General features: G+C 28.5%; 5 protein-coding genes, 3 long non-coding RNA genes and 2 pseudogenes across 13 annotated transcripts; 8 read left to right on the top strand and 2 right to left on the bottom strand.

The window, feature by feature from the left end:
- The first annotated feature begins 17,202 nt into the window (after window positions 1–17,202).
- On the top strand, window positions 17,203–19,431 carry LOC132947641 (uncharacterized; annotated as a pseudogene).
- A 2,112-nt stretch (window positions 19,432–21,543) lies between these two features.
- LOC132947139 (uncharacterized) lies at window positions 21,544–24,459 on the bottom strand. The gene is made up of 3 exons (XR_009664844.1): window positions 22,458–24,459; window positions 22,313–22,391; window positions 21,544–21,643 (listed from the first exon to the last, which is right to left on the bottom strand). It is a non-coding gene; the product is annotated as an uncharacterized LOC132947139 (long non-coding RNA).
- Window positions 24,460–27,089: 2,630 nt separating this feature from the next.
- Window positions 27,090–32,767, top strand: LOC132946708 (cysteine and histidine-rich domain-containing protein morgana-like). 3 transcript variants are annotated; one of them, XM_061016765.1, is made up of 6 exons: window positions 27,136–27,225; window positions 29,804–29,865; window positions 31,029–31,135; window positions 31,218–31,658; window positions 31,739–31,896; window positions 31,960–32,767. In XM_061016765.1, exons 4-6 carry the CDS (start codon window positions 31,406–31,408, stop codon window positions 32,110–32,112), a joined length of 564 nt encoding a protein of 187 aa, XP_060872748.1. In that variant the 5' UTR covers window positions 27,136–27,225; window positions 29,804–29,865; window positions 31,029–31,135; window positions 31,218–31,405; the 3' UTR covers window positions 32,113–32,767. The 3 variants fall into 3 exon arrangements, with proteins under 3 accessions (XP_060872749.1, XP_060872748.1, XP_060872750.1); XM_061016767.1 differs by lacking the exon at window positions 27,136–27,225 and having other exon boundaries at window positions 27,239–29,865; window positions 31,218–31,431; window positions 31,497–31,658; XM_061016766.1 differs by lacking the exons at window positions 29,804–29,865; window positions 31,029–31,135 and having other exon boundaries at window positions 27,090–27,225; window positions 31,497–31,658.
- A 1,225-nt stretch (window positions 32,768–33,992) lies between these two features.
- Window positions 33,993–35,442, top strand: LOC132947494 (uncharacterized). The gene is made up of 2 exons (XM_061017801.1): window positions 33,993–34,299; window positions 34,365–35,442. The coding sequence occupies exons 1-2, from the start codon at window positions 33,997–33,999 to the stop codon at window positions 35,370–35,372; spliced, it is 1,311 nt and encodes a 436-aa protein (XP_060873784.1). The 5' UTR covers window positions 33,993–33,996; the 3' UTR covers window positions 35,373–35,442.
- An 8,545-nt stretch (window positions 35,443–43,987) lies between these two features.
- On the top strand, window positions 43,988–44,767 carry LOC132947640 (craniofacial development protein 2-like). The gene has a single exon (XM_061017917.1). It carries the CDS (start codon window positions 43,988–43,990, stop codon window positions 44,765–44,767), a length of 780 nt encoding a protein of 259 aa, XP_060873900.1.
- A 6,701-nt stretch (window positions 44,768–51,468) lies between these two features.
- On the bottom strand, window positions 51,469–59,180 carry LOC132947138 (uncharacterized). 4 transcript variants are annotated; one of them, XR_009664841.1, is made up of 7 exons: window positions 58,771–59,180; window positions 56,324–56,711; window positions 56,179–56,257; window positions 55,413–55,509; window positions 55,097–55,273; window positions 51,687–52,109; window positions 51,469–51,626 (listed from the first exon to the last, which is right to left on the bottom strand). It is a non-coding gene; the product is annotated as an uncharacterized LOC132947138 (long non-coding RNA). The 4 variants fall into 4 exon arrangements; XR_009664840.1 differs by having other exon boundaries at window positions 51,687–55,273; XR_009664842.1 differs by having other exon boundaries at window positions 51,687–55,270.
- Window positions 59,181–59,416: 236 nt separating this feature from the next.
- On the top strand, window positions 59,417–61,896 carry LOC132947383 (cysteine and histidine-rich domain-containing protein morgana-like; annotated as a pseudogene).
- Window positions 61,897–62,984: 1,088 nt separating this feature from the next.
- On the top strand, window positions 62,985–66,598 carry LOC132947495 (uncharacterized). Its single transcript, XR_009664933.1, has 3 exons — window positions 62,985–63,465; window positions 66,075–66,155; window positions 66,239–66,598. It is a non-coding gene; the product is annotated as an uncharacterized LOC132947495 (long non-coding RNA).
- Window positions 66,599–97,576: 30,978 nt separating this feature from the next.
- Window positions 97,577–101,053, top strand: LOC132947638 (protein FAM200A-like). Its single transcript, XM_061017916.1, has 5 exons — window positions 97,577–97,794; window positions 97,985–98,222; window positions 98,264–98,684; window positions 98,998–99,273; window positions 100,941–101,053. The coding sequence occupies exons 1-5, from the start codon at window positions 97,577–97,579 to the stop codon at window positions 101,051–101,053; spliced, it is 1,266 nt and encodes a 421-aa protein (XP_060873899.1).
- A 24,502-nt stretch (window positions 101,054–125,555) lies between these two features.
- On the top strand, window positions 125,556–126,686 carry LOC132947637 (ATP-dependent DNA helicase pif1-like). The gene has a single exon (XM_061017915.1). The coding sequence runs from the start codon at window positions 125,556–125,558 to the stop codon at window positions 126,684–126,686; it is 1,131 nt and encodes a 376-aa protein (XP_060873898.1).
- Window positions 126,687–126,844: the final 158 nt, after the last annotated feature.

Below are 126,844 nucleotides of genomic sequence, written 5' to 3'. Positions count from 1 at the left end.
GGAAAATGTATTATAAATTAAATATTTGGGATTAATTCTTGATTAAATGCTAAAATGGAATAGGCATAAGTAGTATATAAATGTATGTCCTGGGACAGTTTTCAATTTTCATATTATATCAATAAAGGATCACAAAGAAAACAAAGTGCAAAAAGATCACAAAATTGAAATGCAATAATAATAAAAATATTTTTTCACAAAACTTATGAAATGCAAAAATATTAAAAATATTTTCCGCAAAACTTATTAAATTAATTAATTAAATTCCAAATGCAATATTTCTTAAAAATATTTTTTAATAGAATTGTTCTATTTAAAATAAAAATCTAAATGAAAAAAAATTATTAAAAAGAAATTGAATAGGTACCTTAGTTAAAGGAAATGAAATTTATAATAAAAGAATGGATACAACTATCAAAGATTTTAATAAGGCACAAGAAATCGAAATGCTAAATGAAATAGAAAAATCAATATTAAATAATGAAATCTTTGTTAAGTTTTGTAAATATGAATACTATAATACTAATAATAATAACATTAAAATAATGAAATATAATCTAAATACAATTCCAATTAAAGGAAATATTTTAATTGTCGATCATGGACACAATATTTCTGGAAATGGAAATCCTTATGCTTCTAAAATACTAGAATCGCCAACATTGCTTGAAATTTGTAAAATAGCTAATGATTTAATAAATACAACTGGTAATTATTTTTTCAAATATCTCTATGATATTTGTGTTGTTCAAGATTTAGGAAATATTAAAATATGTTGTCTTAGCATGGGAGGTGCAGATTCCGATCACAAAATGCTTAGAATATAATAATATTATTAATTAAATTTTTAATAGAATTGTTCTATTAAAAAAAATGTTCAATATTTAACGCTCACCCGAATAGGGGATGTGTCATTAAAATCCAAAAATCTTTGAAAACGATTTTACACTATGTTACTAGGAGGGGGACTTATAAAGAATTAAAATCAAAAATGTTTGATGTAAAAATAAACATTCTAACATAAATATTCCCGGAGTTATACTTAAATGAAAAATATGAAGCGGGGGGTAAACTTTTAATATGTAGTGTAGATAAGCATATAAAACATATCTGTGTTGTTCCGACTTGAAAATATCAAATAATAAATGAATTATAGAACTAATAATATTAAACGAGGTCAAATTATTAAAAAAAATGCAAAAAATCTGCAAAAGTAGTCCCATTGTACAGACATCGATTTTTTTGATTTTTTATATTTTTTATTTTTTTGTTGACATCTGTACAACAGGACTACTAAGATATATACCCGTCATCGTATCACAACACAATGAGGAGGCGTTATTTGTAGACTCCAGGGACCAGTGAGGGGAACCTTAGCTATGATAACACAGGTCACACTAGTGTCTTAAATCCGACTATATTCAACATATAATCGAACAAGCCACGTGTCGTGTAGAGCTGTAAATACCACAAATAAATTCCCCCCAGCCAGTATCGAACCTACCATGTATGCATACAAAGCCTAACGCGTTCTCCACTGCGCCACGACACTCGGGCATGTATAATCCATGTATTTTAGCTTTTAAAAAATGGCAATGTATTGAAGTAAGAAATCTTACTGGAAAAAAGATAAGATTCGATTTAACAAATAACTATTGAAATAATAAACATCCATTGTTTGGTGTTGTTTTTTTTCAAACAAAAAGATTAGACAATCAAGAAAGTAATGCTTGTTTTTTTGATGATTGTGATGTTGTAAATTATTCTTTTGAAGTAAATGGAAAAAAATATCCTAATGAATTGCAAAATCAAGATTTTAATGATAAAAAATGTTGTCAATCATATGAAGATCATATGAGTTATAAAAAAACCTATTATACATCACACGAAGAAAATCCACTAATGTATTTAGATAAACTACAATTTAGACAAAAGAGACCATTTTTTGTTGTTAACATGACTAGACACCCCAATCAAATTGCAATATCCAACTGTACAGTAATTTTAAACATAGATTTCAGTCAAAATTTACCTGATAAAACAATTTGTTATATTTGTTTAATTTCTAGTTCAGTGTATACATTTGATATTGAAAAAGTAATAGTTGATGAAATTTTTTAAAAAATTGTTCCTTACTTTAATTTTTTCAAGATATTTTATCTTGAAAAAAACTTTTCATATTTATTTTTTTTTATTAAATCAAGAACACCAATAAATTCTTCATCAAAATTAACATTATTACCTTTCAAATCTAAAATATAAATTTCTATTTTTTGAAACCGATTTTTACTCACTGGTCTATATATCATTTTAAGGTTTATTCAAAGCACTATTAGAATTATATTGAAATAAAAATAAAACTTCATCATAATGAGATACCTCATCAATATTATGTGTAATAGATTCTTCAATTATATTACAATGTACTTCTAGTATTTTGTTGTTATTATTTAATGATGAATTTTTTTCATAATGTGTATATATTGTATCAATCCCTCCTAAACTTAAATTTAAATCTTTATCAAATGGAAAATAATCTTTTGTTGTTATTTTAATGTAATTATCATTATTTTCCAACTTTATAATCAAATTGAATAAGATATTTAAATGCTCAATTGAATAATTTCCATTTAATTCAGTTTTACTATTTTTAGTAGAAATAATACCTTTAATATTTTTTATAAAACCTTGTGTATAAATCATTGCTTTCTTTGTACCTCTTATTTTATAAAAAATATCTGGTGCTACTTCGTATGAAGCAGGCCATGTTTTATTTATAGGGTTTGCTTGCGTTATAAAAACTCCAATATAATCAAAACCTAAACATTTTGACAAATATTCATCAAAACATAGACCGATTGAGGCTGAAATATTTATAAAACCATCAATTAATTCAAGAGTTATTTTAGGAAAATCGTAACAATTCAATAAATTTTCAATTTCATTTATTGTGTATATTCCTTTAAAAATTGTGTCCATTGGTATTTCACCATTTCTACCTAATCTAAATCTACAATCTTGTTCTATATTTATATAATTTTCATTAGAATTAGGATGATAAATTATTGGTTTACTACTAACCATTGAAAAATCAAATTCACTGTTTTCGAAACCTAAATATTTTTTTAATTTTTCATCTAAATTATAATAACAAGGAGATTTAATTGTAAGTCTATTAGTTTCATCAGAAAATGATATAATAAGTGGTTCTATTTCTTTGTTCAATTGTTCAATACTATATCTACCTGTTTTTATATGTATTATATTCTGTTTAATTGTTATACAACAGTTTGATTCAATATTAATAAAATTGTTGCCTTTCAAAACTATTGAATAGAGACCTAAAAAATGATCACCATCATCATTGTGAATAGGTTTGTTTAAATGAATACAACCCTTTTTAACTTTTATAAATACCATTTATAAAAGTAAATTTATTTTTTTATTTAAAATTAAAATCATGTCTTATTTTCCCATTCTTTAAAATTTTTTCACAATTATAAATAAGATTCAATCTTGTTTCCGAACTTGTATTATACCATGTTATTTTGTTTTCTGTAAATTCATTTTTATATCTATCTGGTAAATTTAACATATATTCATCGTTTAATACAACACTTAATCTTTTTCCAAACTTTGTATCAATCATTATGAACTTATTTACTTTGTATGGTTTTCCTTGTTCCAAATCATTAAATTTTATAAATGTATATCCATTGTCATTTTATTTAAAGCATCTTTAAAGTATTCCATTTCCATTTCTTATTTATATTAGAAAATATAAATTTTTTTTATTTTCAATAATTTTTTTAAAAAATGTCTATTTAAAAAATTCTTTTCAATATAAATATAAAAAATGAACGAAACTATATATTGTCTTAAATGTAAAATTCAATCAAAAAATATTAATGCAACTAAAATTCAAACAGTTAATGGTAGATGGAGAATTTCATCAAAATGTTTTAAATGTAACACAAATAAAAGTAAATTTATAAAAAATCCTACAATTGGACATAATATTTACAATAAAAAATTAAATGACACAGATAAAATGATATTAGCTAAAGAACTTCATAAACCCGTTAGAAAAAAATTTCCGAAACGAAGAATTTTTACTTAAGGTATTGATGATTTATGGGCTGCTGATTTAGTTATAATGAGAAATTATTCTGATGAAAATGAGGGTTATTCTTATATAATAACTGTTATAGATACGTTTTCAAAATTTTCTTGGGCTTTAGAACTCAAAAAGAAAGATGGAATTAATGTTTCAGAAGCATTTCAAAAAATAATAAAATAAGCTATATCACAAAATCATCAAGCACCAAAATTACTCCACGCAGATAAAGGTTTGGAATTTGAAAATAAACATTTTAAAAAAGTTTTGCAAGAATATGGAATTAAAATGTATCACACCCAAAATGAAGAAAAATCGTCAATTATTGAAAGATTTAACAGAACGTTAAACAGTAAAATGAGATTACATTTTGAAGTTACAAATTCTAAAAAATGGATTAAAATTTTAAAAAGTTTAATATATGAATATAATTTCAAAGACATACATCGATCTCTTGGTATGAGACCTTGTGAAGTAAATAAATCTAACGAAGATGATGTTTTTCACAAATTATTTTCTACAAAAAACAAACCTAAACCAAAAATTAAATTTAGTGTAGGTGATAGAGTAAGAATAACAGCTTCTAAAAAAACATTTGGTAATAAATATAGTAATAATTGGACAAAAGAAATATTTATAGTTAATGAAATTTTATACACAAATTCTATTACTTATAAAATTATAGATTTAAACAATGAAGAGATTATAGGGAGTTTTTATAACCAAGAGTTACAAAAAACAAAATTTTAAATGATATTTTTAATAGAAATTATTCTATTAAAAAATTGAATGTAAAAAAATAATAAAGAATATAATAAAGAATGGATGGATTTAATAAAATATATCCTGTTAAAACTTGTGATAAATGTAATTTAACAGTTAAATACAGAAGTTGGTCTACTCATTTAAAATCTTATAATCATCAACAAAATGATATAGATCAAACAGTTTTACCTTTTAAATTTAATAAAACATACAAGGGTATACCAATTAATCAATATAGACTAAAAAATTTTAATTATTTGAAATTAATGTGAAATAATATAAAAAAAAGTATAAAAAAAAATAAATGTTATGTGAAATTTTGTGCTTTTGAATATTATGAAAATTCTGAGAATGTTAAATATAATCTAAATAAAATTCCAATTGATGGAAATATTTTCATTATTAGTCAAGGAGATGTTGATTTTGGAAATGGAAAGCCTTATGTTTCTAAACTATTACATTCACCAACTTGGTTAGAACTTTGTAAAATAGCTAATGAGCAAATTATTACAACAGGTGATTATACTCACCATTTTCTAGATGATATTAAGTTTATTCAATATTTAGGAAATATTAAAATATGTGAATTTAGTATGGGATCTTAATATTATTTAAATGTTATTTTTAATAAAAATTATTTTTATTAAAAAATGAATGTAAAAAAAAATAATATTCTATATAATAAATGGAACATATAAATAAAATTGAACCTTTTGTTAAAAGAAATGTTAACAATAATAAAATGGATAACAAAACTTGTGATAAATGTAACTTAACAGTTAGTTACAAAAATTGGTCTAGACATTTGAAATCTATTCGTCATCAAAACAATGATCCAGATCAAACAATTATGCCTCGATTTAGACGAACATACAGAGGTACAACAACAACAAATGTAAGAACAAGACAAGAGAGAATACCAAAAACAGATAAAACTTGTGATATTTGTAAGCTAACAGTTAAATACAACAGTTGGTCTAAACATTTACAGTCTATTCGTCATCAAAATAATGGTATAAGACCAAGAATATCAAGAGAGATAATACCTAAAGCACATAGAGTTTTTAATTTTAATGAAAAATGTTTGAAAAAAACAACACGATTCGACCTATTTTAAAAAATGAAGAAACAGCATTTCAAAATAGATTAAAAACTTATATTATTAAGAATAATATGGGTATTAAAGATATACAAACATTTTTAAATCGTTTAGATAATCCAGTAATAGGACGACTTAAACAAGAATTAAAAAAAAACAAATTTAAAAGTAAATATTGGGTTGTATGCTATATATAAGAGAGGTACTATTAAAGAAAATATGGAATATGAGGAAAAAAGTTTTAAAACACTAAATAAAATTTTAACAAAAAATTCTAACTTAAATGATTTTTATACAAATACAAAAATTAAAATTGTAAAAGAAGAAGAAGATTTTATAATGAAAAAATCTCAATGGAGACTTCATCAAATTTTAAGTTTGGGAATAAATATAAATAAATATGTTCCTTTTAAGGGTTCTTCATATATTCCATTACCTAAACATATTAAAAATAAACATGCTATTATAAATGTTAAAAATGAAGATGATAAATGTTTTCTTTGGGCAATACTCTCTGCTTTACACCCTGTTGAAGAACATGGAGAAAGAGTAACTAAATATAAAAAATGGGAACATGAATTTGATAAAGAATTTAAAGATATTGAATTTCCAATAAAAATCACAGATGTTCCGAAATTTGTTAAAAGAACAAAAGATATTTCTATTAATATTTTTTGTTTAGATAACAAAGTAATTGTACCTTTAGAAATAAATGAAATCGAAGAAACTAATCATATAGAAATAAATGAAATCGAAAAAACTAATCATATAGATTTATTATATTTGACAGTGGATGATAAGGATAATAAAGGACATTATTGTTGGATTAAAGATTTATGGAAACTAGTAGGTAAACAACAAACTAAAAATACTAAAAAAAGATTTTTGTGTAAAATGTGTTTAATTAGTTTTGGTACAGAAAATATGTTAAATGACCATAAACATTATTGTACTAATAATAAAGCAGCTAAAATAATTCTACCAGAACCCTATAATAAAACTTTAGAATTTGAAAATTATAATCATTCATTAAGAGTCCCTTTTATGATTTATGCTGACATTGAATGTACACTTCAACCAATATATACTTGTCAACCAAATGATACAGAGTCTTTTACAAAATGTTATCAGAAACATGTACCTAATCATTTTTGTTATTATATTAAATATAGTAATGGTGATTATAAACCACCTGTAGAATATTCTGGTCCAAACGTAGCTAAAGAATTTTATGAATGTATGGAAAATGAAGAAATACTTATTTCTGAAATATATGATAAAATAGTTCCTATGAAATCATTGAATGCAGAACAATTAAATAATTATTATAATAAATCTAATAAATGTCATATTTGTGAAAGATATTTATCAGATTTACCTCCAATGTTAGAGAAAAAATTTAAAATAATTAAAGACACTATTGAATATTATAAAAATACTGATGATGTTAAAAATTTTTAATTGTATGAAGATAAACTTAAAATAATTAAAGACACTATTGATTATTATAAAAATACTGATGATGTTAAAAAATTTAAATTGTATGAAGATAAACTTAAAATAATTAAAGACCAATCTTATAAAAATACTGATGATGTTAAAAAATTAAAATTGCATGAAGATAAACTTAAAAACGAAATAGAAAATAAAAATAAAAATATGAGAAAAGTTCGGGATCATGACCACTTAACTGGAGAATATAGAGGAGCAGCACATTCTATATGTAATCTTAATTACCAAAATCCTCGTTTTATTCCAATTGTTTTTCATAATCTTTCAGGTTATGATGCCCATCTATTTATAAAAGAATTTGGGAACGATAATGAAAGAATAAAAGTAATCGCAGATAATGAGGAAAAATATATTTCTTTTCAAAAGTGATATCACGTGTAGTAACTAGGAATGGTAAAAACATAAAATTATCTACAGAATTAAGATTTATAGATTCATTCAAATTTTTACCTAGTTCTTTAGAAAAGTTAACAAATAATTTAAGAAATGATTCAAAATTAAATTTAAAAAATAAATTTAAAGAACTTAGTAAATATTTTCCTGAAGAACATTTAGATTTAGTTACTAGAAAGTTAGCTTCTCCCTATGAGTATATGGATTGTGAAGAAAAACTCAATGAAACATGTTTACCTCCTATTGAAAAATTTTATAGTTCTCTCACTGATAAAAATATAATTAAAAAGGAATATGAAAACTCACAAAAAATTTGGAAAGTTTTTAATATACAAAATATGCGTGAATTCACTAGTTTATATAATACCATCGATGTTTTATTGTTAGCAGATATAATAGAAAATTTTAGAGACATTTCTTTAAAAAATTATAAATTAGATCCTATGTGGTATAACACAACACCAGGATTTGCGTGGAATAGTATGTTAAGAATGACAAAAGTAAAATTAGATTTATTAACAGATGTCGATCAATTGTTGATGTTTGAAAATGGAATAAGAGGTGGTTTATCTCAATGTAGTCAAAGGTATTCAAAAGCAAACAATAAATACATGGGAGATATATTTAAAAAAAAAGAGGAATCAATATTTTTAGAATACTTGGATGCAAATAATCTTTATGGGTGGGCAATGAGTAAATATTTACCTGCTGGAGATTTCAAATGGGTTGATAATCTGAATGATTTTAATGTAATGAATATTTCTGATGAATCATGTAAAGGTTATATTTTAGAAGTCGATTTAACTTACCCTAAAGAACTTTATGATCTACATTCATATTTCCCTTTAGCACCGGAAAGACGTTTTGATGACAAAAAACTCCCAAAATTATTAACAACTTTGTATGACAAGAAAAAATATATAATACATTATGAAACACTAAAATTATATATTAATTTAGGTTTAAAAATAGAGAAAATTCACAGAGTGTTAGAATTTAGTCAATCTCCTTGGTTAAAAGTGTATATTAATTTTAATACTAATCTCAGATCAGAAGCTAAGAATGAGTTTGAAAAAGAATATTTCAAATTAATGAACAACAGTGTTTATGGACGTACTATGATGAATGTTCGAAATCATGTTGATATAAGATTATGTTCTAATGCAGTCCAACTAGAAAAATTAATTGCAAAACCAAATTTTGATCGAAGAACAATTTTTACAGAAAATTTAGCTGCAGTACATATGAAAAGATGTGAAATAACTTTCAAACAACCAATATATTTAGGAATGTGTATTTTAGATTTATCTAAAATGTTAATGTATGAATTTTATTATAATATTATAAAGAAAAAATATGGAAATAGAGTTAGATTGTTATATACAGATACAGATTCACTTATATTAGAAATAAAAACTAATGATTTTTATCAAGATATGAAAATTATGTTAGATCATTTTGACACTTCAGATTATCCAAAAGATAATATTTATGGTTTACCTTTAGTTAACAAAAAAGTCTTAGGCAAGTTCAAAGATGAATTGAATGGAAAAATTATGACTGAATTTATAGGTTTAAGATCCAAATTATATTCACATCGAATCTTAGATACTGAAAAAGAAATTAAAAAAGCTAAAGGTGTTAAAAAAAATGTTGTAGAAAATAAAATATGTTTTAATGATTTTGAAAATTGTTTACTAACAAAAAAAATCAAAATATATTAAACAAAATGTATTTAGAACTAGAAACATGATATTTTTACTGTAGAACAAAACAAAAAAGCTTTAAGTGTTTATGATGATAAAAGATTTATTTTGGAAAATTGTATTGATACATTAGCTTGGGGACATCATAAAATAAATATAGATAGAAATGATTTTGTAAACCATCTCAATACACTAATTAGAAATCAATATCAAAAAGATTAGAAAAATATTTGATATTTAACGCGTTTAAATATATAAGTTTTTAATACATTTTTTACATTTAGATTCTTATTTTAAATAGAACAATTCTATTAAAAAATATTTTTAAGAAATATTGCATTTGGAATTTAATAAATTAATTTAATAAGTTTTGCAGAAAATATTTTTAATATTTTTGCATTTCATAAGTTTTGTGAAAAAATATTTTTATTATTACTGCATTTCAATTTTCTGATCTTTTTGCACATTGTTTTCTTTCTGATCTTTTATTGATATAATATGAAAATTGAAAACTGTCCCAGGACATACATTTATATACTACTGGCATATTATAAATTATGTAAATAACAGTGTATGTAAATACTTCTATATATTCAAAGAAACTAGATGTATATTTAATAATTATATTAATATATTATTATGTTATAATTATATAAAAGAATTATTTTTTTATCCCTAGTACAATCTTTTTATTCTTATGGTTTATCAATTTGGGGAGGAACCTATAACATTCATGTATCCAGTCTAAATGTTACTATAAATTGTATTATAAAATATTTATTAAATTTAACTTTTCAAACTAATACTGAGATTTTATACGAGGAACTAAATGTAAAAAACTTTAAATTTATAGGTAATTTTTCTGTTTTGATAAATTTATACAAACATAAACATTTAATAAGTACCAATATTTAATCATGAACACAAAACTAGGCTTAAACAAAATATTAATATATGCTTACCAAATTGTAATAAAGTTTTTGGCAAAAAAAGTACATTATATATTGGCTTACATTTATGTATTTCATTTAATGTTAATTTAAATAATTTTGACAATATTACTACATTTAAAAAATATATAAAAAAATTAGATTTGGATTGTATTTAATTTTAGTAATGACTTATTTCATATCTTTCGCTTATTGTCTATATATCTCAAAAAAATAACGTCGATAACAAAGGCCATTAGTTACAAATAAGGACTGTTATATTAATTAAATACTAAATAATAAACATTTTTTTTTTTTTTTTATATAAGATTGAACAATTTGGTTTGTTTCATAAGCTTTATTAAATCAAAGTTTTTTTCTTGATTGGGTCCGAGTGAAGAGTCTAGGTTGTAGGATATCTTATGTGTGGCCCGCTCTTGGTTGAACATTAAACAGTCTGCTATTATATGTTTGACGGTTAACAAGGTTCCGCAGGTTTGACATATGGGGGATTCCTCTCTTACCATCAGGAAGCCGTGAGTCATTCTGGTGTGACAGAACGGAGTCTATTAAGAACAGTATCTTCTTTACGGTTGATGTTAGGGTTTGTCACAACGATGTATGTCTCTTTTTATTTCGTTTAATTTGGTGTTTTGTAAGTTCCAAATCTTTCGCTTATTGTCTATATACCTACTTTATTTATTTTCTTTAATGGCCTCCTGTTATTTGATTTTGTACCCCATATTAATATGCTGTATTATATTTTTTTGTGTTTAGTCCATGGTTGAAATATACAAGGTTATTGCATTTATACCTCTTCTAGATCATATATTTGACGATAAAAAACAAAATTAACGAAAACTAATAATAATTTTTTATGAGCGTTTGAAATTAAAACTTTTACGATATCTGTCTTCAATCGGTATAAATTAACGAATTTTCTCTATCAAATTTCGATATTCTGTTGTAATTCATAAACGAATAATTCTAGATAATACAAATATTCACCAAATGCTAAAATTACAATTTTCCTTACATGGTGAAATTTTCAAACAATTTTGAATCTATTTGATCTGTTAATAGCCATGAAACATTTATAAAATGTTTCAAATAATTAAAATTATACTTAAACGGAAAATTGATTTCTTATGAGTGATTGGAGTTGTAATTTTTACGATATTTGATATTCAGCGAAATATGATATAATTCCCATTACTTAATTAATTGTTGAGATTTTGTTGTTTTTCCAAATCAAATAACAGTAGACTATTGAAATGTTCATCAAATATTTATGTTAGCATTTTCCATTCATGGTAACATATGACTTTTAATATAATATCGGTAGTCATAGGTATAACAAATTGTAGAATTACTTACAAGACGTAATAGTGTATGACGAAAATATTATACATCCTACTACTTACTAGTCGCAAGTCGCAGTAGAAAATGGAAATTAAAATAATAATAATGGCGATTAGCAACCGACTATCCTGCTAGTTTTAAAAATTAATCACCCAATATGGTAATATATTAATATTTTACTGTATGGACGACGCTACCGGTCGTCCAAACACTGCTCGTGTGTACATACGCCCCTGGTATCTGAGAGAAACAAATTTAATGTTCGCACACGACTAATGTATTAGACAAATGCATTATAATTTATAAATATTTAAATTTTTTACTATTTAAAAATTTGCATTTTTAATAAAAAATATTGTGGTAATATTCATGGTAACATATGACTTTAAATAAAATATAGGTTAGGTTAGTCGCAGTAGAAAATGGACATTAAAATATTAATAATAAAGATTAGCAACCGACAACCCTGCTAGTTTACCTGCGATAGATCGCGGACCCCGTGCTGTTTGTACTGGTGGAACACATAAGCCCCAAAATGAGATAAGAAAAAAAAAGTTATATAGTACGAAAGCGCAAAAATCCTAGGTACCTGTGTGCCACACTTAATAGATAGTAGGTACATTTATAACTATTTATTATATTTTAACAATTTATTATAAGATCGAAAATATCAACCGATTTATTCAAATTATATTTATTTGTATGTATATTATGGAGCGGCCTAAGTCTTATTTCCTCTTTTTATTTTAATAAAATTCTTCAAAACCAACAACTAAAACTATAACAATCATAACCAATAGCAACCTTAAAATAAACAAAAATATATTATGAACATGTTTATTTTTATCCTGGACCGATGGTGCCACTTTTGTATTTATGACTTCCAGATTTCCTACTTTTCCAGCGGATTTTCCTAAAATTTTCTTTCATAAAAATCTTGTCCTTACAATTACGAACATAACAAAAAAAGAATCAGCCAAATCGGTCAAGTCGTTTCGGAGCCAAACCGTGACACAAAATCTGGACTTGTTTTTATAGTATAGATTATATTTCTGTGGCTTGGTACAAAAATGACCAATGTCACATTTTGACAAAATTGAGATTATTTTACCAATGTCATTAAAATTTGCTTATGTTACTTGTATTAAAAGAGCCAATGCCTCTTATGCTGTATGATCAAATTAGATTTGACATTGGCCTTTTCGAAAATAATCGATGAATTAATAATCGATTTACTATGAGCCTATGTCAAAATTGGCAACATATTATCTATAGCCACAACATTGGCCATTTCGAAATCAATTAATAAAGTTTAAAAATGTAGAAGTTACTAACATTACGCTCAATTGAATATTATTAGGTTTTCAAAAAAAAGTCAAGTTCTTTAATTATTAAAAATTGTTTATTTTAAATTTTTGGCCAATGTCAAACCAAAGTAATTTTATAATTTTTTCTGGAGGCCAATGTCAAACTAAAACGTACATATTTATACTTATGAGTCAATGAAATAAAAACAATTGTAATTAAGTAGGTAGCAGAATTTTTAGAGTTCCAATTTAAGGTTTTTATATAGGTTTTAAAACTTGGACAATTTAATTTTTTAAATTCCAGAACATTGTCAAAATATGGCATTGGCCCTTCTTGCACTTCTTACATTACCTATTACCTTTTTTTTTTCCGGGATCCAATTTACCGAGATAAGTTTCTGATGATGATAAAATACTCTATAAAAACGTACCTAGCTATGTTATTGACTATCAATTTTCTGTTTACCGACTGTATAATATAATCTTTATATTATTTTATTGTTTCTAATTTAATTAAACACAATTCACCTTAAGATCTCATAACTAGATTTGGTTATAGACATTTTATAAACAGATTATAAACAAAAAATAATTATACATTAACCATATATTTGAACTTGAATTTTCTCGTAAAGTACATTTTGTGAAATCAATCGAAATTTCAAAATTTCCCATCACTCCACGTATGCCGGGCTTCGTAAAACGCAATCACGTTCTGTGGACATTGAATATTCAAAATCTCAGCTAATATTAGCTGAGGTTCTTCAATATTCTTCCACTTCACCAGAAATGTTAGATTACCATCGATATTCGTCGCCCCAATGATGGTTTCTACTTGGTTACTAGCTGTAGTTTCCGAAACTGGTGAAGTTTTGTTATTCATATTGTCTTGCCTGTAATAAAAATACATCAATATGTTAATAACAATATATCAAAATATCTGTATAATTTATTTTAATTATGTTTGCAGCATTTGACATAAAAAAAGATCAAGCAAATTATTACCCATTGGCCATTACGTTATAACTTCGTCAACATAATAACTAAATTACTTGTTTTTTATACGCATCACCAATAGAAAAAATAAGAATTATTTCAGATAAATGTTGAAATCACAGTTAGTAAATCAATATTTTTATTTTTATTTAAAGTACATTTTGTTTAATTTTTTAAAAATAAACAATTTAAGTATATTCCCTGAGCAGTGTTTGACACAGTAAACCATTAATTTCCATTAGAGCCTAGATAGATTAGTAGGAAGCGCGTCAAAAGCAGGAAAAAAATGATCAGGACAAAAATTGATTAGGATACATGAACGATATATTATAGGAACCAAAAAAACCTGAAACCGTATTTCATTGAAATGCAGGAAAATCAATTTTAGGATAAATAATCTTCAAAAACCGTCAAAATCGGGACTTGTGTTTTTAGAAAAAATAATTTCATGAACAATTAAAATCAAGAATGCATCAGTCAGGAAAAAATAATTTGGAATTTTTTTTTTGTCTTATCTGTTTGGACGAAATTGCATATTAAAACACCAATAACAACGATTTTAGGTATATTGTTGTCATTTAAAAATATTATTCATGGATATAATATGACATTTTTAGAGTATATTGTTATATTTTATACACACAATGATATTTTCAAATGAAATTTTTTTGGCAAAAACGAATTTAACCTACTGTATTAAATACTAATACCTAATACTAAAATAATATCTGAATATCATAAAATATGACTATTTATAACTATAACTAGGACGATTTTCTGTGAAGTTCAACAGTGGGGATGGCTACAAGTATTAAATTTAAACCATTATTGATACTGTTGATAGATCATAGTTTATTATTGAGTAGGCATAATATGTTATTATAAATAATTAAATTTATTTTGGTAACAGTAAAAGATCTAAAGGAGACAATACATTTAATTTCTGATTTGTTCTACACTTGTGCCATTAAAACTCAATATTGTTGCAGTATTAAAAATCTCTTGACATATGATCTGCCCACGAATGTTGTGTACCAGTAGGCAATAATAATCTATGCATAATATTATGCAGTCTAAAAACAAATGTTACAAAATTGATACAATTAGAACTAAAATTAAAAGTGTTAATGCAATTTAACTGAAAAATGTAACTACCCAAATGTACTGAAGTTTATAGTAGTTTACTAACTTTTTAACATATTCCTTATTAAAAACAAATATTTAAGCTCCTTATTATATGTTATAACTAAATGTTATAGCCCAAACGTATTAGTTATAAGTTATGACTAATACTAATCATCGGTTATATACAACGGTAGGTTTATTATATACAATCGATTATATTAATTTATGCTTTTATAACTTTTTATTGTTTAGTTTGTTGTGATTCTAAATACTAACTGTCCTATAAATGGTGGTTCTTCATTTGTATAATTTCCTAGGGTTACTAGTCTTGAAATATAAATTGCTTTTAAAGATATTAAATTTTTTGATTATTATGTTTTATGGGAGTTTTTTGTTTTAGTATTTTTAGATAAATGTTTATTGCAATGATTATTGAATTATTCAATTCAATGATTGTTCTTACATTTAACTATAAATACATTTAAGGGAGGGGGTCGGTGAGTATACTGGGTGCCAAATTTGAGAGCCAGGAAAAAGTCAGATTCTCCTAATTTCTTAAAATATATTAACAGTACCTATTGTTGCTAATTGCTTGTAATTAATGTTTTGTTACACACAAAATATTAATCAATTATTTAAAAACATTACTATCTACAACATAGACATATAAATATAATTATATAAATATCTATATACCCATATATTAATACATATGTGGTCTGCACTTTGCAGTTGGGTGTGAATATTTGATCATTTTATTCTTTTTATTATTATTATTAAAAATAATAATTTTTGGTGGCATTATTTAATCAATTTAAGTTTCATAATCTAAAATTAAAATTAAAAGATATTAAGGACATCAATTTGCATAAAAATGTTCAAGCTGTCAAGAAACACTAATTAAATTGCCGTTTCTTACCACATCATTTTTGTTTTAACTTTTCTGAGAAATACTAATTGAAAACAACATATTTCTGCAAAGGTGACTGGTGAGACATAAATACATAATGTTCTAACGGTTGGATACATATCCTTGCCATAGTACATAATATCAGAGGTCAGGGACACAGCGTATTAAGTTTAAATAAATGCAGGCCTACATCTGTTGTCAGCCTCAACTCTTAAGCCTTAAGAGGTGTCTATTTCTAGGTTAGGTTAGGTCTACGGATGTATACAGCGTGTCCCTTCAATATACAGAACGATTGAAAAATATAAAATTATTTTCATCACTAATTATTGAATTTATTTACCATCAGTATTTATATTTTATTTACTTCTACTCTTTAATTATTTATATAGCAATAAGATTAATTATTATCAATTATATACAGAGTATTTATACAGATTGCAGAGCGCGGGTCACCGGGGTCGACGCATAGTCGACCGGACGTATTTTCGACGCAGTGATACGGGCTACGCATCGATAATAGCCGCGGAGTTCAACATGATAAAGATTATTGATTAATTACATAATGTTATACTGATATACGCATATAAAGCAGCACGTGGATACCAGGAACGGCTACAGGGGGAGCCCTAGGGGCCACAGTCAGCCCCACTCCCGTACTGCGCCATTAGATGTAATAGATCAAAAACCTAAATATAACTGGTTTTCAATATTTAATAAATACATTTAACCGCTATTTATGTCATGTTGACTTTTAAATGTTTATTCCAAAATGTAAAATTATTCAAAAAAATATTAATAATTGTTAATAAAACATTTTACACTTACCCATTGGTCAAAATATAATATTTAAGAAATATGTTAATTATTTTTCAAATGTTTAATACGTTTTCATGTTGTGTGGGTAAGGGATACGTTTTTAATGTTTTTATTTTATTTCGCGAAAATCTGCACTATTCACAGTCTGTAACGAATTCTGACAGCATGGAGACAGCGTGCGTAAATAATGATTATGGTGTGTTAAAACCGAGTCAACGGCAGGTAAATACCCGTGCATGTACGTAAATATTAGTCGTTACTAACCTTGAAGACATGATTGCTTGATGACTTGCGAATGAAACTACCGGAAATAAACGTTCAGCGTCGAGATATTCAAATCAACTGCACGGCTCCCCGGAAAATGAAGTATGTGACTGGAACAACGACGAATAATTCGGTGGTAATGTAATTTGTTTAGGAACTTCGAACTGGAAAAGACCAAACAACTCGGATTAATTGACATACAACTCAAACAACAGACTACGCACAGAAAGGAAACCACTGAACGTTGTAAGCGCTGAAGTATGAAATGAAGTATGTGACAACTGGAACAACGGCGAATGCTTCGGTGGTACTGTTATTTGGTTAGGAATTTCCAACTGAAAAGACCAAACAACTCTGGACATACAACTCAAACAACAGACTACGTACAGAAAGGCACTGCACGTTATGATACAACGCCATGGTACAAGCCCTCGTCGCCACCGCCGTAACATTACTCCCCCACCACTACACATCATTCGCCGTCATAACACCGCTATCCCGCCAACTAAGCAGCCACCGCCGCTGTTTTTATTATGGCACTTTAATATGTAGATACACCCTGTATATACAGTACGCGCATATACAGAGTATCCCGTGAAGATATACCCATTAACCATAGATGGGGGACGAGTTTTTTGTTGTTTTACCTATAAACAAAAAAATTTATTTAAAATCATGAGATAAATGAAAATAAAATGTTGAAAAGTCAAAATTTTCACAAAAAATTAATACTATAAAATCACAAGAAAAACAGCTGATCTATAGGGAATTAATGGAGGATCTCATGATGGAAAAAATTAAACACCGCTCCGTTTCCCCAGACCGCCGGGCCAATCCCGTCGATTCCCTATAGCGCGACCAATCGCGTACCTTCGCGGCGGCGGCGGTCGGTTTTTAAACATTTTCGAAAAATGTTACGCTTTTTACGCTGTTTTTCGACTTTTAGACATTTTCACATAATATAGTTCGTTTGTTTTAAAGGCCGCGTGGTTTGTATATCGAATATATTGGTTTACGTCGCTCCGTAGCTTAATTGTTGAAGTTTTGACCGTGATTTGCATCACAACCGTTATATTTCATAAATAATATAATAATATACATGTTAATTTTACATTATATGACTGTATATTATATATTAGTACCTATAAGTTATTTAAATTATTAGGAATTTAACACATATTATTTTCTTTAAATTGTCATTGTTATTATATCATACTAATTTGTTTTATTTTTCGTAAGTTATTTCGAATGTTGTGTGATTGGGTTTTTGGAAAATACCTTTTTTTCTCTTCACTTATAGCAGCTATACATACTAGACATATATTCTGCAGCACATTGTTCGCTATCTGACTAAGTTACAATAATGTGTTTAAATTTTAAAGGACCATACTTTAGGATCTTTTTTGAAATCATTAGCACCTGATGCTTCGCCAGTGTCAATTAATGAGATGCCTGTATTGAGTACATGTGAAGATCAATTCATAAGTCTAATAGATAATGAAGCTGCTGAACAGTTGAAAATGGTCAGAAAAAATGAAAAATTTACAAGGTAATATGTAAAAAATTCTTACTAAAATCATTTTTAATTTGTAATTTAAATCCAATCAAAAACTGAAAATAATAATAACCTTCCCGATAATACAGATAATACTTCCATGAGAATTGAAGATCTTACAAGGGATATACATGGGCTTATTTTTGAAATGTCTAAGGAAGTTGTACTTCCTAGTTTATATTGGAAGAGTGAACATCTTAATGAACAAAACGCAACAGGTTTTAACCAAAGAGACGCTAATGATGTAACTGTGAAGAAAGTTATTTTTTATAATAACCTTGTGCCAATTATACAAATAGATGGCAATAAATATGAATATAAAATGCCTATTACAACAATGAAAGAGTTAGACGATCTTTTAGAAAAAATAGATAGTATTGAAAAATGTAATGGTAGGGGTGGATTTGTCTTTGAACAATGTATAGGGTATTTAAGGTTAAGGGTTTGTAAAAGATGGAGATTTGCAAAGAATGAAAGTAAAAATTGATGCTAAAAACAATACTATGGAAAGTTTTAAAAATAGAGTGAGTTTAATGGAGATCTTAATTCCTAAAATAAGACACTTGTTCTTTTAAAAACTATAAATGTTTTTAAAATATATTTTTCCATAACTATAAGTTGTCAAAAAACAACATATTTTTAAAAATATATATATTATTTACTTTTTTTTCACTATAATTTTTTTAATTGTTTTTTTGGAGTGCTTCTTAGATGTATTAAAATTAAACGTTGTACGAGTAGTTTATGATTTATAATTAGAGCGCGTATTTGTATGCACTTTCATTTTTATTCTGGTTGATCGTATGTGTCGGTATGTCTAGTGAGCACAGAATTTGTTTCGTAAAATAAATAATTGAACTATGGAACTTTTATGATGCATATTTTGCATATTTCAACATTTATATTTTTGATTAATAACAAAATATATTAATTCACAATTTTACGCTTAGCAGATAACATATACACCTCTATTAGTTATGTGCAAAAGAGAATTAAAAAAGAAAACTAAATGTTACATAACTATGTCTTATGTACCACATTAAGTGACTATGCATACTGGCCTTAATTTTTTTATATCAATTAGCTATTAAAGGTCTAATAACATATTAAGCCTATCAAATCTACCAACTGAAATATAACTATCTACAAAATTATTTTATCAGAAAAGTAACAGAAGTGTTTGAACTATTTTAGTATAATTCTATAAATGTCAAAAACATTTTTTTGGTTGGGTCAAAAAGCTCGACAATTTAATACAAGGTTCCTTATAAGTTATAAGTTGTTATTATTATAACACTTGAGGAATAATAAAGAAATTCATAGGTATGATTTTTTATATAAGTATAGTTAATGACATTTATCAAACTGAAAATTTACAAATTATTTAGTATCGTAAAATAGAGTTACATTGATAATTTTTTTCTGTTTTATGACAAATTTACTTTTTATTCCAGGAAATTAAAGAAACCTAGGTTATGCTCATTCTATGGTAGTTAAAAGTATATATAATTTTCAATTTTTACTACTAGTTATTTTTTACAGACATAATATAAGAAAATTAAGAACAAAATTAGGTATATACCAAAAATAACTACTATAGTAAAGTTATTTTGTTTTCATTGAAAAATATAATTCATGGGTAAATGAAAATTATTTCACAATAACATCATCAAATACGCAATCGTATACAATTTTACATAATTTTATTCAAATTGTACACCATCCATTACAATGACCCAATGTACAGCAGAGTTTCTTCCACTTACTCTTTTTTAAATGATAGGATTTTTTTTATCCATTTTAGTTCAATTTTTCTTTCTATATTAATTTTTTCAATATTTTTTAAAAACTATATTTTTTGGGGTATATGTAGGTTGCATTATAAAGTGAAATTGTTTAGGTTTAAAATAATGCATTTAACAATGTTTTCACTGCATTATATTCACACCCATAATAATAATAATTTAAGAATCAAATTATGTTTTTTTTTAATAGTTATATAATATGTACAGTGAACTTATATCTATGGACTCAAATAAGCAACAAAAAAAAGGTGGGCAAGTGGGTGTCAATCTGCTGCACAATAGGTTACAAGTGGGTCACTCTATTGGATGGTGTTCAATTTGAATAGAATGATATAATATCATTGTATAAGAAAGACAATTCTGAGCGAAGACGGTCGGTCAGCCTATGATATTACTAAATACCTATATTTGATGATATTATTGTGAATAAAGTAATTTATTATAACCAATTTACGTGGAACCTTGTTTTAAATTTTAAATCCTTAGCTCTAAAAATGAACATTTTATACATTTTGAAATACAAAAAATTTTTAAATTTTAAATTAGATAAATGGTATAAAAATTCAAACTTTAAATGCTTGAAAAAAAAATTGTGTCCTGGTTGCCTGTCGCCTGGTGCCGGTTGCCTGTTCGACAGTCATGTGTTCGAAAGTTTATATCATCGACAAATTGTATCTTCGAAAAGCCATGTGTTCAATAAGTCATGTGTTTGAAAGATTATTTGTTGGAATTTAAAAACAAACCTGCTAAAATAATTGGACTTTGAACGTGGTTCGAAATTTTTCTCACACGGAAAACAAGTATTTTATTTTGTGTGAGCAATCGATACGTATAACAATATGCGTTATGCGATTATACTATACATGCTAATATTTTATAACATACTTGACATCCGTAAAAATTTTTTTTTTTGTTGCCGCAGTTGGTTTTGGATGTTTAACTGGTGGTTGGTTTTATGTTGTTTCTGTTGAGGTTTTTGTTCCTGTGAACATTGAAACAAAACCGTTTTAAGGACCATAACAAATAGAAAATGGGTATAATAATTTGTTAACTGAGAACCATTATTACTTATAGTATTTTAAAATATATTAACTAAAGGTTTCTGTATATTTTTAAAATTGTACATTTAAGGTAATAAAGGATAAAAAAAAATTACAATTTCAAGGAATAAACAGTAAATAAACTATTTTAAGAGTATAATTATATTTGAAATAGTATATAACAATTTTATCATTTATCAGACTATTCAATAGTTGAGATTGAAAAATTACTATTGAATTACGTAAAAAGATAACTGATAGTTTGTTTAAAATTTCAAAGCCCCAAAGCATAACAATAACAATTTAATTGTACTAGCCACTATTATATGATAGTCCTTAAAGTTTGTGACATAATAAATACAATTTATATTTAAAATTACATTATAAAAAATTACAAGTTTCAGCAAAATAAAAATTAATTTTTACTCGTGTATTTCTATATTCTGCACAATATATTATTGAACTGCAATTGTCAAAATCTAATAGAAATACAGAATACAATCTGAACATCTTTATAGAGAACAGGTATAATGTTTTTATTACAAATGTTAGTTAATCTAATATTTTTTTATTCACTTAATTCTATCATTTAAATATTTGTATTTTATTACCTGGGTTACAATTATTGTCACAGTTTGTTTTGATTTTTCATTATCTTTCTTTTTTGTATGACAACGCATTATATGGTTACTGAAGTATAAAGACATAAAAATAAATTAAGGGTGTTTATTGGAAAAATATTATTTATAGACATACCTAAAGTGATGTAATTATATTGGAATGAACAAAAACGGCATTTGTATATTTAAATATTTGAAGGGTCTTGTCTTATTTTATTTGAAGCATTACTTCCACCGCCACTAGTGGGACATTCTGGCTGTCCATTAGGTAACATTCCGTATTTATCTTGTAGGTTGGTCAATATTGCATTTTTAACAAGTTTCAGATCATTTTGCAGATAGTCCATAGGAGTGAGAAGGGATGTGCATTTCATGCACATGTGATCCGTACACGTGACAATAATAACACATTCTTCTCCCATAAGTTCTCCAATCTTTTCTGGGTATGATACATAACTGTGTGGTGTAAAGCTTGAACATATACGAGTTTTTTCCCCACACAATGTTACATTACAAATAAAACAAAGAACTGGCATCGTATCTGAAAATTAATTCGATCAAGCCAATAATACTGAAGGTAGGTTCTACAACCGATTAATCCATTCAAACTATTTAGTTAGTACAATAGTACAATCCATTGGACTAATATATAAAGCAATTACTATGTATTTTACCTACTTACTTATTTCGTGGTTCCTTCAATACTGTTATAAATCATGTTTACTGTATGTCTATACTTTCTATTGGCAATGTTGCTACTTTTACAAATTATAAAAAGTCTATAGCTTATATCAATAATATGAAGTACTTAGTTGATTCCCCTGTTAATTCAATGTAGATTTTCAACCGTTTGATAAGTACCTAATCTAACAGTTTTTTTTTTTTTTGTTGAATGAATAGATTATTGCGTATATCATCAAGGTAACACTTTTTTTCTTAACGCCTATAAGGGATGGTCGTGCTGTAAATAGGAATCTACCGATTTTACTGAATTTCTTAATATAAAGATCTTACACTTGACACTATTATTACTATACTTTATTACATTAATATTACCCATGTGTTTAAATATTTATATGTTTAAGGGCTGCACAAAGGGTTACCAGAGCAGTAAAAAGCCAAGAGTCCAAAAAGCTTGAATATTAAGCCCCATACCATTTTCGTTACTGAGACTGACAGCTTATTTGCCATTAATAAATGTAAGACCGACCATATACTCAACTCACTTACAACAAAGGACAGCTACTTCCATAAACGATTTCTAATAAAAATTATACAAATAGTTAAACTGATATTTTAATTGGTACTATAAGAAAAAAAAATGGATGATAACAGGTTAGGTCATTTCAATTCATGTTTAATTTTAAAAAATGTATATACATCGTCTTTATTAACAATATCAAAATATTATAGGCTTATATAGGTGCTGGAAAAGGGAATATTTCTTGTGACCATCATCCCGGTACATCTATATTCTATGAGGGTATAAAACATTGGTCCAGTTGTAATAAAAAGTCATCAGAATTCCATGCGTTTTTAGAACAAGTTGGGCGTTTTCAAGGAAAACAATATTGGATTAAAGAATTAGTTATTTTCTGTAATTTTTATTTTTGTTATAAAAGTAAAAAATATTCAATGATTTGTGTTTCAGAAAATTTAAGGACATTTAACCTAACCTAACCTGCCGTTTAGACTGGCATCAGAGTGGACCTTGGGTTGTAATATCAATCTTTGCCAAGAAATATGATCTAAACAATCTTTAAATTCAGGAAAAAATGACAAACATAAAAAATTCATATGTCTTTGTTGAAAGAGTTGACTTTGGTCCATTTAAATATATAGTAGTTTAAGTATTGCATATTTCCCAATTTCAACTAAATCATTGGTATACTACATATTCATCAGTAAACTATTTAGCTCAAAAAATTTAAACGAGAACAACAATTGTAGGTACCAAATTTACCATTTTGTTATAAATAATAACATAAAATATAACTTACCAAAATTCAATGATTTTATATTTCCAATTTCATTTCTTTGAGATGATAAACTAATGTCATTTAAAGTTATATGTATAATAATAATATACTGATATTACACAAAGAAACTACTTAAAAATACTTCATGAATATGTTAATTGAAATTAGGTAATACTATACTAATATAGAAATATATGTTTAATAAATCTTTTATATATTCGCCTGCTTGCCTTTAGAACGTAGCTAGTATATAGATACCATTACTCTATAGTCCATTGTCCAAAAAAAAAAAAAACACATATACTAAAATAGTAAATAGAATGAATATATACGTAAAATTAAAATTAAAATTATAATATTAAATTCTTATTATTATTTATTAAAAGTAATAACACACATGTGACAGGCACAACCGCACAACTTTCAACTTAACAGTTTTCAAGACTAAACACTCAAGAGTCAAGACTTTAAACACTGTAATACATAATATTTTATAATATTAACTGATATTATATGATATACATATATGAGGGTGCCAGTCGAAATTCCCATTTATGATATATCCATCACAATGTAATTACAAAAAATTATTTTCACATTGATTTGACAAACTCCCTGTTACAATTATTATAATATGATTAGGCTGTTGATTGTTGTATACATTTTAGAACACTATTCTTGGCCCCCATTTATTATTTAGCCATGGTAATGATTTTATAATATTATTAAATCAACTCGTAGAGTGATAAAGGTACTCCATAGGCTATTAACAATAAGTTTTAAAACTACAGTATAATTATAGTATATCCATCTAATTTTAAGCTATACGTAGATTTTTATTATAAAATATAGGTGATAATAACAATTCTAAAATGTGAAAAATACTAAAAACCAATTTAACTCAAGTTAAAATGTTGTAAATGTTAGGTAATAAGTTTTTATTTTGTTTCAATATTATTAAGATATTTATATTATATAATATAGTTTTATTTTTTTGCTTTGCTTATTAAATAATTTATATTAATATAGATTATATGTATATAATATAATATATAAATTATGCTTATTGTTTTGAAAAATATAATTAATTGAACATAAGTCATCTATATTATAAGCTTGTAAGTTGTTTATTTTGTTTTAATTGGAAAGTAACTTATATAGATATATTATGTGTGTACAAATTTATATTATATATAACATTAATGTATAGGAGTTATCTAGAAATTTGTTAATATTTTAAAATATATTTTTTGTTTAAATTATTTATATAAACAAATATAACTTTAAAAGACGATTAAATATTGTTAACACTAGTATATTTGATGTTAATTTTTTTTAAATATGAAACACATTACTTTTTTTATAAAAATATGTTTCTATTAATACACTTAATCAGTGTTGGGTAAATTACTTTTAAAAAGTAATGAAATTACGTTACTCATTTCTTCAATTATTTTTATTTAAATTACATTTGCGTTACCTAAATTTTTTTTATCGCTTTACATTACCTTTTCATTAATAATGTAGTGTGTTACAAATAACAATACTTTTTTATCATTAATTAATTTTAAACGTTAAATCTATACTAAACTAATAATTGACGTATTAGTCATGAACAAATCATAGAATTGCAAAGATCATGACATTCAGTTGCGACAACATTCAACAAGTAAAGGTGTTTGACAACAAATATCTAAACGATCATAGATAAGCAAGTAAGATCTCAAACACTGTTCACCTACCGCGCCAGGGTAAAATACAACAATATTAGGAATGCCACATCATGCGCTGGTGTCTCAAAATTCATTTGAATCCTAGATTAATTGAAAAATTATGAAGTAGACATTCAACAAGTAGGATAAGACAAAAATAAATCGGAATATAAATATGATGATTAAATTGCGATAGATTTCCGTTCTCACCATCTCTCATAACTATAAGATTTCAAGGTTTACCATTGACGTGAATATAACTATATAGGTAGGTTAGGTACCTGCGTTCAACTTTATAATATGAAACGAATTGTGAGTTTTTGAACTAGTAAACAGTAGATTTCAACTTGTAATAAAACAACGATATATCAACGAATGGTTTTTAATAAACATTTACTGTTACTTACCTCAGCGGTGTTGATCATACGCAAATGGATAAAAAGAAAAATCCCCTGGTCAGAGATGCGACCGCAGACAGAGTGAAAACGCCGCCGATCCCTTGGCAAATGACGCCGTACAGCGAGTGGCAATGATAACAATTTGTTTGCCACTTTTTTAGGACAGTGTCCTGAATTAGTGTATTATCGTGTACGGTATTTGCTGGAAGTCTGTTGATGGTACTCAGTAACCGGTAGAGACGGTAACAGAGGCCAGGCGCAAGTTGTAAGTAACGGTCAAGTTAATGGAATATTACGAGTGACGCATGACAGACGATCGATACCGAAAAATCTGCCACCATCCGCACTGCAAACCTACAGTTATATTCTTTAATGTATGCTGCAAACCCGGTGTTTAGCACTTGTTAATTAGTAAAATCAAAGAGAAATATTATTAATGTAAAATATTAAATTTATATTTAAAAATGATATTTTTATATAGTATAATCAATAATGTGATATAGTGTGATAGTATAATAGTGATACCACAGAATAATATAATAATATTAATAAAATAATAATATAATATTATTCTGTGGTGATACCATTAACAATTGATAATAGGCGAACATTTGGTGCATATCACAGAGTTGTTGACATATTTACGTCTATCGTTGATTCGTGGCCACTTATAAAATATATATTTTCACATTCTTCAATTTAAATAATTAAAAGTTAATAGTAATCCAAACCAACAATGTGTGATGGTACGAATTTGATTCTGTGCTACAACCACGGGTGCGCTGAGCAATTCGATCAAGCCAATAATACTGAAGGTAGGTTCTACAATTGATTAATCCATTCAAACTAATTAGTTAGTACAATAGTATTCATTGGACAAATATATAAAGCAATTACTATATATTTTACCTACTTGGTTCCTTCAATACTGTTATAAATCATTTTTACTGTAAGTCTATACTTTATAGTGGCAAAGTTGCTACTTATACAATTGATAAAAAGTCGATAGCGTACATCGATAGTAGTACAGAGTACTTATGTGATTCCCCTGTTAATTCAATGTAGATATTCAACTGTTTGATAATAATTATAAAAAACTTTGGAAAGTGGGTGTCACCCTGCTGTACAGTAGGTTACAAGTAGGTTACTGTAATGGATGGTGTTAAATTTTAATTCAATAATAAAAATATCATTGTATAAGAAAAACGATTCTGAGGGATGATATACTAAATAGGTATATTTGATGATATTATTGAGAAAAAAAGTAATTTATGTATGAGCTATTTACATGGAACCTTGTTTTAAAGTTTCAATCGTTGAGCTATACAATTTGAACATTTTATACATTTTTAACTACAAAATAATTATTATTAAATTTTAAATTTGATAAATGTTGTCAAAAATCAAACTTTAAATGCTCATAAAAAAATTGTGCCTATGAATTTTTAATATTTTTCAACCACTATTGAACAAATATATTAGGAGAATCGCATTAAATTTTCACATATTTTTAACCAACAAATAAAATTTTATTGATTATTATTGAAAAAAAAAACTAAAAAAATTGAAATTTGAAAATGTCCGTAAACAGCTCAAAACAACTAAAAATATTTCGGAAATTGTATGGTGTATATAGAATGAGAATTTCAACATTCAGTCAAATTTTCAAGTATTTACAGTTATTTGTTTAAGAATTACAATGAAATAACAAAATTGCTACATGACAAATCGAGTGAATATCCAATGTGTTAAAATATGAACTTTAAACGCTCTTAAAAATTTAAATTGACTTTCTGGTAGAGATTTTTGTGTTGATAAAGGTAGAAAAAGTTATAAGAAATTTTGTATTCAATTTTTAAAACTCAGATTTAAAAAGAAAAATTTTTATTGATTTCCAACTCAAAATAATTTGCACATTTTTGTGATTTTTACATGTTTTTTCAACATTTGGACTTTAAATGTTAATAAAAAAATAGCTGTATCTATGCATTTTTAATATTTTTCAACTGCCAGGGTTAAAATATATTAAAAGCCTTGTATTAAATTTTCATGCTATTTTACCCCACAGATATAATTTTATTGACATTCATAGAAAAAAAAGATGGGCAAGTTGGTGTCGCTCTGATGTACAGAAGTTTACCAGCTGATCACTGTAATGGATGGTGTTAAATTTAAATTCAATGATATAATATGATTGTATAAGATAAATAATAATCCTTTTTTAATGAGAATCAACCAACTTTCTAGCTATCATAGTTTAGGAGAAAAGTTAAAAAATAGATATTTTGGGACTGTTCACGCCGACGTTTTTATGAATTCAAGTAGTTATACCGCTTGAGTGTGATATCAAATCCCTCTCATTAATATTTTATATTATAACTAGCTACATTACCAACCTACTTATCATTACTGAGTTACATGTTTATTATTTTCCTATTTAACACAAATTCTTGAAGTTTTCAAAATTGAGACTTTTTTCATTTCAATACCATACTTACTTGATTAAAAATCAAGAAAGTAAAAACGATTCTGAGCGAAAACGTTCAGTCAGCCTATGATATTACTAAGTATATTTTATGATATTATTGTGAATAATTTAATTAATATATTTACCTATTTATGAGGAACCTTGTTTTAAATTTTCAATCCTTTAGCTATAAAATTTGAACATTTTATAAATTTTTAACTACAAAATAATTATTAAGTTTTAAATTTGATAAATTTTGTCAAAAATTGAACTTTAAATGCTCATAAAAAAAAATTTTGCATATATATTTTTAATATTTTTCAACTTCTATTGTAAAAATATATCAGGAGCCTTGCATTACATTTGCACGCTCATTTACACAACAAATACAATTTTATTGATATTTATAGAAAAAAAACTAAAAAAAATTGATAACTGACAATTTCCATAAGCTGACCAAAAAGAATCAAAACATTTTTAATTTTTTTGGTGTATAGAAAATGAAAATATAAACATTCAGTTAAATTTTCATGTATCTACAGTTATCCGTTTTTGAATAACAATAAAATAACAAAACCGCTAAATGAAAAATTGAGTGAATATCCAATATTGTAAAAATTTTAATTTAAAACGCTCATAAATATTAAATTTTATTAGCTTGTAGAAATTTTTTTTTGATAAAGGTAGCCAACTAATGAGGGATCTTGTATTACATTTTCAAATCTTTGATTAAAACAGAATAATTGTGTTTGGATCTCATGGTTTTCTTATCATTTTAAATTCAATGCTGTTATCTATTGTTAATTTTACACTCGTGAATTCTTGGCGATCGGAAGTATCTGATATTTATTTGTTGTTTTCATTAAATTCCGTGGTTAATATGGAAAACTGTCGAATGGAAACGGACGCTCACTTGATGTCGCAAGCACAACATTATGCACAAGCTCAATATGTTACAATACAAAGAACATTAGACGGACGGTTACAGGTGAGTGATTATATTTAAATTTTTTCTTCTCTAAAAATTTGATAGTTAAAAAATTAAGTTAACTTGTATATTTATTGAAAAGTTATTTGTTATTAGCACAACCAAAGTGTACTTGGTATTTGCAGATTCTAATTCTTATTTTAGAAATTAAATATCTCAAACATAAATTAGTTACCTTAGCTATTATTAAAGTTGTAAGCAACAGGCAACCGACAGTCCGCCACCATTCGCACTGAAAACCTACAGTAATATTCTTTAATCTACGCTGCAAACCCGTTGTTTAGCAGTTTTTAATTAGTAAAATATTATTACATATAATCGATAATGTGATAGTGTGATTGTGATACAATAATGTTTGATAATAGGCGAATATCGCTCGTCATACACTGTTCGGTGCATACTGTGTAAGTATCAGAAAGTCGCTGACATCCTACGATTGTCGACTCAGACCTATAGCTTTGGGCAATATTTACTAATCAATGTTATCAATCTTCCATCTATTAAAATATACTATAATATTGATAACATATTGTAAATATTGCCCAACCTTTTGCTACAAAAACCCACACACGGTAGAATATAAATTCGGGCATCGAGTACAGCAGTATAAATCTATGTTGCCACTTGCTGTTGTTCGATTCTCGTATAAAGTATATATTTTCACATTCTTCTATTCAAACAATTAAAAGTTTATACTAATCAAACGTGACGGATCCGCAAACTGCAAACTTTTAAGTACTATTCTTTAATCTATGCTGCAAACCCGGTTTCTAGCGGTTGTTGATTAGTAAAATATTATGTTATGACTTATTGACTTATGACAAAATAATTGAATGTGAAGATATTATAATTTATTATATTTTAATATTAACTATTATTATTTAATTGGATCAATCCATTGGACTAATATATAAAGCAATTACTATGTATTTTAACTACTTACTTATTTTGTGGTTCCTTCAATACTGTTATAAATCATGTTTACTGTATGTCTATACTTTCTATTGGCAAAGTTGCTACTTTTACAAATTATAAAAAGTCTATAGCTTATATCAATAGTATGAAGTACTTAGTTGATTCCCCTGTTAATTCAATGTAGATTTTCAACCGTTTGATAAGTACCTAACCTAACAGTTTTTTTTTTTTTTTTGTTGCATGAATAGATTCTTGCGTGTATCATCCAGGTAACCTTTTTTTTCATAACGCCTACATGGGATGGTCGTGCTGTAAAAATGAATCTACCAATTTTACTGAATTTCTTAATATAAAGGTAATTCATATGTTTGACACTATTATTACTATACTTAATTACATTAATATTACAAATGTGTTTAAATGTTTATATGTTTAAGAGCTGCACAAAGGGTTGCCACAGCAGTAAAAAGCCATAAGAGCCCGAAAATCGTTACCTAGACCATCAGTTAATTTGCCATTGATAAATATTAATCCGGCCATTTCCTCTACTAACTTACAACAAAGGACGGCTACTTCTTAAAACAATTCCAATTGAAATAGTTTAACAGATATTTCAATTGGTTATATGTGTAAAAACAATGGATGCAAACAGTTCTTATCAATTTATGTTTTATTTAAAAAACATTGTCTTTATTCACAAAATCAAAATTTTATAGGCTATGAAGGTGCTGAGATTATTTCTTGTGATCATCATCCCAGTACACTTATATTCCATGAGGGTATGAAATATTGGTCCCGTTGTAAAAAAAAGATGTCAGATTTCCATGCATTTTCAGAACAAATTGGATGTTTTCAAAGAAAACATTGTTGGATTAACGGTAATTTCCTGTAATTTTTGTTTTTGTTATTCAATGATTTGCGTTTAAGAAAATTTATGGACATATGAACTGCCGTTTAGACTGGCATCAGAGTGGACCTTGGGTCGTAATATCAATCTTTGCCAAGAAATATGACCCAAACAATTCTTTTGTGAAATTGTCTCCAGTAAAACTGTCTGTGGAACTATACTCTCCGTTTGACAATTATGTGTTTTCTAAAAACATGGAACTTTATGGAGTAATTTTTTTACATGTTCAGTTAATAAATAAAATATTTAATATACGCTTATTTAATTTTTAGATTGTCGACGTGAATGCAAGTTGTGTGTCCATGTTGCCTATAAAAGTCGAAATAAAACTTAAAAAACAGAAGCAGTGTCATGGGGTGTATTGGAATATCGAAAGCGTAAACTTTAAAATGTTACAAAATAAACTTTTAATTCAGAACAAATGATAAACAAAAAATTCAAATGTCTTTGTTGAAAGTGTTGACTTTGGTGTATTTAAATATATAGTAGTTTAAGTATTGAATATTTCCCAATGTAAACCAAATCATAGATATACAACATATTCATCACTTAACTATTTAGCCAAAAACATTTAAACGAGAACAAAAATTCTAGGTACCAAATTTACCATTTCATTATAAATAATAACATAATATATAACCTATCAAAATTCATTGATTTTATATTTTCAATTTAATTTCTTTGAGATGATGAACTAATGACATTTAAAGTTATATGGATAGTAAAAATAAACTGATATCACACAAATAAACTATTTAAAAATAATTCACGATTATGTAAATTTAAAACAGGTTATATTATACTAATATAGAAATTTAAGTCCTATAAATCTTTTATATATTCTCCTTTTCGCCCTTAGAACGTATCTTATATAGATACCATTCCCATAGTCCATTGTTCATAAACAACACATATACTAAAATAGTAAATAGAATAAATAGATACGTATCATTAACCATCTCACTTTAAGCATATTATTGGTGATAATATTAACTATAAAATGTAAAAAATACTAAAAACCAATTTAACTCAAGTTAAATTGTTGTAAAAGTTAGGTAATAAGTTTTTATTTTGTTTAAATATTATTAAGACATTTATATTATATAATTTAGTTTTATTCTTTAAAAATATATATTTGACTTTGTTTATTAAGTAATTTATATTTATATAGATTATATGTGTATAATATTGTATATAAATTATGCTTATCATTTTAAAAGATATAATTAATTGAACATAAGTCATCTATGTTATAAGCGTGTAAGTTTTTTATTTTGTTTTAATTGAAAAGTAACCTATATATGTATATTATGTGTGTGTATATTTATATTATATTATATTACATATAGGTGTTGTCTATAAATTATGTTTATATTTTAGAAATATTTTTTTTGTTGGATTATTTAAATAAACAAATATAACTTTAAAAGATGATTAAAAATTATTAACACAAGTATGCCTATTTGGTGTTAATTTTTTTTAAATATGAAACATAACTTTTAAAAAAAATATGTATTATACTCAATCAGTGTTGGGTAAAATTTTAAAATTTTAAAATTCAATGAAATTATGTTACTTATTACTTCAAATATTTTTATTTAAATTACATTTGCGTTACCTAAAATGTTTTTATCACTTTACATTACTTTTTCATTAATAATGGAGTGCGTTACAAATACTTTTTTATCATTGATAACAGTTATTATTTCTTTTGAACGATATTCAATTCATAGAATTCAATTATTATATATATTTTATAATCATAGACCTAGTGATAATAAACATAGTATGTACAAATGTACAATTATCTCACCTACATGGCTATATAGTCAAAAGTCATAAATCTTAATTTATTTTAATGAAATTTTATTTTTAAACCAAACTTTTTTCTTTCTATTATTAAAGTCATAAAATGTATTGCTATTTAATTATGTTAAATAATATTGGGTGTACCGTCAATTTATCGTAAGCAATTGACCGCGCGACAATTGACCGTAAACAATTGATCGCAAGCCAATTGACCACAATTACAATTTACCGCACGACAATTGATCGCAAAAATAGCTTTAAGTTATTTCATAGTGCAAGGTGAATAGGAATTTTTCGTAATATTATTCGATCGACATAACGATCGTCGATCAAGTCTTATCTAACATTATACTCGTACAGTCGTACCTATTTTATCAGTCCACATAATACTATTATAGTTGCATAGATAACCATGAAACGCTACGACAATATATTTGTACTGACACAATCCCAATCAGTATACTAATAACTTCGTGCAGCTGAAGTATTGTTCATAGATTATGGCTTTAGAGTACGCATTAAGCGAAAAAAATAAGTATTTACTTATTTATCAATGTTTTTTACACGTAAAAGAACGAGAACATGAAAATAAAATATATTGGAAATGTTCAGAATACAAAAAAAATCACTGTAAAGGTCGCGTACACGTAGTAGACGAAAAAGTCACCAAATATATTGAACATAATAATCACGTTCCAAATGCAGCAAAAATCGAAGCAAAAAAAGTTATTTCAATTTTAAAGAAAAATGCATCACAAACAACTCTCAGCACACATTCAGTTTTAGGAAACACAGTTATGCAGGTAATTCATATTTTAGTGGCATAGAAATGGATAAAATATTAATTATTAAAATTAAACTAAATTAGGTAACAAGTGCAGTTTCCGCGGAAATGTCGAGTGTTAATACCTTGAAAAGGACAATTCAACGTATGCGCCAAAAGGAGGAAGCTGCACCGGCTAATCCAAGTAATTTCGAATTTATTATACCAGATCAATATAAGTATAACTCCAATGGCGAATTATTTTTAAAATTCGATAGTGGTCCTACTGAATCTCGTATTTTAATATTTACAACTCAACAAAATTTAGATTTTATGAGCGAATGTGATAATTGGTTTTGCGACGGAACATTTTCAGTGGCACCCCCTATTTTTTCTCAGTTATATACTATACACGGGGTGTATTATTCCAACGTTATTCCTAGTGTTTACATATTACTGCCAGATAAAAAAGAAAAAACTTACCGTCACATGTTTGAAATTTTAAAATCACTGAAACCAAATTTAAATCCAAAAAGTATTATGATAGATTATGAAAGAGCAGCTTTAAATGCTATCGAAATGGAGTTTTGTGATACAGAGATAAAAGGTTGTTTTTTTCATATGTCGCAATGCATTTGGCGTCATGTACAAGAATTGGTACCCGCATTAGCATTTATTCCAGAAGCAGATGTAATTAAATGTTATGATGCACTACTAACTACAAGTTACTACACAGATAATGAGGATCTACTGGCGCCGCTGTTGGATTATTTCGAAAAAACATGGGTAGGAAAATTAGATAGGAGAGGAAAAAGAAAACCGCCAAAATATGCAATCACATTATTGAATTGTTTTTCGAGAGTAATCCAAGATTTAGCTACAACAAATAATGCTATAGAAGGGTGGCACAATTGTTTCACATCACTTATAAATGGTAAGCATCCTTCAATTTGGCGGTTTATAGATGCATTAAAAAAAGAAGAGAGCATAAACAGATTCAAAATCAAGCAGTACGTAGGTGGCAATGAGCCTCCAAAAAAAAAATTTACCGAGATAGAGCGGCTAAAATCAAAGAAATATGTACCAATTATAGCAATATTATACAAATATTGAAGATTTTCTTCGTGGCATTGCATACAATTTTTAATTGCAAGTTTAATATTTAGTGTTTAATTCTTATATATTATACGTGACTTATATAGGTACCTACCTTAATGTATTTATTATTATTATTTTTTATATTCAATTAAATGTAGGTTCATTAAATCTTTTTATTTAAAAAAATATTATATATAATTTTTAATTGTCAGTTTTATTTGTTTCATTTTTATATACCAACATTTTTTATTAAATATCTACCTTAATGTAATATATTTATATATTCAAATTAAAAATTATTACTGATTCCGATTCCTGATTTTCCGACCAATTGTCGTGCGGTAAATTGTAATTGCGGTCAATTGGCTTGCGATCAATTGTTTGCGGTCAATTGTCGCACGATCAATTGTTTACGATCAATTGACGTGTATCCATAATATTGTTAACTATTATCGGAATCGAAAAAGTAATTTCTATGAAGTAACACATTATAACGTGTTATTTTCCACATTATTAAAATAATAGTTTTGAATGTATCACAAAAACAACCCGATAATATATCCTAGAAAAATTAAATATCAATTATATTTATTTTTGATTCCGATAATAGTTAACAATATTATTAAACATTCCAGGAATAAATGTTATCACTTTATTAGCAGAAAGAAAAGAATTCGGTTTACAAATAAAATTTGATAAAAATTAATTATGATTATTATATAGCCCGCATAAAGGTGAGATGATTGTACATTTGTACATAAACCTATAATAGATCTATTATTATCACTAGATCTATGATTGTAAAATATATACATAATAATTGAATCATATGAATTGAATATGGTTAAAAAAAAAAATGATATAAAAGTAATGTTTTTTGTAACGCAATACTTAATTAATGAAAAAGTAATGTAACGTGATAAAAATATTTTTAGTTAACGCAAATGTAATTTAAATAAAAATATTTGAAGTAACGAGTAACGTAATATCATTACTATTTAAAAGTAATTTACCCAACACTTAAACTCTTCAACATACTGATGTCAAAATGATCCTTGGGTGCATTTTAGTTATATCTCGTAATTTTCGGATAAATATACGTCTTAAATATGAGGTTTATATTTTAATAATTGTTACGTAAAAAAAATCTACGCAAATAATTCCCGTCAAAAGTCTTAAGATTCAACTAAAATCCGTCCCTACATATAATGATTTACCTATATGGAAAAATAGAGTATAATAGACTGTTAATCGATAAAAAAAAAATCTGGTAGGACAAATTCTCAAAACACTACGCACCTTACCAAAGCAAACAAATATTTGGGGAGACATTATGGAATTTATAATTTTATTTGTAATGATTATTTAGTAGGTACCTCTGAAATGTGTATGCATTTTTATGCTTGATTTAAAAAAATGTAAGTATTTTAAAGAATGATTTTGTTGAGTTCGAGTTATTTGTACAAATAAAAAAAGTGATATGCAATTTAACTAGTTTTTATCAACCGTAAGGAATATTTTCCAGACTTTATAGTCTATGATTAAGGATATTGAACGCAATTTACAATTTTTAACGTTACTTACCAACAACTAAGTACTAACCCTACATTTGATTGCATGTATTAATTTCCTTATAACACGACTGACTAGAGCTGCCTTAAGTTAGCTTGCTTAAATCGTGCATGCAAATTTGGTTGCCCAACCTCGACGCCTTTAATATTGTCGGTAGATACGCTTACTACAAGTTCAGTGTTGAGTTTATCTATTTAAATTTATCTAGATAAATATTCTTTTATCTTTTATCTTATCTAGATAAATAGAGACTATTAATTAACACAGTTATCTAAGATAAAAATCACCATTATCTAGATGAATTTATCTAGATAATTTAATTTATTAAACGGGTCTTATTTATTATGGGTAGAAAATTAAGTAATAAGTAGGTAGTATTTACTAATAACTAATAACTACCTAATAACCATTGACATTTTCGATACCATACTATTAAGTTATTCTAGGTATATTGCTACGACTGCTACGAGTTTTTGTTTGTATGGTTTCGTAGTATTTAATAATTAATATTATGTTATAACATAAATCATAATGCTGGTACCTATATTATGTAAACATATTGCAATAAAATATTTATAATTAAAATCTATACATCCATGATACCCAGAAATAAAATACACCAGTGGGCACTACGTCAGTCCAGAATAACATATTATAAAAATAACTCAAAATAACTTGATTGTACAAAAATTACGTATTAGTATTATTATCATTGGTTATAAAATGTACAATAATAGACATAGTATTTATTAATTATTATCAACGATGTTATAAACATAAATGGTAGGAGTATCTAGTATCTAGTAGACCTATTGGATCACGCCCCAACAAAATCAACAAACAGCAAGTAGCTGAAATATTATTATAGTCGTACAACTACCTCGTGAATCGTGGGACATATTCTAATATTTATTATGTTATATATTGGAAGTCGACTCACCGTAGTACCGTACGCGTGTTCTTATTAAAGTTTAATAATTAAATTTAGCGAATCTGTGATCAAGTATTTTTTACTATGCGGAGATTTTTAGTATTGACTGCTGATAAAAATGACGCAAGTCAGTTGAAAAAACAACGTCTTCGAGAGGAAGAAGAAGACGATCCTAGTAAAAATAAAAATATTCAAGAACAAGATCTACCGAAGTTATCTGAAGAACCTTTGATTAAATCATACTTATTAGATGGTCAATTTTTTACTGTTATTAAAGAAGATGGATTAAAATTGACTGCACAATGTAAAAATTGTCCCAAAATCATTCAAGGACAAAAATTGTCCACAGGAAACTTCTTAAGTCACTTAAAAGTAACTATATACCTAATAATTAAGTATAGTAATATACAGTGTACTATTATACTCGTATAGTTTTAATTTTGAATGCAATAACTGCAATAATTATTAGTATACCAAACAGAAATAAATATTTGTGATTTTAAATTTTTAGTATAAACATAAAACATTGATTCCGAAAGTTGAAGAGGCTCAAAAACGTGCAAAGAAATCAATGGTAACAACTATAACGCATGCAGAATTACAGGGCAAACGATATACTAAACTATCAAAACAACAGGTAAATTGTATAATTAATCTAGTTATTACTTATTATAAACTAAAATAATTGCCAAATTTTTATACATAATACAAGTATTTTTGCTTTTAATTATTAATTTTGGGAACATATTCAGAGAGTTGTTTTTTTATAGTACCTAGTACCTATACATGGTAAATAACTAATTTGTTTAGTAAAAACTTTACTGGACAGATAAACTATGTTAAAATAGTTGTGAAAGTTTATTTTCTTAATATGCAACTGTTCACTTGCTGAACATTTAATAAAGGTGTTAACAACAATGGTCGTAATGGATATCCTGAATCTCCTATATACAAACGTAAAATACTATTCCTATAGCAAAATTATATACCTAATTTTTTTAATATAATGTTAGGTTTTAACCTATTAGAAAATATGAATTGAATCTTCGACCATGCAAATCTGTCATGAATTGTTGTACAACACTATCATTCCAAATGTGCGTGTCATGTGTATTGTAACATTATAGTAAGAGCCTTTTTGTATAGATATGTGATGCAATATGCAAATTTACATAATATATTAAATGTGACAGCTAGGTGGCCAGGGTCTACATATTATGACACGTTTGTATATAGGAGATTCAGGATATCCACAACGACCGTGGTTGTTAACACCTTTTTTTATTGTTCAGCCTAATACTCCCGAGTACAGGTTTAATCGAAGGTTTTTTTTAATTGTCAATAAAATATTATTCGTCGCATCAAAAAGCTTGACAATATAATAGAAGGATGCTCAAAAATAGTTACAAATCCATTTAAAAATATTAAAAATATAAAGGCAAGATTTTTTTTTAAATTTCTAATTTTGACAAAATTTATCAAATTGAAAATTTACAAATTATTTTATGGGTAGTTCACATTTATAAAATGTTCAATAGTCCAGTCAAATTAGGAAACAGATTAGAACTAATTTCTCGAAAGCTGAATTATGGTACACAATCAGTCCATACTGATGGACATACTAAAAGTCCCCTGATATACCCCTGGAGCATAGACCATCCCTCAAAAAGGGAGTGCGTACCCTCTTTTCAATTTTACACTATAACTTGTTTAATTTTGAACTTACAGCTAAAAAGTGTAAAACAAAAATCAAATGCCGTAAAATATTCCATAAAATTATATTGTTTACTATACTTAAATAATCACGGAATAGAGGTAAGTACAATTTTTTTTTTGTTCTTTTAGTTTTTAGCCAAAACTACTATCACAGTTTCTATAAAAAAGATATATCGTTGTATTTGCCCGTTGTTGTTGGTAACTATAACAAAACAAATATATACACATTAAAATAAAATAATGTGTAATTTTACATTTGAAATATCATACCTAATCATTCAATGGTGTTAATTTCTGTTTTTTCGTGGATGTAAAATGACTATCTTAATCATCTTAAAGTGTCCCTTCGAATATTACTTCATCTTCATCAATGATCAACGAAGAGTTTAAACATGTTGAACCTTGACAGTGTTTGCCAATTACTAAACACTTCATACCCTTCTTTCTACAGCCACAGTTCTGTTCGCACATTTTCGTACAGGCACAACTGATAACTGTCAGCAAAGATTCTGGTGCTGGAGGTTTTTTGGTGAAAATCGGACTTATTGTATTTCCATATTTTTCCCACCCCCGATCCTTTGGATTTAATACATTGCCACGCCAAAGTTGCACTTGTAAGTAAGCTCGAAAAATATGTTGTTTTGCAGAATCAATTGTTGGCAGAAGTCGTCATAATTGCTGAGACTACGGTAATGTATATAAAAAAAAAAGTAAATCGGAATCTTATGTAAAATTATCGGGTTTTCAAATTTTTGATTAGGTCATTTTGACGTAGAAATTTAGGCTAAAAACTAAAAAAACAAAAAAAAATTTTACTTATCGCTATTTTGTGATAATTTAAGTGTACAACATGCCATATTTCTATGGACAATTTTACGACCTTTAATTTTTGTTCTATACTTTTCAGCCATAAGTCTAAAATTAAACAATTTATAGTGTAAAATTAAAAAGAGGGTACACACACACTTTTTAAGGGATGTAGAGTTATGCACAAGCAGAATGTCTGGGGACTTTTAGTATGTCAATCAGTATGCTATGGACTGATTGTGTACCAAAATTCAGCTTTCGAGGAATTAGTTCCAATCTTTGTAGGTTTTTTGTATAATTTGACTGGATTACAAGTAAGGGTTGAAAATTTAAGAAAACGTTCCACGTAAGTAGTTATTTATGTAAAGAAAAAATCAAAAATATATAAACACAGATTTTTAGGATATTTTATATTATATTTATATTGTTTTATTAATACGGTACCTGTAAGTTGAATTAATATTATACAATTATAACAAAATAACTAAAATCGCATATTATATTGTCTTTCTTAAAGAATATTGAAACATCGAAACAAATGATAGGTAATATTCCAACACCAATGTCGGTGAATGAATTGGAAAACGATTTAGAAAACGCTAGGGAAATTAATTCACCAGAAAGCGATTGTATTGACGTCGTAAACGAAGACTGAAATACATCAGAAAAACTACATGAAACAACAATGGGTATGAATTATTCATATGAACAATTACCAGCGTAAAAATAAAAAACTAATACACAAACATGATGTAATTAGTGATTTGCCAAATATCGAAAGACAAAAACTACATAATTTTAGTAAAATAAATGAAAATTCACAAAAAAAAATTGTGGACAAGCGGGTGTCTCTCTGCTGTACAGTAGGTTACAAGTGGGCCACTGTTCTGCCGTCCTAAGAAAAAACACCTAAATCGAAAAAAAAATGAGATAATACTGTAATACGTTTAATATTATAGTTTTACATGTTTTTCCTAAACAAAAATGCCGTAACTATGATTATTTATCCAGAATTTTGTGTTCATAACAAAACAATATTGCCGCAATAGTAACAAAATATAATAGCTGCTTAGCAAATACGCCGTAACCACAGTTTGTTTAGAAAGATTGCCGTAAGTTATGTTTAAAATACGGCGTTTTTACTTAGCACTTCCGCATAATCTATATTTGCGGCGTTGTTGGTTAGGAAACCGGTTTCCATTAGGTCGTATCGCCCGTACCTTAAATATTATATAAATATATAATTTTAAATTACTGATAGTGTTTGGTAATTTTGATGTCATTATACATCAGACACATAAATAAATATTGATCCAATATAATATTTTTGAAATTAGTATGTACAACAGAAATTAATACGTTTTCTCCAGTATAGTAATGACTCATAGTTCAAAGTCTAATGAAAAATGTGATTATCGTTTTCGACAACGAGAACATGTATTAGTCATATATAATTCTGCTTGTAATCAACGTGTAAATGTGTAATTTACCACGATAAAATGAAGTATATTATTTATATGTAATATAATTTGTATTATATTCCTACCTAAGTAACATTAATATTGTATATAATATAAACTGTACGCGCCTAGTTATAATTATCTTATCGCGGGACGCCACTCATTCTTTTAATTGTTTAAATATTATAATACTAAGTGCCAGTTGTACTGTCTACGGTTAAATTCGATTACTCTTAATCAGCTGATAACAGATTTTATAACTGGCTATTAAACTTTGGTTAACTTGGGCGATTGTAAACTAAGTCCGAGGAAAAAAAATGTTCAAAGGGTTTATTGTAAACTCGGCTTGTGTTTTTTCAGTTAAAAATTATTTATGTGTAAACTCGGCCAGGGTTTTTTTAGGTAAAAATGATTGTGATTATTAAACATAATATATTTCAGTATTACAAAATATAAGTAAAATATATTTGCAGATTAAATTATGTCGTGCTTATTATATTTTATTTGTCAACATTTTCGGGCCCAGTTTACATTTGCCCATTAACTTTAATCGTAGACGGTTTAACTGGTCCTCCCTGATCCCGATCATTTCGTTGCCCGTAAAAAAAATTGTGATTGTTCAACTCCATTTGGGTGCAACTCAGCCTCCCCGGTAGGAAATCCCACTTTGTCTAATCGCAGACATTGTGCGTGACAGCATATCAAGTAGGCAACCTAACCTAACCGAAAATTTGATTTGATGCATTATTCATTATTGAAACTAATTAGTAATATCTGCCGATCTATTATATTCATTGTATCTACAATGATTGTATTTTTGTCCACAATGTTTATAATTATGGTATAATATGACTCATGTCGTATATTGAATAAACAAATATATACATTTATATAAAAGTACCTAACCTAAAGTATGTTTCGCGAGTTTCTATAAATCATGTTTATGGTCCTTTTAGTTCGAGATAGTCACATAGTCCCACCTCAACGTACCCATTATTTCCAGTTCTCCAATTCACCGTCGGTCTCCAATTCATACGCGAGGTAGAATTTCTACAAAAATATTTCAATAACACAGTATTTGAAATAGGTACCATATTATATGAAAACATATGCTATGACGAAAGTTACAACCCGCCAAGGAGATACCTGAGTTCTATAGAAATCGTAGAAGTCAATAATTTTACTTATCGCATCAGAGTAAGAATAATAAAGCAACAAAACCGAAAGGAATGTCTTGTGGTGTAAGTGCGTCTACTAAAAACAATTTGTGCAGCTCTTCGCCAGTCTGACCCCGGTTATGTTATACGTCATGCTGCGTATAATAATCGATTTTGGTTTGATGTCGTACAAATATACTGTCTGCTGGAATAAAAGGTTTAGGTATATACTAAGAAGTTTCTGTAGAAAACTCACGTCTTGTTCGATGTCAACTGTAGATAATATTATCAATGTCATCGTCGTTGTCGTCATAATTTATCAATCGTTATATTAGTACAAATTTTAAGTAAAAAATTAAATTATAGTCACTTCATAACTTTTTTTAAAGAATACATACCTAAACCGACATAATATCAAAAAAGAGCTGTCATTTGGATCATTTACAAATTACAGCCATAAGTTTAATTTAAAACAGAAACCTATGACCAATATTTAAAAATGTATTATATTCCCGGGAATTTCCCATTAGAAACTATATTCCCTTGGATACCCTTGGAAACCCTTGGAATTTAATATATTTTAGATTCTGAGCGGAACGAAAGAATGTATTGATTTTACAATGATGTGTGCTTTTTTTCTGTCCTCCAACAACATTTAGGATAGTAAAAATGCTCCTATTCTCGAGATCACCATAATTTAGCTTGAAAATGCAATGCTATGCTTCTTATAAATTTCATTAACGGGAGTTATAAAATGTAAAGATACATAGGCTCAATTATTTTGTATATGCATTTAAACTTTCCCTAGTATCTGCAGTTATGGATTGTGAACTCATTGTAAAAGATTCCGGACGTAAACTAGTCTCCCGTTCGGATGTCCGGGTGGAGACTACCTTGAGTTAAACAAAACAAAACTATAAAAGAGTAGGCACATGGAATGTAAGAACCTTGAGAAGAAGCGGAAAGTTTGAAAATTTAAAACTAGAAATGAGAAGACTAAATATTGACATTATAGGGATAAGTGAAGTAAGATGGCCAGATCCCGGTGACTTTTGGAGTGATGAGTACAGATTCATTCATACAGGCTCGGAAAATGGACATACTGGGGTAGGCATCATCATGAATAAAAAGTGTGGAGAAAGTGTGATTAGCTACTATCAATGTACAGATAGGATCATCATGGTTAAAATTAACACTAAACCTGCTATTACAACGATTATCCAAGTATACATGCCAACATCATCACATAATGACGAAGAAGTTGAAGAAACTTATGATAAAATAGATGAAATAATGGCGATGACTAAAGCAGGGGAGAATGTTATAATCCTGGGTGACTGGAATGCAGCAGTAGGCGAAGGGAAAGAAAGTAACATAACGGGTAGTTATGGCTTGGGAACCAGAAATGAGAGAGAGGAACGACTAATACAGTTCTGTACACAACACAAATTGACAATTGCAAACACTTTTTTCCAACACCATAAAAGAAGATTATATACCTGGAAGAGGCCGGGAGATACAGCGATATATCAAATCGATTACATTATTACTAAACAACGCTTTAAAAATCAAATTAAACAATGCAAAACTTATCCTGGTGCTGATATTGACAGCGATCACAATCTAATTATTATGGAAACAAATCTAAAGTACAAAAAAATTAAGAAAGGTGTTTTCACAAATAAATGGAATTTAGAAGTGTTTAAGAAAGATGAGAAGAGAATAGAATTTAAAGAGAAATGTAAGAAAGCATTAAACAACATATAAATTGAGAACAACTGTCAGTCGGAGGAAAATAAATGGGAAAATATTAAGGAAATTCTAAAGACCCAGGCAGAGGAAGAATTAGGAACCCAAAAGAAACAGCCGAGGAAGCCTTGGATGACAGACGAAATAATTAAGCTTATAAATGAAAGAAGAAGGTATAAAAATCAAACTAACACTCAAGAACAACAACAATACAAAAGAATACGAAATGAAGTGCAAAGGAAGATAAAAAAAGCGAAAGAAAAATGGCTAGATGAGCAATGTAAGGGAATAGAAAATTTTTTAAAAAAAGGAAGAAGTGACCTGGCGTTTTCAGAAACCAAAAAGCTTTTTCGTGAAAGGAAACAAAACGCAGGAACCCTAGAATTATTACTAGAAGCTGATCAAAGGGCTAAAAGATGGAAAGAATATCTGGAAGAATTATATGAAGATAATTCAACTATGATATTTGAGGAAGAGGATAATATAGATGAGGATGATAAAGGTGATTATATCTTGCAGACAGAATTTGATCATGCGATGGACTCCCTTAAAAACAATAAAGCGTATGGTGTAGATGAAATCCCAGCAGAGTTACTTAAATACACAGACGTAGTTGTTAAAAAAGAACTGTACAAAATATGCAATGAAATATATTTAAAGGGAAGAACCATTAGTGATTTCGAGAAGGGTATTGTGGTACTGATTCCAAAAAAGAAAGGAACACAAAAATGTGAAGAGTACAGAACATTAAACCTCATCACACATGCCGCCAAAATTATCACCAGAATAATCAAAAACAGGATAGATAAAAAGATGGAAGAAAATCTGAGTAAAGATCAATTTGGATTCAGAAAAAACATAGGAACAAGGGAGGCAATTTTAACACTGAGAGTACTAATTGAAAAACAAATTAGAAGAAACAAAGATACATTTATAACCTTTGTCGATTTAGAGAAGGCGTTTGATAATGTAAAGTGGAGTATATTATTCGATATTCTGAAATCAATTGGAATTAAGTATTACGACAGAAGATGCATTTATAATTTATACAAAAACCAAACTTTATTAATTCGTATTGATGGAAAAGAAGAAATAGCAAAAATTAAAAAAGGGGTACGACAGGGCTGTAACCTATCACCCATGCTGTTTAATCTATATATTGAAGAAGTAATGAAAAAACTAAGAATAGAAGTAAAGCAAGGAGTTAGAATAGGTGGAGAAACAATTAACGCTCTGAGATTTGCTGATGACATCGCTTTCTGCGCAGAAACAGAAAATGACCTGCAAAATATTTTAACTAAGGTCAATAAAATATTAAGGGACAAATATGGAATGCGATTAAATAAAAAAAAGACAAAGGTTATGGCGTCTAGCAAGACAAACCCTGCTCAACTTAATATATACATAGATAACGCACGCATAGAACAAGTACAACACTTTAATTATTTAGGAAGTAAAATAACAGAAGATGGCCGTAGTAAAGATGAAATTCTAAGTAGAATAGCGCAAGCGAAGAGGGCTTTCCAGAATAAAAAACATCTACTAACCACCAATAGTATGGACTTAGAGGTAAGGAAAAGGTTCTTAAAAATATATATATGGAGTATTGCCTTATATGGCTGTGAAACCTGGACAATCAGTGCAACAGAGAAAAGAAAACTAGAGGCCTTTGAAATGTGGTGTTATCGTAAAATGTTAAGAATTAAATGGATTGATAGAATAACGAATGAAGCAGTACTAATTAGAATAAAAGAAAAGGAAATACTATGGCATACCGTAAAAGTTAGAAGAGCTAAAATGATAGGACATCTACTACGCCATGAGAGTCTAACAAAAACCGTTGAAGGCCATATAGGAAGAGGAAGACCAAGAATGGAGGATATGAAGCAATTAATGAGTGACATGGGGAAGAATAGTTATAAAAAACTAAAGGAATTGAGTAATGATAGGGAAGCATGGAGAACTGCAGCAAACCAATCTAAGGATTGAAGACTAAAAAAAAAAAAAAAATGCATTTAAAGTTAAAATTTTGAAAAATTCATCAAATTTTCGAAAATGTACAAGCTATTTTTCAGTTAGGAAATCATAAAAGTTTTTCTTTTCATAGCTAACATTAGAAATGTTGATAGAAGATTTCCCACAAATTTTCCTACTTTAAACATAAAACAAAAGTTTACCGAAAACTAATAATTATTTTTTATGAGCGTTTGAAATTAAAACTTTTACGATATCTGTCTTCCATCGGTATAAATTAACGAATTTTCATCTATCAAATTTCGATATTCTGTTGTAATTCATAAACGAATAATCCTAGATAATACAAATGTTCACCAAATATTAAAATTACGATTTTCCTTACATGGTGAAATTTTCAAACAATTTTGAATCTTTTTTATCTATTAATAGCCATGAAACATTTTTAAAATGTTGTTAATAATTAAAATTATACTTAAACGGAACATTGATTTCTTATGAGCGATTGGAGTTATAATTTTTACGATATTTGATATTCAGCGAAATATGATATAATTCCCATTACTTAATTAATTGTTAAGATTTTGTTGTTTTTCCAAATCAAATAACAGTAGACCATTGAAATGTTCATCAAATATTTATGTTAGCATTTTCCATTCATGGTAACATATGACTTTTAATATAATATCGGTAGTCATAGGTATAACAAATTGTAGAATTACTTACAAGACGTAATAGTGTATGACGAAAATATTATACATCCTACTACTTACTAGTCGCAAGTCGCAGTAGAAAATGGAAATTAAAATAATAATAATGGTGATTAGCAACCGACTATCCTGCTAGTTTTAAAAATTAATCACCCAATATGGTAATATATTAATATTTTACTGTATGGACGACGCTACCGGTCGTCCAAACACTGCTCGTGTGTACATACGCCCCTGGTATCTGAGAGAAACAAATTTAATGTTCGCACACGACTAATGTATTAGACAAATGCATTATAATTTATAAATATTTAAATTTTTTACTATTTAAAAATTTGCATTTTTAATAAAAAATATTTTTTAAAAATGTTGAGTTAAGAATAATATACAATTAATTTTCTTAATTTTAATGGATGCGATCGTCCCGTCATCCAAACCACGAGCTGTCACTGATATATATATATACTAGCTGTCACCTTCGTGCTCCGCCCTGCTAGTTTACCTGCGATAGATCGCGGACCCCGTGCTGTTTGTACTGGTGGAACACATAAGCCCCAAAATGAGATAAGGAAAAAAAAGTTATATAGTACGAAAGCGCAAAAATCCTAGGTACCTGTGTGCCACACTTAATAGATAGTAGGTACATTTATACATATATATTATATTTTAACAATTTATTATAAGATCGAAAATATCAACCAATTTATTCAAATTATATTTATTTGTATGTATACTATGGAGCGGCCTAAGTTTTATTTCCTCTTTTTATTTTAATAAAATTCTTCAAAACCAACAACTAAAACTATAACAATCATAACCAATAGCAACCTTACAATAAACAAAAATATATTATGAACATGTTTATTTTTATCCTGGACAGATGGTGCCACTTTTGTATTTATGACTTTCAGATTTCCTACTTTTCCAGCGGATTTTCCTAAAATTTTCTTTCATAAAAATCTTGTCCTTACAATTACGAACATAACAAAAAAAGAATCAGCCAAATCGGTCAAGTCGTTTCGGAGCCAAACCGTGACACAAAATCTGGACTTGTTTTTATAGTATAGATTATATTTCTGTAGCTTGGTACAAAAATGACCAATGTCACATTTTGACAAAATTGAGATTATTTTACCAATGTCATTAAAATTTGCTTATGTTACTTGTATTAAAAGAGCCAATGCCTCTTATGCTGTATGATCAAATTAGATTTGACATTGGCCTTTTCGAAAATAATCGATGAATTAATATACCTTTTTTTTCCGGGATCTAATTTACCGAGATAAGTTTCTGATGATGATAAAATACTCTATAAAAATGTACCTAGCTATGTTATTGACTATCAATTTTCTGTTTACCGACTGTATAATATAATCTTTATATTATTTTATTGTTTCTAATTTAATTCAACACAATTCACCTTAAGATCTCATAACTAGATTTGGTTATAGACATTTTATAAACAGATTATAAACAAAAAATAATTATACATTAACTATATATTTGAACTTGAATTTTCTCGTAAAGTACATTTTGTGAAATCAATCGAAATTTCAAAATTTCCCATCACTCCACGTACGCCGGGCTTCGTAAAACGCAATCACGTTCTGTGGACATTGAATATTCAAAATCTCAGCTAATATTAGCTGAGGTTCTTCAATATTCTTCCACTTCACCAGAAATGTTAGATTACCATCGATATTCGTCGCCCCAATGATGGTTTCTACTTGGTTACTAGCTGTAGTTTCCGAAACTGGTGAAGTTTTGTTATTCATATTGTCTTGTCTGTAATAAAAATACATCAATATGTTAATAACAATATATCAAAATATCTGTATAATTTATTTTAAATATGTTTGCAGCATTTGACATAAAAAAAGATCAAGCAAATTATTACCCATTGGCCATTACGTTATAACTTCGTCAACATAATAACTAAATTATTTGTTTTTTATACGCATCACCAATAGAAAAAATAAGAATTATTTCAGATAAATGTTGAGACCACAGTTAGTAAATCAATATTTTTATTTTTAATTAAAGTACATTTTGTTTAATTTTTTAAAAATAAACAATTTAAGTATATTCCCCGAGCAGTGTTTGATACAGTAAACCATTAATTTCCATTAGAGCCTAGATAGATTAGTAGGAAGCGCGTCAAAAGCAGGAAAAAAATGATCAGGACAAAAATTGATTAGGATATATGAACGATATATTATAGGAACCAAAAAAACCTGAAACCGTATTTCATTCAAATGCAGGAAAATCAATTTTAGGATAAATAATCTTCAAAAACTGTCAAAATCGGGACTTGTGTTTTTAGAAAAAATAATTTCATGAACAATTAAAATCAGGAATGCATCAGTCAGGGAAAAATAATTTGGAATTTTTTTTTTTGTCTTATCTGTTTGGACGAAATTGCATATTAAAACCAATAACAACGATTTTAGATATATTGTTGTCATTTAAAAATATTATTCATGGATATAATATGACATTTTTAGAGTATATTGTTCTATTTTATACACGTATTACAAGTATTAAATTTAAACCATTATTGATACCGTTGATAGATCATAATTTATTATTGAGTAGGCATAATATGTTATTATAAATAATTAAATTTATTTTGGTAACAGTAAAAGATCTAAAGGAGACAAACAATTAATTTCTGATTTGTTCTACACTTGTGCCATTAAAACTCAATATTGTTGCAGTATTAAAAATCTCTCGACATATGATCTGCCCACGAATGTTGTGTACCAGTAGGCAATAATAATCTATGCATAATATTATGAAGTCTAAAAACAAATGTTACAAAATTGATACAATTAGAACTAAAATTAAAAGTGTTAATACAAATAGACATATAAATATAATTATATAAATATCTATATACCCATATATTAATACATATATGGTCTGCACTTTGCAGTTGGGTGTGAATATTTGATCATTTTATTCTTTTTATTATTATTATTAAAAATAATAATTTTTGGTGGCATTATTTAATCAATTTAAGTTTCATAATCTAAAATTAAAATTAAAAGATATTAAGGACATCCATTTGCATAAAAATGTTCAAGCTGTCAAGAAACACTAATTAAATTGCCGTTTCTTACCACATCATTTTTGTTTTAACTTTTCTGAGAAATACTAATTGAAAACAACATATTTCTGCAAAGGTGACTGGTGAGACATAAATACATAATGTTCTAACGGTTGGATACATATCCTTGCCATAGTACATAATATCAGAGGTCAGGGACACAGCGTATTAAGTTTAAATAAATGCAGGCCTACATCTGTTGTCAGCCTCAACTCTTAAGCCTTAAGAGGTGTCTATTTCTAGGTTAGGTTAGGTCTTCGGATGTATACAGCGTGTCCCTTCATTATACAGAACGATTGAAAAATATAAAATTATTTTCATCATTAATTATTGAATTTATTTACCATCAGTATTTATATTTTATTTACTTCTACTCTTTAATTATTTATATAGCAATAAGATTAATTATTATCAATTATATACAGAGTATTTATACAGATTGCAGAGCGCGGGTCACCGGACGTATTTTCGACGCAGTGATACGGGCTACGCATCGATAATAGCCGTGGAGTTCAACATGATAAAGATTATTGATTAATTACATCAATATTTAATAAATACATTTAACCGCTATTTATGTCATGTTGACTTTTAAATGTTTATTCCAAAATGTAAAATTATTCAAAAAAATATTAATAATTGTTAATAAAACATTTTACACTTACCCATTGGTCAAAATATAATATTTAATAAATATGTTAATTATTTTTCAAATGTTTAATACGTTTTCATGTTGTGTGGGTAAGGGATACGTTTTTAATGTTTTTATTTTATTTCGCGAAAATCTGCACTATTCACAGTCTGTAACGAATTCTGACAGCATGGAGACAGCGTGCGTAAATAATGATTATGGTGTGTTAAAACCGAGTCAACGGCAGGTAAATACCCGTGCATGTACGTAAATATTAGTCGTTACTAACCTTGAAGACATGATTGCTTGATGACTTGCGAATGAAACTACCGGAAATAAACGTTCAGCGTCGGGATATTCAAATCAACTGCACGGCTCCCCGGAAAATGAAGTATGTGACTGGAACAACGACGAATATTTCGGTGGTAATGTAATTTGTTTAGGAACTTCGAACTGGAAAAGACCAAACAACTCTGATTAATTGACATACAACTCAAACAACAGACTACGCACAGAAAGGAAACCACTGAACGTTGTAAGCGCTGAAGTATGAAATGAAGTATGTGACAACTGGAACAACGACGAATGCTTCGGTGGTACTGTTATTTGGTTAGGAATTTCCAACTGAAAAGACCAAACAACTCTGGACATACAACTCAAACAACAGACTACGTACAGAAAGGCACTGCACGTTATGATACAACGCCATGGTACAAGCCCTCGTCGCCACCGCCGTAACATTACTCCCCCACCACTACACATCATTCGCCGTCATAACACCGCTATCCCGCCAACTAAGCAGCCACCGCCGCTGTTTTTATTATGGCACTTTAATATGTAGATACAACCTGTATATACAGTACGCGCATATACAGAGTATCCCGTGAAGATATACCTATTAACCGTAGATGGGGGACGAGTTTTTTGTTGTTTTACCTATAAACAAAAAAATTTATTTAAAATCATGAGATAAATGAAAATAAAATGTTGAAAAGTCAAAATTTTCACAAAAAACTAATACTATAAAATCACAAGAAAAACAGCTGATCTATAGGGAATTAATGGAGGATCTCATGATGGAAAAAATTAAACACCGCTCCGTTTCCCCAGTCCGCCGGGCCAATCCCGTCGATTCCCTATAGCGCGACCAATCGCGTACCTTCGCGGCGGCGGCGGTCGGTTTTTAAACATTTTCGAAAAATGTTACGCTTTTTACGCTGTTTTTCGACTTTTAGACATTTTCACATAATATAGTTCGTTTGTTTTAAAGGCCACGTGGTTTGTATATCGAATATATTGGTTTACGTCGCTCCGTAGCTTAATTGTTGAAGTTTTGACCGTGATTTGCATCACAACCGTTATACTTCATAAATAATATAATAATATACATGTTAATTTTACATTATATGACTGTATATTATATATTAGTACCTATATGTTATTTAAATTATTAGGAATTTAACACATATTATTTTCTTTAAATTGTCATTGTTATGCTGAACAGTTGTCGTCAGAAAAAATGAAAAATTTACAAGGTAATATGTAAAAAATTCTTACTAAAATCATTTTTAATTTGTAATTTAAATCCAACATTGAAATCAAAAACTGAAAAAAATAATAACCTTCCCGATAATACAGATAATACTTCCATGAGAATTGAAGATCTTACAAGGGATATACATGGGCTTATTTTTGAAATGTCTAAGGAAGTTGTACTTCCTAGTTTATATTGGAAGAGTGAACATCTTAATGAACAAAACGCAACAGGTTTTAACCAAAGAGACGCTAATGATGTAACTGTGAAGAAAGTTATTTTTTATAATAACCTTGTGCCAATTATACAAATAGATGGCAATAAATATGAATATAAAATGCCTATTACAACAATGAAAGAGTTAGACGATCTTTTAGAAAAAATAGATAGTATTGAAAAATGTAATGGTAGGGGTGGATTTGTCTTTGAACAATGTATAGGGTATTTAAGGTTAAGGGTTTGTAAAAGATGGAGATTTGCAAAGAATGAAAGTAAAAATTGATGCTAAAAACAATACTATGGAAAGTTTTAAAAATAGAGTGAGTTTAATGGAGATCTTAATTCCTAAAATAAGACACTTGTTCTTTTAAAAACTATAAATGTTTTTAAAATATATTTTTCCATAACTATAAGTTGTCAAAAAACAACATATTTTTAAAAATATATATATTATTTACTTTTTTTTCACTATAATTTTTTTAATTGTTTTTTTGGAGTGCTTCTTAGATGTATTAAAATTAAACGTTGTACGAGTAGTTTATGATTTATAATTAGAGCGCGTATTTGTATGCACTTTCATTTTTATTCTGGTTGATCGTATGTGTCGGTATGTCTAGTGAGCACAGAATTTGTTTCGTAAAATAAATAATTGAACTATGGAACTTTTATGATGCATATTTTGCATATTTCAACATTTATATTTTTGATTAATAACAAAATATATTAATTCGCAATTTTACGCTTAGCAGATAACATATACACCTCTATTAGTTATGTGCAAAAGAGAATTAAAAAAGAAAACTAAATGTTACATAACTATGTCTTATGTACCACATTAAGTGACTATGCATACTGGCCTTAATTTTTTTATATCAATTAGCTATTAAAGGTCTAATAACATATTAAGCCTATCAAATCTACCAACTGAAATATAACTATCTACAAAATTATTTTATCAGAAAAGTAACAGAAGTGTTTGAACTATTTTAGTATAATTCTATAAATGTCAAAAACATTTTTTTGGTTGGGTCAAAAAGCTCGACAATTTAATACAAGGTTCCTTATAAGTTATAAGTTGTTATTATTATAACACTTGAGGAATAATAAAGAAATTCATAGGTATGATTTTTTATATAAGTATAGTTAATGACATTTATCAAACTGAAAATTTACAAATTATTTAGTATCGTAAAATAGAGTTACATTGATAATTTTTTTCTGTTTTATGACAAATTTACTTTTTATTCCAGGAAATTAAAGAAACCTAGGTTATGCTCATTCTATGGTAGTTAAAAGTATATATAATTTTCAATTTTTACTACTAGTTATTTTTTACAGACATAATATAAGAAAATTAAGAACAAAATTAGGTATATACCAAAAATAACTACTATAGTAAAGTTATTTTGTTTTCATTGAAAAATATAATTCATGGGTAAATGAAAATTATTTCACAATAACATCATCAAATACGCAATCGTATACAATTTTACATAATTTTATTCAAATTGTACACCATCCATTACAATGACCCAATGTACAGCAGAGTTTCTTCCACTTACTCTTTTTTAAATGATAGGATTTTTTTTATCCATTTTAGTTCAATTTTTCTTTCTATATTAATTTTTTCAATATTTTTTAAAAACTATATTTTTTGGGGTATATGTAGGTTGCATTATAAAGTGAAATTGTTTAGGTTTAAAATAATGCATTTAACAATGTTTTCACTGCATTATATTCACACCCATAATAATAATAATTTAAGAATCAAATTATGTTTTTTTTTAATAGTTATATAATATGTACAGTGAACTTATATCTATGGACTCAAATAAGCAACAAAAAAAAGGTGGGCAAGTGGGTGTCAATCTGCTGCACAATAGGTTACAAGTGGGTCACTCTATTGGATGGTGTTCAATTTGAATAGAATGATATAATATCATTGTATAAGAAAGACAATTCTGAGCGAAGACGGTCGGTCAGCCTATGATATTACTAAATACCTATATTTGATGATATTATTGTGAATAAAGTAATTTATTATAACCAATTTACGTGGAACCTTGTTTTAAATTTTAAATCCTTAGCTCTAAAAATGAACATTTTATACATTTTGAAATACAAAAAATTTTTAAATTTTAAATTAGATAAATGGTATAAAAATTCAAACTTTAAATGCTTGAAAAAAAAATTGTGTCCTGGTTGCCTGTCGCCTGGTGCCGGTTGCCTGTTCGACAGTCATGTGTTCGAAAGTTTATATCATCGACAAATTGTATCTTCGAAAAGCCATGTGTTCAATAAGTCATGTGTTTGAAAGATTATTTGTTGGAATTTAAAAACAAACCTGCTAAAATAATTGGACTTTGAACGTGGTTCGAAATTTTTCTCACACGGAAAACAAGTATTTTATTTTGTGTGAGCAATCGATACGTATAACAATATGCGTTATGCGATTATACTATACATGCTAATATTTTATAACATACTTGACATCCGTAAAAATTTTTTTTTTTGTTGCCGCAGTTGGTTTTGGATGTTTAACTGGTGGTTGGTTTTATGTTGTTTCTGTTGAGGTTTTTGTTCCTGTGAACATTGAAACAAAACCGTTTTAAGGACCATAACAAATAGAAAATGGGTATAATAATTTGTTAACTGAGAACCATTATTACTTATAGTATTTTAAAATATATTAACTAAAGGTTTCTGTATATTTTTAAAATTGTACATTTAAGGTAATAAAGGATAAAAAAAAATTACAATTTCAAGGAATAAACAGTAAATAAACTATTTTAAGAGTATAATTATATTTGAAATAGTATATAACAATTTTATCATTTATCAGACTATTCAATAGTTGAGATTGAAAAATTACTATTGAATTACGTAAAAAGATAACTGATAGTTTGTTTAAAATTTCAAAGCCCCAAAGCATAACAATAACAATTTAATTGTACTAGCCACTATTATATGATAGTCCTTAAAGTTTGTGACATAATAAATACAATTTATATTTAAAATTACATTATAAAAAATTACAAGTTTCAGCAAAATAAAAATTAATTTTTACTCGTGTATTTCTATATTCTGCACAATATATTATTGAACTGCAATTGTCAAAATCTAATAGAAATACAGAATACAATCTGAACATCTTTATAGAGAACAGGTATAATGTTTTTATTACAAATGTTAGTTAATCTAATATTTTTTTATTCACTTAATTCTATCATTTAAATATTTGTATTTTATTACCTGGGTTACAATTATTGTCACAGTTTGTTTTGATTTTTCATTATCTTTCTTTTTTGTATGACAACGCATTATATGGTTACTGAAGTATAAAGACATAAAAATAAATTAAGGGTGTTTATTGGAAAAATATTATTTATAGACATACCTAAAGTGATGTAATTATATTGGAATGAACAAAAACGGCATTTGTATATTTAAATATTTGAAGGGTCTTGTCTTATTTTATTTGAAGCATTACTTCCACCGCCACTAGTGGGACATTCTGGCTGTCCATTAGGTAACATTCCGTATTTATCTTGTAGGTTGGTCAATATTGCATTTTTAACAAGTTTCAGATCATTTTGCAGATAGTCCATAGGAGTGAGAAGGGATGTGCATTTCATGCACATGTGATCCGTACACGTGACAATAATAACACATTCTTCTCCCATAAGTTCTCCAATCTTTTCTGGGTATGATACATAACTGTGTGGTGTAAAGCTTGAACGTATACGAGTTTTTTTCCCCACACAATGTTACATTACAAATAAACACTGTAATACATAATATTTTATAATATTAACTGATATTATATGATATTATACATATATGAGGGTGCCAGTCGAAATTCCCATTTATGATATATCCATCACAATGTAATTACAAAAAATTATTTTCACATTGATTTGACAAACTCCCTGTTACAATTATAATATGATTAGGCTGTTGATTGTTGTATACATTTTAGAACACTATTCTTGGCCCCCATTTATTATTTAGCCATGGTAATGATTTTATAATATTATTAAATCAACTCGTAGAGTGATAAAGGTACTCCATAGGCTATTAACAATAAGTTTTAAAACTACAGTATAATTATAGTATATCCATCTAATTTTAAGCTATACGTAGATTTTTATTATAAAATATAGGTGATAATAACAATTCTAAAATGTGAAAAATACTAAAAACCAATTTAACTCAAGTTAAAATGTTGTAAATGTTAGGTAATAAGTTTTTATTTTGTTTCAATATTATTAAGATATTTATATTATATAATATAGTTTTATTTTTTTGCTTTGCTTATTAAATAATTTATATTAATATAGATTATATGTATATAATATTATATATAAATTATGCTTATTGTTTTGAAAAATATAATTAATTGAACATAAGTCATCTATATTATAAGCTTGTAAGTTGTTTATTTTGTTTTAATTGGAAAGTAACTTATATAGATATATTATGTGTGTACATATTTATATTATATATAACATTAATGTATAGGAGTTATCTAGAAATTTGTTAATATTTTAAAATATATTTTTTGTTTAAATTATTTATATAAACAAATATAACTTTAAAAGACGATTAAATATTGTTAACACTAGTATATTTGATATTAATTTTTTTTAAATATGAAACACATTACTTTTTTTATAAATATATGTTTCTATTAATACACTTAATTAGTGTTGGGTAAATTACTTTTAAAAAGTAATGAAATTACGTTACTCATTACTTCAATTATTTTTATTTAAATTACATTGGGGTAACCTAAATTTTTTTTATCGCTTTACATTACCTTTTCATTAATAATGTAGTGCGTTACAAATAACAATACTTTTTTATCATTAATAACAGTTATTATTTCTTTTGAACCATAACCAATTCATAGAATTCAATTATTATGTATATATTTTATAATCATAGACCTAATAATAATAAACATAGTATGTACAAATGTACAATTATCTCACCTACATGGCTATATAGTCAAAAGTCATAAATCATAATTTATTTTAATTAAATTTTATTTTTAAACCTAACTTTTTCTTTCTATTATTAAAGTCACAAAATGTATTCCTATTTAATAATGTTAAATAATATTGTTAACTATTATCGGAATCGAAAATAATTAAAATTGATTTTAATTTTTCTGGAATATCCTATCGGCTTGTTTTTGTAATACATTCAAAACTTTTATTTCCTAGTCTATTCTCTCTGAGCAGTGGTGAAAAGTTTAAAAACCAAGTAGACTATAAACACGACAATCTTCTGTACGTAAAATCTATACTAAACTAATAATTGACGTATTAGTCATGAACAAATCATAGAATTGCAAAGATCATGACATTCAGTTGCAACAACATTCAACAAGTAAAGGTGTTTGACAACAAATATCTTAACAATCATAGATAAGCAAGTAAGATCTCAAACACTGTTCACCTACCGCGCAAGGGTAAAATACAACAATATTAGGAATGCCACATCATGCGCTGGTGTCTCAAAATTCATTTGAATCCTAGATTAATTGAAAAATTATGAAGTAGACATTCAACAAGTAGGATAAGACAAAAATAAATCGGAATATAAATATGATGATTAAATTGCGATAGATTTCCGTTCTCACCATCTCTCATAACTATAAGATTTCAAGGTTTACCATTGAAGTGAATATAACTATATAGGTAGGTTAGGTACCTGCGTTCAACTTTATAATATGAAACGAATTGTGAGTTTTTGAACTAGTAAACAGTAGATTTCAACTTGTAATAAAACGACGATATATCAATTAATGGTTTTTAATAAACATTTACTGTTACTTACCTCAGCGGTGTTGATCATACGCAAATGGATAAAAAGAAAAATCCCCTGGACAGAGATGCGACCGCAGACAGAGTGAAAACGCCGCCGATCCCTTGGCAAATGACGCCGTACAGCGAGTGGCAATGATAACAATTTGTTTGCCACTTTTTTAGGACAGTGTCCTGAATTAGTGTATTATCGTGTACGGTATTTGCTGGAAGTCTGTTGATGATACTCAGTAACCGGTAGAGACGGTTACAGAGGCCAGGCGCAAGTTGTAAGTAACGGTCAAGTTAATGGAATATTACGAGTGACGCATGACAGACGATCGATACCAAAAAATCTGCCACCATCCGCACTGCAAACTTACAGTTATATTCTTTAATGTATGCTGCAAACCCGGTGTTAAGCACTTGTTAATTAGTAAAATCAAAGAGAAATATGATTAATGTAAAATATTAAATTTATATTTAAAAATGATATTTCTATATAGTATAATCAATAACGTGATATAGAGTGATAGTATAATAGTGATACCACAGAATAATATAATAATATTATTCTGTGGTGATACCATTAACAATTGATAATAGGCGAACATTTGGTGCATATCACAGAGTTGTTGACATATTTACGTCTATCGTCGATTCGTGGCCACTTATAAAATATATATTTTCACATTCTTCAATTTAAATAATTAAAAGTTAATAGTAATCCAAACCAACAATGTGTGATGGTACGAATTTGATTCTGTGCTACAACCACGGGTGCGCTGAGCAATTCGATCAAGCCAATAATACTGAAGGTAGGTTCTACAATTGATTAATCCATTCAAACTAATTAGTTAGTACAATAGTATTCATTGGACAAATATATAAAGCAATTACTATATATTTTACCTACTCAATTATTTCTTGGTTCCTTCAATACTGTTATAAATCATTTTTACTGTAAGTCTATACTTTATAGTGGCAAAGTTGCTACTTATACAATTGATAAAAAGTCGATAGCGTACATCGATAGTAGTACAGAGTACTTATGTGATTCCCCTGTTAATTCAATGTAGATTTTCAACCGTTTGATAAGTACCTAACCTAGCAGTTTTTTTTTTTTTTTGTTGCATGAATAGATTCTTGCGTGTATCATCCAGGTAAACTTTTTTTTCATAAAGCCTACATGGGATGGTCGTGCTGTAAAAATGAATCTACCAATTTTACTGAATTTCTTAATATAAAGGTAATTCATATATTTGACACTATTATTACTATACTTAATTACATTAATATTACAAATGTGTTTAAATGTTTATATATTTAAGAGCTGTACAAAGGGTTACCACAGCAGTAAAAAGCCAAAAGAGCCCGAAAAACTTGATGTCATTGAATATCAAGCCCCAAAACCTGTTTCGTTACCTAGACCATCAGTTAATTTGCCATTGATAAATAATTATCCGGCCATTTCCTCTACTAACTTACAACAAAGGACGGCTACTTCTTTAAACAATTCCAATGGAAATAGTTTAACAGATATTTCAATTGGTTATATGTGTAAAAACAATGGATGCAAACAGGTCTGATCAATTTATGTTTTATTTAAAAAACATTGTCTTTATTTACAATATCAAAATTTTATAGGCCTATGAAGGTGCTGGAAAAGGGATTATTTCTTGTGATCATCATCCCGGTACACCTATATTCCATGACAGTATGAAATATTGGTCCCTTTGTAAAAAGAAGACGTCAGATTTCCATGCATTTTCAGAACAAATAGCATGTTTTCAAGGAAAACATTGTTAGATTAAAGAAACGGTAATTTCCTGTAATTTTTGTTTTTGTTATTCAATGATTTGCGTTTAAGAAAATTTATGGACATATGAACTGCCGTTTAGACTGGCATCAGAGTGGACCTTGGGTCGTAATATCAATCTTTGCCAAGAAATATGACCCAAACAATTCTTTTGTGAAATTGTCTCCAGTAAAACTGTCTGTGGAACTATACTTTCCGTTTGACAATTATGTGTTTTCTAAAAACATGGAACTTTATGGGGTAATTATTTTACATTTTCAGTTAATAAATAAAATATTTAATATACGCTTATTTAATTTTTAGATTGTCGACGTGAATGCAAGTTGTGTGTCCATGTTGTCTATAAAAGTCGAAATAAAACTTAAAAAAGCAGAAGCAGTGCATGGGGTGTATTGGAATATCGAAAGCGTAAACTTTCAAATGTTACAAAACAAACTTTTAATTCAGGAACAAATGATGAACATAAAAAATTCAAATGTCTTTGTTGAAAGTGTTGACTTTGGTGTATTTAAATATATAGTAGTTTAAGTATTGAATATTTCCCAATGTAAAACAAATCATAGGTATACAACATATTCATCAGTAAACTATTTAGCTAAAAATATTTAAACGAGAACAAAAATTCTAGGTACCAAATTTACCATTTCATTATAAATAATAACATAATATATAACTTATCAAAATTCATTGATTTTATATTTTCAATTTAATTTCTTTGAGATGATGAACTAATGACATTTAAAGTTATATGGATAGTAAAAATATACAGATATCACACAAATAAACTATTTAAAAACAATTCACGTATATGTAAATTTAAAACAGGTTATATTATACTAATATAGAAATTTAAGTCTAATAAATCTTTTATATATTCACCTGCTTGCCTTTAGAACGTAGCTAGTAAATAGATACCATTAGTCTATAGTCCATTGTCCAAAAAAAAAACACATATACTAAAATAGTAAATAGAATGAATATAATATACGTAAAATTAAAATTAAAATTATAATATTAAATTCTTATTATTATTTATTAAAAGTAATAACACACACGTGACAGGCACAACCGCACACAACTTTCAACTTAACAGTTTTCAAGACTAAACACTCAAGAGTCAAGACTTTAAACACTGTAATACATAATATTTTATAATATTAACTAATAGTATATGATATTATACATATATGAGGGTGCCAGTCGAAATTCCCATTTATGATATATCCATCACAATGTAATTATTAAATAATCTTGTATATATTCTCCTTATTTTGTTTTAATTGAAAAGTAACTTATATATGTATATTATGTGTGTGTATATTTATATTATATTATATTACATGTAGGTGTTATCTAGAAATTTGTTAATATTTTAATATATATTTTTTGTTTAAATTATTTATATAAACAAATATAACTTTAAAAGACGATTAAATATTGTTAACACTAGTATATTTGATGTTAATTTTTTTTAAATATGAAACACATTACTCTTTTTATAAAAATATGTTTCTATTAATACACTTAATCAGTGTTGGGTAAATTACTTTTAAAAAGTAATGAAATTACGTTACTCATTACTTCAATTATTTTTATTTAAATTACATTTACAATTACATTCAATTATTATGTATATATTTTATAATCATAGACCTAGTGATAATAAACATAGTATATACAAATGTACAATTATCTCACCTACATGGCTATATAGTCAAAAGTCATAAATCATAATTTATTTTAATTACATTTTATTTTTAAACCAAATTTTTTTCTTTCTATTATTAAAGTCATAAAATGTATTCCTATTTAATAATGTTAAATAATATTGTCCCAATTTAAATCGATCAGTACTGTTCATCCTCACACTACAACCTACTGCATTTGTGTGAAACTTAATTTTCTAAATTTTAGTTAAAATAATTGTTTACCAAATAAAATTAGTAATGTTTTTTAATTTTTTGTTTTGTATGTTGTTTCATGTGATGAATGATATTTATTAGTAAACTCTATATGTAGTTAATGCGTCTTAACATAATTATTATTGTATATGATGTAATTTTGCATAATAATAAATGAATATTAATGTCCGTAGTGAAATCTTACATAAATTCTCTGGTATGAGCTACTAACTATTTATACAACAAGTATTTCCATCACATGATGTAATTGGCCAACTAGGAATATTTTGCAACTCTGAAATGGTTTTTTTTTGTACAATTATAAACAGGTATTAACACATTGAGTTCCTCACTGTAAGGAAAATGTATCGTTTTAACTTGATTTGACCAAAATTGATAAAATTATATTATATTTTACCTAGTATATTAACAATGTAGCTATTATCACCCTTGTATTACTTAACAGCTTACTTTGCATTATATACTTGGAATAAATGTATTTTTCTTACTCAAATTAAAGTCCTGGTGCAGAAGTTATATTTATAATTAGAAATTTTTTTTTTTTTCAGATATGTTGCCAGTTCTTTGTTTTTATTTGTAATGTAACATTGTGTGGGGAAAAAACTCGTATATGTTCAAGCTTTACACCACACAGTTATGTATCATACCCAGAAAAGATTGGAGAACTGATGGGAGATGAATTTTTTATTATTGTCATACCTGCGGATTACATGTGCATGAAATGCTCATCCCTTTTGATTCATATGGACAAGCTGGAAAATGATCTGAAACTTGTTAAAAATGCAATATTAACCAACGTACAAAAGAAATACAGAATGTTGCCTGCTGATCAGCCTGAACATTCCTCTAGTGCTAGTGGAAGTAATGCTGCAACTAAAATAAGACAAGACCCTTCAAATATATAACCAGTAACCATTTAAAGTGTTGTTGTACAAAAAAGAAAGATAGTGAAAAATCAAAACAAACTGTGACAAAAACAGTAACCCAGGTAATAAAATACAATATAATTAACAGGTCGCGATCACAAATGAGGACAAAAGTAATTTAATCAACAAATAATGTACTATGGAAATGGACATTCATATGCTGTTAAATGATAGCATTAATAGACACATATTTTTATAAAATGAGTAATGTGTTTCATATTTAAAAAAAATGATCATCAAATATACTAAATTACTTTAGAATTAGAATAAAACAAAAAAACACAGCTTAAAATCTATAGCTGATTGAAATTCAAACACAATAAATATGTTTAAAACAATAAGCATAATTTATATATAATAATTATGTATAATATATATAGTATTATTATGGACACACATATAACATATATAAATTTAAATTCTTAATAAACAAAGCCAAAAAATATATTTTTAAAGAATAAAATATGTATTATAATATAATAAAATTATTTTAATAATATTGAAACAAAATAAAAACTTATTACCTAACTTTTATACCATTTTAACTTGAGTTTAAGAAATAAATTAATAAAATAATGGAATGAATTAAAAAAAATAAAAGTGGGTCGGGGCTTTCTGTATATTTCTTTTATTAAACAATTGCTTGCATGTGTGGTGGGACAACTGGGGGGTAAGTTAGCAAAAAGAAATTTTAGTCCCCTGATTTATATTTAAAGATTTTTTGGGGCTCCCCATAGTAATAATTGGTATTTAGAATTTTTTCACATTTTATAATTATTATTATCTGGTATGGGTCAACTGTCCGAAAATTATATGTTCAAAAGTCAGGAGTTCGAAAGTTTATGTCATCGAAAAATTGTATCTTAGAAAAGCCATGTGTTTGTTAAGTCATGTGTTTGAAAGGTATTTTGTTTGAATTGTTGTTTCAATCATCAGACTCTTATAAATAAATGTACCTACCTAACCTAAAATTACATTAATATGTATTTTATAAAATATAATAATATATTTCTAAGCTATAAACTTTTTCAACATACCTGAATTAGGAGTAACTAGTCTATTTTTTTTCCTGTTCCATGATTATGCAACGTTTGTGGTTTTTGGCAAACCAAGATTTAGGCGGTCAGCTCTGTGATAGTGGTGATTTTCAGAAAAAAAATAAAATTTTTGTCAAAATAATGTACATTGTTTTCACAAAAAGTCCGGATTTTTGCACATCATTGGTTTACATATTATAATTTTAAAATAGTCTTAATATCTTAAGGCAAGTAATGTAATAATTTTAAATGCATGCCCTAATAGCGTATATCATATAAAATAAAAATTCAATTATCTTAAGTCACTTGTATATATATACTTTAAACGTTTCAAGTACTCAAGAAAGACATGTTTAAATTACAAGAAATTAACTATCTTTGTTATTCTTTGTTTCCACATCTAATTTCGTCTAAATTGATAGTTAAAATATTAACTTGTTATGAGAATTCTTGTTTTAAATTTTCGATTCATTGCTATAAAATTTGAACATATCATAATTTTTTAACTACCTATATGATAATATGAAAATGTTTGTAGTTTCGATGAATTTTGTCAAAAATTTAACTTTACCTACATAATATGCTTATAAAAAACACATACCTATGTATCTTTAATATATCGGTGGTAGATTTAAATGCATAGGTACTTCAAATGCACAATTAATTATTTTACCTTTGACAAAAAAAAAAAAAATAAAATTTATTCTTTTGTTTGTGCCGACGCTGAAATAAGTTTAAGAAAAATATGTGTCAGGTTAGACTACCATTAGGTATAAATTAACATTTAAGGCCAATCATTATTTATTCCAAAGAATCTCCCACGATATTACTTTGATCCAGTTTGGACGCCGAGGATTTCACTGACGGACGTCTACTCACGACAGGCCGTACCGATGACAAGTACCAAATAAATAACAATTGATCTTCCCCGATATAAATTTCACAATCGGTTGGTATATTTTAATAATAATATTCACACGTAAATTATACACTACAGCCGTGTAGTTGTAATTAAATTTCTTTACGGCGTGGAACAAGAATAGGCATAACAATTTATTATTTTATTGCCATGATAGATTTTTTGGGTCCCTCAATCAGCTATTTAATCAATAATAATTTTCGTTTATAATATTACCCACACAATTATTCAGGTCCAATATATTCCCTATAATTTTTATAAACGCTTGACAATACATATTTTTTTAACATAAAATTAAATTGTGAATAGATCATTTTTAAAAATCTGTGTTATAAGTTATAATATTTAAGTGATTTTTATAACCTGTTAAAGTGCTATACTAATTTATTGTTTTAATTCATGTTTGTGGTTTTGTAAAATCCCTGTTACAACTACTAGTAACATACTTTTAATTGCATCCATTTTTTTTCATCAATATGTATACTATTCAATAGTGATGGTCGTAACTTGCTAAAAATGTACCAACCAAATTGTTTAAATTATTGATAACTATCAAATGGCTTAGCCGGCTACCACTATTGAATACTTTAGTAAAACCCTATTTTTGTATTATTGATATATACATTTTAATAACTCAGAAACTGCTAGTCTGAGTTTTAATTAGGAGACATTTTAGCTTATGAAAATAAAATAAAATTTAATATTTTTTTTTTAGTGCGACGAGGGACATTGCAACAAATCTGCAATAATAACGTGTAAATGTAGTAAGGCGAACTACTGTTCTGATAGCTGCAGAGTAAGAATATTTTAATATATTTGTTAATTATCTAATGATTTTATATATTGTTATTTATAACTATTGTCTTTTTTTTCGTTTAGACACGCCACTGGTATGTGAAGAAAGACAGACTCGATCCTAAACTTTCCATTACATAAATAAATAATTTTAATGTGATATATTTTATATAAGGTTTTTCATGAAAATATTTTTATTTTTATGTTTAAAATATAACGGATCATGTTTTAATAATTTAATATTTCTTAAATTTGTATAATTAATATTATGATTGATTACTAATATGCATAATCTAATATTACTACATAGTTTTTAGGATTCTATGTATTTTTTATATGTACCTACTACAGTCATTTTTTGTATTTTTTATGTTATATATCAACATTTTTACTAATTGTATTGCTATCTTACCTAGTATGTTTATATACCTAATTATACAAAGAGCTCAGTCGCTTATTTTATAATAATCAATGATATTGATTCTATTGAAGCTAGATTGTTTTAGATATAGAATGTGAGGTAATGAGGTATCAAAGAACATTTAAAATAAAATTTTTACTTCCATGACTTGATTTGATTCTTGATGTACTTTATATTAATTGTAAACAAAAAAAAAGAATCTCATTCTAGGGTGCAGTAGAATGTGCCTTTGGTACTTATCCTATTATAGTAGGTTCAGAACAGGTGCGTCGTCCTGGCACCCGTAAATCGTCAAAACCCTCCCTAACATATCTCATTTTTTTGTACCCATTTGAACCCTCCATAAAAAAATTTGTACCCCTCTCCCTTTTACGCAAAATCAAATATCCCGTCCGGGTGCTGTAACGACGTCGTCCTGGCACCCGGAACCACCAGAAGTCAACCGATCGATTTCGGACCTGTCTCATTTTTTTGTACCCGATTTGTACCCATTTGAACCCTCCATAAAAAAATTTATACCCCTCTCCCTTTTACGCAAAATCAAATCTCCCGTCCGGGTGCTGTAACGACGTCGTCCTGGCACCCGGTACCACCAGAAGTCAACCGATCGATTTCGGACCTATCTCATTTTTTTGTACCCATTTGAACCCTCCATGAAAAAATTTGTACCCTACTCCCTTTTACGCAAAATCAAATCTCCCGTCCGGGTGCTTTAACGACGTCGTCCTGGCACCCGAAACCACCAGAAAAGTCAACCGATCGATTTCGGCCCTATCTCATTTATTTGTACCCATTTGAACCCTCCATAAAAAAATTTGTACCCTACTCCCTTTTACGCAAAATCAAATCTCCCGTCCGGGTGCTTTAACGACGTCGTCCTGGCACCCGGAACCACCAGAAAAGTCAACCGATCGATTTCGGCCCTATCTCATTTTTTTGTACCCGATTTGTACCCATTTGAACTCTCCATAAAATAATTTGTACCCCTCTCCCTTTTACGAAAAACCAAATCCCCTGTCAGTGTGCTGTAAAACGGTCATACTGGCACAATAAAGACTATTGGATGCGCAATGCTTGGTGTTTTTAAAAATCTTTGTTTTTCGGTTTACCTAAATGTTCCTCCTTACACATGGATGATAGTAGCTAGGTAATTACATTATATTACCATTGTATACGAGTATATAAGTATGTATATTGTTATTTGACAAAATCACTTTGTTGTATTTTACTGAATGAAATGTTTAATTCTTAAGTTTAAAACAATATCACGTTTTGCTACATAAAGTTGCGTTTTTCATCATGGCAAAACGAGTGAATAACATAGTGTATTTTTAAATCGCTGTAAAAACATAACTGATGGAAAGACTTAGTTCATAATTTTTTTTCAGTGTATATAACCTATAATATAGACTATGATTTATCAATGGACTCACATTCAAAAGATCTGGTACTTAGTACCTACTATACACGAATACAGCAGATAATTCCTCGGTTTTGTACTTTTGTATAATTGTATGTTACTTTTACTCACCTTAGAGCTTTTTGAATTCTGAACTTATTTGCTCACTTACCCATTTTTGTATCAACAGGTCACTAACCCGCTTTAAAACAGTTTAATACTAGTCCATTATTATTTTATTTTAGATTCTGAGCGGATTTTAGACTCTATTGGTTTTACAATGATGTGTTTTTTATTATTTTTTTTTTTATTTTTTCTATGTAAACGATTAGTAGTCAAAATGCTTTTTATTTTCATCTTCAGTGTCTTGTTCGATGGGGATGTGAATCTAGTTGGTACTTTTGGGAGGTCAAAATTTAAAAATCACAATAGTTTTCTAAAGCGCCCGGAAAAACATAATAAAATTTAAGGGAAAACGGGAATTTTACGCATAACGGTTTTTGACAAAATCGATTTTGGCTTTTGGTGTTATTCTAAAACAAATTATAGTAAATACATGAAATTTTCACTGAATATTTAAATTAGCCTTTTCTATTCATGAAAAAATTCTCAAAATATTTTGACTGGTTTTGAGCTGTTTACGGATATACTCAGTTTCTAACTTTTTTAGGTTTTTGTTATATGAATGTCAATAAAACATTATTTGTTTGGTAAATAAGCGTGAAAATTTAATGCTAGGCTCCTGATATATTGTTACAATAACACTTGAAAAATATTAAAAATAAATAGTCAAAATTTTTTTTATAAGCATTAGAGTTTTGACAAAATTTATCACATTTAAAATTTAATAATTATTTTGTAGTTAAAAATGTATAAAATGTTCTACTTTTATAGCTAAGGATTGTGACTTTAACAGTCTCTCCAACAGTTAGCTCTTTGTCCAACAAAACCTTGTCACTCGTTAAAAACTTCTAACATTTTTTTAAGCAATCTCCTCCATACCATCCTTTAATCATTCCATGTTTAGTCCCTAGCTTATACAGTTTATTTTTTTTTTCAACAACTAAACATAAAATATTTGGTGGATCTGTAGGCCCTCTATCGAGTTTTGGAACAGCCATTACCACGCAATCATTAATTTCGACAGCTGCATGATTAGCCTAAAAAGTGTATTATAATAATATTTGTTCAGTTACAAAATGGTAGAAGAGATTCTGACTCTTAAGGAAGTAAAGAAAAGGCTCGCCAGGCGGCATAGGTTGAGGATGACTGATTCACAGAACGAGATTCGAGAGCGGCGGGCCTAGGCCGGCTCAAGAAAAGGAACGGGGACGAGAAGTCTTGGATGGTTGGCTTGGCTTGGCTGGTCCGAGAAGACACCGAATGAAACACCAATCAAACAATTATGTAAAGAGACGGTCCGAGGCATGTCTCGCCCGTCCTGTGTCTCGTGGCCAGGGTTCTAAATTTAAAATATTTCACTTGAAATTTTTCAATTGAAATATTTCAAAATCGAAAATTTCACTGTTCTTGGAATATTTTAATGAAATTATGAAAAACATTTTTTCTTCTTTCAAACGTATTCGGTTATAGATGATTAGAAACAATAAGGCATCCTACAGCCCATGCGAGCCGGAACCATAACATGATGTGTAAATTATAAATAAACGATGCTGCATGGGGGCCAAGTAATGTGATAAACGTGCAGCTACTATGTAGTGGTTCAATAAAAAAAAGTACTTATATACCTATTTAAAAACTTTTTAAAAACTTGGTTAAGGATTATACATCTGAATTTAAATTTGTTAAGTATGACATGTAACGGATTGAACATTTTTATAAATGACAGGTTTGCAAGCTCATCCAATAAGCATAGGTAAGTGTGCTAAAAAACAGATGATCTGGGTTCATATTATGAGTACAAAAAGAAAAATATTATACATTTAGAATACTTAAGTAATAATAATTAACATAGTAATAGACATTTAAAACTGGTATAAAATAGTGTTAATATGTTTATTATAGTTGTTAAATTATCAAAATTAGCTAAATTAATATAATATTAACGGAATAACAGAATTCCTTTAATAATTGGACTATGTGTTCCAAAATGTGTATGATTACGTGGTATGATTAAATTAAAGTTGCTAAAGATTTTTAGCGAAGCGATGAATGTTAGATTTTACAATGATGTGTGTTTTTATTTTTTTTTTTTTTATTGTATTCTTTTTTTTGTGTCTGTCATCACGGTTTTGGGCAGTAAAACAGCTTCGATTTTCTTCAACAGTATCTTGTTCGATGGAAAAGTGAATGTAGTTGGTGAATTCGAGAGGTAAAATTTAAAAATTCTCAATAGTTTACAAAAGCGCCGGGAAATACAACATAAAAATTAAGGTAAAACGGAACAAAACGATTTTGGTTTTTGGTGTAACAAATGAATGTATATAGACTGAGAAAAATTTCTGTGTACAAGAAATTTTCATTGGTCGTTTATATTTGCATTTTCTATACACAATATAATTTTCAAAATATTTTGATTTTTTTCGAACTGTCTAGGAACATTTTCAGTTTCAACTGTATTAGTCTTTTTTTCTATAAATGTCAATAAAATTTTATTTGTTGTGTAAAAAAGCTTGAAGATTGAATACAATGCACCTACTATATTGTTACAATGACAATCAAAAAATATTAAAAATCTTTAGTTACAGTTTTTTTTATAAGCATTTTAAGTTTAAATCTTGACATACACGGAAAAATCACAAAAATGAGCGAAATGTTTTGAGTTGAGAATTAAAAACTTTTGTTTCTAAATCTAATATTCGAAAATGTAATACAACATTATTCATAAGTTTGTCCACCTTTATCAAAAAAATCTAAATTAGAAACTTGAGTTAAAGGATCATTAGTAGACACTAGACATATTTGAGCAAAAACCAAATTGATTAAATTAAAAAAATTAAAGTTTGTCTAAAAGTAGCGTTAATCTTGGTTTAATTCATTTAAATTATTTCGATTAAATACATTTATCAAGTATTTTTGAAACAGTTAAAGCAATAGGTCTATAATGTCCACATTGTTTTCGATCACTATATTTAAACAATAACACATAGTGTTTTGCACTTGCTCTAAAAGTTGTAAGTACTAACTAATAATATTTTTAAAGTACATTATTTTACATATTCTAACTTTTAATATTATGTTAGTTCGTCAAAATTTGAACTTAAAATAAATATAAAAAGTCAAGTACTACATTTTTTTTACATAATGTATCCCTTGCACCCGAACTTGGATCGAGCTTTTCCGGGGCACCGGTTTGGTTTTTTGTGGTTACAAATTGTTACATTAAAAATAACATAATACCAATCAATTTCAAGTAGAAATTTTAATTATTTAATGTTTTGGGTGCTGGGGTTACGTTACTCTGGCATTCGGAATTTGGATCTCGGTTTTGCTCTGGGGTTCCTGTTTGGTTACAACATTTTTTTTCTGGCTACAAATTGTTACATAAAAGATTACAAAATACCAAACTGTTTTCAAGTCAACATTTTAATAAATTAATGTTTTGGGGGATGGTTTAATGTTACCCTGGCACCCAGAATGGGTTCCCATTTGGTTACAACATTTTTTTTGTGGTTACAAATTATTGTTTCATACATTTCTGGGATTAAATTGTACCTACTTTGTACTTTGGGGGAGTTAAGAGTTAAAATTTCCCAGTGAATACTACTTATTAAAATAATTGGGAAAATAACAAATAAATTAATAAGTATACATATAGGTACCTTAAAGAAGTTAAATACATCCAAACCATTTTTATTGCTACGCTAAAATTGATTTTGGAACTTTCCATTTAGATACGCAATTTATTTCTCATTTAGGTACACAATTATTGGCGATACAAAAGGGGAAAGCTGTGAGATGGTGCTGGGGACGTACGAAATTAGTCCAGTCTCTATAGTTATATTTGAAACTCTTAGTGTTGGGTATTAACGTAACGCAAATTACAAATTACTGTAACGCAATTACTTTTTAAATAACGCAGCAGTAATTTCATTACATTTTACTTAATGTAACGCAATTGTAACAAAATTACTTTTGAAAAGTAATTTCTATGAAGTAACGCACTATAACGCGTTAATTTCTACGTTATTAAAATAATAGTTTTGAATGTATTACAAAAACAAACCTATAAGATATCCTAAAAAAATTAAATATCAATTATATTTATTTTTGATACCGATAATAGTTAACTGTATTATTAAACATTCGAGGAATAAACGTTATCACTTAATTAGCAGAAAGAAAAAAGTGATATGATTGTACATTTGTACATAAACCTATATTAAATATATAAGATCTATTATTATCACTAGATCTATGATTGTAAAATATATACATAATAAGTGAATCATATGAATTGAATATGGTTTAAAAAAAAATCATAAAAAAGTAATGTTTTTTGTAACGCAATACTTAATTAATGAAAAAGTAATTTAACGTGATAAAAATAATTTTAGTTAACGCAAATGTAATTTAAATAAAAATATTTGAAGTAACGAGTAACGTAATATCATTACTATTTAAAAGTAATTTACCCAACACTGGAAACTCTTCAACATACTGATGTTAAAATTATCCTTGGGTGCATTTTAATTATATCTCATAATTTTCGGTTTAAAATACGTCTTAAATATGATGTTTATATTTTAATTATTGTTACGTAAAAAAAATCTATGCAAATAATTCCCGTCAAAAGTCTTAAGATTCAACTAAAATCCATCCCTACATAAAATGATTTACCTATATGGAAAAATATCGTATTTTAGACTGTTAATCGATAAAACAAAAAACTCTGGTAGGACAAATTCTCAAAACACTACGCACCTTACCAAAGAAAACAATGTGGGGGACATATGGATTTTATAATTTTATTTGTAATGATTATACCTACTAGTACCTCTGAAATATGTATGCATTTTTATGCTTGATTTAAAAAAATGTAAGTATTTTAAAGAATGATTTTGTTGAGTTCGAGTTATTTGTACAAATAAAAAAAGTGATATGCAATTTAACTAGTTTTCATCAACCGTAAGGAATATTTTCCAGACTTTATAGTCTATAATTAAGGATATTAAAAGCAATTTACAATTTTTAACGTTACTTACCAACAACTAAGTACTAACCCTACATTTGATTGCATGTATTAATTTCCTTATAACACGACTGACTAGAGCCGCCTTAAGTTAGCTTGCTTAAATCGTGCATGAAAATTTGATTGCCTACCCTCGACGCCTTCAATATTTTCGGTAGATACGTTCAGTTAGGTTAGGTTCATAAGGTTCAGTTAAATTATGATTTGCTGTGCTTATTTGTTTTATTAAACATTTTGGTATTTCATCTGGGCGTAATATGCTATAATGTAAGTGACACACTAGCGTAAAATAAATTAAATCGTTTATAAATAATTAATTATACAATTAATAGCAACGGTGAATAAATAACTAAAACAAAATATTAAATTCGTATAACTAACGAATGGACAATTAAATAATAACACTGTTATTATATTTCCCTATTAAAAACCCTTTTTTTTTTTATTATTCAATTTTTTTTTACCAACTTAATTAATCAATCCTAGGACATTTATACTTAAATAGTGACTCCTACCAACTGTATTAATTAAATTAATTCAATTTTATAATCAACTCAACACTTAAGGACTTATTCCGGCCTTAATAAAATTAATCTCACAATATAGACTCACTGTCTTCAAATAAATTCACAAATATCAGGACTTACAACTTGGCCTATAAAATTCAATAACTCGACTTCAATTGTCGTAATAATAACTCAAAATTCAATAAAACTCGACCTCAACTGTCGTAAAAACTCACATAAACGGAATGACTTACTACACGGCCTATAAAATAATTTCAACGAAGACTTCAATGTCTTAAATAAATTCAACAATATAAGGACTTACTTCTCGGCCTTCAAATAAACGCGCAAATAAATTCACAAAATGTAAGGACTTACTTCCCGGCCTTCAAATAAAATTCTCAAATAAATTCACAAAATGTAAGGACTTACCACACGGCCTAAATAAATTCCCCCAATATGGACAACAAATGTCCCAAAATAATTCACAAAAAGTAAGGACTTACTACACGGCCTTAATAAATTCCCCCAGTATGGACAACAAATGTCCCAAAATAATTCACAAAACGTAAGGACTTACTTCCCAGCCTTAATAAAATATTCTTTCAAAATAAATTCCTAATTTTTTTTTTTCGTAATATATTGTGGAATATATTTAACAATAAGGACTTAACTGCCTTTCAATAATTAAAATATTAAATAATAATTCTCAAAATTATTATAAATAATAAGCACAGTTTATTTCAATTAATTGTTACGTAAATCTGGATTTTTGTTCAACCTAATTAATTTAACTATTTATTTATTAATCAATCGTACAAATTTTCTAAAATATCTAAATATCTAAAATAATTATTTATTTATTTTATTTAAAACAATTATTAATTTATTTATTTAAAATGATTGAATTTAAAAATAATTTATTATTTTATTTTATTTAAATGACTGAAAAATGTATTTTAGTTTATTTTAAAATTATTTAATTATATTAATAATATTATAATAATAATATTTTATTTTATTTAAATGACTGCAAAATTATTTTAGTTTATTTTAAAATTATTTAATTATATTAATAATATTATAATAAATATATTTTATTTTATTTAAATGACTGAAAAATTATTTAAGTTTATTTTAAAATTATTTTATCTTATTTAAATGAATGAAAATTTGTTTAAAAAATAATAAATAAAAGTATTATTTTAATTTTATTCAATTTTTTAAATTGTATTTTATTTAATTATTATTAAATTATTAAATTATTGAATTACTATCTGATTTAAAATATTCGAAAAACTATTATTTTAATTTAATTCATATTTTTATTGTTGTAACTTAAGTTTTTATAGTTAATTATCATTGTCCTGCTGTTAAGTTAATTTTCTTTCCATGTCATGCGTAATCTACTAGACAAAAACATTTGAGACAAAATTAAATCAAAGATTGGAAAACACCGCAACAGCTGTAGAAACACTATGAGAAGCAAGTTACCAACTCTACGAAATACTACAAAATTATTATGCATTCAAAATCGAGTATATGCAATAAATGATAAAATTAAAAGGAAGGTCAACGTTTGCTAAAAAACGCATGTGTGTGGCACAAGAAAAAATTGTTGATATTCTTAGAAAAATTATTTAACCACCTAAATAAATACAATCAATCTATAATAAAACGTTGTACATTCAAATTATACTTTCATATACTACCTAAATCAGTTCTATTTTTTCAATTCAATTGTATTTGTAAAAAGATGCAAGCTTCCGAGCCCTATATATTACACAGTTTTTATTATACATTATTAAACAATAAGTAGGTAGAGTAGATGTTTCCGAAAATAAAGAATTATTATTATCATTATTTTAATGTATATTCTAATTTCGAATACCGATGTTTAAATAGTGTATAATGATTTACTCAAATTAATTTTAAATTTGAACCTTTTTCTTAATCAGCAAACAATATATTGACTAGGTTTTGGTGAAAATGCTGACCAGCTATAAGCTATTGGTTCTGCCTGTTCGTCACATCATAATTCCATAGGAAAGTTATAAATGCCTAAATCTAAACCCTCAACTACATCATTACCGTCATCTATCAAAGGTATATTTTCCACGGTCCATAATTTATACCACTCAACACATGCATTTATTACTTTTGAAGCCTTGCTAGGAGAATAAATTTAATGTTGTATTTTTGAGAAGACAACTAAAAATAAAATTGTACATAATGTATTTATTTAAAAAAAATATAGAGGACTTACCGAAAACAAATTTTTAGAACTCCATTACATCGTTCAATACACGATATTGCATGACAAAACCTTTGATTGAACCTGTACTCGGGAGCATTAAATAAAGGTGTTAACAACCACGGTCGTAGTGGATATCCTGAATCTCCTATATACAAACATAAAATACTATTCCTATAGCAAAATTATATACCTAATTTTTTTAATATAATGTTAGGTTTTAACCTATTACCTATTAGAAAATATGAATTGAATCCTGGATCATGCAAATCTGTCATGAATTGTTGTACAACACTATCATTCCAAATGTTCGTGTCATGTGTATTCTAACATTATAGTAAGAAGAGCCTTTTTGTATAGATATGTGATGCAAATTTACATAATATATTAAATGTGACAGCTAAGTGGCCAGAGTCTACATATGACACGTTTGTATATAGGAGATTCAGGATATCTACAACGACAGTGGTTTTAAAACCTTTTTTAAATGTTCAGCCTAATACTCCCGAGTACAGGTTTAATCAAAGGTTTTTTTAATTGTCAATAAAATATTATTCAATGCGTCAAAAAGCTTGACAATATAATAGAAGGATGCTCACAAATTGTTACAAATCCATTTAAAAATATTAAAAATATAAAGGCAAGATTTTTTTTTAAAGTTCTAATTTTGACGAAATTTATCAAATTGAAAATTTATAAATTATTTTGTGGGTAGTTAACATTTATAAAATGTTCAATAGTCCTGTCAAATTAGGAAACAGATTAGAACTAATTCCTCGAAAGCTGAATTGTGGTACTTATGTCCATACTGATGGACATACTAAAAGTCCCCTGATGTACCCCTGGAGCATAGATCTCCATCCCTCAACATTTTTTTTTTCATCCTGTATAAAAAATTTCTACCAGAAGGAATGCTTCGATTTCAACATATAGTACCTTATATTTTAGCAAATTGGATCCAGATGGTACTTTACAAAGGTCATTTTTCGATTTTCTCAATAGTTATTTAGTGCCACGTGAATAACCACCGAAAAATTACGAAAAATTACTAAAAATGGGATTTTAATATCTAACGATTTGTTTATTACCATAGAAACGAATAAATATTATAATATTATAATATTAATTCAATTTAAATGATATAATAAATAATAACAATATAAAATATCCATACTGAGAAAGTGAGAACCCGTCTCCCCTAAGAATCGTTTTACTTATACAATGATATTATATCATTGAATTCAATCCATTATACAATCCATTATACAATGACCCACTTGTAACCTACTGTACAGCAGAGTGAAATCCACTTACCAGCTTTTTTTAAATTACAACCAGCCGTGCACATAATGAGAATTCTAAAAACATACATATTTGTGTTTTACTAATTATTTAACTTAATGCCATTCGTATTAAAATATAATTACCTATCAATCGTTCCACGTACAAACAAATGTTACTAGCTTAAATAATATTATAATTATATAATAGGTTGGTATAATGTTTTTCAATGACTGAAATAGATTACATTTTATTAGTAACTATCTAATTTATCTATATTTTGTAGCATATATTTCATAAAATAATAATTAAAATCGTAAATACATCTTTCTTATGAAAACAATGGAAATAAATATTATTCATTGATAAATATTGATCCAATATAATATTTTTGAAATTAGTATGTACAACAGAAATTAACACGTTTTGTCCAGTATAGTAATGATTCATCGTTCAAAGTCTAGTGAAAAATGTGATTATCGTTGTCGACAACGAGAACATATATTAGTCATATATAATTCTGCTTGTAATCATCGCGTAAATGTGTAATTTACCACGATAAAATTAAGTATATTATTCGTATGTAATATAATTTGTATTATATTCCTACCTAAGTAACATAAATATTGTATATAATATAAACTGTACACGCCTAGTTATAATTACCTTATCGCGGAACGCAACTCAGTCTTTTAATTGTTTAACTATTATAATACTAAGTGTCAGTTGTACTGTCTACGGTTAAATTCGATTACGCTTAATCAGCTGATAACAGATTTTATAACTGGCTATTAAACTTTGGTTAACTTGGGCGATTGTAAACTAAGTCCAAGGAAAAATAATGTTCAAAAGGTTTATTGTAAACTCGTGTTGTGTTTTTTCAGTTAAAAATTATTTAGGTGTAAACTCGGCCGGGGTTTTTTTTTAGGTAAAAATGATTGACGTGTAAACTCGGCCCGAATAAAAATATATATATAATATTTTTGAGAACCATTTAGCATTACCCAGAGGATACCACGAGGAGACGATTCTCATAAACCATCAAAAATTATTAAATTATTTTCATTTTCTTATAATCATTCATAGTATGAAATTTTTTATATAAATGTAAAATTGTGTAAAAATGTAAGTACATAATATATTTTAGTATTAAAAAAAATAAGTAAAATATATTTGCAGATTAAATTATGTCGTGATTATTATTTTTTATTTGTCAACATTTCCCGGCCCAGTTTACATTTACCCGTTAACTTAAATTGGAGATGGTCCTAACTGTTCCCGATTATTTCGTTGCCCGTAAAAAAAATTGTGATTGTTCAACTCCATTTGGGTGCAACTCAGCCACCCCGTTAGCCAATCCCACTTCGTCTGATCGCGGACATTATGCGTGACAGCATATCAAGTAGGCAATACGCGAAAATTTGATTTGATGCATTATTTATTATTGAAACTAATTAGTAATATCTGCTGATCTATTATATCCATTGTATCTACAATGATTGTATTTTTTGCCCACAATTTTTATAATTATGGTATAATATGACTCATGTCGTATATTGAATAAACAAATATATACATTTATATAAAAGTACCCATCCTAAAGTATGTCTCGTGAGTTTCTATAAATCATGTTTATGGTCCTTTTTGTTCGAGACAGTCCCATACTCCCACCTCAACGTACCCATTATTTCCAGTTCTTTTAATATCTTATTCCACCCGTCGTCACCAGTTCATACGCGAGGTAGAATTTCTACAAAAATATTTCAATAACACAGTATTTGAAATAGGTACCATATTATATGAAAATATATTCTACGACGAAAGTTACAACCCGCCAAAGAGATACCTGAGTTCTATAGAAATCGTAGAAGTCAATAATTTTACTTATCGCGTCAGAGTAAGAATAATAAAGCAACAAAACCGAAAGGAATGTCTTGTGGAGTAGTGCGTCTACTAAAAACAAGTTGTGCAGCTCTGACACCGGTTATATTATACATGCTGCGTATAATAATCGATTTTGGTTTGATGTCGTACAAATATACTGTCTGCTGGAATAAAAGGTATTACGGAATTTAGGTATATACTAAAAAGTTTCTGTAGAAAACTCTTGTCTTGTCCGATGTCAACTGTAGATAATATTATCAATGTCATCGTTGTTGTCGTCATAATTTATCAATCGTTATATAGCATAGCCAAAAATTAAAGTGTTAATTGTACATTATACTAAATTGTATTTGGTAGGAGAGGGGTAAACATGTCGGGCGCCAAGGTTCTTATTCGGTATACACTACTCACTGTAGTAATAAAACTGTTGTTGTGTTACTGTTTGTAGAGGGCAGACACACCTTACTGAACAATACAAGTATACTATGTATACACTATTCATATTAGAAGTCTGTACACCAGTATGTCCTATGGCCGTACAAAATTTGTTTAGAAAAATATTAAAAACAATTTTAACAAATATTTTATGTCGTAAACCTTCTTCATAAGAGGATGTCAGCGCATTATTTGTTTCCTCTCTCTGGCACACGTGCAACATAGTAAAAACCCATTCACGCAGACTCATTTTTTCAATGTTTTTAAGTAAAATCACCCATTACAAAAAAGATAGAGAATAATATAATATACTCTATCTTTTTTTACAAATAGTGTGCCGACATCCTCGTAAGGTTAGGTTAGGTTATAAATATTATTTATATTGTATTGTATTAATTATTATATTGATAATTAATTTAATTTTAATATTTTAAATAAATGAATTGTTGAATTATTTTGTAATTATATTATTATTATTATAACAGAAATAGGTTGACAGCTGCAGCAGGTACCAGGTTAAGATAAAAATTGGTGGGTGGCGGAATTTATAGGTTGTTCTTAGAATACGTATACGGGCGGAGTGTATATTGACGGAGTCAATACTACATTGAACGGAATCGATAGGTCCCCATCGCGCGCGACGTGCTATCTGCTAGGTCAGTCACCGAGTTGTGGCCTTTTGTAGAGAGAGGGAAGGTGGGGCTGTTGGTGGGGACACCGATTACGGTCTACGTCGTGGCCTGCAGCCCGTCTGTTTTCGAGTTCGCGTCAGCGTAGTAACATCTAATTTTCATATTCCATATATTTAATTACTATTGCAGATGTCCGCCAAACATGAGCTGCTTGCTCATGAAGCAGCTCAGGTTGCATTGGACCTAAGAGTGGTCACATTGGTCACATCACCCACAATGGGCCCACAGTTCGAAACCAAAGCGGGACCACCTTCAACGTCGGAAAAGGATTCAACTAGGCGGTTTCAACTGAATGCGAGAGTCAGCCACCCACCCAATTACGAAGCACTAGAGGACATGTTTGATGAATCGCTACTAAATCTGGCTGTCACTGACGAGGACACCATGGACATGTTGATGAACGATATTATGAGAAAACATCTATTTGGGACTCTGGAGCTGTAGACTCACCGACCGGACTAGGGGTGAGCATTTCAAGCTCGCTACTCTAGATTTTTTTTAATTTTAATTTTAAATTTAAATTGCCATAATGAGCCGTTCAACAAAAATATACATTTTAAGATTTTTAATATTTAAAAACTAAACGTTATATTGAAATTCTGATACTTAAATTGTCTTAAACACATAAAATGACACATTTATCCGTTAATTATATTATTCATTTTTATATTCATTATGTGAACAACAATTAACATTAAAAAAATGTAAAGAGTACTTTTTTTGTGTTGTGTATTCCTTTAAATCTTAATTTACATTGAACTTTTATTTTAATTTACATTAATTGGGTATAATATATTTGTACATTTTATTATTGTGTATTAATCATTCAAATACTAAATAATAATAACAAGTAGGTTTGTAGCGAAACAACCACCAAATTGCACTCGAGAACGTCAACACGCAGGTATAGGTACAGTAAGGTATTAGGGTTAAAAAAATAAGTGAACAAATTGTTTGGTATAAATATACAAGGCTGGGCAAATTAATGATTTTTTTTAACTCAGTTATGTTAATACGCACCAATAACAAAAAGTTAAAAGTAAAGAGTTAATTTAACTATAGGTTAACTCAGTTAAGTTAAAAGTTAATACACACTTTTCGATAACTTTTTATTTAGTAAAAAAAAATTTAATTTGTTTATACAACGCTAGCGTACCTACTTAATTTTAACCTAACCCAAAACTAAATTATAGGATATAGTGTTAATACTTCATACAGTATTTCCATATAAGTTAGATTCGAATGATATACATTTTTAATTTTAAAGAATTCATGGTAAATATTTTTTGACATGAAAACCAAATTGCCTGATATGGGTGAAATATAATAAAATTAAAAACAAAACATAATTAACTTAACTTACTTCTTAAAATGAAAAATTAATTCGTTAATTTCACGTTGATTAAAAAAAAAAATGTATTAAGTTAACAGTTAAGTTAATGAAAAGCCAAAAGTAACTAGTTAAGTTAAAAAGTTAAAATAAAATTAACTTTTTAACTTAACTTTAACTTTTTAACTCGTTAATGCCCAGCCTTGTAAATATACCATACAATTATGAAGGTAGGTTATGACGATTAGATGTAAATATTAAACTTATTTAAAAAAAAAAAAACAAAATTTATAAAAATACTGAAATATTTTAAATGTTTTACAACTTTAAATATCATGAAATCATCAAACACCATTTTAATATAAATTTAAGGGGTCAAGCGATCTATTGTGATATGTCTTATAATTTTGTATAGACAGCCGTAGTCTGTCTACGCGTACCTAATGGTCGGCTCCGCCCTTACATCATTTTAAATTTTACTGTTAATTGTCTTCCAACATTCCGTCTAGCCAGCAATAAATGGTCAATGGATAACAGGTGCCATAATGTGAAAATAATTGTATTTTATATAGATTTTCGCAAAGTTTGCAGTCGTTAGCACATCGTATATGATCAGTTTCAGTACGAACAGTTAAGTTAATGAAAAGCCAAAAGTAACTAGTTAAGTTAAAAAGTTTAAATTATATTGAATTTTTAACTTAAGTTTAACTTTTTAACTCGTTAATGCCTAGCCTTGGTTTCTTTTAGTTATTTTATGTTCAAATTTGGACAAAATTACATAAAGGGTTTTAAAATTTATTCTTAAAATATTTCATTTCCATGAAGAATAAAAATAAAATGTTTATTGTATCTAAAAGGTTATAGTCGTAAAATTCCAAGTGAACATTTTTAAAAGTTTGTTTGTTGTATGGAACGGAAAATATGTAACATATTTACAAATAATTTATAAGTTTATTAACAAATCTATAATATAACAAATCTAAACATTGCCTTTTAACTCTTAAGTTACAAACTCATAAATCAACTCAACATCATAACATATTTTTGAGAGCCATTGCTCTGCGAATGCATATTATACTACATTATAATTATATTATATTATATTCACAATGTATATAGACATAAACCACCCTCATGAGTTATAACAGTCGCGAATCGTGAACTTTTAAAATATACAAAATATGATCTAAGTATTAAATAAAAGAGTCCAGAGCACCTTCACATAATCACATCACTTAGTCACATACTCACACATATACGATTTTTGTACACCTAATAATTACTGAAAATATACACTATTATTTCATTTACTGGTTGAAATTGACTTTGTTGTAATTTCATAATATTAATTCAACTTACCAGCTACTGTATTAATAAGTAATAACAATATAAATAGGTATAATATAAAATATCCACACTGACAAACCATCACTGCTCAGAATCGTTTTTCTCATACAATGATATTATATCATTTGATTCAAGTTTAATACCATCCATTATACAGTGACCCACTTGTTTTAAATTTAAATATTTTTTGTGTTAAAAAACGTTAAATTAAAGCCATTTTAATTTTCTAAATATGTTGAACTTTCAACATTTATTTTGTTCAATCTCTTTATTTTTTATCATTTTTAGAGTTTATAGGTAAAACAGTAACAAACCTGTTTTTGTCCGCGAGTTATCATCTTCTACGGCTAATGGGTCGGTATATTATACTCTCGGTACAATCTGTATATATTATTTTATATACAATTAAATTCGTTTTTGAATGTTGGACGTCAGTGTGTTTTAGTTCCTTCTGTACCCCCCGCAAATCCCACAAATCCCATTATCATGCTTTCGCGAACGTGCCCGACCTTACCTCTCCCCACCCATCATTACCTATCACGTACTTGCCAGGTTTTGCATTCCCATCCAGGTCTATCACATACGTGCTCAGCCTCCTCCTCTCATGTATACCTATCACATACGTGCCGAACCTTCTCCTCCCGCTCTTATCAACCATATCTATTACGAGTATGCCGCCATGCGAGTCAATGCCGCGCGCTGCCGTTCCCCTCCATGCCATGCCGTGCCGTGCCTTTCTCCAGCACGTAACCTTTCATCACGAACGTGCCCGGCCTTGCCCCACCACCTCTTAACCATGTCTATCGCTTACATGCGCGGCTAGTCATCATAGTCTATCCGCGCGCCTGTTATCTCGTACATGCACGACCAAGTACATCATGCTACACCGTACCCCATCTGTCCCATTAATACCTAGTACATATCACACCGTAACCCTCCCCAATGTCTGTTAATAAACCCCCATTTTGATACTTGCCCCCCTCCAATTTATGCGTACCCGATCTTACCTCATCTCCTCCACTCCCATCCATATCTATCATGTACGTGCCCGGTCTTGCCCCTCCCCCTCTCATCCATGTCTATCACTTACATGCTTGTCCCTACCCTCTCCCCTACCCAAATCATGAAAATTATAGCTCAACATACTATACCAATACACCATACCTCCAAGCATACATACATTTATAGCTACATAAATAATATACCCACAAAATAAATAATATACTATTAAACAATTATAAATAAATAATATGCTAACATACCTACATTACCCACACCTTGAAAATTATACCAGTATATTGTACCTCCAAGCACACATACATTGATAGTTAGATAAATAGTATACTGACATAATAAATAATATACTATTAATCAATTATAAATAAATATTATGCTAATACACCTCCATTACTCACACCTTGAAAATTATACTTTAAACTTGGTACCTACTATACTAGTATACCTATGGTAGGTACTTCCAAGCATACATGCATACATTGATAGGTATATAATTAGCATACATAATAAATAATATACTAATATAGTAATATAACTCCATTTACCTACACCTTAAAAATTATACTTTAAACTACTATACGAATATATCATAGATACCTTCAACATACATACATTGATAGCTACATTCATAATATGCTAATATACATCCATTACCTACACCAGTGCTTCTCAACCTGGGGGCCTTGAAATATTTATTTCATTTTAAATATTTTCGATTATTTAGTTATTATATAACATTATAACATAAACATTATAATATAACCGACCATTTATTTTCTTTTCATTATAATTATTTATGTAGATTGTAGTGCATGTAAATTTAGTATATCATCATTAAGAAAAAATAATTGATGATTTTATTGGGGGGGGCCTTGACAGTTTTACATTAAATTTGGAGGGCCCTATAACAAAAAAGGTTGAAAATCACTGACCTACACCTTGAAAACTAACGGCTAACTATACGAATGAATATTTGTTATACGGGGAACAACAGAATATGATGAAATAATCATATTTCAACATCATATTAATATTAATATTAGCTGTTTAATCATATTATTAATAATAATATTAACTTATAACTTATAAGTATGTTAACTTTATCTTATATATTCAATTTTTTTTATATGTAAAATAATATATATAAAATAATTTATTTTTTTATATTTACTTTTAATACCAGTAGAGAACGACCAAATACCGTGGTCGGTATGATGATTATGATTGTATGAATAAGTTAAATATATTAATCTATATTATTTTGAACATTTCATTATGTGGACATCGGATGTTAATAATAATAATTCTATTTTTTTCAAACTGTAGCAGATTAAAAAACTAACAGACACTTAATCGGTTTTTTGGATAAACATATCGAAATATACCGAAGTCAATAATAATTAGTCCGTGTTTTTTGAACAAATACCCACGAGTAGTTAAAAGCGTATATAATATTTCACATATCTTGCTTGTAAATTAAAATATTGAAAAATTGCTGACTCTAGAGCACAGTTAATGTTCTTACCTAAAAGTTTGATATGAATAAGTCAATTCACTCTAATATCAAAACTAACGGCACACTATTGAAACTAGTGAATGAATATTTGTTATTTTGTTATGATGAAAATGTTAGATGATATTTTATGGTATTTTGCAATGCTTTCGAAACAGATTCGGTGGTACCAGGGTCGCATGTACTAGCTTCTCGTTCTTCGGTTTCGGCGCCGCCAAGCTGTCGGTGTCGGTGCAATCGGCGGCGGTGACGGGCGGCAATATAGTTAACCAGTTCAACGGCTTCCACTGCATAGGGTCCTGTTACGTATACTCGGACTCGTTAATGACGTTTTAACTTTTCAATTATTTGCGTTGGGAAGATCGTATCCTGTTACCACGACGACACGATGTAGAAAAGATATCATCTTCTCTACATCCTGCCTGATACGAGTGATACATATTATATTCTTATCGTTCGTGGTTCATCTCTTACTTTTGTAACGTCTCTATGATGTTCATACTCCATAATCCGTTCCGAAAATACTAAATAGCAGACTTGGGTAGTATTCCGAATACAGTAATTTGAATACTTTTTATATGTATTCTGAGTACAGTATCCGGAATACTTTTTTTCTTATATAGTTATACTCTTATATATTACTAATTAATACTTATGAACTATATTAATTTGAATACAATTTATAAATAATAGATAGCCAGATAGGTGTGTACTGTGTAATATCAAGATTTAATAATTTATTTATTCGCGTATCGTTCACTAAATATGAACGTGAACGAGCATTCATGAACGGCGTTCTTTTCAAACACTGCTGTTTATCACATATTCACATTACATGTTAATAATGAAGTTTACTAGTTACAAAATTCATAAATATCACATAATCAATTAATAAATTAGTTACAAACATAATATCTTGAGCAACAACAGTTAACATACCAAGTGTCCAATCCAGTAGATACATACCTATATTTTAAAATTTTAAGAAAGTACCTAGGTACCTAATATTAATTAATAATAATTATTGAATGTAATTATGTATTAATGTGTATTGATTGTAATATTATATAATATTTTATGTATAATAATATATAAGTAGTAAGTAGTTACACAATAAAAATTAAGCCATAGTTGTTTGTAATATGATTACCTATATAATATAATAGGTATACCGTATAACCGGGTAACTAAATTATTTTTAAAAAAAAATTGGATTTATTTTAATGTCTAATATTTAACAAAAAGGTACTAACGGTATATTTTACGTAATAGTCGTGTTAATGAGCCCTAATATAGGTACATATCGTAAGAAATATTTTTTTTCTTAAATACTACTAACCAGAAATAGGTAACTTATAGTAGCTACTGCAGAGTGCAGACATTAATGATGTCTATACATTATACTCATGTATAGACGTATCGTGTTAATTAATTTTTCACACAACACAAAATAAAACGTACGCACCAATTGAATATTAAAATAATTAATGTATTTCTTAATAAAATCGGAAGTAAAAATTTTAAGTATAGCTACAGTTTGTTCATAATATAACACTGGTCATACTACGACTGACTGACGTGTGTGTGTTGTCGCGACGGTGCCTCGTGTCGCATCAAAAACCCTTATTCAGCGGATCCCACGGTGGCAGTGTCGTACGACACACACAATGGATTTAAAATAAATGTACGCCGTTCCTATTGTATTTTACAATGATGTGTGTTTTCTGTGTCCGTGTACACGATGAGTTGTCAAAATAATGCTTCAATTTTCAACTTCAGTATCTTTTCCGACGGTGAAGTGAATCTAGTTGCATCTAAGCATCTATATTATTATCAAAAAACACTACATGGCGCACAATCAAATATACGAAACAGGTTTGGAACATTATTAACGAGGTTACAGGCTCACTGGTAAACCATATCAAAATCCGAGGAAGATTAATAGGATAATCAATAAAGATGGTATTGTTAGTGAACTTAAAGTTGAGATTCGTGATGAACTTAATACTTTTTTGTAAATGTGGGATCTAATTTAGAAATTGAACATTTGAAAAATTCTGATAAATTTGTATCTAATAATAAATTGTTTAAACAAATAGACGTTCGTGAAAATGTATTACTCCTTGCAAATATTAAGAATTATATTTCTTTTTAACGAAAATGATGTGACAAATTATTTACTTAAAAAAGTATATAAATCTATCTCCTTGGCATTATCAATTATTTTTAATAAATCATTATCAACTGTTAAATAAATATCCTTCTAATTTTAAAAAATGTACAGTTATACCTTTATTTGAATCGGGAGATAAATTACCACGTGGAAATTATCAAACGATCAAACTTTATCAACTTTACCCAAAATATTTTAAAAATGTATCAAGGCCAGAATGGTAAACTTCCAAAATTCAAAATTTTTTTCTCTAAAAAACGATTTGGTTTCCGAACCGGAATGTCGACAAATTATGCGCTATTTGAGGTTGATAGCTTTATACGGAAAAATAATGATAAAAACTATAATATATATTACCTATTTGGTATTTTCCTAGATGTTCATAAAGCTTTTGCCTGTGTAAACCATGATATTTTACTAGAGAAATTACTTCAAAATAGTTAGGAAGGTATAAGAGGAGTAGCAAATAATCTATTTATGTACATTATTGTTTGAATTTAGTTTTATCATTGATCATTGATCAATTCACGACGATTACATAAGTGAACCAGTCCGGTGACGTGTTCCACAACGCTGCAAGAATAGGTATAAGTTATCGAAAAGGTAGCGATCGAATGTGAAAAAAATTCTACAGTAGTTCATTAGTATAAACAGTAGGTATATTATGTGGGTAGTCAACATTTAAACATTTTTGAAAACGGATCGTACCTACCTACCATGAAAAGTATAGGAATCTGATCTAGTGTAATCTAATAAAAGCACTCAGCGACGGAACTACGTATTTTGGGGCCCTGGGAAATGTTTTTGGTGAGGCCTTTATTTATTTAAAAAGATATAATTTATTAGATGTTGTTGAAATTAAAACATAATTAGTAATTTAATATATTTTAGATTCTGAGTGAAACGAAAGAATGTATTGATTTTACAATGATGTGTGCTTTTTTTCTGTCCACCAACAACATTTTGGATACTAAAAATGCCCCTATTCTCAAGATCAGCATCATTTAGCTTGAAAATGCAATGCTATGCTCCTTATAAATTTCATTAACGGGAGTTATAAAATTTTAAAGATACATAGGCTCAATTATTTTGTATATGCATTTAAAGTTCAAATTTTGAAAAAATTCATCAAATTTTCGAAAATGTACCAACTATTTTTCAGTTAGGAAATCATAAAAGTTTTTCTTTTCATGGCTAACATTAGAAATGTTGATAGAAGATTTCCCACAATATTTCCTACTTTAAACAAAAAACAAATGTTTACCGAAAACTAATAATAATTTTTTATGAGCGCTTTTCACGATATCTGTCTTCCATCGGTATAAATTAACGAATTTTTTTTTTTTGTCTTAACCATTTGGATTAACCATTTTAAATTCAAATTTGGACGAAATTGCATATTAAAACCAATAACAACGATTTTAGATATATTGTTGTCATTTACAAAAAAATATTATTCATGGATATAATATGAAATTTTTAGAGTATATTGTTATATTTTATACACAATGACATTTTCAAATGACATTTTTTTGGCAAAAACGAATTTAACCTACTGTAGTAAATACTAATACCTAATACTAAAATTAATCAAAATAATATCTGAATATCATAAAATATGACTAAATTTAGTAATATTGTAGACTGACATACCGTCTTCACTCAGAATCTGTTTTCGTATACAATGATATTATATCATTGAGTTCAAATTTAATACCATCCATTACACTCACTTATAACCTATTTTACAGCAGAGCAACCTATGTTGCAGATAGTAATGTTTTTAAATAATAAATTAATATTTTGTCTGCACCAAAACATTAATTACAAGCAAGTAGCATCAATAGGTACTGTTAATATATTTTAATAAATTAGGAGGATCTGAATTTTTCCTGGCTCTCAAATTTGGCACACAGTGTACTCACCGACCCCCTCCCCTAAATGTATTTATAGTTAAATGTAAGAACAATCATTTAATGGAATAATTCAATAATCATTGCAATAAACATTTATCTAAAAATAATAAAACAAAAAACTCCCATAAAACATAATAATCAAAAAATTTAATATCTTTAAAAGCAATTTATATTTCAAGACTAGTAACTCTAGGAAATTATACAAATGAAGAACCACCATTTATAGGACAGTTAGTATTTAGAATCACAACAAACTAAACAATAAAAAGTTAAAAAAGCATAAATTAATATAATCGATTTTATATTATAAACCTACCGTTGTATATAACTGATAATTAGTAATAGTTATAATTTATAACTAATACGTTTTGGCTATAACATTTAGTTATAACATTTAATAAGGAGCTTAAATATTTGTTTTTTATAAGGAATATGTAAAAAAGTTAGTAAACTACTATAAACTTCAGTACATTTGGGTAGTTACATTTGTCAGTTAAATTGCATTAACACTTTTAATTTTAGTTCTAATTGTATCAATTTTGTAACATTTATTTTTAGACTGCATAATAATTAATATTATGCATAGATTATTATTGCCTGCTAGTACACTACATTCATTGGCAGATCATATGTCAAGAGATTTTTAATACTGCAAAAATATTGAGTTTTAATGGCACAAGTGTAGAACAAATCGGAAAATAAATATATTGTCTCCTTTAGATCTTTTACTGTTACCAAAATAAATTTAATTATTTATAATAACATATTATGCCTACTCAATAATAAATTATGATCTATCAACAGTATCAATAATGGTTTCAATTTAATACTAGTAGCCATCCCCACTGTTGAACCTCACAGAAAATCGTCCTCACGAATAATTATTGTAAATTACAAGTTACAACAAAATGACTAGAATTGTTATTTTTCGTTTATATTTTATACGTTACATTTCATGCAAATTTAAATTTAAAATATCTAAAAAAAAAAAGGTGGGCAAGTGAATGTCGCTCTGCTGTACAATAGGTTATTAGTGAGTGTAATGGATGATATTAAATTTGAATTCAATGATATAATATCAATCTATTCGAAAAACGATTCTGACCGAAGACAGTATGTCAGTCTACAATACTACTAAATTTAGTCATATTTTATGATATTCAGATATTATTGTGTTTGATATAATTTTTTTTTTTGGTAATAATGTGGAAAATTGAAACGCCACGGTCGATGGGTAGTCGACATTTATAACATTGCCCTGGTTGCAATTGTCCATAAATACAGTGTTCACTTAAACGGTTCATAATTTATTTTGGGTGGCGTTGAGATAACGTTTTCAAATATATTATAGGCAATCAGGTAGTTTCAAGAATCTAATGATATAATCAGTGACGTATTTTTGGGGGGGGGGGGGGGCAAGAGGTCCGGACCCCCCCCCCCCCAATTGAATCGTGTTTCGTACATGTTAAATGTTGTGTTTTTACATGATTAAGAAAAATATAATAAAATATAAAATATTATAATATCATTGAATTCAAGTTTAATACAATCCATTATAATTGACCCACTTTTAACCTACTGTATAGCAGAACAACCTCCACTTATCCGCTTTTTTTAAATTTGTCTTGTACATATTATTATTTAATAATTAAATATTCAAAAATTTTATATCGTCTTATAAATATGGTATATTTATTTAATAAAGAGTAATTGGGTGGTATGGGAAGCTTCGCCCCCGTGGCTCTGTTTTCTGAAAATTATCTGGACTCTCCCCATGACAAATTCCTAAATACACTACTAGGTATAATTGGTTTTTATTTTTAGTGTATGTATTTTTTATGTTTTACCCGAAATGACGATGTCTTCGAACGTCGATAACAACAACGTACCATGTATATTATACTATATTATTGTTGATATGTCTGGATATAATTAATTTAATAACATTAATAACTTTTTAATGTAACATATCTTCGGATGTATACAGCGTGTCCCTTCAATATACAGAATGATTGAAAAATATAAAATCATTTTCATCACTAATTATTGAGTTTATTTTTTAAATAAAAATTATTACGAGCAGTACCATCAGTATTTATATTTTATTCACTTCTACTCTTTCATTATTTATATAGCAATAAGATTAATTATTATCAATTATATACAGAGTATTTATACAGATTGCAGACCGCGGGTCACCGGGGTCGACGCATAGTCGACCGGACGTATTTTCGACGCAGTGATACGGGCTACGCATCGATAATAGCCGCGGAGTTCAACGTGATAAAGATTATTGATTAATTACATAATTTTATACTGATATACGCATATAAAGCAGCACGTGGATACCAGGAACAGCTACAAGGGGAGCCCTAGAGGCCACGGTCCCCCACCAAGCTGTATTTCTAAACAATTTTATACTGTTAAAAACAAAAATACAAAAATAAATCATCGAAATTTCCAGAAAATTATGACTTGCCCTCTCCCCCCTACCCATGTCACTGGAGACCCCTGGTAGGTACGCCGATACTTATACATCATAGACGTAGACCTATAGGTCAATATTATACACAAGTATTAAAGTAGCACATGCCACTCGTGGCTTAGGTACACCGACAAAACTGGAGAACGCAGTGCTAGTATAGTGGCGAGCGTTTGCGCGCGGAAAGAGGAGATCGCTGAGCTGAGGTTAGATTCGCAGATTGAGCCAACGATCCACAGTCAGCCCCACTCCCGTACTGCGCCATTATATGTTATACATCAAAAACCTAAATATAACTGGTTTTCAATATTTAATAAATACATTTAACCACTATTTATGTCATGTTGACTTTTAAATGTTTATTCCAAAATGCAAAATTATTCAAAAAAATATTAATAATTGTTAATAAAACATTTTACACTTACCCATTGGTCAAAATATAATATTTAAGAAATATGTTAATTATTTTTCAAATGTTTAATACGTTTTCATGTTGTGTGGGTAAGGGATACGTTCTTAATGTTTTTATTTTATTTCGTGAAAATCTGTACTATTCACAGTCTGTAACAAATTCTGACAGTGTGGAGACAGGTTAGGTTAGGGTGCGTAAATAATGATTATGGTGTGTCAAAACCGAGTCAACGGCAGGTAAGTAGTAAGTACCCGTGCATGTACGTAAATATTATTCGTTACTAACCTTTAAGACATGATTGCTTGATGGCTTGCGAATGAAACTACCGGAAATAAACGATCAGCGTCCCCGATATTCAAACAACTGCACGACTAACCGGAAAATGAAGTATGTGACTGGAACAACGACAAATAATTCGGTGGTAATGTAATTCGTTTAGGAACTTTGAACTGGAAAAAATTTTTTAAGAAAAGAATTTGTTTTATGTAATTTAAAGTTAAAACGTTACGTAATTTTTGGGCTTATCGTTATTTAGAATTAAAATGGTTTTCAACTTTTGCGTTTATCGTTATTTAGAATTAAACCATTATCCAAGTTTTGCGTGTATCGTTATTTAGAACTAAAACGTTAGACAAGTTTTGAGTTAATCGTTATTTAAAATAGTGTTAATACGACTTATAAAATTTAAAAATAATAACTTATTCAGGTAGATAAAGGCCCAGATACGAAATATAATATAACCAATTCGTAGATTGTCGCATGAAATAAATGTTGCTACGAAACCAATAGACCTTTTAAATAAATAGATTGTAAAATATTTTGTTTTGCGTTATTTTTCGTTTAATGATATATTATATATTTTTTTAATCGTATGTTTTGTTTTGCGGTATTTAATTATTTTTGATTATCGCTTTCCGTTATAATAACGTTTACAAATTTCTTTTTTTTTGTCAAATATAAGTTATAATCATAATGTTATTATAACGTCTGCAAGCCCTGCATGGGACAATAATGTAATATATTGGAAATTACTGATGGTCGGATTTAAATTGGGCCATATGTAGGACTAATATTGATGTAACGACGCGCGTTTCGTATTTTAAATTAATTTCGATTGGTTTTTGTTTTCGAACAATGATGTACACTAAAGGGTGTGGAGACAATGATGGTAAAAAGCGCGTTCTGTATATTATTGTTTTTCATATCACTTATTCGTATTATTTTTTTGAGTGAATACCGTTAAAAAAATAACCGACTTACTGGGCGCGAAAAGTTCTCGGCGCCTAATACAAATAAGGCACCCGCAATTTGTTCACAACAAATTACAATGAAAAATGACTCATAATAATAATTATACTAATATTGACTTTGTTGTTATTCGGTTATTGTTTAAGACTTTTTTTTCCATTCGGTTCTACCTACAAAGGTTCAATAATTCCGCCAAAAATTACTACACCTATATGTAAGTACCAGAAATACGCACAACATTCACACTTCAAACACGTACCATAATGGTATTGGGCGGTCTTATGACCTAAACTTTATAATATAGTGCACTAAATATATATAATATAAAATATATTATTATTAGATACGATATAAGCTGGCGTCGTATTTTCCGGCTCACGTATGATCCAAAACGATCGCACCGGTGTGGTTTACAATGAACAGTGGACGTGTATATTCTTACCAATAATATATACACACTGATTGAAAATATGTTCTATTATATACGAATATACGTACGGGTTATAATAGATATTAGAACACGTTTAGACATGCATAACAAGATCTGTCAGACATCCGTGAAGGGTTTTGTTTAAGATATCAAATTATGTGTACTAAACGAAAATACGCATAATTATGTATTCAAATTCACAAACGCAATCGAATGTAACAGGGGCCGGCAACTTGCGATCTAAAGTTGCGGCTCTCCAGTTCCATACGCAAAAATTAATTATTTCATTATCAAAAACAATATTTTGTTATATAAAAAAATTAAAAATGTTTTGTGCTAAAAATATTTATAATATGTTTTAAATTTTAATATAGATAAATATTATTTCGTGTGTAAAGTCGTTTATTTTAAATTGAATATTTAATATATACAAATAAGCAAAATAATTTTGACATTATTTAATACTATAATATTGAAACGAAAAATTTTAGTGGCTGCGGAAACTGGGAAATTTTAGAAATTGTAACTTTTGGCTCTTTCGTCTCAAAAGGTTGCCGACATCTGGAATATACTAATATAATATTATTATGGTTAACAATTACGATATAGTATAAAAAAAAATTGAAACGTTCCGAGAGTTGTAAAAATATTTTCACTGAATAGACTTCTCAGTTTTTTCTTTTATTATTAATCGTTTTAATGTCCTTAAAAATATATTATGTTTTTTATTATACACGCTCGTACATTTTTCAATCACTTCGTGAATAAAATATAATATTATATATCGATCGAATTCTGTAATTATAAATTATAATGTTTTAGGTAGATAATATAGTTTCCCATAGAAAAAAATTCAAGTACTAACACAATTTACACTATATTATTTTTTAATAACATTTTTGTAAAAAGTCATCTCAAAAGTTTTTAAAAATACATATTCAATGATACATTTTTACAGTTAAAAATTATAATACAAATTATTGTCTACTAAAAACTATTTTTTAAAAAAGAATTTAAAGCATAATATAAAATAATATTTTTTTTACTAGAACTAAGTTAAGTCATCGCATATACATTTACAAAAAAATATTATTTTTTAAAAATTCTAAACATGCTTTTTACAAACTCATACCTAGTAACTTCGACAGATATAAAACTATAAAAGTATATGTTTTTCGTATATTATTGTCTTCACTTCGTTTTTTGTCTTTTGTTTTTTTTGGAATTCCAACGTTATTAATTGTGATATAAGTTTCTGTCTAGATGTCATTGCGTACAATTTTTAATCAGCCTATGATTGGTAGAGAGTTATAATAGCATACAGTATTTAAGAGTGTTAAAACTTATTATATAGACCATAAAACAATAATATTGTAAGCCACTGTGTGACGGGGAGTATAAGACCATTCTCCCGGGGGTTGTTACACCTTTAGCCATTTATCGCGAGGGCGGCTCCTTCACGCCTTTGATGACGCGGTCACGTCCCTCCGACGGGTTTACGTCAGGGGGCCCTGGCGCAATACTGACGGTCCACCGCCGGCTACTCTCGTACAAGGTAGATCGGTGGGTCTCGTTGATCCGCGTCGGCGAGCGCTGGATTCGACCCAGTCAAATTCCTACCCTTCTACTAAGGCGCTACTCAATAAACAATAATATGTCGAACAATCGTGAAAAAAAACAAAATTTTAATAATTTTCCGTAAAATTGTAATTTCAGCTTGCACTACCCACTGATATGCTCGCCGGAATTCCTGAGGCCGTGTCGCGCTTCTCGGAACTGCCGTCTCTACCGTCACCGTCAAGCCGTCACCGTTCCTCCTCCTCCTTCTTTTACCATCTCCGGGGCCAGCACGCACGACCCGCACCTCGATCTGCAGCCGCGAGCTTTCTAGTCCGAACCGCCCGACTGACCCCGTGACCGCAGAACGAACTCACGCGTGTCGGTTCCACAGACGAGGGCAGCATTTCCGTGGTTGTAGTCCTCCGGCAAAGGCTGATTTCCAGACTCGTTCTCTGCTCGTCGCCTCCTGTTCCTGATCCCGTGCAGGCTGCTGCCGCTACTGCATACCATATAGTAATCGCCGTAAATCACCAACGCATCTTCCTCTTGCTCCGCCGGGCTGAACCAAGGTCGGTCGCGTGTTGTTTTGCACCTCGCACCGTTGTTGTGGCCCGACGAGAACCCCTGCGGGGGTGGCTTGGTGGCCGCCCGGCGTCCTTGTCCGACAGTCCACTGCAAAATGTCCTCTCGTCGTCCTTCGTGAAGTATGTCTATAAGCCGGCAAAGGACATTCCCTAATTTCTAACCAGCGTTTCTACTCAACGGTTTGCCCGAATCGTCCGGTTGAAAAATATCTTAGATCAGTTGCGTGACGAAGGACTTTATTTGAGGCACGTGCCTCAGCTTAAAGGGTGATGGGTGTCCTGGAGACTAGGGGAATTTCACATATAGTAAATAATTTATTAAGTACACACTAAGACTAAGCCAATCATTCTCAGTTACCATTTAAGTAAATACGTAATTATTTATTTAAGTATTTATAATTACTAATATAAATTATTGTGCCTCATAAGTTAATGAAATTCGCTACGCCACTGTCTTAGATTATAGTTATTATAATAATAATTATGTTTTAGATTAAGAAATAAAAAAAATGTATGGATTAATATTGATGATATTATTTTTTTTTTTCTTCATAATATATTATAAATTATAATATAAAATAACTTATACGGCTATTGGCTATGTCACCGACACACCGATACTAATATTATAATGTGTACAAAATACAAACCCAATAAACGTGAAGCTAGTATGTACCTACGTATGTAAAATTGTTTTCCATAAATCTGAAAATATATCGATAGGTATTTTTATACACGCTCGTGCATTGTACAACATAATGCATAAACAATAACAAGAGTGTAATATTGAATCGGGGATTAGTGAAATACTTTCAAAAATGGTCTTTAAATACAAAATTAATTTGATCTTAATGAGTAATTGCCAAATACAGAATACTATATAGATACACTTAAAAAAAACCTACATAAATAAAGATTTATCGCCAGATAGTAATGAGGAACTTAAAACAGATTGTTTAAATCCTATGGCCCAAATGGGATTTGTGAGTTGTATAAATGAATATACTATAGTTGTATAAACCCGTGGTTCTCAACCGGTGTGTCGCGTATTACCGTAGTGTGTGTCGCCAAAGTATATTATTTATATATTAATATATTACATATAGTTTCATTTGACATATATGATATTATTTCAGCATTATGATGAAATAGTAAAACCCAGAGATAAGAAAAACAATTATGAAGATATTCTTACCTCGTAATGATTTCGACGTAATCATAACTGATAAATAGTAAATTGGGATGTGTTTTATAGGTAGGTACGTAAATAAGCACGTTCTCACTATTCTCATTCGTGATCACCGTGTTGTGCGCGTTGTGTCTGTGTAATTTCGTTATATTTTCATATTTTCTTATACATACCGTATTAAAAAAGGTACATTAAGTATGGACAAATTTATAATTAAAAAAGTTTCAACTTCGGTTAACACGAGCACTGATGGCTCCACTGATTTGCCGTTACCGTCTTCATCAACAATTAATGATAAAACAGTAAAGCGTCGTAAGTATAAAGACAACTATTTAAATTTCGGATTTACGTTTATTGGTGATGATAATAATCAAATACCTCAGTGTATTGTATGTGGCGTAACTTTATCAAACGAGTCTATGGTACCAAATAAATTAAAATGACATTTAGATCAAAATCATAGTCATATTAGTAAAAAAAGTTCTGACTATTTTACGCGTTTATTGTCATCACAAAAAAAAAATTCAACGTCCATGGAAAAACGTTTAAAAATATCTGATAAATCTCTTTTATGTTCTTTTAAAATTTCTGAGTTAATTGCAAAGAAAAAAAAAACCACATACCATCGGAGAAGAATTGATTTTACCAGCTTGTAAAGAAATTGTTGATGTCATGTTTGGTAAAGAAGCAGCTGAACAAATTTCAAACATACCACTGTCAAATGATACTGTTCGTCGAAGAATAATAACAATGTCGGAGGATATTGTAAAAAATGTAAATGAGATATTACAAAAAGATAAAGAATTCGCATTATACAACTTGATGAAAGTACCGATGTTTCTGGTAAATCTCAATTAATTTCTTTCATACGATTTGTCAATGAGGAAAAAATAATTGAACAATTTTTATTTTGCCGTGAATTGCAAACTACAACAACTGGAGTTGATGTTTTCAATGCTGTTGATAATTATTTCGAAGAAAATAATATGGTATGGTCGAACTGCATTTCAATTTGCACAGATGGTGCAGCGGCGATGACTGGCCGATTTAAAGGATTTCTGACTCTCGCGAAAAATAAAAAACCTAATTTAATAACAATTCACTGTTTTTTACACCGTGAAGCTCTTATAGTAAAAAGTTCGGATGGAGGAGAATTAAGTGATGTTCTCAAAACTGTCATTGAAATGATTAACTATATTAAAAAACGACCAGTAAAATGTAGAATATTTGAAGAATTATGTAAAAATATCGGTACAGAACACACTACTTTGTTGTATCATACTGAAATACGTTGCCTTTCTAGGGGTAAAATATTAAATCGTGTATTGGAACTTCAAGATCAATTACAAATTTTTTTTGAAGCTGAAAACATAAATATCAACAAGTGATAAAATGGAAAGTTTCAAAAAAAAAATTAATTTATGGTTATCATGCATAAAAAATGATGATTTTTCATGCTTTTCTTCAGTTGAAGAATCAAAAATCCATTTAAGCATAAATCAAAAAACGGAATTAAAAAATATAATGTACGAACATTTATTGACACTTTCTCGAAATTTAAAGAGTTATTTTCCATCAGTTCTAACAACTGAAATACAGTGGGTAGTTTCATTATAAGGTCCATGTGGAGAAGAAAATATAAAAAATGCAAACTTATCTTCTACGGAAAAAGAACAATTACTAGAAATATCATCAGATACCACGTTAAAATCTAAATTTTATATGTCTGAAAATGATTCATTTTGGATTTCTTTGCAAAACGAATACCCAGAAGTGAGCAAAAAAGCGATGCAAATTTTGCTTCCTTTTTCAACATCATATATGTGTGAATCAGCATTTTCGATATTAAAAGTAACAAAAACCAAAAAAAGGTCAACGCTTAAAGATATTGAAAGTGAATTACGCGTAAGTTTGTCAACAATTCGCCCACGAATTGAAGACCTATGTTCAATTCGCCAATCACAAGTATCGCACTAATTTCCATTATAAACTAACGCTGTTTTTATAATAATATTTTTTTGATACCTAATTTAAATTGTTTATATTTTAATAATGTAAATTTAAAAGATTTGTTTTTTTTTTCAAATAAAATGCTAACATGAACTTAAATGTATTAATTTACATAGATTTGTAATTTTTACTTTTTCAAAAATCCATAAAAAAATTTTTAAGTGTGTCGCCATTTTTATGGATCTAAATTAAGGTGTCGTCGTACAAAAAAGGTTGAGAACCACTGGTATAAACAGTGCCTCATGGATTGATCGTATGTTTATAAGAAATAATTGTACTAGTAATTTTAGACCAGTCATATTGGATTCATTAATGAAATTACGTTACTCGTTACTTGAAATATTTTAAAATTATTTTTATCACGTTCCATTACTTTTTCATTAATAAAGTAGTGCGTTACGAATAACGTTACTTACTAATTATTATGTATATATTTTTTAATCATAGACCTAGTGATAAAATGCCTACTTATTATAATATACAAATGTACTATCATCTCACCTATACGGCTATTTGGGTCTACAAGTCATAAATCATAATTAATTTTAATTCAATTTTATAATATTTTATATATTTTAAAATGTAATGAAATTACTGCTGCGTTACTGAAAAAGTAATTGCGTTACATTAATTTGTAATTGGCGTTACGTTTCTACACAACACTGAGTACTTTGATCGTAGAAGAAATGTCGTAATGATAAATCCTAAAATTCCGAATGTAAAATCAAATATAGACATTAAACTTTTGTGTTCATTCTTAGCAAAAGAAAAATGGGAAGTTATTTTTGAGGAAAATTATGTACACAATTGTGCCAATTAATTACATAATATGTTAAATAATCATATAATTAGCTCTAATAGAACAACACATAGTAATAATATACTGCATCGAGTAAACGTAAATTTAAGCCTTGGATAACAGCTGGATTAGTTGTATTTATCAGGAGAAGAGATAAGCTAGGTAAAATGATAACGAAAAGACGTAACTACATAATTCGATGGTGACAATGCAAAAGGCATAATCAACACTTTTTATGAAATCAACTTTTTGTAAGTAGGGCATAAGCGACGTCATTCTGTATCGATTACTCTTACTCATTTGTCGATACGATTATTGTTTACGATATTAAACAAAATTTAAATTTAGACATAAGTGCCAAAAAATGTAAATTAATTAACAGGTAGGAGTAAGTAACATGTGTATAAATAGGGAATAAGCTACATTTAAATTTAAATAGGATTTTACTTAATGATGCCTAAGCGACAACATCATTATTATAGTTAATAATCGATTTTCTATAAAAAAAAAAAACCATTTTATATAATCTGTTTGGTTGACAATAAATAATAATAATAAAAAAATAATACAAATAATATGTCGTAATCTTAAAAATGCAATATCGTGTATGAAGTTATTAACAATTTTATTCCAAAGAACGTTTTCATTACAATAACATGTCATTTATTTATCATTAATGATTATAAATTGTAATATTATTACCAATTAAAATGAACTATGATATACTATTTGTGTTTTATAATAATTACTAGCTCTAAGTGAAGCTCGAGGGACGTTGGACTCGCTGAGAGTGAGCACAGATTTTGGAGTAAAAGTCGCGACAGTTGTAAAACGAAAATATAGGATTTGTGAGAAGAATTATTAGTGATATAGATTGGAGATAAGGCTTGACGTTTTGGCAGGAATGTTTAAAAGTTAGAGTGTCTAGCAAGCCGTCACAAACATTGTAAATGGAAAGGCTGGATACGATCTCCTGTTGTAAAAAATGTAGAGTCGATAGGTGTATTCGATTATCTAGCTTTCAGTCATCAAATCACATAGGTAGACAATCCGACTGCGTCGAATCACGGACATAATGAGAAGCGTATATCACCAGGTATGCAATCCACCTGCGGTGGATTGCGGACCCCGTTAGTTGCGTAGGTAAGTGCAGAATGGAAAATATTGTTTCTAGTGGGCTTATGAGACTCCCTGAGTGTGAGCACGGATTTTGGAGTCACTTATATAAGTCGCGCCTGACTATGATGGTTGGTTAAAAACTTAAGACCACGAACTCAAAAGTTTATGGAGATGTTTGTTTTTACAACGGTGATAAGAACTTGTGATAACTTGGTGGTTTTTATGGACTCTTTCGAAGGTGGGAATGTTTGAATTTTGAGTTTAAGCGTTTTGCCATATGTCATGACAGTTGTAAATTGATAACCAAACTGTCTGGAGCTTGTTTGATTGTCAAGCTATCAGTCATCACCGTTGTAGTTCGATACCTAGGTGACTTGCGACTAAGCCACATACGTAGGCAATCCGACATCGTCGGATAGCTGACAATATGAAAACACAATATAATCAGGTATGCAATCCACCTGCGGTGGATTGCGGAGCCCGCTAGTTGCGTAGGTACGTCAACAACTTCACGGACAATTTTAATTTAAACTTTTATCAAGTTACCAAGCCCGGATTAAGGGAGGGAGCAAGGGACGCACGATCCTGGGGCCCATCTTTATCTCCAAAATATATTTTTTTTCACGCGTCTAATACAATTTTCAAAAAAAAAAAAAAAACAATTATTTAAGTAGGTAGTAGGTACCTATAGTAGGTAAATTATTATTTATAATAACAATTCATCCATTGCTTCGCTCAAAATCGAAAAATTATAAGGAACTTTTTATTAAACTTTTAATATTTTTGAAGGACCGGAAAGAACTGACAATAATAGAAAAAAAAATAAAAGCAAATCAAAAAACTTCTCTTGGCTATAGTCTAAATATATTGAAAATTCAATCGTGCATGAACAATGGTTAAGTAAACATTTAGTAAAGTTTAGCATAAAAATTCTGATTTTTTTATTTTTCTCTACACTTTTAAAATCTAGGGGGATTTTTACTTGACTTTATTCACTCATCTACCTGAAAATCAGAAAATGTTTGATGCCCTAAAAGGTGATGACAGAGGTGAACAGGTCTATTCTAAAAAATGTTAATTAAAATTAATAAAATATTTATTTCAAATAATTTACGAACTATAGGTAATTTTATAATAATAGTTATAATAGCAGAACACGTATAATTAATAAGAAGATTCATTTAATCTACCTATAAAATATTTTTTAAATATGATCGCTTGAAGGCAAAAAATTTGATTATGTTCATGGCATTTTCAAGTTTTCATTTTTTTTTATAACTAAAATCATAAATTGTAAACATTTTATGAAATAATTATTTGTTTTAATAAAATTAATAAAAATGTTTTTAACACTTTCAACGCTGCTGACGCGTATACGCGTCAACAGAGTTTATTCCAATGGGCCAGTGACGCGTTAATATTGCGAATAATTGAATCAAATTTTTTTAATTAACTTTGAAACTAAGAAAGGCTTATATCAATGAATTATAAATTTAAAGTTCCGTTATTTCTGAAATCACGGGGCAGTGATGAAGGTACATGCCAATATACTTTAGACGTATCCGTAATTTTAATTTCAAACGACCGTGGTCCAATGATTAAGGTTAGTATGAACAATCGATCTTTTAATAGGAATAGAGAAATAATATGTTTATGTACAAATGTGTGATAACAGTAGTTAAACAAAATCAACAGTTGATAAGTATAAACCGTACATTATGGTGTAATATTATAAATTATAATGGTGTATAATGCAAGAGGATAGCGAAGTATTGGTTTTATGCAATGATGTGTGTTGTTGTTAAAACTCAATATTTTAACTGCAAATGCTTATAAGTTATAAGAAAACCGTATTAAAAACGTTAATATATTACACTTTTAAGCTTTTTGTCCCAGCAGACATTTTTTATCAATATTTATCGAAAAAAATATGTTTAATATATGATTACCCAAGTAATACGGCTTTAGTTAAAGAATCATTTAATTCCATGAAATTCCACTTAATATTTAAAAAATATAAGAAAATATTAACACAGGTGATAGGTATACTGTATAATAAAATACAATTTATTTGTTATACAAAATGTATTCTACATTTATAAAATTCCAAGCATATTAATATAATTATTATTATGAATACAAATATAACAATTAACAATAACACAATAAAGTACAATTTTTTATTTTGAATGATATTTTGTAATGGTAAAGGAATTTATTTATCATTACATAATTATCATTTTATAAAATATTCAATTTTTATATCTAAGGATTGAAAATTTAAAACAAAGTTCCACGTATATATGTTATAATATATAAATTACTTTATTCACAATAATATCATCAAATATACTTAGTATTTAGTAATATCATAGGCTGCCTAAACGTCTTCGTTCAGAATCGTTTTTCTTATACATTGCTATTATATCATTAGATTAAAATTTAACACTATCCATTACAGTGACCCACTTGTAACCTACTGTACAGCAGAGTGTCACCCACTTGCCCACCCTTTTTTAATTTTTATTTAGTTTTTAATTGTTGTGACTGCTATCACGGTTTGGTGCAGTTCATACCTTTAAATTTATAGTTCATTGTTAATGATCTTTCTTAGTTTCAAAGTTTATTAAAAAAAATTTGATTTAATTATAGCGTCTATTGACGCGTCACTGGCCCATTGGAATAAACTCTGTTGACGCGTATACGCGTCAGCAGCGTTGAAAATGTTTAGAGACGCCACGCAGGTTAGGCAACAAGGCGGCAGCAAACTCATATCATACTGAACAATAATAATACTGTTGGTTATACTTTATCAGGTTGATCACAAACCATACGAACTAAAACGAAAAAAAGTGTACTGGAGTAACCAGGGGACTCATGTTCTAATCTTTACTTTTCTTCAGTTTCGGCGGCGGCGGCTCGGCGGCAGCAGTTGTAGCTACACGCTCAACGGCCATCATGATCATAGCATACGTTCCTGTTATATGTTACGTTTCTGTAATAACGTAACTAGAGTAGTGACTGAGGGACAAACAAACCGTCGCGCGTCGTTTTTAGCAACTTTTATCATCTAAATGACGTTCATTACGATCACCTTAGGTGCGATAAAAATTAATGATTTAATTTGTATACCAATGTTGAAGAAAATCGAAACAGGCACAAAAATATAAAATTAAATTTAATTTAAAAAAGGTGGGCAAGTGGGTGTCACTCTGCTGTAAAGTAAGTTACTAGTGGGTCACTGTAATGGATGGTGTTAAATTTGAATTCAATGATATAATATCATTGTATAAGAAAAACGATTCTGAGCGAAAATGGTCGGGCAGCCTATGATATTACTAAGTATATTTGATGATATTATTGTGAATAAAGTAATTTATATATTTACCTATTTACGTAAATATATATAATATAATATATATAATATATATAATATATATAATATAATATAATATATATAATATAATATTTATATATTTACCGATTTACCTATCCACTGTTTTAAATTTTCAATCCTTATATTTTCTAACAGAATGTAACAGGAACGTATGTATTGATCGTGATGGCCGTTCAGCGAGTAGCTACAACTCCTGCCGCGTATCGTCGCAATAGCCGCCGAGCCGCCGCCGCCGAAACTGAAGAAAAGTAACGATTAAACCATGAATCCCTGGTTACTCCAGTACACTGTTTTTCGTTTTAGTTCGTATGTTTTGTGATCAACCCGATCAACCCGACCAACCCAATGATCAACCACACCAACAATATTATTATTATTATTATTATTGTTGGTCGGGTTGATCGGGTTGATCAGGCTGATCACAAAACATACGAACTAAATCGAAAAACAGAGTACTGGAGTAACCAGGGACCCATGTTCTAATCGTAACTTTTCTTCAGTTTCGGCGGCGGCGGCTTAGGTGCAATAAAAATTAATAATTTAATTTGTACACCAATGTTGAAGAAAATCGAAGCAGTTTCACTGCACCAAACCGTGATGACAGTCACAGAAATTAAAAACTAAATTAAAATTAAAAAAGGGTGGGCAAGTGGGTGTCACTCTGCTGTACAGTAGGTTACAAGTGGGTCACTGTAATGGATAGTGTTAAATTTTAATCTAGTGATATAATAGCAATATATAAGAAAAACGATTCTGAGCGAAGACGTTCAGGCAGCCTATGATATTACTAAGTATATTTGATGATATTATTGTGAATAAAGTAATTTATATATTTACCTATTTACGTAAATATATATAATATAATATATATAATATATATAATATATATAATATAATATAATATATATAATATAATATTTATATATTTACCGATTTACCTATCCACTGTTTTAAATTTTCAATCCTTATATTTTCTAACAGAATGTAACAGGAACGTATGTATTGATCGTGATGGCCGTTCAGCGAGTAGCTACAACTCCTGCCGCGTATCGTCGCAATAGCCGCCGAGCCGCCGCCGCCGAAACTGAAGAAAAGTAACGATTAAACCATGAATCCCTGGTTACTCCAGTACACTGTTTTTCGTTTTAGTTCGTATGTTTTGTGATCAACCCGATCAACCCGACCAACCCAATGATCAACCACACCAACAATATTATTATTATTATTATTATTGTTGGTCGGGTTGATCGGGTTGATCAGGCTGATCACAAAACATACGAACTAAATCGAAAAACAGAGTACTGGAGTAACCAGGGACCCATGTTCTAATCGTAACTTTTCTTCAGTTTCGGCGGCGGCGGCTTAGGTGCAATAAAAATTAATAATTTAATTTGTACACCAATGTTGAAGAAAATCGAAGCAGTTTCACTGCACCAAACCGTGATGACAGTCACAGAAATTAAAAACTAAATTAAAATTAAAAAAGGGTGGGCAAGTGGGTGTCACTCTGCTGTACAGTAGGTTACAAGTGGGTCACTGTAATGGATAGTGTTAAATTTTAATCTAGTGATATAATAGCAATATATAAGAAAAACGATTCTGAGCGAAGACGTTCAGGCAGCCTATGATATTACTAAGTATATTTGATGATATTATTGTGAATAAAGTAATTTATATATTTACCTATTTACGTGGACCACTGTTTTAAATTTTCAATCTTTAGCTACAAAAGTTGAACATTTGATAAATTTTTAACTACAAAATAATTATTAAATTTTAAATTTGATAAATTTTGTCAAAATTCGAACTTTAAATGCTTATAAAAATAAATTGTGCCTATGTATTTTTAATATCTTTCAACAGTTTCAACTGCTATTGTTACAATATATCAGGAGTCTTGCATTAAATTTTCACGCTTTTTTACCCTACAAATAAAATTTTATTGATATTTAAATAAAAAAAACTAAGAAAATTGAAAACTGACAATGTCCGTCAACAGCTCAAAATTAATCAAATTATTTTCAAAATTGTGTGTATAGAAAATGCTAATATCAACATTCAGTGAAATTTTCAAGTATCATTGGTTTTTTAATTATAAGAAAATAAGAAAATGGTTACATGAAAAATCAAGTGAAGAACAAATTCTATAAAAATATGAATTTCAAACAGTCAAAAAAATTTCATTTGAATTTCTTGTAGACATTTTTTTTTTAATAAAGGTAGAAAAACTTATGAGAAATCTTGTATTACATTCTCAAATCTTAGATTTAAAAAAAAAAAATTTTATGAATTCTCAACTTAAAATAATTTGCTAATTTTCGTGATTTTTCCGTATTTTGTCAATATTTGAAAATTAAACTCTTATAAATAATAACTGTGAAAAAGGATTTTTAATATTTTTCAAATATCATTGTATCAATAAAGTTGGAGCCTTGTATTACATTTACAAGCTTTTTTAACTAACAAATAAAGATCTATTGACATTCATAGAAAAAAAGACTAATAAAATTGGAAACAGAAAATATTCCTAAACAGTTCAAAACAAATCAAAATATTTTAAAAATATTATCGTGTATAGAAAATGCAAATATAAACGACCAGTGGAAATTTCACGTACATACGTTAATTTGTTTTAGAGTTACACCAAAAACCAATATTGATTTTGTGGAAAACCGATTTTTCGTAAAAATTCTCGTTTTTCCTTAATTTACGTTGTTTTTCCCGGCGCTCTTGAAAACTACTTGGAATTTTGACCTCTAGAAGTACCTACTAGATTCATTTTCCTATCGACCAAGATAACGTTGAAAATTTATAATTCATTGTTAACGACCTTTCTTAGTTTCATAGTTTATTAAAAAAAATTTGATTTAATTATAGCGTAATTAACGCGTCACCGGCCCATTGGAATAAACTCTGTTGACGCGTATACGCGTCAGCGGCGTTGAAAGTGTTAATTATTGAAAAAATGTGAATAATGATGTAATGATTTACACTCGGGTTAAGTATATTAACAATTTTTAAATAATTCTATTCATAAAAGATACTCAACCTAATAAATTAAATTAAATAAATCAATAATTATCGAATATTATAAATAAATATTAATAAATACTAGGTAATATTTAAAAGTCACAATAACTTTAAATTCTCAATTTATTTAACTTATTCTAATTTTTTAGACAATTTTGTTAGGCGTAAAAGTTTATGTATTGTTAATTTTTAACTCACAATTAAAATGTTTTTGTTTTATGCCTTTGGATACATTCAGGTACTACTAAATTATCTTACAAAAAAAAAAAGAAGCTACATATTAATAAATACAATGGTTTTCTTAAATTGAATTGTACATAATATCAATAAGTTTTAAAAAAAAAAAATTTTTAAATGTTAAAATTATTTTAGTATAAAATATAAAATAATTTTTAACAATTGAGTACATAATATATATATGATTTTAGAAATAATAGTTAGGATCGATGTTGGATTTAGCTAATTTTATTTTAAGAACAAACTTCCATTTTTTTTTAAAAACCAACATATGAATTATGAAAAGATAAAAACATGAAGTAGATGACTGCCTCTACAGATCCCTCAGGACTTGGTTTTTTTTTAACGATTGAAGAAATTATTGTCTTGACGGCAATGAGTGCAACGACGTGTACCTCCATGTTTCCTGAAAACAAATTAAACACATATTTTATATTTATGTGTAATGTGTATGTTATTTTGTAATTTTGTTCATTAAATCATTTTTCCTGTATATTATGATTATAAGTATCGATACAAAATGAAAATTATAAATTTTTATGATTTTATTAATTAATGATTTTAATGTGATTTTTAAAGAGACCTAATACTGTAAAAAAGGATTACCTGTGAGGTTTATTTTTGGTGTGACCTCGATATTGACCAAATCCAACATAGGTTGCAGTAGGTACAGCAGTATTATGATTTTGTATTGTGTTTCTAAATCTTGAATTAGTGTATTGAGTGGACAGAGACACACATTCAGCAATTTGTGGTTGAGCTGCTGAACTAAGTTTAAAATTCTTATCTATACAATAACAAACAATAAAAAAAGATCTTTAATTAACTAAACTTATCAGAATAAATAGATAATAATTCAATATTAAAAAAGATTGTATTGTACTGTTTCGTTTCAATATTGATCCAAACATGGGCATTCCTTCAAATCGTTTCTTAATACCTTGAGATCTATTATATGCGGTTCCTAAAAAAAAAATCAAAATAATAACTGAATGGGAAAATATCAAACAGTAAATTTCATTTGAATTCCAATTGTCTCTAAGCAATTTTTGAGATGTTCTCAATCTATTTATAAATAAACTAATTTAGAATAAAATTATTAGCAAGCAAAAACAAATCATGCATTACATTATCAAAATTTAAAAAAACATACTTCCTTCCTACAATAGGTAAAAAAAAATAAAGAAATTAAAACATATACATTTTGATCAACTGTATTTTATAATCACATGAAAATAGATAATATATTATAGCTATAGGCTATTATTATTTATTGCTATGACAATATAAAAATAAAGAATATGGCTGCAAATGTCATTGTGGCAATCTGTTGATCTGGGTCTTCAATGGTATCTACAATATAAAAAGAAAAAAGATTATTATTCAATTTATACAAAACTATTATTTTTATCATTAAAATATATATTCATGTCTCCTAAAATTAATACTCTATCAACTGTAATTTTGGTTACTAATTCGCTATAATGATTGTTTTAAGTCAATAAAAATATTTCTATGTCTTCAATATATAGTGATCACTTCACAGGCTCTCTCGTTACTACCTAAACTTAGCAATAAGCAATTACAATAATAAATAATAATCTCACTAGTATTATTTACTTTGAGCTTTTTATTAACATAAACTATAATTATACAACTGTTTTGGTTAAAGTTATTTTCCTGAGTCTTTTTAAAATGATAATTTTATTAAAATTTATAATTTTGTATTTAACAGAGCTAGTAATATTGGGAAAAATTTTTTGTAACTGATCTAATATTTAAGTATATATATTTTGTATGACAGTATTAATGTTGATGTTTTTGCTCATCATTGCTATGAGGTATAGCGGTCGGTTTTGGTAAATCTTTAGCCGTCTAGAACGTTGCCCGGGGTACACTGCGTGGAAGCGATTTACCTTTGTACCCCAATATTTAAGTGAAAAGTAAGAAAACTATATTTATTTACAATATTTGAATCTAATTCATTAATATCGGATATAGTATCAGTTTTAAAATTATATAAATTATCTAGTTTGTCAAAATTGACATTCATTATATTATTATTTATATAGGTACTATGAAAAATTCTAAATTAATTATTAACATACCTATAGGTAGGTACATGAAACGTCTATTTGTTATATTATATTTATAAACATTGTAATAATTCAACAACACCTTTTAAAAATATAAAAAGTAGCTAATACGAATAGGTACCTATATTTCATTAATATTTTGTACCACATATAATGTATTTATTTGTTTATTATAACATGTGTATTGTGTAATAAAGTAAATTTTTACCGAATTTATACTGCTGTGAGATTCTGAGGTTTTTAACACCCAGAAAACACCAGGAAGCCCAAAGAAACAATGGCCTTGTGACCTATAAGCCGCAACGCGTATTGGCCCGAAGGTCAAGTCGGTGGATCTTATAGGTATTGAGTACACGCATGGGGTTAATGAAAAATTCAAGAGTTAAAATAAATAGTTAGATTGAGATAAATAGAGATATGACACTAGTTTATAATAATAGTTAAATAATAAGAGAGAGTTTTAAAGTAGGTAATAATGTGGTTTTGTAGTTTACATGGTCAATAGTAATAGGATAATAACGTAACATTGACAATGTATTATATAATAATATACTTTACATTCTATAACATAATAATAATAGGGAATGCATTTTATAACATAATTATAAAGAATGCATGACAACAGAATAATATAAGTATTCGAATTTTATAATATAATAACGCATGTTTTTTATGTTTTGAAATAATAATGATATCGGACATTGCTCGTGGTTGGTCTAGCAGGGTTAACAGGTGTGTGCAGAGCATCTTTTATTTTTAATTAACAATTGCTACAGCGGCGGGTGGCTTGCGACAGCCAGAACCTAAGTACAAACAGGGGGAAGAGAAAAAAAGGACGCGCGTCTTGCGACGCCTCTTACTACGTGCTTGAAAGGGGGGGGGGCAAAGGGGACATTGATACATTACGATGACTGAAGTTTTGAGATGTTGATTTTCGTAGCATGGTTGGTGGTATCGCCTCCGTCCCACAGGTCTGATCTAGCCCATCGTGGCGGTGGTTGACATTGGTTCGCAGTTATAAACCGACAGAAGAAAGGTGACAATTTGCGTGGTGACCACGAGGTTTTTGCGCGGCGTGTCGTACAGTGCAGCAGAATTGGCGGTGGACTTGACTCAGCACTAGGTCTATGCGGTCAGCGGTCGGTAAAAAGAGTGATCCAGATTCCAGAGTCAGCGTCGGTGTTGGGTCGTTAACCGACGACGGAGTTTGGTACTAATTGTTGTCGTAGTGGGGCTGGTCAGTATTGTCGTTGCGGTATTTAATTACAATGATAAGCATTTGGAGTAGGTACAGGCTGCCCTGCGAATTGCGATACGTGCCGGCGGACGCGACAAAATTGCTCGATGATAACGATAGATGGCGGTGCGCCGCGACTTGTTGTCGACGGTCACTGCTTGGTGTGGGGGTCGGGGGACAGGTATTACAAAACATTGTTATTTTTTCGCATTAGTCACACAATGACTTATAAGCACGATTAAAGATAGTACTATCTTTAATCGTGCTTATAAATAATAATAATGGTCATACCCGTGAAGGTTGGACTAATACTCATGATAATCAATACAACAGGTATGTTCGGGGAGTATAATTAGTATTGTTTGAAAACTGAATCTTCTTGATAAAAATTGGGGAAATTAAAAAAAGCTATAGTTAATGATAGGCAATGATACCTAAGTACCCAATGAATTAATTTAATAACCAGTGTTTGGAAAGAACGTCGTTCATCAATCGCACGTTCACGTTCATATTTAGTAAACGATACATGAACGTCATTCGGTTTTTTTCAAATAGAACGTAAACGTGAAAGTTATATATTTAATGAATTTGAACGATTTTTAAGACGTTCAAATGTATTTATTATTTAATAAATATTTATTGATAATATTATTATAAAAATAAAATACATGTAATTCCATTGGGCCAGCCTGGACAAAAAACAACAATAATATTATGATTTCCACGATTTTGTATTCATGTAAACGATACTTAAAAATAATATAAAATAAATTAAATGAACGACGAAATTAACGTCTTCATATTGTCAAAGAACGTGAACAAGAAAGTGTTCAATTGAAAAAATATGAATTTGGACGTGAACTAATTCCTTTTTTAAGCACTAACCGTGAACGTGAAAGAATTCATTTTTTTAGTGAATGTTCCGAACACTGTTAATTAACAATTTTTCAAATAATTGTATGACAGTAATAAATTATATATTTTCATTTAATTGAAATTTTTTTTTTTATACATATTTTATGGTATCTATACAAAAATTCTAACAACGTGTAACTTACCATTTATAATACTATATCATACATCACTTCTTATACGTATTATAAGTTATAAATTATAATACATAATAATATATACAATGTACATATATAAAATAGTAGGTATTTAAAGTGTAGTATCCATCCATCATTATTTCATAGAATTAGTAATAAATAATAATTGATTTCGTCTCTCTATTACAATCTCTACAAAGATTACTTATGGACCTCATCACTGTACATCAGTACAAATAGTACAATACCATTAAAATAAATATTAATATTCAGTATATACAGCTAATATAATTTAGATTATAGGCCAATTATATATTTTACTGAACATTATCTGTACACGCAGGGTAAACCCACAAATAATGATCATACGATTATTAATGATTATTCAAAAGAAATAAAAATTTATTTCGTCATTAAAATCGTGTTTCTCTGTTTGAAATATATCCAACTACGTCAAACCGTTTACCATATAAATGTTCGCAAAAAAAATTACGTAAATATATATTTTAGATTATTATGTTTCAGTATGAGAACATAATATGAGAATCTCTGTGTTACATTTTCAAGCCTTACCTATTAAAATTGTATACTTGTTTACTGTTTAGCTACAGTATAATTTGCAAATTTTCACCCATAATAAAATTGATGACTTATGTAGAGCTGATAGCAATATTCAATGAAACAAACATAGTAGGAATTCTTAAAAGCAGACGGATAAGCTGGGCCGGACACGTTTCGAGAGCGGAGGGCCAAACAGTGCATGAAATCACAATATGGAAACCAGAAAAAAAAACGACTGAGAGGGAGACCAAAACAACAATGATCTGACCGCTTCAGAGACGACCTCAAGCTCCTGGGAATAAGAGAGGGAGAATAACTGGCGAAGGACAGGGATGCGTGGAGACTGCAGACTTGGGTAAAATACTTTTTAAAAGTATTTCAAATACATATTCCGAATACTTTTAAAAAAAGTATTCAGAATATGTATTCGAATACTTTATGATAATAATATTCTTAAGTATTTGGAATACTTTTTGTGAAGTATTCCAAATATTTTTTGAATACTTATTTTCAGTGGCTTTAGATTTCAATAGCAAAAATATTTTTTTTTCAATTCTGTATTTATAAATGAACATTATTATAATCTCGATAATACACACCTATATAAGATCTCATATCACCAACTATTGTACCTAAATAATTATAATACAATAATATCAATCAATATAATACTTTTAAGCCGTTTATTTCATCAATATATTTATTATTTTATTAACTGAAAAAAATAATAATCAACATTATAGTATTATACTAACATAACTATTAATTACACAACATTACAGCTACTTCGTTCAACTACTTTAAGCCAATGGTCAAATTTATGCTTATCAAATAATAATAGTAAATAGTTATAATAAAAAGAATTGCTTTGATAAAACACAATAAAAAAAAAACCCAAACAATTAGGTAATTAATAGTTAATTATAATAATATTATAGTTAATATCATTATAAAAAATAATAAAATAGTCAACTAATACTAAACCAATAGCCAAGTTGTCGTGGCTTAAGTAATAATAATAATAATAATAATAATAATAATAATAATAATAATAAAAAAAATTACATCGTTGACAACATAACAATATTAGATAAATATATTGTACCAATCGTAAAAACTAAAAAGTATCCCTCAATCATAGTTTACGTACCATAAATATTATGTATACCTATAAATATATTTTTTAACACAATTAAATAATGCATGTAGCTAGTAGGTACTTACCTCTAAGTGCTTTAATAAATTGGAACTAGTCCTTGTGTCTGCTGTCAGTAGTTTGGAGGAAGCACAATATTTACAACGAACATTGAATTTTTGATCAGTTTCAAAATCTTCTTTTAGATCAATTATTTTAAAAATATTGTCATATTTTGACCAAGGTAGGCGATAGTTTTTACCAGTGCCATCAGTGATCGAAGATTGACCTTCGTCAATTTCGTTCAAATCTGCCATTATAATGTTTTTCGAATCAAACTTATTACTTAAGAACAACGGAAAAGACGTATAGAGAATAAAATCAGCGTCGCAACAGAAAAACAATGTCGACTAATGGCGGACTGCGTGGAAAGTTGCACACAACACACACACACGCAATAATTTTAGTATCGCATATGGCATATCGCATATACTATTAGCCATTAGTTATTACTTATTATAGGGAAATCCCGAAATCATAATAATATCTTATCGCCTTCGCTGGCTCGTCGCTATGAAATTAGAAAATACGTAATAACATTACTGGCCAACTAAAAATAGTAGAAAATAAAATAATATACATATACATAAACATATTACTATAAAATATTTTGTATAGAAATATACATACCTATACAAGCACAAAAGCAATTTCTATGACGGAAAATTAATGAAATTATTTTTAAAATTTAATTGGAATAAAAGTATTCCGAATACTGTACTCAGAATACTTGTAAAAAGTATTCAAAATACCATGTTGAATACTTTCAAAAATAAGGAATTAAAAAATATTCGGAATACTTAAAAAGTATTCGGAATACTACCCAAGTCTGGTGGAGAGGTGAAATAGAAGCGGGGATGGACCTATACAAAGCCCGAAATAAGCCGAAAAAATGTTTTTAATTTGAAATAAGTATCAGAAAATCTTACGTGGGACCTTAAATTACATTTTCAAGCTTTTTGATTGTGATTTTCATAAACCGTAAAAAAAAGGTGGCCAAATTCGGGTCTCGGTCTGCTCTATAATAGTAGGTCTATAGAAGAGGTCACTGTAATGGATGACTTAAATTTGAATTAAATTATATAAAATCATTATTATAATATACAAATACTGCCAGCATATAATATACTAGTGTCTAAAAGGTACATATTATGGAAGTTCCTTCACGAATATAAAAATGAAATGTGTAAGTTCCACATGGCAGTCAGATATATTATTACCTATAAATAATTATATTTAATTTTCACACATTTCATAATTCAATATTATAATATTATAAGTTAAAAGTATGTAAAATAAAAATACCATAAGTAATACATTCAATTATTCAATATATTATCTATAATTATATATTTATAAAAATTATAAAATGTATGAAAATGAAATAAAATTCTAATTTATTATAGTAATATGTTATTCCTCCGTGTTAGACATAAAATGGATCCCATTTTTATATCCGTGCAGGAATTAAAGTAGGTAGGTAAGCACCTTTGTAATTTTTTACCCATTACTCTCGTGGGCGATTGAAAACTCAGCCCCGGAAAAAAAATTTTCAAAAGGTTTATTGTAAACTCAGTCCGTGTTTTTTCAGGTAAAAATTATTGACGTGTAAATTCGGCCCGAATAAAAATGCATGTATAATATTTTTGAGAAAAATTTAGCATTACCTAAAGGACACCATGAGAAGGCGATTATCATTATCCTCCAAAAATTTTTTTTATTTTCATATTTTTATTTATAGTATGAAGTTCGTTGTATAATGAATGTAAAATTCACTAAAATGTAAGTAATATGTTTACTATATAAATATTAGTATAACTGTTGTGTAATAATTAATAAGGTTATAATATAAATCAATTTTTTTAATTACCTAATAAGCCATGTGTTTGACGTATTCGCCCCCCGATATACACACCGATATATAACATTCGTTAACAACAAATTGTTCCGATAAGATATAGAATATAGATACGTTATTTATTATGTTATTATATTAAAAATAAGTCATTACGCTAGTTAGGTAACTATGTTGTAACATTGACTTTTTTACAAAATAATTATTTATATTCATTTATTTATATTTATATAGAACTTACTAGACATAATTTATGTTTAAGTTTAGGTCCCTGGAGTATATTATACATGCACTGAAAACTAACAAAAATTACATGCATTTATGCACTTAAAGTTTTTAAATTTTTGTTTTTTTGGTGTAACTCAAAAAGGAAGAACCGTATACTTGAAATGTTCATCAGATATTAGCTTTATTTATGCATAGTATAGTTTTATATTAATAGGCGTAAAAAATTTTCTATTTTATTAAGTATTTACTATATAACTTTTGCCTTGAAAATTGAATACAAGGTCCCATAAGTAATTATTAGTGTTATATAAAAAAAGTTAAGTGTCAATTTTAATGATGATATAAACAAGACCAAGACCTACAAAATCTTGGTCATGGTCTAAGTCTTGCAGACTCAGCCTTGGGCTATCGGTTCTTAACGAGGCCTTACACAAGTTACACTATTAGGTTTGGACCGGGTTTTGGCACGTCGGACTACGCTCGTAGACTGTTTTTTTCCGCACACCAAAATTTACAAAATACTAATTTGAGGGTTTAAGTACATTGTGCATAGTGTCAATATACTATTAACAAGTTTTTGTTATAAGTATAGTACTGAAAATGGTTTTTTCAACCTTAAAATCTTCAAACCTTAAGGAAATATTTTTATAAAAGTTATAATTTAAAACATAACTATATTAGGTTCTGAGCAGAGCAATGAAGACAGTGGTTTGACAATGGTGTTTATTTTTTTTTTATCCTGTATACAAAATTTCTACCAGAAAGAGTGTTTCGATTTCAATTTAAGTGCCTTATCTTTTAGCAAATTGGATCAAGATGGTACTTTAGGGAGGTTATTTTTTGATTTTCTCAATAGTTATTTAATGCTACGGAAAAAACCACCTAAAAATGGGATTTTAATTTCTAATACTTTGTTTATCACCATAGAAACGAATAAAAAAAAAATATTTCAATATCAATTCAACTTACAGGCTATAATAAATAATAACAATATCAAATATCCACACTGAAAAACCATCTCCGCTCAGAATCGTTTTTTTTATACAATGATATTATAATATCATTGAATTCAAGTTTAATACAATCCATTATACATTGACCCACTTTTAACCTACTGTATAGCAGAACAACCTCCACTTACCCGCTTTTTTTAAATTTGTCTTGTACATATTATTATTTAATAATTAAATATTCAAAAATTTTATATTGTCTTATAAATATGGTATATTTATTTAATAAAGAGTAATTGGGTGGTATGGGAAGCTTCGCCACCGTGGCTCTGTTTTCTGAAAATTATCTGGACTCTCCCCATGACAAATTCCTAAATACACTACTAGGTATAATTGGTTTTTATTTTTAGTGTATGTATTTATGTTTTACCCGAAATGACGATGTCTTCGAACGTCGATAACAACAACGTACCATGTATATTATACTATACATATTATTGTTGTTATGTCTGGATATAATTAATTTAATAACATTAATAACTTTTTAATGTAACATATCTTCGGATGTATACAGCGTGTCCCTTCAATATACAGAATGATTGAAAAATATAAAATCATTTTCATCACTAATTATTGAGTTTATTTTTTAAATAAAAATTATTACGAGCAGTACCATCAGTATTTATATTTTATTTACTTCTACTCTTTCATTATTTATATAGCAATAAGATTAATTATTATCAGTTATATACAGAGTATTTATACAAATTGCAGAGCGCGGGTCACCGGGGTCGACGCATAGTCGACCGGACGTATTTTCGACGCAGTGATACGCGCTACGCATCGATAATAGCCACGGAGTTCAACGTGATAAAGATTATTGATTAATTACATAATTTTATACTGATATACGCATATAAAGCAGCACGTGGATACCAGGAACAGCTACAGGGGGAGCCCTAGAGGCCACGGTCCCCCACCAAGCTGTATTTCTAAACAATTTTATACTGTTAAAAACAAAATTACAAAAATAAATCATCGAAATTTCCAGAAAATTATGACTTGCCCCCTCCCCCCTACCCATGTCACTGGAGACCCCTGGTGGGTACGCCGATACTTATACATCATAATTCATAGACGTAGACTTAGGGTCAAGGGTATAGGTATAGGTCAATGTTATACACAAGTATTAAAGTAGCACATGCCACTCGTGGCTTAGGTACACCGACAAAACTGGAGAACGCAGTGCTAGTACAGTAGCGAGCGTTAGCGCGCGGAAAGAGGAGATTGCCGAGCTGAGGCAGATTCGCAGATAGAGCCAACGATCCACATTCAGCCCCACTCCCGTACTGCGCCATTAGATGTTATACATCAAAAACCTAAATATAACTGGTTTTCAATATTTAATAAATACATTTAACCGCTATTTATGTCATGTTGACTTTTAAATGTTTATTCCAAAATGAAAAATTATTTAAAAAAATATTAATAATTGTTAATGAAACATTTTATACTTACCCATTGGTCAAAATATAATATTTAAGAAATATGTTAATTATTTTTCAAATGTTTAATACGTTTTCATGTTGTGTGGGTAAGGGATACGTTTTTAATGTTTTTATTTTATTTCGCGAAAATCTGCACTATTCACAGTCTGTAACGAATTCTGACAGTGTGGAGACAGCGTGCGTTTACCTAACCTAACCTAACCGAGTCAACGGCAGGTAAATACCCGTGCATGTACGTAAATATTAGTCGTTACTAACCTTTAAGACATGATTGCTTGATGGCTTGCGAATGAAACTACCGGAAATAAACGATCAGCGTCGGGATATTCAAACAATTGCATGACTCCCCGGAAAATGAAGTATGTGACTGGAACAACGACGAATATTTCGGTGGTAATGTAATTTGTTTAGGAACTTTCAACTGGAAAAAATTTTTGAAGAAAAGAATTTGTTTTATGTAATTTACAGTTAAAACGTTACGTAATTTTTGCGCTTATCGTTATTTAGAATTAAAATGGTTTTCAACTTTTGCATTTATCGTTATTTAGAATTATACCATTATCCAAGTTTTTCGTGTATCGTTATTTAGAACTAAACCGTTAGACAAGTTTTGAGTTAAACGTTATTTAAAATAGTGTTAATACGACTTATAAAATTTAAAAATAATAACTTATTCAGGTAGATAAAGGCCCAGATACGAAATATAATATAACCAATTCGTAGATACGAAACCAATAGACCTTTTAAATAAATAGATTGTAAAATATTTTGTTTTGCGTTATTTTTGGTTTAATGATATATTATATATTTTTTTAATCGTATGTTTTATTTTGCGGTATTTAATTATTTTTGATTATCGCTTTCCGTTATAATTACGTTTACAAATTTCAATTTTTTTTGTCAAATATAAGTTATAATCATAATGTTATTATAACGTTTGCAAGCCCTGCATGAGACAATAATGTAATATATTGGAAATTACTGATGGTTGGACTTAAATTGGGCCATATGTAGGACTAATATTGATGTAACGACGCGCGTTTCGTATTTTAAATTAATTTCGATTGGTTTTTGTTTTCGAACAATGATGTACACTAAAGGGTGTGGAGACAATGATGGTAAAAAGCGCGTTCTGTATATTATTGTTTCTCATATCACTTATTCGTATTATTTTTTTGAGTGAATACCGTTAAAAAAATATCAGACTTACTGGACGCGAAAAGTTCTCGGCGCCTAATACAAATAAGGCACCCGCAATTTGTTCACAACAAATTACAATGAAAAATGACACATAATAATAATTATACTAATATTGACTTTGTTGTTATTCGGTTATTGTTTAAGACTTTTTTTTCCATTCGGTTCTACTTACAAAGGTACAATAATTCCGCCAAAAATTACTACACCTATATGTAAGTACCAGAAATACGCACAACATTCACACTTCAAACACGTCGAACCATAATGGTATTGGGCGGTCTTATGACCTAAACTTTATAATATAGTGCACTAAATATATATAATATAAAATATATTATGATTAGATACGATATAAGCTGGCGTCGTATTTTCCGGCTCACGTATGATCCAAAACGATCGCACCGGTGTGGTTTACAATGAACAGTGGACGTGTATATTCTTACCAATAATATATTATACACACTGATTGAAAATATGTTCTATTATATACGAATATACGGGTTATAATAGATATTAGAACACGTTTAGACATGCATAACAAGAACTGTCAGACATCCGTGAAGGGTTTTGTTTAAGATATCAAATTATATGTACTAAACGAAAATACGCATAATTATGTATTCAAATTCTCAAACGCAATCGAATGTAACAGGGGCCGGCAACTTGCGATCTTAAGTTGCGGCTCTCCAGTTCCATACGCAAAAATTAATTATTTCATTATCAAAAACAATATTTTGTTATATAAAAAAAATTGAAAATGTTTTGTGCTAAAAATATTCATAATATGTTTTAAATTTTAATATAGATAAATATTATTTCGTGTGTAAAGTCGTTTATTTTAAATTGAATATTTAATATATACAAATAAGCAAAATAATTTTGACATTATTTAATACTATAATATTGAAACGAAAAATTTTAGTGGCTCTGGAAAACTGGGAAATTTTAGAAATTGTAACTTTTGGCTCTTTCGTCTCAAAAGGTTGCCGACATCTGGAATATACTAATATAATATTATTATGGTTAACAATTACGATATAGTTTAAAAAAAAATTGAAACGTTCCGAGAGTTGTAAAAATATTTTCACTGAATAGACTTCTCGGTTTTTTCTTTTATTATTAATCGTTTTAATATCCTTAAAAATATATAATGTTTTTATTATACACGCTCGTACATTTTACAATCACTTCGTGAATAAAATATAATATTATATATCGATCGAATTCTGTAATTATAAATTATAATGTTTTAGGTAGATAATATAGTTTCCCATAGAAAAAAATTCAAGTACTTATTCCAATTTTTTATTTATTCATTTTAGTTTAATATCATGCGAGTTCAGTGCACAATATTATGTGTAACTTTTATAGCCACTCCATTACTTCAGCCTCCTTAGTTGAGCTTATATCTATAACCTATACACATTGTTCATTATCATATTGATTATCAGCAGGTATTAGTTAAAACTTATAACTTATTAGGTACCTAGGTATAACATTAATAATATAGTTGAATGGACGCGGCCTGTTTCGCCCAAAATCAACTTTTCCCATTTCGCCCAGATACAAGTTTCGACCAAAGTCATTTTAGTTGTTTTCAAATTAAGTTCCGAGAGGTTTCAAGGGCTCAAGTTGTAAAAATATATTCACTGAGTAGGGTTCTCGGTTTTTTCTTTTATTATTAATCGTTTTAATGTCCTTAAAAATATATTATGCTATTTTTATACACGCTCGTACATTTTACAATCACTTCGTGGGTATAATATATTATAATATATCGATCGAATTCTGTAATTATAAATTATAATGTTGTAGATAACTTTATTTTACCATAGGTAATAACAAAAAAATTCAAGCAATTCCAATTTTGTATTTATTCATTTTAGTTTATTATCATGTGAGTTCAGAGAACAATTTGTTTATTTAGGAGGGATAAGGCAATGCGTAACTTTTGATAGGGCATAGCCACTCCACTACTCTAACCTCCTTAGTTGAGCTTATATCTATAATCCATACACATTGTTCATTATCATATTGATTATCTGCAGATGTTAGTTAAAACTTATAACTTATTAGGTACCTAGGTATAACATTAATAGTATAGTTGAATGGGAACGGTACGTTTCGCCCAAAATCATCTTTTCCTGTTTCGACCAAACCTATTTTAGTTGTTTTCAAATTAAGTGTGCAATGATTTTTGAATAATATAATACATAATAAATTATATCATTATTAATTTTTTTTTAAAAAAGCATTACTAACACAATTTACACTATATTATTTTTTAATAACATTTTTGTAAAAAGTCATCGCAAAAGTTTTTAAAAATACATATTCAATGATACATTTTTACAGTTAAAAATTATAATACAAATTATTGTCTACTAAAAACTATTTTTTAAAAAGAATTTAAAGCATAATATAAAGTAATATTTTTTTTACTAGAACTAAGTAAAGTCATCGCATATACATTTACAAAAATTATTATTTTTTAAAAATTCTAAACATGCTTTTTACAAACTCATACCTAGTAACTTCGACAGATATAAAACTATAAAAGTATACGTTTTTCGTGTATTATTGTCTTCACTTCGGTTTTTGTATTTTGTTTTTTTTGGAATTCCAACGTTATTAATTGTGATATAAGTTTCTGTCTAGATGTCATTGCGTACAATTTTTAATCAGCCTATGATTGGTAGAGAGTTATAATAGCATACAGTATTTAAGAGTGTTACAACTTATTATATAGACCATAAAACAATAATATTGTAAACCACTGTGTGACAGGGAGTATAAGACCCCGGGGGTTGTTACACCTTTAGCCATTTATCGCGAGGGCGGCTCCTTCACGCCTTTGATGACGCGGTCACGTCCCTCCGACGGGTTTACGTCAGGGGGCCCTGGCGCCATACTGACGGTCCCCCGCCGGCTACTCTCGTACAAGGTAGATCGATGGGTCTCGTTGATCCGCGTCGGCGAGCGCTGGATTCGACCCAGTCAAATCCCTCCCCTTCTATTAAGGCACTAGTCAATAAACAATAATATGTCGAACAATCGTGAAAAAAACAAAATTTTAATAATTTTCCGTAAAATTGTAATTTCAGCTTGCACTACCCACTGATATGCTCGCCGGAATTCCTGAGGCCGTGTCGCGCTTCTCGGAACTGCCGTCTCTACCGTCACCGTCAAGCCGTCACCGTTCCTCCTCCTCCTTCTTTCACCATCTCCGGGGCCGGCACGCACGACCCGCACCTCGATCTGCAGCCGCGAGCTTTTTAGTCCGAACCGCCCGGCTGACCCCGTGACCGCAGAACGAACACACGCGTGTCGGTTCCACAGACGAGGGCAGCATTTCCGTGGTTGTGGTCCTCCGGCAAAGGCTGATTTCTAGACTCGTTCTCCGCTTGTCACCTCCTGTTCCTGATCCCGTGCAGGCTGCTGCCGCTACTGCATGCCATATAGTAATCGCCATAAATCACCAACGCATCTTCCTCTTGCTCCGCCGGGCTGAACCAAGGTCAGTCGCGTGTTGTTTTGCACCTCGCAACGTTGTTGTGGCCCGACGAGAACCCCTGTGGGGGTGGCTTGGTGGCCGCCTGGCGTCCTTGTCCGACAGTCCACTGCAAAATGTCCTCTCGTCGTCCTTCATGAAGTATGTCTATAAGCCGGCAAAGGACATTCCCTAATTTCTAACCAGCGTTTCTATTCAACGGTTTGCCCGAATCGTCCGATTGAAAAATATCTTAGATCAGTTGCGTGACGAAGGACTTTATTTGAGGCACGTGCCTCAGCTTAAAGGGTGATGGATGTCCTGGAGACTAGGGGAATTTCACATATAGTAAATAATTTATTAAGTACACACTAAGACTAAGCCAATCATTCTCAGTTACCATTTAAGTAAATACGTAATTATTTATTTAAGTATTTATAATTACTAATATAAATTATTGTGCCTCTTAAGTTAATGAAAAATGCCACGCCACTGTCTTAGATTATAGTTATTATAATAATAATTATGTTTTAGATTAAGAAATAAAAAAAATGTATGGATTAATATTGATGATATTATTTTTTTTTTTCTTCATAACATATTATAAATTATAATATAAAATAACTTATACGGCTATTGGCTATGTCACCGACACACCGATACTAATATTATAATGTGTACAAAATACAAACCCAATAAACGTGAAGCTAGTATGTACCTACGTATGTAAAATTGTTTTCCATAAATCTGAAAATATATCGATAGGTATTTTTATACACGCTCGTGCATTGTACAACATAATGCATAAACAATAACAAGAGTGTAATATTAAATCGGGGATTAGTGAAATACTTTCAAAAATGGTCTTTAAATACAAAATTAATTTGATCTTAATGAGTAATTGCCAAATACAGAATACTATATAGATACACTTAAAAAAAACCTACATAAATAAAGATTTATCGCCAGATAGTAATGAGGAACTTAAAACAGATTGTTTAAATCCTATGGCCTAAATGGGATTTGTGAATTGTATAAATGAATATACTTAACAAAAACAGTGCCTCATGGATTGATCGTATGTTTATAAGAAATAATTGTACTAGTAATATTAGACCTGTCATATTGGATTCATGTAGGTATTACAGATCACTATAGTACTTTCAGTGTTGGGTAAATTACTTTTAAAAAGTAATGAAATTACGTTACTCGTTACTTCAAATATTTTTATTTAAATAACATTTTTGTAACCTAAAATTATTTTTATCACGTTACATTACTTTTTCATTAATAAAGTAGTGCGTTACGAATAACGTTACTTACTAATTATCTAATATATAAATGTGAAAATGAAAACCTTTGAGTGATATGTTCTCGGAAACTACTGAACCGATCGTTATGGTTTTTTTTTTTAAATTGAAAAGCTCATTGCGGAGAAGGTTTAAGGCTTTTGATCGATTCTCTAACTTTAAAAACAAAGGAGTTATCAATTATCATAAATAATGACCAGTTACGTAGACTGGGTGGGTGAGGTTCGCGGTACGGCAACAGACGGCGGCTAGACGTGGCCGCCCAAACTTCCCCTTCCATATCACCGTTCCGCGACGTGATAGTTCATATCGTTATTCGTTGCTAATGGAAAACTATAATTATAATTATTTAATTATTATATTATAACTTAAATCAATACCATAGATTAAATATATAAAATAATATAATCTATGTTAATACAAAAAAAACACAATTTCTCGCATATTCTATAGAAATTCACCGCATTATAGTGAACGAAGGACGGACCGACCGACATTTTAAGAGGAGCTTCGTAAAAGTCGGAACGCTGCTTAATGTTTGTGCACCGACTATCGATGAACTGTCGAATATTCAAGATGCCTGCATTTAAATAGTAAACAGTACTAATAATAAGTAAATTACTAATAATAACTTACTTTTAATTTAATTTAATTTCTATAGTTTTTAAATTTTTATTCGTTTCTTTTAATTATTAAAATTTATCACAATGAAAAGGAAAATTAATTTAGGTCTTTCATCGAATATAATAAAACGTCAACGTTTACTTAGATTAAGTCAAAATAACAATGGCTCGCCAGATAACTGTAATATTAATAGCGATAATAATGATGATAATATAAATAATATATCTGTTACCAATAGTGTTAATAATTTAACAGAACTGTGGGAAAATCACAAAAATAATATGTCATTAGATATTTTGCAGCAAGAAAGGCATCGTTCTGGAAATCACGATTTAGCTGTCACTCCATATATTTTGAATAAAACTTTAATATTAATAGAAAATGATCTTCTGAAAATATCTGGAAAGAAGCTGTCTGATTTTAACATGGAATCACCGTTACAAACTGATGATAATGATAATAATTTCCTTAGAGATAGGGCTTATATTGCAGAAACTTCTTATGATTATGATATACTTTCAAATTACATCCAGGAGAATGAGCCGAAGTTAACAAACGATCAGCAAGTTGTTTATAATACTATTTTACAAAGCGTATTGCAAGATAATGGAGAATTATTTTTTTTTGATGCTCCTGGTGGATCTGGCAAGACCTTCATGCTGAATCTCTTGCTTGCAAAGCTACGTGTAGAGAGAATAATTTCATTAGCAGTCGCTTCTTCCGGGATAGCAGCAACATTATTACAAAATGGCAAGACAGCACATTCCGCTTTCAAATTACCTTTGGATCTTCAGACTAACGAACGCCCAGTTTGTAGTGTGAAGAAACAAAGTTCTTTGGGTAAATTATTAAGGGAGACACGTTTTATTGTTTGGGATGAATCAACAATGGCGAATAAAGGTGGTCCTGAGGCACTTGATAGAACGCTGAGGGATTTTAAAAATAATGATCGCCCAATGGGCGGAGTTGTTATTCTTTTTGCTGGTGACTTTAGACAAATATTGCCAGTTGTGCCTAAAGGCACTAAAAGTGATGAAATCAACGCCTGTCTAAAATCATCTTATCTTTGGTCTTACATAACATCTTTGAGATTAACAACCAATATGCGTGTACACCTTGGTGGTGATAATAATGCCGAGCTCTTCTCACAACATCTTTTGAAAATTAGTAACGGAACTTTTCAGAATGATAAGGATAGCATAATACAAATAAATTCTACATTTGCAATTTCGGTTCTTGATCAAAATAACTTAATCAACAAAGTTTATCCTGAAATTTCTCATCTTTCCAATAAATCCAATGAATGGCTCCGTGAACGTGCAATTTTGGCCCCTAAAAACGACATCGTCAACATCATAAACGAAAAAGTTCTTTCCATGTTCGAAGCTGATAAAAAAACTATATTTCCATAGATACACTTACTAATCAAGATGAAGCTATAGATATCCCGACTGAATTTCTTAACTCATTAAATCCATCAGGTCTCCCCCCACACAAACTTGATTTAAAAATCGGTGCCCCTATTATTCTCATGTGAAATTTAAATGCTCCCAAATTGTGCAATGGAACC

The sequence above is a fragment of the Metopolophium dirhodum genome, chromosome 6, assembly GCF_019925205.1.
Source record: "Metopolophium dirhodum isolate CAU chromosome 6, ASM1992520v1, whole genome shotgun sequence".
Taxonomy (NCBI): domain Eukaryota; kingdom Metazoa; phylum Arthropoda; class Insecta; order Hemiptera; family Aphididae; genus Metopolophium; species Metopolophium dirhodum.
This window is presented reverse-complemented; position numbering and strand designations above follow the sequence as displayed.

Coding starts and splice junctions, on each gene's coding strand:
- LOC132947494 (XM_061017801.1), top strand. CDS start 33,997: ATGGCTTTAGAGTACGCATTAAGCGAAAAAAATAAGTATTTACTTATT. Junction 34,300..34,364: donor TAGGAAACACAGTTATGCAG/GTAATTCATATT, acceptor AAACTAAATTAG/GTAACAAGTGCAGTTTCCGC.
- LOC132947638 (XM_061017916.1), top strand. CDS start 97,577: ATGGACAAATTTATAATTAAAAAAGTTTCAACTTCGGTTAACACGAGC. Junction 98,223..98,263: donor TGAAAGTACCGATGTTTCTG/GTAAATCTCAAT, acceptor TTTGTCAATGAG/GAAAAAATAATTGAACAATT. Junction 98,685..98,997: donor AATACGTTGCCTTTCTAGGG/GTAAAATATTAA, acceptor TTTCATTATAAG/GTCCATGTGGAGAAGAAAAT.
- LOC132947637 (XM_061017915.1), top strand. CDS start 125,556: ATGTCATTAGATATTTTGCAGCAAGAAAGGCATCGTTCTGGAAATCAC.
- LOC132947640 (XM_061017917.1), top strand. CDS start 43,988: ATGAGAAGACTAAATATTGACATTATAGGGATAAGTGAAGTAAGATGG.
- LOC132946708 (XM_061016765.1), top strand. CDS start 31,406: ATGTGTAAAAACAATGGATGCAAACAGTTCTTATCAATTTATGTTTTA. Junction 31,659..31,738: donor AAAACATTGTTGGATTAACG/GTAATTTCCTGT, acceptor ACTGCCGTTTAG/ACTGGCATCAGAGTGGACCT. Junction 31,897..31,959: donor AAAACATGGAACTTTATGGA/GTAATTTTTTTA, acceptor TTTAATTTTTAG/ATTGTCGACGTGAATGCAAG.